General features: G+C 46.9%; 1 protein-coding gene and 1 long non-coding RNA gene across 4 annotated transcripts; one reads left to right on the top strand and one right to left on the bottom strand.

The window, feature by feature from the left end:
• Window positions 1-72,654: 72,654 nt before the first annotated feature.
• Window positions 72,655-83,787, bottom strand: SPRY4 (sprouty RTK signaling antagonist 4). 2 transcript variants are annotated; one of them, XM_057732366.1, is made up of 2 exons: window positions 83,713-83,787; window positions 72,655-74,542 (listed from the first exon to the last, which is right to left on the bottom strand). In XM_057732366.1, the coding sequence occupies exon 2, from the start codon at window positions 74,493-74,495 to the stop codon at window positions 73,596-73,598; it is 900 nt and encodes a 299-aa protein (XP_057588349.1). In that variant the 5' UTR covers window positions 74,496-74,542; window positions 83,713-83,787; the 3' UTR covers window positions 72,655-73,595. The 2 variants fall into 2 exon arrangements, with proteins under 2 accessions (XP_057588349.1, XP_057588357.1); XM_057732374.1 differs by lacking the exon at window positions 83,713-83,787 and adding an exon at window positions 83,217-83,344.
• Window positions 83,788-84,051: 264 nt separating this feature from the next.
• Window positions 84,052-131,208, top strand: LOC130851682 (uncharacterized). Of its 2 annotated transcripts, XR_009053250.1 has the most exons (5): window positions 84,052-84,231; window positions 101,944-102,027; window positions 103,384-103,525; window positions 113,999-114,645; window positions 131,134-131,208. It is a non-coding gene; the product is annotated as an uncharacterized LOC130851682 (long non-coding RNA). The 2 variants fall into 2 exon arrangements; XR_009053249.1 differs by lacking the exons at window positions 113,999-114,645; window positions 131,134-131,208 and having other exon boundaries at window positions 103,384-103,856.
• The last annotated feature ends 12,502 nt before the right edge of the window (window positions 131,209-143,710 follow it).

Genomic DNA, 143,710 nt, shown 5'->3' with positions numbered 1-143,710 from the left:
GCACCTGGACCAAGGGTGGGATTTGCCGGTGGGTGGGGTGGGAGTCATTGGGCGGCTTAAGCGCCTCCGAACAGCTTTTCCAAAAAAGACTCCACGTTCCCAGGTCCGGGGATGTCTTTCCCAAGAGGAACCCAGTTCATTACCTAAATCCTTCCAGATGTGGAGCCAAAGGAAGACGTTCTTAAGGTCTTTAACTTCTGGAACTTGCATTCTTGGAATGAGGACTTTGCCTAGCTAAGGAGTAACAGTAGCAACTATAGCCATGATGGAGGGAGGTTCAACAAGAAGAAGAGATTTTAATCTGGGGCTTTGGTTTGAATGCTCTCCCAGCTGGTTGGAAGAGTGCCTGTGTCTTGGGACTCGGGTGGGTATGGGGAGAAGGTGGGGGGTGGGGGTGGGCGCAAGGTGAATGGGGGGGGGGGAGGGAGGCTTCTCAAAAAAGTCAAAAGGGCAATGTAGTGTAGCTACATGGAAGGAAGCTACAACGGAACCCCAACTCTGCCATTTACCCGCTATTTGACAGTATATGAAGTGGCTTAATGTCTCTGGAACTCAATTTCTTTATCTCTGTAAAAGCAAGACTAGGGACTTCCCTGGTGGTCCAGTGGGTAAGACTCTGCACTCCCAACGCAGGGGGCCCGGGTTCGATCCCTGGGGGATCAGATCCCACATGCATGCTGCAGCTAAGAAGCCCGCATACCGCAACCTGCAACGGAGATCCTGAGTGCCCCAACTAAGACCCAGCGCAGCCAAAGGAAATAATTTTTTTTTTAAAGCAAGAATAACACCTCCTTTATCAGGCAGATAACTGTCTGCCTCCTGTGTGCTCAACCCTGTGCAGTGAACAAGACAGACAGGAGACAGAATCTCTGATCTCATGGTGCTTGGGGCTGGGGGTGGGGTGAGGGGAGCAAACAAGAAATACATCCATGATGAACACACAAGATAGTTTGGGGTGATGCTCAGTGTCAGCTCAAACGCCAAAAGGGAGTAGGGACAATGAGGCAGGCCTCTCTGAGAGGGTGATGTTTGCCCTGAGATCTAGAGGAGAGAAGTCAGTTCTACCCAGAAGTGGAGGGAGAACATCCCAGCCAGAGGGAACAGCAGGTGCAAAGGCCATGAGGTGGGAACGATCTTGATGTTTCAGGAAGAGGCAGTGACCACGAAATGTGTGATGTAATGAGCACGTGGGAGAGTGGTTTGAGTAGAGGTGGGAGAAGCAGGCAGGAGATCAATCAATCTTGTGAGGCTTTCAGGCCACTATCAACAGTTTGGAGGCCATGGGAGGGTTTTACGTTAAGCAGGGGGATGACATTTGTGGATCTGTATTTGAGAAGCTCACCCCCTTGAACTTTCTGAGCTTCATTCTCCTCGTCTGTTAAAATGGGCGCAGTAACACACGTCTCACCAGATTACTGAGGGATTACAAGACATGAAAGCAACAAGCAAATTGACTCACACGTATTAAATGCACAACAAATGTTAGGGCCGCTATGTAAAGACCTTGCAGGAGACATGCAGTTCCCTGCTTGGGAGTGAGGTGGCCCTTGAAGGGTTAATTCAACCTGTCTGGGGAAAAGCTATCCCACTCCACTAATGTAATGGTAAGGGATGCAATTCAGGCTGTTTATTTTTTAGAGATTCGGCACTCCCATTAAGCAATCACCCTGTTTATGTCACTGCTAATTGAAGTAAATTGCTTTCTGCAATCAAATCGGGAAGTTCCCCCTTCCGATCATGAAGGGACTTGGACTCCGGTTCCTGATTTCCAGTATTTAGTCTGCCTTGTCTTACCCTTTAATTAATTGCATACATTCCACTGATTTCCTTAAACCTGCAGTTGGCTTGCTGTTGGGTCCGCAATGCGTTGATTTTGAAGTTGCCCTCTGGGATGGGACGTGTCCCCTCTCCCTCCCCCTCCCCCCAGTCCGAGTGGCCTTGGGGCTGGCGGGGCTGGTGGGGAGGGGGCTTCTGGCAGATGTAAGAGGTGGAGGTGAGCAGCAGGTGTGCCTGCTGCAGGTCCCGCAGTGGAGAACTTCTGCAGCTCATTAGAACCGAAGCCTCAGAAAAATCAGGCTGGAGGCTGTCCAGGATGGGAGTAGGGGGGCACCGTTTTCTGTTCGCCAATCGGCTCTACCTCCAGCTCTTGTGAGGAGCACAGGGGGAAGGTGAGGGGCAGGTAGGCAGAGAGTGAGCACTCCAGTGAACCCTGTTTCTCCTGGCTCATCTGCCGCCGCCACCACCGCGGCTGCCGCCACCGCCACCCACACACACACCAGCTCTCTGTCATGGTGCAGGCCTGGCTAGAATGGGAACCTGGGGAACAGGGTGGGTGTGGGGGAGTTCACCAGAAGACAATGAGTGGAACAGAGGCTGGGACCTGGGGCAGGGAGGATGGGAGGGAAGGATCTGGTGGGGTATCCTAAGGAGGGGAGCAGCAAGTTCCAAGGGCACAGCCCCCTGGAAGTGCACCCCAGAGCCTGCTACTAGTCTCAGTGGTCAAGGGCAGAGGATGGGAAAAGAATTTGATGCTGGAGAGAGCTGTCAGGTTGCATGCCCTTGAAAGGCATCCTCCCAGCTTCTGCTGGGCAACAGAGAAAGTAGGCAGAAAGTATACCCATCATTCTTCCTCTGTGCCAAAAGGAAAATAGAAGGCCCCAAGATTTAGCCTAAGGTAAGGTATTTTGGATGCTTTACCTGAGATGTGAAGAGTATCTTTTTAGGGGTCAATCCTGTGTGCCTGCAGGAGGCAGCCTTCAAGGTCCAGCTCAGTGGCCCCTGCCTCCAGGAAGTCCTGCCTTCTGCGCTCAGCCGGACCCTGCCCCTCGATCCCCACGGCACTGCGTGTCTCTGGGACAGCTCGGCCCTCTTCTCCCTGTAACCAGCCCTGTATTCAAGTGCTGGAGACTCTGCTAGGTCTGGGGATAAAGACTCAAATCAGACATACTCCCTGCCTTCAAGGGAGAGTTAATCAAGTAATTACACTAGCTATAATAAGTAGCATTTCCTGAGCACTTACTGTGAGCCAGGCCCTGGGCTAAGTGTTTTACATACACTCATTCATTCATTGACTCACTACCTCCAGATAAGGTAAGGACCTAGTATACCTAGTTTGCAATAATAAAATCAAGGGTAAGCCACTTTGGAAAACTGTGTGGCAGGTTCTTAAAGAGTTCGGTAGCAGTTTACCATACGTCCCAGCAATTCCACCCGTTGATATATACCCAAGAGAATTGAGAACAGATATCTACACAAAAACATAGACACCAACTTTCATAGCAGCACCTTTTATAATAGCCTCAAGCTGAAAATATTTCTGGGGCTATTATAAATAGTCTCTGTGGTGTCCCAATCATATATTCCATACAATGGAATATTATTTGGCAATAAAAAGGAATGAAGTAGTGATACATGTTATAATGTAGATAAAGCTCACAAATATTATGCTCAGTGAAAGAAACCAGACACAAAAGGGCAACACCTACTATATGATTTCATTAATATGAAAAGTCCAGAAAAGGCAAATTTATGGAGATAGAAAGTAGATTAATGGTTACCTGGGGCTGAGGGTTGAAACGAGGATTAACTGTAATGCAGCACAAGGATCTTATGGGGTCATAGAAATAGCCTACAACTTGATTATGGTGATGGTTGCATAACTCAGTAAATTTACTAAAAATTATTAAATTGTACAATAATTAAATTGTGAGTTTTAGGATACGTAAATTATACTTCACTAAACTTGTTTTTTAAAAATCGAGGCTCAGTGAGATCACATAACCTGTCTGAAGTGACCGGCTATGAAATGGTGAAGCCGGAATTCAAACCCAGGCAGCTAGGTTACAAAGACCACATTCTTAACCGCTGGGCAATGCTGCTTCCCTGAGATAGCATTTATCTCAGCCTTGTAGGGGGAAGCTCGCAGCACAGGCTTCGGAGGAGGCAGGCATTCTTGGGTTGTTTCTGGAGAAGGTAGTACCAGTTGGGTTGGCTCTTGAGGTCTTGTGTACCGGTTTACCTTCTCTACCAGGAAGACTTCTGGGCTCCCATCTTTGACCCTCACTTCCTCTTAAGAGCTGAATCTCATTGAGTAAACAAAAGAGGGAATGTCTGCAGAAAGAGAAGGAGGGTAACACCAGCCATCTTCCTGGCATGAGGAAATCCGTATTGGGTACCAATGTGTGGCTTCTGGGGAGGGGCTTAGCCGGAGCTGGGGACTCTCTGAAGGCTCAGGCCTACTGACATCCAGGGCTGAGTTTCCCACGGGCAGAACCTTTCCTCTGCCCCTCTATAAGCTGGTAAGTGGGAAAACTTCAAGCCCCTTGGGAATTCTTTCCAGGGGCGGTGGGGGGGGGGGGGGGGGGCTCCTTGCAGAAGTACATTTGAATTAGGGCTGGGAAAGCAAAGGGAAACAAAGGCTCTAAGAAACATTTCCAAACACCTTCTGGTCTGGCCCTCACCGGCTTAGTCTCTGTGGCTTCCAAAGGGCAGGGTGGTTGGGAGCGGCCACTGGTGCAGGCACTAAGGGGGCACGTTGTCTGCACAGAATGAAAAGTCAAGAATGAAACTGAAGCAGAGGACTGCTCGCCATACACCAGCAATTCTGAACAATGTCAGTGATAAACTATTCCTTCCCACAGGGCAGCCTACTCCTCTGCCCTGCCCTGCCCTGGTGTGCTTCCGCTTGGTCACGTTGATTTAGCGGCAGGTTACACAGACTCATTACAAACTGGCTTAAGTGGAAAAGGTCATGTAGTACAAGGAACTTGGCTCCCGCATGGAGAAGGCTGTGGAGATGGCTCTCTCTTTTCTCCCTTCCAGCCTCTCTGTGTCGGCCTTACTGTTCCCTCTCTACTCTCTGGCTTTCTCAGCTTTACTGAAGTGACACGTCCTCAATTTCAGCAACCAGCAGAGACTGACCCACCTCTCTTAGTGCTAACATCAAATTCCTGGGAGGTAGAAATCCAGTGGGACCAGGTGGATCCTTCCTTATTAGGTCACCGATCCTAATCTAATGGCCAAAGGAGGAGGTCCTAAAAACCAGAGCTTTTAGGACCCATGTTAGGTTGTGTGCTGGCCAGACAGCCCAAAATATGTCTAAGTATTCCTCTGGGTGTGGTTTGAGAGGTGTAGGACAGCTCTTGGTCTGGGACTCCCATGAATCTCTCTGTTTTTAAATATACCCATTTCCTTATGACATATTCTTTTTTCCCTTAAGTTACCTGAAGTGGATTTTTATTTCTTGCGACAGGACAATCTTTAACCAAACCAAAACCAAAAACACCCTCCACATAATTTGATGGGCAAAAGGGACCACATAAGAAAGACAAACATCCAGTCTACAAATAATGAATGTGGGAGAGGGTGTGGAGAAAAGGGAACACTCCTACACTGTTGGTGGGAATGTAAATTGGTGCAGCCACTACGGAGAACAATATGGAGGTTCCTTAAAAAACTAAAAATAGAACTACCATAGGATCCTACAATCCCGCTCCTGGGCACATATCTGGAAAAGATGAAAACTCTAATTAGAAAAGATACATGTACCCCAATATTTATAGCAGCACTATTTACAATAGCCAAGACATGCAAGCAACCTAAGTGTCCATCAACAGATGAATGGATGAAGAAGAGGTGGTGTGTGTATATGTATATGTGTATGTGTGTGTGTGTAATGGAATATTACTCAGCCATAAAAAAGAATGAAATAGTGCCATTTGCAGCAGCATAGATGGACTTAGAGATTATCATACTAAATGAGGTAAGTCCCACAAAGAAAGACCAATAACATATGATATCACTTATCTGTGGACTCTAAAAAAATGATACAAATGAACTTATTTACAAAACTGAAACAGACTCACAGACACAGAAAATTTATGGTTACCAAGTGGGAAAGGGGAGGGAAGGAGGTATAAATCAGGAGTTTGGGATTAACAGTTACACACCACTGTATATATTGATAAAACAGATATTTTACAACATTGTAATCAATTTCAATTTTAAAAAAACAAGTAATTTAATACTTTTGAAAACAAAGAGTGGCAGCCCAGTGAGGATACCATATAATTTTACTAAATCACTCTTTGTATAATTTTCAGTCCATGGAGATATTAACTTTACTGGACCCCTAGAGAGTTACCTCATAGTTCAGATTTGATTGTGGATGTAGAAGAATAAAACAGTACATAAATACATGGAACAGAGAGAAAGGCAAACATCCCTTGCTGTGAATAGAGTCACACTGTGGGTGGGGGGCAGCTCACCTGTGAATGAGGCCCAGGTCTCTGTGTGCTTCACAGTGGGGAGTTGTCCTTTTTCCTTGGAGCACATTCGGGCTATTTCACAACTGCTTAGAGAAGACCAAAGGCTCACAGAAGGCAGGGTCATCTGTCCGTCTCCTGTCTTATCCTATTCTTTTCCATGGATTTTCTATTCTCCCAACTAGACAACTCTCAGTAAGGAATTCCTCAGTCTGGATTTTTCTAATGGTCAGCAAGCTTGACTCCATGCCCCCCTCCCCTCCCGCCTGGCTGGGGAACTGGCATTTGATTGGCAGGTCAGAGTGCAGGCTCTGAGGGTCATTTGGCATCACAGCCCTCCTGAGGAGATGCAGTAGGAGGGACCAGCATCACCTGTAAAGTATTCCTACCAAAAATGTTAACCTGAATCTAATCCAGCCTCTACTTCCATTGTATAGAAATAAAAGGAATACAGAAACAAGTTATATAACACCATGAGGAAAAAAATCAGACAAGTCAAGAATACAGAGTATTCCATAAGATAGCAGACTTGGACTCGTCACAAAGCTGATATAAAAAAAAAAAAAAAAATTTGGGAGGACAGTTCTAGATTAAGGGGGGCTAAAATCCATTAAACAAAAAAAGAAAACAAACAGAAATACATAATAACTGCATGCAGTGTATGACCTTTAATTGGCGCCTGGGTCAAACAAAGAAATAAGTTCAAAGATGTTTTAGGAAATACTAGAGAAATTTGACTCTAAACTGGTTTGCTTGATATCAGGAAATTGGTGTTTATATTCTTTGGTGTGATAGTAGTAGACTGATTAGGAGGAGAATGTTGATATTTTAGAAGATGCATGAGGGAATATTTGCAAATTATTTTATGTTTTTTTCTAAATAAAAATCTTCATATTTATATACCCATATAGATAAAGTGAATATGACAAAGTATTTATAGTTGTTGAACCTGGGTTGTTGATATAAGAATGTTCACCATTTTATTCTTGTAACTTTTCTCTATATTTAAAAATGTTCATAATGAAAAATGGGGAAATAAAAATAAAAGAATAAGACGAAACTAGAATCCATTTAATAAGTGTGGGTCTCAAGCCAATGACATAACCCTTTTGAGACTCAGTTTTCTCATCTGTAAAATGGGGCTCATAGCAGCACCCACCTCCTGGGGCTGTTGTGAAGATTGAGACCATTTATGTAATGCCTTTAATACTGTGCTTAGTGAATAAGTGCTCAGTGTGTTGACTTTACCCCCACACAGCAAGGACACAAAGGAGCACCAAGAGGCCTCTTTCCCTTTTAGCTCCATCCTGGGTCAGAGGTTGGCTTCTCAGTCAACCAGCAAATCCTTGTTGAGGGCTGGGCTGCATGTCTTCCACTTGCCCCTCCAGAGCCAGTGTCTCCCTTCTCTACCTTGCTGTGTGGCCTGGGGATGGACTGGGCTGGGCTGCACCTCGGGCTCACTTCCCTCTGGTTTCTGCTTGGGTTCAGCCAATTGAAAGCACCAGCAGGAGGCTGGAGGGAGGGGGCAGAGGGAGCTGGGTTGCCTTGGTGGGCACTCACCCCTCCTCCTGCCCCTTCAGGCTCCCCCACTATGGCTCACCCTGGGACACTGCACTATCCCTTATTTCTTTCCTTCAAGTTTGTAAACTGAACTTTTATGAAACTTCTCCTATTTCCTACCAGAACTCTGACGCAGAGTCTTCTACATGCCATCCACTTTGCCAGACAGGCCCTGAAGCATGTCACAGTTAGTAAACAGAGTCTCATCCCTTCTGCTGCTTATCATGTCTTCATTTCAGGCCTGTTTCCTGAGCTGACACCGAATTCCCTATTCCAATGGAGTAGTGGACACAAAAGGGCAAGCCGGCAGCTTTAACTTGCTTCCACCCCCAGCACACTTACAGAGAAATCTGATGTGAATCCTGGGATCCCTTGTTTCACCCCAGATCTTCAGATCAACAGGGACATGTTGGCTGTGCCCACTTCCTCTCGGCCCTGTGTGTCTAGAAGCCAAAGAACACAGTGGAATCTCCTTAAGTGTCTGAGGCACACTGACAACAGGCAAACAAGTGTGGTAACACTTAGCAGGAGGCTGTGTGCAGTGTGAGGCTCCATTAAGTCAAGTTCATGGTGAGAAGAACTCAGAAAGCACATTTGTCTAAGACAATAGGATTAGGTCACACTCTCCTCAGATGTTTCCTTGAGTCCTTCAATATCTGCATAAATGGCCCCTGAATGAGACTGGGATTTAACATCCTTGGGGAAGTTGGGTTTTATGAGCTCAGGGCCTTATTTTATATCTACCCTGAGAAGGGTTTTCCACCCTCACTGCAAAGTGAAGAGGTAGACATCATTTGTGGGGCAAGATTTATTTGTGACAATATGGTCACCAGTCCCCACCCTGGTCCTGCCCCTGCTGTGTTCAGTGAAGGATTTCAGACCTCCTTGTGCTCACCCTGTTGGGTAGGAAGGTCCTCAGGAGGATGGGACCAGCGTTTTTGTCCCAACACCAAAGGAGATAGCTGATGAGACTAAGTCATCTTCCAGTTTGGTAGCTCAGGAAGGGTCCTCTCAGAGGGTGCTCTTTTCTCTCAAACAGCCCAATGACATAATTAAAAACCATCCTGGGTTGTACTTCTCAAGGACCCCAGAAATCTGAGCCATGTGGAGGGATTGTTTGCACTTGGATCCTGTCCCCCTGATCCATGCTTCGGCTGCAAGGTTGCGATTATAGCTCCTCAGTGTGAGCCTCCCCCGAGGCTCCTCTCTGTGTGTGGCGAGCATACGGACCAATGGAAATAAACAGCCCCGGGGGATTTCTGGGGTGGGAGCTGGCTCACAATAAGATGCTGCAGAAAAGGGAGCACGCAGGGCAAGTGGAACTTTTGCAAGTACACGGTAAACCAGAGCAAAGATTCCTTCCTGAGGACGGCTTCCCCATGGAGGAATGGTCTCACGAGGACACCTGATCTTAACTGAGCATGTGTGTATTACATGCCCGGCACTGGGCCAAGCCCTTGACATGCCTCTTACTGGATCTTCACAACAACGCTTGTGATAACAAAATGTTATTTTTAACAAGAATGCTTATCTCCATACTAAAACCCACTTTACAGATGAAATTGAGACATAGAAGGCTAAGAAACATTCTCCTAAGTTTATACAGTTTGCACATGGGTAGAAACAGGCCTTGAATCCAGGTCTAGTTCGCTTCAAAAAACCCTACCCCTAACCAGCGCGCCACACTGCCACACCCCTGGCCAGGTTGCCCGGGAGGCGTTTGCTTGCCACATATACCCGGCACACAGGTGAGAGCAGAGAATGAGGACCTAAGCTTCGTGAGGACGGGAATCTTTGTTTGGTTCACTGCTGTATCCCTAGTACCTGGCACGTATTCATTAAAAACAGTGATGACTGCAATGGAAGAAACGGATGCTGATTAGCAATCTCTAGCCTACGTGGTGGTGGCCCTGGAATTAGGGTGTGCGGTCTACAGACTGGGGAGATGTTTGGATTTTAGCTTTGTGGGTCGAGGCTGCAGGTCTTCGAGAAAGAATGTCGCAGAGAGCTTAAAGGCAAGCAGGGGCTGGCAGCAGGTGACAGGCACCAGGGCTGGGCCCCCTGCCCTGAACTTCCTGCAGGTGGTAGACATAGTGGGGGTGGGGGCGGGGAGAGGAAGAAGGAGAGGTGGTGTGGGAACGTCTAGCGGAGGCAGGAGGGAGAAAACCCCAGCAGGGAGGTTGGAATGCCCTGGTTATTGCCGCTCTGGCAGGTCAGACAGACTCCCAAGGCACCTCCTTCCTCCAGCTCCTTCTTCCATTGTTGGGCAGTCTGAGTGAGAACAATGGGAATGGAATCCTTCTTCCCCTCCCGCCTGGCAGGGCTGGGCCCACTTCCTCCTCACCCCACCGAAAGGAATGCTTTCTTGTCCTGGCTGTGTGGTACCCGCAGGCAAGAATGGTGCTGGGGGCTCCCCAGGGACGAAGGCTCTGTGGCTTGAGCGGATGACAGTTGGGGTTGGAGCAGGGAGGGAGTGGGTGCGGAAGATCTTTTCAGAATTCCTCTTGGGTTTCTTGCAAGAATTTCTGCTCTTTTTCCTGACGCATTATGGGGTCTCTGGTCTGGAGCAGACCACTCAGGTGGGTCTGTGAAAGAGAGATGGAGCCAAACGGGGCCAGCCCTTTGACACAGGTTAGCTGTGCCTGGGTGCTTCCCATCCGGGGCAGGGCTGCGAATCATCTGAACTCTTGATCCTTGGCCTCCTGATAGACTAGAAGCTGCTGTGTTTTGTGTGGAAACGGCTTCGTTGCCACCCCTCTCAGAAGGCTCTCAGACAGGTGCACTTTGCACTTCATCTCTGCCGCGGTTGCAGCAGTGCGGTGGCAGGAGCAGGGAGACCGGGGTTTTCATTTCAGGTTTGGAAGCCACAGAAGATGCTGCTCCTCCTCTTTTCCTGCCTGTGATGGTCTTGAAGCACTTGTTTAACCCCTCCCTCGCTTGGGGGGGAGGGCACCCATTCACCCACAGCCTATGGGTCTGACCGGGAAGGATCAGATTCTGCCTCTGTTGTCATCTCTTCCTCCAGGGCCCAGCATGAATGGGGACTCTTCAGATCTCCTCCAGATTTTCAGAAAACTTCCTAAAAATCTGGAGGAATCCACTGTGGACCAGGGTACCGTGGGTGTGGGAGTGTGAGGGCTGAGCTTCCCAAGGGCAAGGAAGGGTGTCCAGGCCCTCGACACGTTCGACGGGATGCCAGCTAATTCTTTCTACAAATATATTGGAGTTGGGGACAGTGGGGTGGGGGTGGAAGTTCAGAGGGGAGTATCTGCCTGAGTTGGGGGAGCAAGCAGAAAAATGTGAAAGAACATGGGCTTGGAAGGCTTGGGTGGGTGTCTGGCTTCCAGTCCCGCCGCTGCACTGTGGAACTACGGGAGAAGGACATGCTGATGACACAGAAATGAGGGCTGGCAAGCACTGAGCTCTTCAGGGTACCAACCACCATCCTTAGCTCCCCTGGCTGCGGACCTTCTGGGGAACCGATGGGGGCAGAGGGCTGGGGTGTCTCTGCCCCCCCGAACGCAGACATTCACTTAATCCCACTGTTGTCTGTGGAGCTGCTGCCCCCAGGAAAGAGACCCTCTGTGTGTCCCTCTTCAGAGAATAAATCTCCCAGGTCCACCAGCCTCAGGGAGAGGCAGACCAGGGACTGCACGGAGAGGGGAAGGAAGGAGTCCGGTTTCCACTTAGCCTTTAAGTGCATCCTCCTGCTCACAGGCTCCACCTTCGCTCCCACTTCTAGGGCTATTTGGTGCCGCCAACCCTGAGTCTTTTGCAGCGATCTGTGTGCAAATCACATGGTAGCTGAGTCTGCCGGCTCTGGTTTAGGAGTCAGTTTTGTGGGGCCTACTAAATTGGAGACCACTCGTCCATCTGCTTTCCAGCTTTCTTTTTCTTGTTGTTGCTGGGTTTTTGTTTGTTTCATTTTGCTTTTTTTTTTTTTTTTTGCTGCTGTCTATTCTATTCATGTTGTCCTTCTGGGTTTGTCTTTCTTTAAAAAAAAAAAAAAAGAAATCCCATCATCTTATTTTAATGGGCTTTGGGATGTTAAGTGCATGTGTTCAATTTTCCATTTTTTAACTGGATGGAATTTAACCAGTCAGATTTATCCCTTTATCAAACATTGAAAGCTTTCAGCCTTTGGGGTAATAGAAAATGTTGTAAGTCATGACCCTTAAACACATTTCAGCATGCAAATTAATTCTGCAAATAAGTCAGTGTGTTCTCTCCCTTTTCTCAGCTCCTAAGACTTTTCCCTGCAAATCTGTGCCCTCATTTTGGAGCTCAGAGCCTAGCACAGTATCAGCCTGTCTCAGAGCTTGGTGCCTGTGTGTCGGGAGACTGACTGAATAACCTTCTAGCTCACGTTCTGTGGCATCTTTCGTATGAGGAGAGACACGCAGCATACTGACAAGGTTAATTTCCTTAAAGCCTATACTTTCTTTGTTAATTCATTTTTATTATAAATAATACCAAAAATGTCAAAAAATCTATAAAAGGTACATGTAGAGTATAAAGAGAAATAATATAAGAAATACTCAAGTATATTATTAAGTATATTATTTCTTATACTAATATTAAGAAACTATACTAGTAAGAAATAATATACAAAATACCATTGTACCCTGCATTCAGCTTAAACCCCACAACCTTGCAAGCCCTGAGTGCCTCTTCACTCCCAGAAATAATCATAATCACTATTTTGTGTTAGTCAGTCACTTGCTATTTTTTTATAGCTTTACTACCTGTGAATGAAAACCTAAACAATACATTGTTTCCTTTTGCCTATTTTTGAAATTTATATAAATGGAAGCATATATTTGTAGTTTTCTCTGACTTGCTTCTTTCACCCAACTGTTTTGGGGAGTTCTTTCCGACTGACTCATGTAGCTGCACTTCATTCATTTGGCTGTAATGCTGCCTTGTGAAATAACACCGGAATTTATTGTGTAGTCTACTGTTGATGGACATTAGGATGGTTTCCTTTTTTTACATTTCTGAACAACAGAGCTGGGGCTATAGTGAGGCAGGAGAGACCCTTGGCAGGAGTTTCCTTGGCTGCTGTAACAAATGACCACACATGGGGTGGCTGAACACAACCAAAATTTATTCTCTCACAGTTCTGGAGGCAGGAGTCTGTAATCATGGTGTCAGCAGGGCCACCCTCCCTTTAAAGGAGAGGGGTTTTGCCTCTTCTAGCTTCTGGTGGCTGCAGGTGTTGGTTGGTTTATGGCTTGTGGTAGCATAACTCTAGTCTCTGACTCCATCTTCATGTGACCGTCCCTCTTCTCCCTGTGTCTCTCCTCTGTGTCTCTTATAAGGACACTTATCATTGAGTTTAGGGCTCATCCAGATTATCCAGAATGATCTCATCTCTAGATCCTTATCTTCATTACATCTTCAAAGACTCTTTTTCCAAATATGGTCCCATTCATAGGTTTCAGGCTCCCTCTTGGGGGGCTACCATTCAACCTACTGCAGATACCGAGGGTGTGATATTAGAGGCAATGAGCTACAACAACCCTTGGGGTCAGTGCCACCCTGCCTTTCGTGCCCCAGGAGCCTATCCTCCTCCCTCAGGTCCTGGCTCTGCTAAACAACCCTGCAATGAATATCTGTGCATGTCACCTGGAAACCTTGGGCAGGAGTTTGTCTGGGGTACATAGCATGGGAACAGAATTGCTAGGTGGTAGAAAGTGTGCATATTAATCTTTATTGGTAAGGTCAAGCTTTTTTTTGAAGTGGCTGTACCGATTTTTGTTACCACCAGATCCCATTGGTGGATGGCAGATCCCGTTGCTTCACATCCTCTCTAAGCCCTGAGTAGACCAACTTTCTAGTTATAGTCAGTCTGGTAGGTGTGAAGGAGTAATGTGGTAAGACTAGGTGTGGAAGGGTATCTCATCAAGGTGCCAGTGTGCATTTCTCTAATGACTAATGAGATTGAGTATCTTTTCACATGTTGATGGGCCATTTGTGTTTCCTCTTCTGTGAAAGACCCTCTTAAGGCTTTTGCTCATGTTTATAATTTATTTTTGCTTTTTCTTTTTGATTTATGAAAGTACTTTCTATATTCTATATATTAATCATTTATTAGTGAAATATTATGTCCCAAATGTCTTTCCCTAGCAAGCTGTCTTTTTGCGCTCTTCTTAAACTGTAGTTGAATTTATCAGTTGTTTCCTTTATCATTTAGGTTTTTTTCTTCCTGATTAAGAAATCTTCCCTATCCTTGAGTATATTTTAGCTTATCCTTGAGCATTTCTTTAGTCACTTTATAAAGATTTTACACTTTTATATTCCATATTTAAATCCCAGAATAGATGGGATTTTTTTTTTTTTTGATATATGGTGTGAGACAGGGATACATTTTCACCTATTTCTATTTAATTCACCAGTTGTCTCAACACCATTTCTTAAACAGTCCAGGCTTTAATCACTATCTGAAATGTCATAAATCAAACTTCCACATATACATGAATATTGTTCGAAGTTCTCTATTGTGTTCCATTGGTCCATCTTCTGTCCTTGTTCCAGTGAACACTGTCTTCATTACTCCAGCTTTAACAGTAAGTCATAGTATCTGGTTGGGTAGCTCCCCCCACCCCACCCCATGCTCCTACTAACTCTTTTTCAGAAGTGTCTTAGCTTTCTTGGACAGTTGCTCTACCACATACATTTTTTTTTATATAAATTTATTTTTATTTACTTATTTAATTTATTTATTGGCTGTGTTGGGTCTTCGTTGCTGCACACAGGCTTTCTCTAGTTGTTGCGAATGGGGGCTACTCTTCGTTGTGGTGCGCAGGGTCCTCACTGTAGTGGCTTCTCTTGTTGTGGAGCACAGGCCCTAGGCACATGGGTTTCAATAGTTGCGGCACATGGGCTCAGTCGTTGTGGCTCACAGGCCCTAGAGCACAGGTTCAACAGCTGTGGTGCACAGGCTTAGTTGCTCCATGGCATGTGGAATCTTCCCAGGGCAGGGCTTGAACCCGTGTCCCCTGCATTGGCAGGCAGATTCTTTACCACTGTGCCACCTAGGAAGTCCATACCACATACATTTTTTGAAACAGCTTTCAAGCCCCTTGAAAATACCTGTTGGGATTTTTTATAGGCATTGCATTAAAGGTATAGATGAGTTTGGCTAGAATTAATAGAATCATGATTTTAAATTTTCTTATCTAAGAACATTGTATTTCTTTCCATATCTTTAGATCTTTTTAAATGATGTTTAAAATTTGATCATTTTCCACAAAGGGTTTACATATCTTTTCTAGATTTATCCCTAGGTACTTAAAAAATTTTGGGGGTGGCCTTTAGAAATGGGTATCTTTTTAAGAAAATTACATTTTCTAACTGATTATTGCTGGTGTATGGAAATGTAGGTGATTTTTGTATCCAGCCATCTTGCAGACCTTCCTTATGAGTTCAGATGCTGTATCTGCATATCATTTGAGAGTTTCTATGTAGCCAATCATTCATCTGCAAACAATGACAGTTTTATTCTACTTATCCTTTCTTAAACGTCTGGAACCTTTAATGAGACACTGTGAGTCCTACAGGTCCGGTAAGAAAACATAAGTAATAACACTTACAAAATTCAAAATGATCATTTGCCCATTTTACATAAATTCACCTTAGTGTTTCAGAGGCCAAAATCCAAATATGTAGCAGCAAATACAAAAATTAGTTGGAGCAGCATATCTGAATCCCAGTCTGTGAGGTACATAGGGTTCTGAGGAGAATTAGGAAACAACCCATTGACTTAGGTCCTGAGATTTTAGGGGCAGATTCCTCACTGTATGGCAGGTTTCTGCTGCAGTGAGATTGGGGTAATACTTGCTGACTAAATGACTGCCTTGTGACTTCTCCTTTCTTCTGAGATAGTGGAGGATGGTCATGGGCTTTGCAGTCAAACAGATCACTCATTGTGACCCTGAGCAAGTGGCTTAACCTATCTGAATCATAGTTTTCTCATTCGTAAAATGGTGATGATACGTACCTACACAGGGTGTTGGGGAGGGTTGAATGGGTTAATAAATGTAAACCAGGGAAGGCAGCCTGGGTACATGGTAAAGGCACCGTCGGTGTTGGCAACGAACATGGCCCCCAAGCCACGGACCCTTCAAGCTGGTCAGGTCCTTGAGTCCTGAGACTTCATAATGCTTCAGTGCAGGTAATAGATACTATTAGGATAGCAAGCATGGGCTTTCAGAAATCCCTCAGTCCTTGGGTTTCAAAAAACTGTTCATCAAGGAAACATTCTTTAAAAAAAAAAAAAAAAAGTGCTTAAACCTGAATTTAAAAAACAGCTAAAATAGGTGCTGATTCCAGTGAAGTGAGGTACAAAGTATCCAGAGCCCCATCTCTCCAGTCTCTCTTTGCCCAGCCTCCCTCTGCCCTGCCTCCCATGGTTCCCAGCCTCTGTGACACCTCCAGTGTACCCCCTTACTCCACAGAGCACTGATTCTATTCACCACTTCTATATCAGTCTGCTCAGGCTGCCACAACCAAATACCACAGACTAGGTGACCTGAACAACAGAACTTTATTTTCTCCCAGTTCTGGAGGCTGGAAATCCAAGACTGACGTGTCAGCAAGGTTGTTTTCTGGGGAGACCTCTCTTTCTGGCTTGTAGGCAGCCTCACGTGGTCTCTTCTCTGTACATGCAGAGAGAGAGCAAGCTCTGATGTCTCTTCCTCTTTATATAAGGACACTAATTCTATTGGAGTAGGGCCCCAGCCTTATGACCTCATTTAACCTTCATTACCTCCTTATAGGCCCTATCTCCAAATACCTTGGGGTTTAGGACTTTGATATATGAATTTGGTGAGAATACAGTTCCGTCCATATCACCCTCCCATTTTCCAGATGAAGAAACCGAGGCTCCTGTATGTCGATGATTCCTCCCAGCACACTTTGGAAATTAGGAACTGAGGTTAGACCAGAGACTCTGTGCAGTTCTGGACACAAGCACAGCTGCTCTGGTGACCTGGTGGTGGAGTGAGGTCCAGAGCTTGGCAGGGACCTCCTTGGCTCTGCTCAGAAACCAGCACTCCACCTGGACCCTGAGATGGGTGGGAAGCTTCAGAAGCATCTGTGGGAAGCACTGCAGGCATGGACATCCACATGGATTGGGGGCATTTTTCTCAAGGGGCTTTGTGAGCTAGAACAGAGGAGTTGAGCAGACCCCAAGCGGTGACTGCAGTCCGTGTACATGGGATTGGGGAACGCTCACAGGGCCGCGGGGGCACAGAATTTCTGCTGTTGTGAGGCAGGGGCGTCTCAAGGTAGCAGACCTTCAGGTTGGCTGCCACAGATCACATTTATCAGATTCTTGCCACGTGCTGAGTGCTTTATAAAGCTACATTGTGGGACCCCCATAACCACCTAGTGAGACATGAGCTCAAGTAAGCGCCCAATTGGACACACATAGGAAGTGGTGGAGCCCAGACAGACACAGGCTGGTTGGCTTTATGGCCTGGGCCCTCCCAGTCCCTCCCTTTAAACGCCCACCTTCCTGGAAGTGAGAGAACAGCCTCTTGGTGATGCCGCTGGGCTGGCCAGGCCTCTCGCCACAGCCTGGTCAGACTGGGATGCTTCTCATCTCCAGCAGGGAAAATAGGGAAGGGGAATGTACGTGGCTCTCCAAGCCCTGTCTAGGAGCCAAACAGATCACACAGGATGGGAGTGGGGGTGGGGGGCTGGAATGTCCCAGGCTGTCTTTTCCCAGGTTGAGGAGTGGAAGCCATGACAGCTAAGGGGGTTTGTGGAGATTCCTCTGTGCATTGTTGCCAAGCAAAGGAAGTGTTTCAGTGTTGAGCTCTCAATCTCAGCCCTAGGGAGCCAGGGCCAGTTTCTGCCTCTGAAGCTTGTTTGTGGGAAACTGAGGGGGCCGTTTGAGGTTCTCCGTACGGGGGGCTCCAAATAGTTCCCCGTCCTTCGCTCCCAGAGGTGAAGGGGGCAGAGGGTCCGGCGAGCCAGACAAAACAGCCCCGGAATCTGTTCCTCTTCTTTTTCCTTCCACGTTGGGGTGGATGGCTCAGAGCCGAGGTGAATGAGCAGAAACATTTTTTCCAGGCCTGCTGGTATTTGTTTCTGGCACAATCAGCACAAGCAGATTAGAGAAATAGTTGCATTTTTCAGTCTGTGTTCACCCTCTGGACAGGACCTGATCACGCTCCGTGCGGGGCGGGGCGGTGGGGGGTGGTCCTCCGCAGCCACCAGTCCACTCTGGAGTGACGGCCAGGCCTGACATCCCTGGCAGGGCTGTCCACACCCTGCCAGCTGGTGGGTCAACTCCCAGTCTCTCGGGAAGGTCGTAACTGACTCACCAGGAACGCTATACATGCATCTGTACGTGTGTCTACATATGGAGGCACCACTGATGGGCGCACACGTGTATACGCTTAAGTGTGTCCCATGGCTGTCAGCTTCCTCTCCATTGCTGTCCTGGGCCTCCACTGGCTCCACTCTCTGATGGAGGAGCACTCAGTGGGACCCCGGAGGAAGGGGAGGCTCACATGGGCCCCCCCTGGAAAGTCCTGTGGGAGCCAGATAATGGGGGCTGTACCAGGCTGCTCCACCCAGGCCCTGCCAGGAAAACCCTTTCCCAGAAAATCGCCTCTGAGGTGTGACAGAAACCTGGCAGGGGAAGGAGGGGTACGTAGACCCACAAGGCCCGTCTCAACCCCCGCATTCTCTCTGGCTGGAAAGTGAGGGTCTATCAGCTTGGCTGAACAAACCGGGAAGGAGTAACCGGCCCGTGAGAGAATTTTTACAAGAGGAACTAACTGAGCAGGAGATGCTCACTTGCCTGCTTTTCTTCTTCCCTCCCCTCCCCCTTCCCCCTCTTTCCCTCCCCTCCCCCTCCACTCCCTCCCTCCTTTCCTCCCCTCCCTCTCTCCCTCCTCCCTTTCCTTCCTCCCTCCTTCTCTGGCCTTCTTTCTTTCTCTTTATTTCACCCTGTAAACAGACCACCAAGCACCCCTGCTTTTTAATCTCTTACTATACCTGGCTCAGTGTAAGCACTGAGGTTGGAGGCTGTGACAAGCCACAGGAGCCCAGGCACCTAAGGATTACAAGGTATCTTTCCCTTTCAAAACTCCACACTGAGTGAGCCTTCAGGATGAACCTGTCACATCTCCACCTCTAGCTCTTTCCTTCTCCAGCACTGAGGGAAAGGGCATTTGTGGAGCCCCAGCTACAGATTGAGGATGCAAAAGTCTAAGAGAAATGGAATTTGGGGTCATATGTCCAGCAACATATTCTATTTGGGAGAATTACGATTGCCAAGTTAACAGAGAACTTTTTTTTTTTTTAATGGTTTATATCCATAAGACTTCTGGGAAAGAGACGGTTTCCCAACGTGTAAAAGATGAATTTTTCAGAGTCAACATTCCTAATGCCCAAATACACTTTAGGACTATGAAAACTTCATGTACAATGATATATTGTTAGGAACTAAACTGTACTGAGCAGTGAGTTGTAAGAGGGCATTTTATGTTTTATTTTTATTTCCACGTGTGGTTTATTTTTGCTCTGACATTTTATTATAATTTCTTCCTACAGTAGGTGAAGTGCTTGGGAAGTTAATTTAAACCAGCCTCACTTTCTGTGTGTTTTTTAATATTTGTTTAAGCTTTTATTGAGCTTGTCAGGCAAGTCAGTGTGCAAAAATGCAGCCGAAAACCCCGTTTTCCTTCTGCGATGCCTGCCCATTAATACTAGGTGGTGACAACAAGATTCGCACACACTTCAAATGGGGGATTATTCTGGGTTTTCAAGGAAATTCGAGCCACCTGTTTCAGAAACCTCTTAGTGACTTAGTGGGATGATGTGGCTGTCTCCCCACTCGGCTGTCAGTCAGAGTTCCAGCTTCTGGGGCCCCCTCTGACCTTGCCAGGCTCTGTGGGGGCAATTTGCATCACCGGTCAGAGGCCTGGCCTCGAGCTGTCCTCGCAGCTTGTGGCTTGGCCTCAGCCTGGGCCCGAGAGGCAGCTGCCATCTCTCTGCCTGCGGGGCGCTCTCCAGGCCTGCAGCAGGCTGGCTTCCCCTGGGTTTGGCTGCCCAGTCTGGAGCTGTTTATCATGGACGGCAGAACGACGTGGGATCACCTGGAGGAAGTGGGTTGTGAGAGCTGATTGTGTGGCCTACGTGTCGGGGAGCCACGCTACCCACAGAATTTGGCCAAGGGAGAAATAGAAAGTCAACATTTTCCAGCCGCCTGGGAAGCAGCTGGGTGTTTCTGGAGCCTCGGACTCTCCAGGAGAACGGTCTTGTGGCAAGAGGCAGAAAAGCGGTGGTGGCAGGGGCACAGCCTGATCTTGGCAAGGCTGGGGGCAGTTTGAGAACCGCCAGTCTGATGCAGCCCCATCATTTGATCAGTGGGAAACAGGTCTGGTCCAGGATCAGGCGGAAGTACCACGTGCATCTGCATTCAGTTTGTTTGTGGCAAAACCAGGACAAGTTCTGCCAGGCTAGATTTCTTTCTTCTTCTTCTCCACTGGTCCGGTTAGGACAAGACAGTGATTTCTGAAATTCCACCAGTTGCTCTGCTTGATCTGCTCATCTCTCCTCCAGTTGGGCTTGGTCCTCTGCTCACAAAATAGCCATCTGCAAATTCCAAGGGGGATCCATTCCCCTCTTCGTAGGGGGCGTGTCGATCATTCAGATGTTGACTTTTCGGTCAGTGTTGTGAATAAGAGAGTTAGCAGAATTCTCTTTGGCTTTAGGAAAAAACCAGATCCTCACTCTTTAACTCAATAAATGTTTCTCGAGAACCTGCTAAGTGTTAGACACCGTGTTAGGCTTAGTGGTATAACACTGGGGAACAGAGTTCCTTCACTTAGGAAGTTCGTGATCCCCTTTGGCAGAATGATGAGTACATATGTCAATTGTAATTCAGTGTAATAAGTGCCATGTCGGGTCAAGTACAGGGTGCTGGGATAGGAAAGAGGTCAAGGAAGGCCTTCTGGAAAATTCTTCGTAGTTGTCCTGAAGGGTAAGTAGTCATCATCTAGAAATGAGGGTAAAGAAGGTTACTGCAGTTCTAGAAGTAGTTCCGTTTATCTGTAGCATGAGATGAGTGGAGAGTGATGGGATAGAGGTATATAGGATACACTTTTCAAAAGAGCACTGGGATCTACTCAAGGCATAGCACAAAGTTCTCAAAGTGTATATGATGAAGAAAAAGGACCTCAATTTTTCTTTCAGCTTCATGGAGGTATAATTAACAAATAAAATTGTAACGTATTTAAAGTGTAAAAAACCAAAAAGAAAAAACCCAGCTCCCTCACAAGTTGAGTTCACCAAGTTGTGGCTCCTGCCCTGTGGCATTCTCTTCTAAAGGAGGGCTCTGTGCCTACCGCCCCTGCTGAGGGAACAACACTTTCTGCTTCATGTGACAAAGGCGCCTGGTCACGGATATGGATCTAAGGGTGGGCTCCTGATTGAGGGGAGGGGACAGTCACAGGCTGGCCAGGAATCTCGAAGAATCACAGACTTGAGAAGAGGATCCAAGCCATTCACATTCCTTCCCTGGGAGTCCAGAATTGGGACACTCAGATGTAAACTGAAGAGCTTTTAGGGATTGCGTGATGTGGAAGGGGTGTGGGTAGCCGTGAGGAGCCGTGTGCAAGCTGAGGGAAGGTGAGGGAAGTTGGGGAAAACAGCAGCGGAAAGAGACCAGGGAAGAAACCGAGAAGCAGTAAACCCATGAGAAAGATCTGCGGTTACAGTTTTGGTTTCCTCGAGGCCTGATTTCTCTGCAGCTTCTATCCCTGGCATCGCGCACATTCCCTGTGTTGTCTTGACCACAAACATCCTTTGCTTGAGCTCACCTGAGTGGGTCTCTCTTCCTTGCAACCCAAGTTGCTAGAACAGGAATTGGCAACTTTTTCTATAAAGGGCCGATAGCAAATATTTCAGGCTTGCCACATGGTCTCTGTGGAAACTACTCAGGGCTGCCTTCGTCGAGTGAAGGCATCCATAGATAACATGTAAATAGATAACAAAATGGGCATAGCTGGGTTCCCATTAAACTTTATTTTTAAACAGGTGGCCAGCTTGCTGGCTGAGGTTTGTCTGCACCAGGTGAAAACTTTCGTGTTGCATAAGCTGGGATGGAAGGCTCTAATTCTTTTTTTTTTTTTTATTTTGGCACACGGGCTTAGTTGCTCTGCGGCATGTGGGATCTTCCTGGAGCTGGGATGGAACCCGTGACCTCTGCATTGTCAGGCGGATTCTTAACCACTGCACCACCTAGGAAGCCCAAGGCTCGAATTCTTTAGGAAGTCTGAAGACTCCTACCCAACCTCCCCTCCCCATCCCCTTGAGGCCTGCTCTCATTTGACTGTAGATTAAGGGTGCGTGGAGTAGGAGCCCCATATTTCCTCTGTACCCTCTTTTCTCTGCCACTTCCCCAGGCTTGTCAGCTACCCCTTGAGTCACGGTAGGAGCCCCAAACCCCAAAATTTATAGAAGGCAGGATTACCCAATTGGCATCCCAAGCATACGCACAAGGTATCTGCAAAGCAAGGGCACTCCCTAAACTGAGCTTTTGTGAACTATGCCAAATTTTACACAAAAGAAATTTTGTTATTTCAACATATTATGAATGTTGTAATATACTGAAAAAGCAAATAAAATACTTCAATTATATTTTCATAATGATTAACATGGAACAAAGTTAAACAATAGGGAATGGTGGAGACTGGGGCAAACTGGTCAAAAGAGATACCACCCTGTCTAAAATCAGTGACAGACAGTACTCAGTTCTGGTTCACTCTTCCCTTGAGGAATGCAACCCGTCTTATGTTGTTAGAGTTTCCAGTTCCAGGGTATCTGAATTTATAAATATAAAGCCTCCTTTTCTCTCTCTCTCTTTTTTACTGTTAGCCACTAATCTAAATTTAGGAAAAAATTGTTCTTTTATGATAATGTCTTCAAATCATACTCAATCCATGGGATTCTCAGGGCCAAATTGCCCTTTCATCTGAACCCACGCTGGACTGAGCTCCCTTTGGCATATTCACCCCACCCCTCGGAAAAGGAAAGCCCTGCATGTATCTCTGAGCTCTTGAGAAGGAAACTGAATCCAGAAAGAGATGGTAGCTTGCTTATGGTTTACTGAGTCAGGACCAGAGCTGAGCTGAAACCTTGTAGGCTCCAGGTTTCCACTTGAAACCTGCCCTCTGCCTCAAACAAGAGCTGGCCTGACAAGCATTTCTCTCCGTTCGATCACGCTTCCATATGTGGGCTGTGTTTGCAGTGGTATCCGCCTGTGGTTGCTGCAGTTGGCAGGAGGGGCTCTGAGAAACCAGAAGAGTTGGATATAGTTAATAAGTCAGAATATGAGCCGGGGTCTCATCCTGAGACATTGAACAGCTCTTGGCTTGCCCTTCAAGCCTGTGTTGGGAAATGGACCTTCCCCTGGTCCTCACACGGAGTCCACTCAGGGTGCATTGTAGGTGGTTTTTTCAAATTAAGGAATATGTTTTCATCCTAAGGACACAAAAGAAAGAAATGTGCTGTTTGCAAAACAAGTGTTATACATGAGACTTCAGGAAGAAGAGACAAAAATATGGTGACGTATCTTCCAGAGGTGTGGGTGGACACTGTTTTTCTAGAGAATCTTAGGGATACCCTAGCTCAGGGCAGCTTGGAGGGCAAGAGCTGGATCCTTTGAGGATCGTTTCCAGAGAATGTCAGCCCTGGATACGGATTGGGGCCAAGTCCAGATGGTTTGAATGTAGTTGCTCCTCTGAGAGTATGTCTCTGGCTGTATTCCTGAGCCAAATGAAAATGGTTTTTGGATTATTCAGTGTTTTGTTTTAATTCAGGGCTCATCTTCCTTCCATTAGCCCAAGCCAACCCCTTGTTACCAGTACTGGTTCAGTAATTACAAGTTGTCATTCATTTTCTGTATGGCTGGTGGGGGTAGTGGTGGTGTTTGGAGTCAGATTGTCTGGGTTCTAATCCTAACTCTACCATTATTAGTCATGTCACTTTGACAAATTACTTAATCTCTCTGTGCCTCCATTTTCTCATCTGTAGAATGGGAACAATAACGTCGTCTACCTCATAAGGTTCTTGTGACATTAAAATGAGAAATGCATTCATTCAATTCTGAATATTTATTGAGCATCTGCTTCTAGGTGCTGGAAACATAGTAGAGAACTAGACAGGCAATGCCCCTGCTCTTGAGATGCTAACATTCTCACGTGTGCTCAGCAAATATTAGGTGCCATTATTATTGTTGATGTTTTATTGATGCTGTTGTTATTGATGTTCTTGCCACCCAACTCAGCGGGAAGGAGAGAGATAGTACCCGAATCTGTGGCTCATTAGTTTTCCAGAGTAAGTGAGGTCTGAAAGATCTGTCCTTCGCTGTACAATCACCATTTCTCAGAGGCTGCTCGGTGTCAGAGACGGGCTCCCAGAGTACCTGGACACTTAAAATATGCCCACAAATTATTTGACGTTCCTCCCGTCAAGAGGTAGAGCTGAACTCCCCACACTTTGAGCGGGGGTTGTACTTAGCAACTCACTTCTAACCAATAGAATGTGGCCAAAATGATGGGGGGTGTGACATCTAAGGGCAGATCATAAAAAGCACTGCAGCTTCCTCCTTGCTCTCTCTGGAATCAGATGCTCTGGGGGAAGGCAGCGGCCATGTTGTGAGGACACTCAGGCAGCCCTAGGGAGAGGCTTACATGGTGAGGAACTTAGGTCTCCTTCTAACAGCCAGCACGGGACTGGGGTCTCCTGATAACAGCCATGCAAGGGGGCCATCTTGGAAGAATAGCCTCTACCCCATCAAGCTGTCAGATGACTGTCACGGCCCCTGCCAACATCTTGACTGCCACCTCACAAGAGACCCTGAGTCAGAACCACACAGTTTCAGCTACTTCCAGATTCTTGACCCACAGAAACTGCAAGAGAATCAGTGTTTGTTATTTAAACCGCTATGTTTTGGGGTAATCTGTTATGCAGCAAGAGAGAACTAATATAATGCCTTTACCTAGAACAACCCTTGGAGGAATATTCTTAATATCAAGGTAGAAGTCTGTAGGGTTATTTGTATCTTCAATGTTTATGGGGTACATGCTGCTAGTGGATTCTGTCTTAAATATCTCAAAATCTCAGTGGATTTCTATCTTAATATATGGAGAAAACAATAAGGTAAGTGAAGCTGGAAGACCTTGAGTATAGCTATAGGTCTTATCATTTCACTGGTGTGGAAATTACCAACTCAGATTGAAATTGAAACACTACAGGGACTTCCCTGGTGGCACACTGGTTAAGAATCCGCCTGCCAATGCAGGAGACGCAGGTTCAGTCCCTTGTCTGGGACGATTCGACATGCCAAGGAGCAATTAAGCCCATACACCGCAACTACTGAGCCTGCGCTCTAGGGCATGTGAGCCACAACTACTGAGCCCACGCACCACAACTACTGAAGTCCACCCTCCTAGAGCCCGTGCTCTGCAACAAGAGAAGCCACCACACTGAGAAGCCCACACACTGCAACAAAGAGTAGTCCCCGCTTGCCGCAACTGGAGAAAGCTCATGCATAGCAACAAAGACACAGCCAAAAAAAAAAAAAAAAAGAACACCACGGAATTGGTGTAGCACGATAGCTTGGTATTAACTGTATAAACCTGAACAGTCCTGCATGTGCTGAAGATGTAGAGGGAAGTTTTCAAAGATCCCATTTCTGTGTCTGAAGATGGTACCCAGTGTAATCCAGCTTTTATTTATGTATGTATGTATTTATTTATTTATTTATTGGCTGCGTTGGGTTTCCACTGCTGTGTGCGGGCTTTCTCTAGTTGTGGCGAGCGGGGGCTACTCTTCGCTGCAGTGTGCAGGCTTCTCATTGTGATGGCTTCTCTTATTGCAGAGCACAGGCTCTAGGCATGCAGGCAATAGCTGCAGCACCTGGGCTCAATAGTTGTGGCTCATGGGCTCTAGAGCACAGACTCAGTAGTTGTGGCGCACAGGCCCAGTTGCTCCATGGCATGTGGGATGCTCCCAGACCAGGGATTGAACCTTTGTCCCCTGCATTGGCAGGCAGATTCTTAACCACTGTGCCACCAGGGAAGTCCCTGTAATCCAGCTTTGCACTGATCCATTTGCTTGGTGAAGATGTCTTCACCGCCAAAAGACTCCTTTATGATGGGAGTCATTTGCCTTAGTAGCTGGCAGGGAAATGCTTTTCCAGATATGCGGGAGGACAGAAGCTGTAAGCGTCTCAGTGCTGAGGCAGTGACTCGGCTTTCTTCTCCAACAGGGTAGCGTCCACCAGCCATTGGCTTCTCCAAGGTCTCCCCTCTTCACCTCTACCATTTGGCCCTGAGTTAGGCTGCTCGGTGTATCTCTCTTCCTGCAACATGAGACCCCCTCATTCCCTTCCTCCCTCTCTTACTCTCCACCTGTGCTGGTCAGTTTTATATGTCCACTTGACTGGGCCACAGGGTGTCCAGATACCTGCCAATCATTATCCAGGGTGTGTCTGGGAGGGTGTTTCTGGATGAGATTAACATCTGAATCAATAGACTGAGTAAAGCAGATTGCCTTCCCTAATGTAGGTGAGCCTCACTCAATCAAGGAGCTGAATAGAACAGAAAAAGCTGGATGGGAAGGAACTCCCACTACCAGTCTGCAGGAGCTAGGACACCACCTTCAGACAAAACACTGGCTCTTCTTGGGTCTCCAGCCTGCCAGCTTTGGAACCGGAATCTACATCATCAGTTCTCCTGGTTCTCAGGCCTTCAGACTCAGACTTGAACTACACCTTGGCCCTCCTGGTTCTTCTAGCACGGTGACAGCAAATATGGAGATTTTCATAATCATGTGAGCCAATTCCTTGTAATAAATCCTTCTCTATATGTACATACATGCTTTTGGTTCTATTTCTCTGGAGAACCCTAATACACCCCCCATCCAACCCATGGCTTCCTCTTCTAATCTGCCATCGTCTCTCACCTGCCTAACAACTGAATCTCCTCATGGATCTCCATAGTGGGTTGAATGGTGGCCCCCAAAAGATACAAACAGCCCCTAACCCCTGAAAACTGTGATTGTCACTAACTTGAAAAGCAGGTCTTTGTAGATGTGATTAAGTTAAGGATCTCAAGATGAGATCATCCTGGATTAACAGGATGGGCCTCAAATCCAACAAGTGCCCTTATAAGCAAAGGAGAAGTGTGGTCACACTGGGCAGAAGACACAGAGAGGAGACCATGTGAAGCAGAAGCAGAGATCGGTGGTGTGCTTTCACATCCAAGGAGCACCTGGGGCCCCAGAAGCTGAAAGAGACAAGACTCTGTCCTGGAGCCTCAGAGGGAGTTTGGCCCTGCTGCTGCCTTAATTGTGGATGTCTGCCCCCGAGAACTGTGAGAATACATTTCTGTTGTTTGAAGTCACAGGTCTGGGGTGATTTGTTGTGGCCACCTAAGGAAACATATATAGTGCCCCCGCTCCCGTCTGGATCCACTGCGATTCTTCACCACCAGCAGCCAGAGTGGTCTTTGAGAAATACAAATCCAATGATAATTTCTATTTAAAATACTACGATGTGTTTTTTTTAAACTACATTTAGAATAAAATACACCTCACTTCCCTCCAAAGCCCAGCTAGGTTCATCCCCCAGCATCTGTCATCTCTGAGCCGGTCTCGCACAGCCCTCCCCCACCTCAGCATACTCCTGTCACCAGGCATCGTCTGAAGCACACCAAGCTCTCTCCGGCCTCAGGGTCTTTGCAACCGCCCTTCCCTCTGCCTATGATGCTCCTCCCCCAGATCTTGTGGGGCTGGTCCTTTGCCATCCTTCAGGTCTCAGTTTAAATGTCACAATCGCAGAGAAGACCTCCGTGTCCCATCTAAAATGCTCTCCATCCACACCCCTGCCCTAACCACACTCTCACCGTATTTGTTGCCGGCATACCCTCTGTCACAGTCTGTAATTAACTCACTTGTCTGCTTGTTAAATCGGCTCCCTGCCCTCACCGTGGAAGTAGGGACTGTGCTCATTTTGCTTCCCACTGCCTCCTCGACATCCAGGACAATTTACAGAGTAGCTTTTGACAAATGATTATAAACACACGCTGGTGTGAATGGCTTCTTCTCGTTCACCCCTTCACTCAATAAATGTGTATTAAGCACCTATTTTGTGCCGAGCATCTATCACAGCCACACTCAGTGACAAATGTCAGGTTTTCTTTTAAATTTAAATTTTATGTTTTTTTAAAATTAGGTAATACTTTCAATGGATTGAAATTCCAGAGGTCACCCAGCTCTTCAGTTAAAGCCTCTGCACCAGTTACTACATCATTGTCTCTCAGCTCCAAAGCCATCCTCTTATACTCTGCTTTCGGATGCTGCAGCTGGGGCTCTGCACAGCACATTTCTGCTTTGTCAGCTGCCTCATGTGAGACTCTCCCAACTCCCCAAGAATGGTGTCAGGGAGATTGTAAGGCCAGAGGAGGCAGAAGAAACCTGCTCCTTCTGTGGGCTTCCTGTCTGCTTCCTGTGCTGTGAACATCCCCCCACCGGTGCTTCTTCATCTAGGCTTCCTGAAGCAGCGGCTGAACCCAATTTTGTAGTCTTTCTAATACCAGCCTCCTTGGACCACCCTGGAAGACACAGCACTAGACATCGGTGCCCCCCTTCTCAGAGGTCTGTGTCCTGGCATGTAATGGGAGGTCCCCTCCCCAACTTCTAAGCTTGAATCATTCTCTTAATTTCAGTTCTTCCCTTGGTCCGCCCGCACCCACCCTGAGGGGTGGCGGCGGCTTCCTGCAGTTGTTACTGCCATGAAACCTTGGAGTGTTTACCTTTCAGTTACCTGGTTAACAATTTTACATTGTGTTAACAATTCTTTATATTAAATTTTCTCTGATCAAATAATTTGTGCGGTTTCTGTTTCCTGGGTAGATGCTGGCTGATTCAGCCTCCTTCCCATACCTGTCCCCGCTTCTCCCTGGAGGCTACTAACAAACTAGATTCTTGTGTATTCTTCAGAGATCAAATGCATTTTTTGAGTCAGATAGTTTCATCAAATGTGGAATAAGATAGAAACCATCAAACTTTATCAATAATTAAGGTAATAACAACTTTGTTGTTAGTAGCAGATTCTGTGTGAAGTACTATTGTATGTGGAAGATATTATTATGCACCCCATCTCACAGAGGAATAAACCATGGCAAAGAGTAATTCAACATCTCACTCCAGGTCACACAGTTAGTGAACGTCAGAAGCGGTGTTTGAACCCAGGTACGTTGGCTCCAGCGTCCTCACACTTAACGTATTTTGCAATATTCCTCCCCTGTGGTGGTGGTGAGAGCTTGGGCTTTAAATTTAAGACAGGAGGATTGATTCCTACTTACTGGCTTGTATCCTTGAGCAAACTACCTAATCTCTTTGGACCTAAATCCCAACATGTGTAAAAATGGGTAAACATAAATATCTACCTTATCAGGCTTTTACAAGATTCAGTGAGGCAATATATGAAACCATCCAATACATCATATGGCATATGGTACTTACTCCGTAAATGTTAGCTCTTATAACTAACATCCTAAGCCCTAATTCATAGCTTGCACTGATTTCCGGGTGTTAAGACTCCTACCACGGCCAATTTCCAGCTATCAACACAGTAACAACTGATGTACAAATTTCTTAAAAATGTAACGTTCTGCTCTTGAGACCTGGTGCTGAGAGGGCCCAGCACATCACCGCGCCTGGGTCTCGGTAAGAAATCTGAGCTTCGAGCATTCTTTGTCTAATGAGAGCTCAAAGGCATACACTTTGCCAGCACTTAGGGCTCAGGAAGGTGAGCCTGAGCCACTGAGGAATCCCTGCCTTCTGCTCTTGCGTTCACGTGTTCCGCAGGCATCCCTGGGCTTCGGCTCCTTGCCCTTTCTGGGAAGGGTTTTTATTCAAAAATGTAGACCTGCAGCTGCCCTGCCGAACGGGCTTTGTCCTGGGCTATGTTCCCGTTCCCGTCCAGGGAGCATCCTTTCCCCTCCTCAACCACCCTTCCTTCCTATCCTCCCACCAGCATCTACACCAGTAGCCTGAATTGCTGTCTCCCGTGACTCCTCTTTGCCTGTGCTCCAAATCCCCTCACGTTCTTGAGCTGTTCCTCCCAGTTCCCCCAGTGCCCAGCTCAGTTCAGGGAACGTTTGTCTGATTAGCTATTTGTTAACCTGACCACCTCTCCCTCTGTCTCCACCTCTCACTAACTGTGCCCTGGGCTCCTCTCTCTCTGCCTGAGGTGCAGTGTCACCCACCAGACATTTGGGTCCACTCCAGACCAAATGAAGACCTTGAGCGGTTAATGACTTGCTGTATAGTGGTTTATAGAAAGTCACGTGGAGTCAAATGAACCTGGTGTCAAAACTCAGCTCTGTCATTTACCACGCTGTGAACTTGGGCCAGGCAAGTTAGCTATTTAAAGATTCATTTTCTTTCTCTCTTCCTTCCTTTTTTCTTTCCTTTCCTCCTTCCCCCTTCATCTTTCCCTTTCCCTCTTCCGTTCCTTAAGTGTTGGTGGCTGTCTTAATCTGTTCAGGTTGCTAGAACAAAATCCCACAGGCTGGATGGCTTGTAAACAGCAGAAATTTATTTCTGGCAGTTACGGAGGCTGAAAGTCTGAGATCAGGGTGCCAACATGGTCGGGTTCTGGTGAAACCCTTTTCAGGATTAAAAACCTCTCACTGTGTCCTCACACAGCAGAAGGGACTGGAGAACTCTCTGGGTCTCTTATTATGACACTAATCCCATTCATGAGGGCTCCACCCTCATGACCCAATCACCTCCCAAAGGCCCCACCTCCTAATGTCATCACATTGAGCATCAGGATTTCGATGTATGAATTTAGGGGGACACAAACCTTCAGACCATAGTAGTAGCTAAACTTGGATGTGTGTTTTTTTATTTATTTATTTTATTTATTTATTTTTGGCTATATTGGGCCTTCATTGCTGCATGCAGGCTGTCTATAGTTGTGGTGAGCGGGGCCTACTCTTCGTTGCTGTGCACAGGCTTCTCAGTGCGGTGGCTTCTCTTGTTGCGGTGCATGGGCTTCAGCAGTTGTGGCACACGGGCTCAGTATTTGTGGCTCGTGGGCTCTAGAGTGCAGGCTGAGTAGTTGTAGTGCATGGGCTTAGTTGCTCTGTGGCACGTGGGATCTTCCCAGACCAGGGATTGAACCCATGTTCCTTGCATTGGCAGGCGGATTCTTAACCACTGTGCCACCAGGGAAGTCCCTAAACTTTTATTTATTTATTTATTTTTTAAGTCAAAGTACCTCCTGTACATAGTTTAGAGTCAAGTACTTCTACAAAACTCATTTTATTTATTTTTTTGACCATGGTGTGTGGCTCGTGGGGCCATAGTTCCCCCAAGCTTGGAGTGAACCTGGGCCCTTGGCAGTGAAAGCACGGAGACTTAACCACTGGACTGCCGGGGAATTCCCTACAAAACTTATTTTAAAACGGCAGGTCTCCCCAACCCTATTTTCTCCTCCTGACAGATGACTGCTTTGAAGTTCTATAGCTATTTCATTTGGTAATTACCTCTGCATATCTAAATAACATACTTAGATTGATGCTTCTTGATTTTTCAGTTATAGGCATTATCTTTGACTTTACCACTATGAAACAGGACCATACGTATCGTAATATAAACTGTTCTTTTCTATTCGGCAATACTTTCACATGGAATAAAATCAGAAGTTCAAATAATTATCTGAGAATTCTAGTTTGGGACAGGAGGATCGCTCCTTCAGCATCTTCATCCCTTCCACCTTGCACATACTCCCTGCCCTCTTCCTGCTTCCCAATATAGTTACATCTAATATTTATTAGATCAATATTCACCATTTATACTAGTAGGACTGTGCAGTGCTGTTCACAGCTGAGCCATGTAGTAGTCTAGGAATATTTTTCCTTTCCTCTATAATTGTTATGGTATCCCCTGGAGGTCATACTTGCCCCAATTTTGTTTGTTTGCTGAGTAGTTGATAAAATTATCATAAATTCAACCCAAGGAATCCCTAATTGTAAATCTCCCATCAACACATGAAAATACATGAGATGTCCTCTCAACTTCCCCCAGTGAAATCCCTTAAGATGCCCTGACCGTTGGGCATGGCTTGGTTTTCTCTGGGCCTCAGGTCTTGAGGTCCTTCCTCCTACACTGTCATCCAGGACTCCTGTCACCGTCCTCTGCTGCTGGATTCACCTTTGCCAGCATCTTCTGTCTCCTGGTAGATCACCTCATTCATCAGCTTCCTTAGACCACGTACATCTGAAAATACCTTACTCTACCCTTACCTCTAAGTGATAATTTGGGTGAAGAATTCTAGCTTGGAAATCATTTCTGTTCAGAATTTTGAAGACATGGCTTCGTTTGGCTGTTGAGTGACCCGATGTCATTATGATTCTTTGTCCGAAACCTATTTTTCCTCTGTGGAATCTTGTTTTCTCTTTGTCGCAGTTTTTTAGAAATTTCACAGTGGCGTGACTTGATGTGAGTCTGTTTTTATATGCAGGGCACTCTGTGGACTCTGTTAATTACAAATGTCCATTCTGGTGAATGGTTGCTTTGTGCTCTGTCATCTTACTTCTCAGCTAACCCAGAACCACGTCTTCGAGAACCCCCTTCTTTATCTGGTGTCAGGGTAGTGTTGGTCATGAAGGACATTTTGTACCAGATCTGGAAGGTAAAATAAAGCAGCAGCCATATATATTGCTACGTTCTGAACGCTGGTGTCCAGTGCCAGGCACTGAGGCATCTCCTAGCTCATCTGGTTGGTTTGGGGCAGCACCTGTGCTCACAGCTCCATTGACCCCCACCATATCTGTTCCTTTAGCCTCTCCAGCTTCTTTGGCTGGTGTGTGTGTAGCTCTGTGGCGGTGAAAGGGTGCCAGATTCTCCTGTAGCTCACCCATGGCATTCAAATTGGAGGGAGTGAGAGAAAGTCATGGGTTCCAGTTTGCCCTCTTGGGTTCCACCTTGTCTTTGCTCATAGAGTATAGTCTCAACACTAGTCTACAAAGGCAGCAGTCTGCATTACTGCTCCACCAACTCCACAGTGGTGGAGGCCGAAGCCCTATAACAAATCCCTTACCCTGTATCACTTGCGGTAGTTCTGTTTCTCGGTTCAAACCTCAACTGATTCATTTCTTTAATGATTGACCCTCCTTCATTTTTTCTATTCTTTCATTCTAGAAATGCTATTAACTGGAGATTGACCTCCTAGATAGGTCCTCTGCTTTTCTTTCCCTTTCTCTCTTATCTTCCATCTCTCTGGTTTTTACTCTCTGTTCCCTGAGAGTTCCTCAGTTTTATCTTCCAACAATTCTATTGAGTTTTCACTTTATGCTATCTATTTGTAATTTCCAGGAGTTCTTTTTTTTATTCTCTTGATATTTCTTTTTTTTTTTTTGTAGCATACTGTTCTTTTCTCATGAATGCAAAAATCTCTTAACACCCTGAAAATAGAATGATAGTTTTTAAAAGAGATTTCCTCTTCATGTACTTTTTCTGCTTTCTCCAAAATGCTTTTTTATGTTTGCTTTAGTCTCCACCTTTCATCTGGCTTTCCTCAAATGTGTAGTGACCCTTGTTTGTTCATATTTAAGAATGAGGTATTTTTTGGAAGCTCTGAATGACTGTGATCTTTGCTGTGTGCTGATCTGGCTGGCTCCTTTATTGGGAAACTCCTGATTTTAGTATTTTGTGTCTATCCTCTTAGGCTCATCAAATTCCCCAGAGAAGGGGTTTCTCTTCTGCCAGGGCAATACAAGACTGACTGCCAGCTTTCTGGGAACCAAGGAAGAAAGGAGGGCTGGGGGCTCAGCATTCAGTATGTCTGTGACACCTGATCCCTGTGTTTTCCCATGGTACCTTCACCCTCAGTTGTAGGGTTTTCTCTAATCCAGCCTCCTCCTGTTCTACCCTCTCCTGAGAAGAAAGCTTAGGCTTTTACTCACGTGGGGAAGAGGGAGTCACACGGCTGACTAGAGTGGGTGATGGGATCTGGGATCCACTAGCGTCTTAAACTAACTTTTAAACCAACCAGTCCCCTGTTTTTAGCTCCACCCCACCCCTACTTTAGGAGGTAACTAGTGCTCCCCATCCTGAGCCCTTGGGGAAAGTCTGAGCTATAATCTGACTGTTCCTTGGCTTTTGCCACAGCTGACTCAGGATTCAGATTTCTCAGGTCTGCAAAATCCACTCATATTCATTTCATCTTCCAGAATTTTTTTGGTGTGAGCTCAGTGTCTATTTTATTTATCTTATAGGTTTATTAATTTTTTCACTCATTACTTTATCATTTATTCAACAAATATTTATGAGCCTGTACTATGTGCCAGGCATTGATGGACTTTAAATTTTTATTTTATTTTATTTTTTTTTGGCTGTGCTGTGTGGCATGCAGGATCTTATTTCCCCGGCCAGGGATTGAACCCGCACCCACTGCAGTGGAAGCGCAGAGTCTTAACCACTGGATCACCAGGGAAGTCCTGACATTGCTTGACTTTAAAAAAAAAAATCAATTACTCTTTTAATGGAGTTTTATATGGGAGCAAACACATTTATGTGTATTCAACCCTTCATTTTTACCTGGAAGTCAAAATCTTTTTTTTTTTTTTTAATCAGCTAAAGAGGAGTAATAATATTTACTCATGGGGTTGGGAAAGGATTAATCGAGATAACGTATATGAAGTACCTAACATAGTGCTCAGCATATAAGTCCCCAATAAACTGTAATTACTATGGTTATCATTTTAGTTTTTGCTGGTCTAAGGTAAACGCAGTCTGCATGGTGAAGAATTATATGGATATTTTGTTTTGTCAAGGGCAGTGTGCTCCAATAGATTATGTACATTGTGGATTATGTTGCAAATTTTAAATTTTTGGTGGACCTCTCCCATGAAGCCATTAGAAATGTGCCCAGAGGACACAGTCTCAGCTTAAGGAAAGCTTACATGCAATTTGTATGGAGAGGAAATCCTATATGATGGTCCAAAGTCAGATAGACGTCGCTTTGAAATTTTCACTATCTGGTCCCCTCCATTGATATGATATTTGAAATTTTGTTCAATGAGTGACACTTTACAAAACATGGCCACATTTATTCTCACATCAACTCTGACAGGTGGGCAGAGCTGGTGGTGCTATTGTGTTTCATAACTCAGGAAGATGAGTTTCCAAAAAGTGATGTGCCTTGTCTACTGATGTGTAGCCAACAAACAACTAAGCGAAGAATAGAACACAGGATTGTTCTATTTTTCTCTCCAACTCCATTAAACGAGAAGAACCTAGGAATCCTGAACTTCTATTGTGTAGTCATGATGAGGTCTAGGAAATAAATAGTTTCTGTAGGTCAGGAGTTTAGGAAGGTCTTGGTTGGGCAGTATACACTTGGGGTCTCTTATGCCACTGTAGTAACATGTCAGCTAGAGCTGCAGCCATCTGAGGGCTGGAGGATCCAACATGGCCAACTTACATGCCTGCCACATTGGTGCTGGCTGATGGCTTAGGGCTGACATGTAGCTCTTATATCAGCTACCTAATTCTGTATAACAAATTACCCTTAAATTTAGGGACTTAGAACCAATCATCATTTTTTAATTAAAAAATAGGGTGAGACCCTAGGGTAGGTTTATTGCAAGATTAAACCTTTCTAGGAAATAGCCTAGATATTCCCGAGGGCACCGATAACATCAAATGCTGACAAGGATGTGGAGGACAGAAACTCTCATTCATTGCTGGTGGGGGTGCAGAAAGTTTCAGTGACTTTGGAAGGCAATCTGTCAGTTTCTTACAAAACTAGACATACTCTTACCATAGGACCCAGCAGTGGTGCTCCTTGGTATTTATCCAAATGAGTTAAAAACTTATGTCCACACAAAAACCTGCACATGCATGTTGATAGCAGCTTTATTCATAATTGCCAAAAGTTGGAAGCAACCAAGGTGTCCTTCACTTGGTGAATAGACAAACTGTGGTAGAGCCAACCAATGGAATATTATTCACTAATAAAAAAGAGGGGCTATCACAGCATGAGAAGACATGGAGGAGACTTAAATGCGTATTACTAAGTGAAAGAAGCGAATCTGAAAAGGCTCCTTGCTGTATAATTCCAACTATATGACATTCTGGAAAAGGCAAGACTACAGAGGCAAGTACAAGATCAGTCAGTGGGTACCAGGGTTCTAGGGGGAGAGAAGGATGGATGAATAGGTGGAGCACAGGAGACTTTTAGGGCAGTGAAAGTATCCTGTATGATCCTGCAATGGTGGATACATGACATTAATGCATTTGTCAAAATCCATTGTATGTACAACATAAAGAGTGAACCTCAGTATAAGCTAGAGACATTAGTTAGTAATAATGTATCAATATTGGTTCATCAATTGTAACAAATGTGCCACACGAATGCAAGATGTTGATAATAGGGGTATTATGCAGGAGAGAGGGAATAGGGCATATGGACTTTCTCTGTACTCTCTGTTCAATTATTCTATAAACCTAAAACTGCTCTGAAAAATAATGTGTATAAAAAAAAAAGATGGAGACATGGAGTGAGTTAGTTAACGAGAGAAAACCTTTCTAGAAAACAGCCCAGATGTCCCTGAGTGCTTTGTGTTAAATGTTCTCTGAACAAATCAATTGTGAGGTAAAGATGCTTTAAGGATAATGATGTATTTGGGATAATACTGCACCATCCTGAAATGAGGGCCTTGGTTTGAGTGACTTTGAGATTGTTTGGAGATCTCTATTTTTAATACATATGAGCCAGAGGAAAGAAGAGAAGCTATGGATGTTCATAACGTCTCTCTCCCGTTCTCCCCCGCCCCACCCCTGCTCTATTATCAGTACCATATTTTCCTTCTAAACCTGTGCCATGAAGCCCCAGAGACCCAAAGGAGACCAGAAGCCTGTTCTCAAAAGACAGAGTGAGTCACGCTCAGTGAATAGGGATTTTTCACAGAGGGGCATTGTTCAAAGCCAGCACGGACACCCCTAGCCCCCACACCCATCTTGGTGACTCACACCATCACCTTTAGATTGGAAGTGCAGCCGAGGGTACCGAGCCCACTGAGATTTCTGGGAGGCAGGCAACACTTCAAACAACTCAACTGGCCACTGACATTTGGTACTGCTTCCATGTAAACCTCAGGGGGGAGCTACACCTGGCAGCAGCCATAGGACGTGTCCTTGGCTGGGGCAGATCTAAAGCCCCCTCCGTAGATACGGTGCTCAGTGGTTTATGAATCTCATATAGAATGCTCTCACTTCTAAGTTTTATTCTTACTAGCTGAACATTTTCTTGAGTTCCTTAGACAGACACACTATGTGCCTATGTATCAGGTGTTTTTTTTTCTAGTCCTTGGGGTACAAAGATGAATAAGGAATACTCATCCTTACCAAGGGTTTACACCTTTCTGATGTGCTTGCAGAGATAAATGGAGTTCCAGAGCTGGCATGGGATCCATGTAGAACTCATTGCCTGCATTTTTTTTCTTTTTTCTTTCTTTCTTTCTTTCTCTTTTTCTTTCTTTCTTTTCTTTTTTCTCTTTCTTTCTTCCTTCCTTGCTTCCTTCCTTCCTTCCTTCCTTCCTTCCTTCCTTTCTTTTAATATTTATTTGTTTGGCTGTATCTGGTCTTAGTTGTGGCATGCAGGATCTTCGTTGCAGCATGTGGAATCTTTTGTTGTGGCACGCAGGCTTCTCCCTAGTTGTGATGCACAGGATCTAGAGCACGTGGGCTCAGTAGTTGCAGTATGCGGGCTTAGTTGCCCCACAGCGTGTGGGATCTTAGTTCTCTGACCAGAGATCGAACCCATGTCCCCTGCATTGGAAGGTGGATTCTTAACCACCAAACCACCAGGGAAGTCCCTGCCTGCATTTTCTGATTGTGTCTGTACCACTGATTCCATTAACAGTCCTCTGATAGCCCTGTGGGCCGGTCATGCCTATCAATGCTCAGCTTTGGGTGGAATTGGCCAGCAAGCCTAGCTCCAGGGTAGATCCTGATTGGCCTGAATCAATCAGTGTATCCCATCCCATGACCATGGTCATTGTTTGGAGAGGGGTATGTATCCCCAGTTCAAGCCAAAAGCAGAGAGGGAACCAACCTGTGAAGGAGCTACTAGAAAAACCCTCTTCCTTCTCCTAGAATGGGAGGTGTAAAGGTATATGGTTTGAAACTGTGTTGACCATTTGGCTACCATGGGAGGGTGAAGCTGACACTGTGGAGGCAGAGCAGAGAGACAGAAAAATATGAAGTCCTTCATGATGGCATTTGAAATGCTGGATCAAACCTCATCTGAAGGCAAATACTCCATGACATTTTTAGCTACATTAGCCTATACATTCTCCTTATTGTTTGAGCTGTGTTTTCTCATCATTTGTAACCGAATGTGTCATAATTTATGGTGAAGAAAGAAACATAGAGAACAGGATAAGAAAAGTCACGGGTGATATTCCATATGTCTCCAAAGGGCACAAAGAATTTGTCTGTGCATAGGTAGCCAAGGCGTTAGGAAAAACCAGTGCATGAACGTGATGAGCTCCTTAGGCTCCCCAGCATCTGAACCCCTTCTTATGCTCGGGGTTCACCCACTGTAAGAATCCTGATGGTAGGCTCTACCTCCTACTCCAGAAGCCCACCCCACCCCCTGGGGGTTAGGGTGGGGGCAAGTGAGTGATGCTGAGCCAATTACATGCTCCCACTGGGGCTCGGGATCTAGGACAGGCAATGCGAAGAAGCAGGGAAGATAATTCATCCCAGGCAGTGGCAACTACATCCGGTTTCCAACAGCAGCAAAGTGTTCAATGGTGTAGTGACAACATTGGTGTCCTCATCTGGTGGGTGACTGGTCTACCTGGATTCCTGATTGTTTTCCAAGATTGATTCTTTACTTTTCTGGCAGTTTTGTGTATTACCTTGTAACCTCTAAATAAATCCCTTTTCTGCCAAAATAATCAAAATTGGTTTCTGGTGTTTGCAGTTGAGGACTGACTCACCAAGTTAGAGGTCAGTACAGCTAGGAAAAGAGGAACTGGTCAAGACTGGAGTCTGTGAAAGTCTCCTGGAGAGAAACAGCCTCCATGTCAAGTGCCAGGGATGTGGGGACACACACCTGAACTGAATCCCAGCTCTGTCTAATTGTGGACAAGTGACTTGATCTGTCTAAGCCTCGGTGTCTCACCAGTGAGAGGGGTATGGCAGTAGGACCTACCTTACAACACTGTTGGGATGATTAGATGAGATGATGCAGGTAGCAGTCTTAGTCTAGACTCTGGCACAGATCTGGTCTTTAGGGAATGGTAGCTATTATAATTACGTGTAGCTCAAGAGCTGACCTTGCTCACATGGGGCTCCATTGCGCCCTTTTTTGAGACTACTCATTCTCCCTCTTTACTCTCTTCCTTTACAGTGGGAAGGGAGAAAAATACTCCTGATGTGCATTTCAATTGGATCCAGGCACATGTGTGCTGGTAAATGTTTAACAACCAGCTCCCCAGGGAAATAAAAGCACTGATTTGTAGCATTTGCCAATTTCCACAGTGTAAATACTCCCAAGCAGCCAACATGATGTTGCTAAACATGGAAGTGGGAAGAGATGTTCTCCAGCAGCTCTTAAGAGCCAGCACTGGCATACCACTGGATCCAGGGAAAGAGATCTTAAAAATGCTGGGGGGGCGGGGAGGGTGGCAGAGGTGGTCCCTAAGCTCTGGCACAGACTGTCAAAAGAAACTCCTTAAGTACTATTGACAAGATGAGGGCTGGGCCCATATTACGCTTTGGCTTAAAACTCTTTAAGCCAGTCAGCTTCCAGGCCCTGACTATTCCTCCTTTAAAATCTCTCGTACATCCATCCACCACTTCCTCTTTACATCCACGGTGGCGCCCCTGCCCGTGGGCTCCGCTCGTCAACTCTGAAACATTACTCCACTCCTTTTATACTAGGATGGACCAAGTCCGCCAGCCCCAGGCCAGCTTTCAGTGCATCATCCCCATTCAAGGTTTACTGTCCCCCCCCCACTGTAAACACTGCTGCCTGGCTGTCCCAGTCCTGCCCAGGCCCCCTCGGTCTGGCAGTGGTCTGAGTGTGAGCCTCAGATTCTCTGCTTACTAGCTGTGAGCTCTCTGGAAGATTACTGAACACTCTCCTAGCCTTAACTTCCTTACCTCTAAAATGGTCAACATGGGCATGGGAAGAAATGTTCTCTAAAATGATGAGAATAAAAGAGCTTTCTTAGGGTTGTTTTGAAGATGAGAGAATTCTATAAAAGGCTTGGTATAATACCTTGTCCATCAGAAACGTTGCATGGAATATCAGCTCCGTCTATGAGGATAATGATTATTGCTGCTCTTGCTAATGGAAAATGGCGGCTAGTGGGAGGATGATTTTCCTCCCACCTGGAATTCTACCCCCCTCTCCCTTGCTATTCCAATGCCACTTTCCCTTCAGATTTGGTGCTTTTTTTTTTCCTGATATGCTTTTTCTCTGCCCTCATTAACTGCTCTTTTCTCTGAGCTTCTGAGGCAGTTACACCCCAACATGGAACATTTAATTCAATACTGTCCCTTACTGTTCCCTGTTGATGTCAATCATGTCTTCCTGGCTCCTCTGTAATCGTCTTGCAGGGAGTGGCCTGTCTCCTTCATTTTCTCCCCTGAAGGATCTTGAATCAGCCAGCACAGAGCAGCAGCCGAAGTGGTTGATGCTGTTAATGACCCGGAACTGTGCCTGATATTTTTTTACCGGCATCATCTCATTTTATTTCTTCCATCCAACCAAGATTTATTTGAGCACTAGCTATGCGCTAGGCACTGGAGCCATACAGTGAGTGAGAGCCTCTGTCTTCTGAGAGCCTGCAACGTACTGAGAAGAGCTGGGCTTAAACACGTGATTACCGAGACTGGGATCCGATGATGGATGCGGCCAAGTGCTGTGAAGGGAAAGAAGAAGGTGTTGCAGGAGGTTAAAACAGCGGCCTGATTTAGAGGCGGCTAGGGTCAAGTTAAAAGTTAAAACTGGGAAGAGGTAGTACCCCCAAGAGAAGATTTTCCAGGAAGCTGGTACAATGGGTGCTGAGTGGAACGGCTGAGTGCTGAGGACCTAGATAAGATCAGAGGGCCTAAGGTCCAAGCAAGAAGCACAGAGCAGGCTGCCATGATGGGCAGGCATGTGGCCCAGGGCCTGCTGGGTGTCCTAGGCTGGGTTGGGTATTTTAATCTCTCTTTGGAAGCATTTGTCCTCTCAGAAATCTTAGGAGGTGGTTGCTATGATCAGCTTCATTTTCCAACACAGGAAACAGAGGCCCAGAGTGATTAAGTCACTTGCCCAGGGTCACACAGGTAGTTCGCAGCACAGCCAGAAGGTCATTGTTGCCGAACGTGGCAGCAACTCCTAACTGCTGGGTGACTGATGGCAACGCTGACACCTGCCTCATCCTTCCCACAGGCTATTTGGGAAGGACCCTCTAGCTGGGGCTCTTCGCCGGGAGAACCAGCCTAACACCCATTGGACACGCAGAACCAGCTTGGTGGGAGTAAAATGTCAGCAATTGTGATGTCATAGCTGGGTGTGCACACTGCCCAACTTGGACACGCTGCATCCCATGGTCACATCCATTCCCAGACTCTGCATGGCTCAGGAGAAACTCTCTGCATTTGTTTGTTTTATTTTGTTTTGTTTTGTTTGTCAGAAGTCTGGGGCTGTGGAACCGAGACAAGGAGGTAGTGGTTTACGGTGAGCAGATTTTCAGGAGTTTCACTAGGACCGTCTTGGTTGAGAAGCCAAGGCACAAAGGGGCCTGAGGAAGTCTCGTGGAGACAGGATGTGCTCGGGAATCTGAAATAGGCAGCATTTGTCCTCACAGCTCCTCTGAGTCCCCTTCGGTCTAAGACCTCCTTCCTTTCTCACCACCCCCCAGGAAGATTTGGTCTGGAGCCCCTTCCCTGGGCCTCCCTTGCAGCCTGAGCTCCCAGCCTGGCCTCCACGGCCCCTCCCAGAACATTAAAACTTACTTAAGATGCTAATAGGTGATAATGACACCTCCCAGGGCCTGGGACCCTGGTGGTAGTTAAGGGTGGGAATTTCAGGCACCAAATGGAGCTGGCCTTTTGGCCCCCCTCAAGTCACCCCATCACCCCTTGAAGATAACTCCTTTTATTTCCAGAGTCTTCTGTAGTTGGGAGATTTCTCTTCATCCGGCAGGAGCCCCCACCCCCACCCCTTGTTTTGTGGAGAGGAAAGAGCCTGCAACTCAGCGAGCAGAGGGGCCATTGGACCAGTGAGAGGCGGGAAGAGAAGGAGGCAATTGAGCTCCCGGGCGGCTTCCTGCCAAGGAAGGTCCCTTTGTTCGCCCTGAGCCTGGCCCTTTGGCCACGACTTGACCAGAGGCCCTTGGGTCAGGAGGCTCGCCCCCTTTATGGCCTCCTAATGGACCTTCCTTCCGGCCACTTGACCAAATGTCCCTGCCTGCTGCGGAGGGGGCGGCCCCATAGCTCTCCTGTGGTTTCCCCAAGGACCCCTTCCCCCAGCCTCACCCTGTGAAAAACTAGCACCTCCGGGACTGGAAGAGGAGGATGCAGCCTGTTTTCCCACGGGCTCTTTTTTCTGAAGGAACTGAAAGATTCCCTGTCTCCCCAGCCCTAAGGAGATGCTCTCCTTACCTTTCTGTTTGTTGTTTGGTTACCTATCAGTTCACGGCTTCCCTGTGCTTTATGTTTTAAACTCCACCATCATTTAATCAGGACAGGCCGGCCTGCAGTTTGCATAATGCAGAAATGGTGTCAGCAGGTTCCAGGAGCCACTGGGTACCCTCAACACACCCCCCAGTAATACCTTCAGCTCACCCTGACCCATCCCCCTGCCTTCTTTGTGTCCATTTACCACCACGCCCCCAACATGCAACTTGTATCCTTCCCTCCTTTTTCTGTCCTCATAGCCACAGTCTCACTCAGCACCTACTTAGCTCATCTCCGAACTGTCTCTTGCATCTCTGAGCCATCTTGTAAATGGCTAGCACATTCGTTTACCTAATCACAATGGCTACCTCTGTTGAGCCCTGCTGATTGTAGCCAACATCCGGTGACAATGTCCTGTGAGTCAAGAAGTATACTAGAGGGCTTCCTAGGTGGCGCAGTGGTTGAGAATCCGCCTGTCAACGCAGGGGACACGGGTTCGATCCCTGCTCCAGGAAGATCCCACATGCCGCAGAGTAACTAAGCCTGTGTGCCACAACTACTGAGCCTGTGCTTAGGAGCCCGTGAACCACAACTGTTGAGCCCGTGTGCTGAAACTACTGAAGCCCATGCACCTAGAGCCCGTGCTCCACAACAAGAGAAGCCAAGGCAATGAGGAGCTGGCGCACCACAACAAAGAGTAGCCCCCACTCACCACAACTAAAAAAAAAAAAAAAAAAAAAAGAAAGCCTGCACACAGCAAAAAAGACCCAACACAGTCAATAAAATAAATAAATAAATAAATTAAAAAAAAAAGTGTACTAGAAACTTACTTTTAGCTGCCTGGTGTTACCTCCACTTTGCATTTGAGAAAACAGACCAAGTCACACAGCTCGTAAGTGGCAGAGCCAGAATGTGAACACAGTCAGCCTGGATGCAGAGCCTGCACTCCTAACCACCATTGACATTGCCTGTGAAAATATTTTCCTGAAGTGTTTATTGTGAAGAAAGCACTAGCGGAGGTCCTGAGGGCATTGAAACATGAGTAGATGAAACTTGCTTCCTCCTGCAGCTCCTGCCTCAGGGAGTTGCTGATAACAAAGGTCATCTGGGAAGATGAGTAAGACAAGTCCAGACAGGACCTCCTGCAGGAGAGGGCAGAGTACGTGCCATGGAGAAGATACACAGAGGGGCTTTGGTACAGAGGAGGGAGAAGCCACATCCTTTTGGGAGGCTCAGGAAGTCAGAAAGAGTTCCAGGGAGGCTGCTGGGTGGGGGATGGTTTGGAAAGACAGATGGAGTCTGAGGCATGGTCCTGGGGGTGAGAAAGAGCCAGGGTGGAGCACCGGCTGGGGGGGTGGGGTCTGATGCCTGAAAACTGCAGAACGAAGGGCAAGAGAGTCAGAGCCGAGGTAAAAGCATCCTGATTACAAGGCACAGATCCCTGAGACGTGAGTGTGGTAGTTGAAGACACTGCACTACTTGGATTCTAATTTCTGCTCTAGCACTTACTTCCCAGCTCTGTCATCAAGACAAATAACCCCTCCCCCATGTACCAGTTTCCTCATCTGGAAAGTGGGTATCATTCAGGGCCAGGACCAAGGTGAGGTGGGTGAGGCACTTGCCTTGAGAACAGAATTTAAGAGGTGCCCCACCTCCCCCACCCCATTCCTGCCAAAAGCTCAGAGATCAAGACAAATAATCATTTCATGCAATATTTTTCGAGTCAAAATCAATGCCAAAAATTCATGATGAACACATTGTCAAAAATGTAATAAAGAAAGGCCATACAGGGCCATATTGGCGCCTAAGGCAAAGAAAAAATCTGCAACACTAATGTTGTTTTTAGTTAACGTACCCTGGTCCTGGCCCTGATAACAGCACTAGGCATTGGGTGGCTGCAAGGATTCAGTGAGATAATGCATGGTGACTGGCACGGCACCTGGCCAGGGAGTACCTTGTAGAGTCTAGGAGTCTGAGGCCGGTGGTTGCAGTGAGATGGAGCTGTTTGAACACCTGCTCTGCAACTTCGCACCAGGGGGACCCAGGTGAGAGCCTGTGTCCTCATCTATAAATGGGGAGAGCATCTTGCTCATCAGGCTGTTGGGTAGCCTGGGATGGAAGATGATTGGTGCTTTACGTGGTACCTGCACATGGAGACCAGGAATCCCTTGTGTTACTCAGAAAGTAACACAGCTGCACACTATGTAGGCTTTCTGGATGTTCCTGGTGAATTACGGTTTGTTGGCTTTCTCTAAACTGGTTTTCCTGTTATTAGACACTGGGGTGAGGGATTTAGCTTTATTCCATGGTCCTAACGGCCAAGCCCACGCCTTGCTTGTGTTCCTCTGCGGCATTTGCTTCCGTCACCCCCTGTGCTGCTGCTCCTGACCACACTGTGAGAGGTTCCATGACCCCGACTCATGCAGTCCTGCTGTTCTGACGGTAGACCTGTCCACTCCTGCCCCTTCTCTGACCAGGTCAGGATGGGTTCCGGATTATCTGGTGGTATTATCACTTGAATGCTAGGGGGCCTTGGTCTGGCCCTTCCTGGCTGTCTCTCTCCTTCCTCCCTGTCCCCCACTCTGTTGCCCCTCCAGTGGAAACACAGCCTCTTGGGCGCTGACAGCCCATCTTTGACGACCTGTGGCACCTACCTGCGTGGTACAATCGATGCTGCTCTTCTCTGGTGCTTAGACTGAACCACTGTCATTCAATGACCCTTGTCATTAAAACCACCCCATTAAAATCCATCCCTGCCACCGCCTACAGTCAGACTGTTGCCTGTGAGACCAGCAGAGCCATTTCCCATTGTGTGACCCTCAAGTCCATCTCAGAAATGTGATCTGCCTCCTGTACAGGCAGGTGACAGGCTTCCTCCCCTCCATTATACCAGTCCCCAAAGGCAGGCCAGTCTGGGCTAGAACATGGACTCTGCTTTTTACTGGTTGTGGAACCCCAAGAAAATCATCATGTGTCTCTAACCTCAGTTTCCTCATTTGCAAAATGGTGCTGATCCTCATGGCAAGCCAGGAGGACGAAATGAAAAATCAATATACCTGGGCTTCCCTGGTGGCGCAGTGGTTAAGAATCCGCCTGCCAATGCAGGGGACACGGGTTTGAGCCCTGGTCCGGGAAGATCCCACATGCCGCGGAACAGCTAAGCCCACGAGCTGCAGCTACTGAAGCCCAAGCCCCTAGAGCCCATGCTCTTCAACAAAGAGAAGCCACCATAATGAGAAGTCCGCGCACCGCAAGGAAGAGTAGCCCCTGCTTGCCACAACTAGAGAAAGCCCGTGCACAGACCCAATGTGGCCACAGATTAAGTAAATAAATAAGTAAATAAATAATAAAATAAATCTTTAAAAAAAGAAAAGAAAAATCAATGGCTGTTCCCGTGTTTGTTATTTATATTAACTCATTTGGTTAGAACCTGAATTGAGCAAATTCACTCATTGGGCATGTACTCTGTGCACAGTAATGTTCTGGGTTGTACAAAGAGATACAAAGATAATATACAACCCCTGCACATAGTGGTCACGTGGAGCGGGAAAGAAACATGAGCGAAAGATTGTACTGTGAGAGAGAACTCTGTCAGGGTGAAGTGTCTGACAGAGTAGGCATGCAATAAGCATTTATTGACTAAATCAGAGAAAGAAAACTAGGAAGACATGAAAATTTAGGAGCAATTTCCATGGGGCAATCAGGCAAGCTTCATGGAAGAGGCTGAATTTAAGCTGTCGGTATGTCAACATAGGTATGAAAAAATCTTTTTAGCAGGCACCAGAGATATAGCAATATATATTACAGACAATACCCGTGCCTTCAAGGAGTTGACGTTTTAATGGGAAAGACAAATCATAGCAAATATTTAAGAACAACTCATCACCACAAGTGTAAAAAGTGTTAGGCAGAGATGCTGGGGAACCATCAACTCCTGGAAGACAGGAACTGTGCACTGGATTTTTCTTTCTTTTTCACTGTGCCTATATAAGCTAGACTTGAAGGACAAAAGTTCTTAAGTTTGCAGATAATTTATTTATTTATATATTTATTTACTTATTGGCTGTGTTGTGTCTTTGTTGCTGCGTGCGGGCTTTCTCTAGTTGCAGCAAGTGGGGGCTACTCTTCGTTGTGGTGTGCGAGCTTCTCACTGTGGTGGCTTCTCTTGTTGTGCAACATGGGCTCTAGGCACCAGGGCTTCAGTAGTTGTGGTATGTGGGCTCAATAGTTGTGGCTCTCGGGCTCTAGAGTGCCGGCTCAGTCACTATGGAAAACAATTTGGAGGTTCCTTAAAAAACTACAAATAGAACTACCATATGATCCACTAATCCCACTACTGGGCATGTACCCAAAGAAAACCATAATCCCAAAAGAAACTTGTACCATAATGTTTATTGCAGCACTATTTACAATAGCCAGGACATGGAAGCAACCTAAATGCCCATCAACAAATGAATGGATAAAGAAGATGTGGCATATATATACAATGGAATATTATTCAGCTGTAAAAAGGGATGAGATGGAGCTATATGTAATGAGGTGGATAGACCTAGAGTCTGTCATATAGAGTGAAGTAAGTCAGAAAGAGAAAGACAAATATTGTATGCTAACTCACATATACGGAATCTAAAAATGGTACTGATGAACTCAGTGACAAGAGCAAGGATGCAGATACAGAGAATGGACTGGAGAACTCGAGGTTTGGGAGGGAGCGGGGGGGTGAAGGGGAAGCTGAGACGAAGCGAGAGAGTAGCACAGACATGTATATACTACCAACTGTAAAATAGATAGTCAGTGGGAAGTTGTTGTATAACAAAGGGAGTTCAACTCGAGGACAGAAGATGCCTTAGAGGACTGGGACAGGGAGGGTTGGGGGGACTCAAGGGAGGATGGGGTGGGGAGTCGAGGGAGGGAGGGAATATGGGGATATGTGTATAAAAGCAGATGATTGAACTTGGTGTACCCCCAAAAAATAATAAATAAATAAGTAAATAGAGTGCCGGCTCAGTAGCTGTGGCGCACGGGCTTGGTTGCTCCGCGGCATGTGGAATCTTCCTGCACCAGGGCTCAAACCAGTGTCCCCTGCATTGGCAGGCAGATTCTTAATCACTGCAGCACCAGGGAAGCCCTGCAGATGAATTTTAAAGTTTATGTCTTTTTTGGATAGGCTTTACTTGCAAGTGGTCCAAAATTTTTTAAATGCCAAAGGGTGTATAGTGAAAAGTCACCACACATCCCCTCACAGAGGTGAGGATGCCACATTGCCTTGGGTATCATCCCAGACATCCAGCCCTGAGGAGTCACAAAAGTGGGGTCATGCCGTCCTCACTGGTTAGCACTTATCTTTCTCTTGGAGATCGTTCTAAACCAGTACATAATTATTATGGCTGATTTGTTCCATCACAATTGATGGACACTTCCTGTGGTTTCCTTTTTTTCACTTAAAAAACTTTATTTTTCAAAGCAGTTTTAGGTATGCAGAAAAATGAGCTGAAACTACAGAGTTCACACATTACCCCTTCCTCCCCCAATTTTACCTTTTATTAACACTTTAATAAATTAATGCGGTACATTTGTTACAGTCGATGAGCCAATATTGATACATTATTATTAACTGAAGTTCATAGCTTACATTAGAGTTCACTCTGTGTTTGTTATGCATTCTGTGGGTTTGGGCAAATGTATGACATGTAGCCACTACTACAGTATCATACGGGATAGTTTCACTTCCTAAAAGTCCCCTGTGTTCTCACTTTTCATCCCTCCCTCGCTCCCTGAAAACACCTGGTGAAATGTAGTTTTTTCCAGTGACAGTTATTTGTAGGTCAGCTTTCAGAGCTTTTATAACCCACTTACAACCCTGCCTTTCAGCCTCACCGCCTGCCCCTGGACGCTGGCAGCCCAGACTTGCTCCTGCCCTCTGAAACATACCCGAGTTCCCTGGCCTGCACTCCCGCGGCTGCTCTTCCCACGGGGTACGCTCGTATGCCACCTTCCCTCTGAAGCCTTTCACAGTCCAGTCTTACCTCCTGGCCCCCACAAAGAGTCAAGGTTCCCTCCTCTGCATGGTTCTTGTGTTCATTTATTCATTTATGCAACAGATATTTAGGGAGTGCTTTCCACATGCCAAGCAGGGCACTGATGCTAAGGATCTGGAAGGGACTTGGGCATGAAGCCCAGCTCACAGACAGCCAAAAGTTCCTTGAAGAAAATAAAACCAACTACTGCGATGAAAGATGCCAGCGTGGTCAGGGAAGGACTCTTGAAAGCAGTGACGTTTAGGGAATAGAGGAGAGAATATTCAAGGGGAAAGAAATAGCATTTGATGCAAACCTGGAGGAACACTTACCATTGCTCACATTGCCGCCTCTCGTACTCTTTGAAGGAAGCGAACAGTCCCTAGTCTCGAGTAACCTATCTGTGCTCAGTGACCAGCCCAGGGTCAGGGATGCAGGGGAGAACAGGGGGACGGGCTGGGCCTGTAGGGGCTCCACTGCTTCCTGGCACACACTCCCACCTCGCTGTCCCAGCTGGGTGCTGGCGGCTTTGTTTGCTGAAGCATTTGAGCCCTTGCTACCAAACCCCAATTACCTGAGAGAAGGCTATTGCCTCTTTAAAGAGTTCAAAAGCTCCAGACTTTTTTATAAATAGCTCGTATCCTTTCACCAGCCCTTAAGACTGGGATTTATGGCCCACTTCCCCAGAGGCAGACAGACCAACAGACAGGTTACTTCCCTTGGAGTCCGGGTTCCTACAATTGTGGGATGCTCCCACGTCCTCTTTGCATTTTATGACCTCCTGGCCGGCTAATCCTGAAATGGGTTACACGGGAAGGAGGTGAATGGTGTGGGCCTGCAGCTGCCTCGGAAGCTAGAGGGCCACGGCAGACTCAGGAAAGGGTCGGCAGGGGTGGGGAGGCCCAGGCAGCTCTGCCCCTTGGCCATGCTGGCTCCTCTGGTTCCCAGGGCCTTTCCCCAGCAAGACCCCCCAGAGCAGAAGCCTCATCGTAACCGGTCCAGTGTGGAGTCTGCCCCAGAGGAACCAGCAAGAGGCAAAAATAACCTCAGTTCAAATAGCATCATCTGGTGGGGCAATGTAGCAAACTTAATGAGGAATCTCTTGTCACAAAGAAACACCACTCTGTCACAGCATGGGCACATTCCTTGTTGCCTTTAATTTAGTTCTTACAGGACTCGGGTGAAGTAGATCTGTGACATCCTTATGACAGACGAGGAAACCGAGGCAGAGACGAGCCCTGGCTGCACAGCCAAGAGGTGACAGATCCAGATTCTGGTCCTGGCTTCCAGTGTGGGGTTGGAGGTCAGCAGCACCCCCAATGAGCCATGAGAGGTCAGGACAGGGAGTGGGCTCTGGGACGGATGGGTCAGCTTTCAAGAGACCGGCAGAAGGGGCCAGGCGTTCCAGGAAGAGACACAACATAAGAAAAGGTGGAGCCTGTCATGGGACAGTGACCCTGGGCTGGAGCCGGGCTTGGGGAGGCACAGACTTCTGGAGGGTTCTCTGCAGGGCTCTTCCATGGACTGCCGGCCTCTCCTTCCCCACAGCTTTTTCTAGAGTTGCTGACCTCTCACCCAGAAGGGCCAGGCGGTGCTCAGGAGCGTGGGCTGTGAGTTCAAATCCTTCTCACCAGCCACGGGACATTGGGCAGATGGTTGCACCTCTCTGGTCTTCAGGCTCTAGCACAGATTGATAACAGCAGCGTTGGGGTGAGCCCAGGGCTCAGCAATGAGAGGTGATAGTACAGTACGTCCCCTACATACAAACCAAGTTGTGAACTTTCAAAGATGCAACATGCGTTCACATAGCCAATCATGTAAGTTACTTCGCCTGTCTGGCGTACATTATCAAGCGCGTGCATCCTCTACAAGGGGTTGTGCTTTTGTGTACTTTACTGTATAGTACTGTATAGAGTACAGTAGTATAGTATCTCTATTTCAAACCCAGGATGTCTGGAAGCAAGCGTCAAAGCAGTGGTATATAGCCGATTGTGTTAGTTGGGTACCTAGGCTGCCTTTGTTGGGCTTCATTGAATAAATTGGGCTGATGAACGCGCTCTCAGAACTGAAATTGTTTATATGTAGGGGACTTACTGTATGTTCTTTCTGGGATTGCTGCCTCCTAGTCAATGAGTGCTTCTCTCTCAAATACAACTCCTAACTTGTCGTTTGCCCTGCTCAAAAAACCAAGACTGGATGTGCTATTTTGGCACTCAAAGCCTCCTGAGGTCTGATGCTAAATTCCCGCACAGCCAGACCATCTGCAGGGGGTCTGAAATCCTCCGGGGATGGGGACATACTGCATTAACTCCCTGTGACACAGCAGAAGGAACACTAGCTTTGGTGTCAAGAAAAGCCAGTGTTCAAACCCTGACTCTTCCAGCGGTCCCCACGTGAGGGGCATCTGGTCTTCCACTGTCCAGCAGTCCTGCCTGTACGGAGGGGGCCCTCTCTTCCGCCGGCAGATCTGAGAGCCCAGGACGACGAAGTGCTTCGTCTTCTGGAGTATCGTGGCAGCTCCTTCAGTGTATTTCCTTTCCTTCATATCAACACATAGTCCGTTCACGTCACACCATCTCTGCTTTCACCCGTATGCAAGGGGCTCACCAGCAGAGCCCAGAGCGCGCCCCCACGCCTGGCCTGTCTCCCCGCCCAGACGGCCAGGCTTCCCCAGGGTGGGCCCCAGGCCTGGCTCGCTCATCCCAGATCCTGGCCTGACAAGCAGTCAGCGCTCAGTAAATATTTATTGGATGAATTAATTATTGAAGAGAAGCTCTGAGCGCTGTGCCGAGTGTCCAGGAGGCACATTTGAGACATGTGCTATGAATCTCAAAGACCTCTGAAAGTAAACGTGTGTTCCTAAGAGTGTGCTGGTGAATTAGAATCATCACATGCCTTACAGCCACGGGCCCTGGATAGTGTGCTTGCGATGTGGAAGGGGATCCCTTATGTGGGGTGGCTGTCCTCAGCTCGGCCCTGGCCCTCTAGCTCGGGGTCCCCCTCCCTCTGGGGAAATGAACTAACATGTGACAGTGCACCTACCACGTCCTCTGTCCTTGGCATTTTACAGCCATCGTCCCTCTTAATCCCAACAACTGTGTAGGGTGAGAATTATGATCCCCGTTTTACAGATGAGAAAACCAAGGCAAAGAAAGGACAAATAACCCATCCAGATTTCCCAGTCAGTGGGCGATAGAGTTACGATCAGAACCCAAGACCAAACCCCCGACCCGTGTTCTCTGGACTAACTATTCCATCCTTCCGGCATCCGTCAGGTTAGCCTGCTGTGGCTTTCAAACTATATATCATTTTTTCTCTTGGCACCCGTTTCCCAAGCTAACAGGACCACTTTTGAAAGACCAGACCAACCCATCAGAGTCTGTTCCCAGCTCCGGACAAGCCCAAACGGCTCTGCTTGCTGGGTGCTGGCAGGGCTCGGCCGCGCACTTCCGACAGTCCCTGAAGGGGGTTGAAACCCAGGGCAAGTGGAAACTTCCCCCAGTGTGGGGTTCAGAGATGGGGTTTTTTTTCTCTCTATCCCAAATGTGAAACAATCAGGGATGGGGGCTCCATTCTGGGGGGGGTTCCTCCTGGCTGCATGATTCATGTATCAGGTGGCCTTGGTGCGGACATTCCTCCGCAGGAATTTGTTGCAGAGGGAAGTGGAGACACAAGGAAACCCAGGGGCCTTAGTGACCCCCTCTGCCCCTCAGCCCTCACCCAGAGGTGAACGATGACAATTCTCCGGCTCTGCACACCCACCCCAAGCCGGGTGCTCGATTGCCAAAGAGACAGGATCGGGGCCGCGGGAAACAATTTGTTGCCATTGTATTATTTTGGCTGGAGCCAGAGCCAGGTTAGGGACTGGGTGGGAGATCTGCACGTTTATTAGCTCTCTCCTTGCCTTTCACACACAAGTGTACACTAATCCCCTTGAGCCCTGGGTTGGCAAAGCCAATAGTAAGGTCAAGTTGATTTTCCTTCCTTCCGTCCGTCCTTCCGTCCTTCCTTCCTGCCTTCCTTCCTTCCACTTTGAATAGAAGTAGCTGGCTTTACCACTTATTTGGATGGCAATTTGCTTAAACATTGAAAGCTTCAGTTTCCTTATCTGTAAAATGCCAAAAGCTATAGTACCTCGTGAGTTTGTTGTGAGGCTCAGAAGACTGAATCCATTTTAAGTGGTTGGCACCTGGCCTGGCACATAAAAAGGACATACTAAATGTAAGCTTTCACTCTTACTGTTGACTTAGCAAACAGTGATGGTACCCTACCATGTGCCATGCATTATACTGGCGGTTAGATAGGGTCCATGCCTTCCAGTAACACCCAGCTAGTAGGAGGACATGGCCCATTAAACAACCAATTGCAACACAGATTGGTGAGTGAAATGACAGATGAAACATGATATTAGGACTTATATGCCAGGCAATTTTTTGAGGTCATTACTTATTTCATTTAATCTTCACAACAGTCTCATGAGGCCGGTACTATTCTTTCCTGCACTTTTCAGATGCAGGAACTGAAGTGCAGAGGAATGACGTCACCCGTCCAAGGCCACCCAACTGTTGGAAGTGGAGTGGGAAGCCAGGCAGACTCTACCGGGTGCCGGAGGGGCCTGCGGCCTGCCTGAGCAGGAGAGGCTGCGTGGAAGAAGAGGTGTCCATTAGTGAGTGAGCAGGCACAAGGGCCACAGCATCTGTGGCCCCTTCTGCTTGGGGCTCACCCTGCTGTGGAAGCTTCAGTGCTTGGCCTGGTTTCCTCTGTCTTTCAAATGGGAGCCCCACTTAGTAGTATAATGATCGGAGGAGTGAACATAAGGATGTGTGGTATGAAAAGTGCCTGCCACAGTGTCAGGGTGCACGAGTGCTCAGTCAATTCATTCATTCATTTATCCATCCGTCCAACATGTTTTTATTAAGTACCTACCATGAGCCAGGCACCATCCTGGGCACGGGGAATACAGCAGTGAAAAGGACAACCTCCTCGTCCTCACAGAGCTGACAATCTAGGGGGCAGGACAGACGATAAATGAGTAAACATAAAAATGTGTATGTAATATAGGAGCAGATGGTGGCAAAATATAAAACAGGCTGAGGGGAGGCAGGAGGTTGAAGGGTGAACTAATTTGGACAGGGAGGTCTAATAAGGCCTTTCTGAGGAGGTGACAACTAGGCAAAGACCTTAATGATGTCAGGGAATAAGCCATGCAAATATCTGGGCAAAGGGCTTTCTAGACAAGGGACCAGCAAATGCAAAGGCCCTGTGGCAGAACAGGCTTGGTGTGATGGCAGAACACCAGAAGGCCATGTGGCAGGAAGGAAGTGAGTAAGAGGAAGGGGAGTCGAAGGAGGTACAGTCAGGGACAGATCACATGAAGTCTCATAGGCCACAGTGAGGCCTTTAGATACTATTTTAAATGAATGAGAAGCCACCAGGGAGGATTTTTTTTTTTTAAGAATTTTTATTGAGATAAAATTGACATACAATAAAATGCATATATTTAAAGTGTACAATTTGATATTTTTGTTATTAGTAATGTATAAATGGCAATCCCAATCTCCCAATTCATCCCACCCCAACCCCCACGCCCCGCCCGCCACTTTGCCCACTTGGTGTCCAGTTCATATATTTGTTTTCTACATCTGTGTCTCTATTTCTGCCTTGCAAACCGGTTGCTTTGTACCATTTTTCTATATTCCGCATATATGTGTTAATATATGATATTTGTTTTTCTCTTTCTGACTTACTTCATTTAGTATGATAATCTCTGTGTCCATCTCTGTTGCTGCAAATGGCATTATTTCATTCTTTTTTGTGGCTGACTAGTATTCCATTGTTTGTATATACCACATCTTTATCTGTTCATCTGTCAATGGACATGTAGGTTGCTTCCATGTCTTTGCTATTGTGAATAGCACCAGGGAGGATTTGATCAGAGGACTGACTTCTGGTTTTGTGCTGGATGGTAGGTATGGTCCATGACTTCTGCTAACACCCACTCTAGTGGGAAGAAATGACTCTTAGAAAACTCGTTACTACACAGCACGATGAGGGAAGTGACAGACAGATCATACTACTATGACTTACTGTGTGCCAGACACTCTTACTTCATTTCATCTTTCCAACACTCTCATGAGGCAGGTATGATTATATTCTCTCTTGTTTAGATGCACAGACTGGAGAGCAGAGCCGTGAAATCACCTGCCCGAGGCCACCCAGCTCGTAAATGTGCTCCGTAAATTCGCTCTGGCCAACTGCACAGAGAATCAGTTAACTGCAGGGGCTGCAGGAGGCGGCAGTGGGACCCGTTAGGAAGCTGGTGCAATAACACAGAGGCGAGAGACAGTGGGTGGCTTGGATGGTGGCAGCGGCAGTGGAGGTGGCGACAATAGATCAGATTCTGGATGTATTTGAATGTAAACTGATACCATTTGCTGCTGGATCAGATGTAGGGTGGGAAATGAAGAGAGAAGCCAAGAACGAGCCCAAGATTTTTGGCCGGAGCTTTTGGGTAAATTAAATATTTACTGGGGATGGGGAAAGCTGCAGGAAGAGCAGGTTGGGAGAGAACGTCAAAACTCTGGCTTGCTTAAAATGTGTAAAAAACCATCTTTACTGAATGGTGGAAACTGGCTGCCGAATGTCCCATTGCCACCCTTCCCACACTCTTTTTACTATAGTTGAGGGGCATCTGTCGTCGTTAACATGGTTGAAAAGTGCTTTTTCAGTCAAGTCCTTTTCACACCCTCCACCACCCCAGGGTTTCAGAGAGGGAGGCCCACCCCTCTGTGACCTTCTCACTTTGTTTTTACACCTTTAACTTTGTTTTGGCAGCTTTGACCTGAAGAGAGCCGTTTCAGCTCAACGTGTGCTCTGGGTCAAGGGGAGGCATCCTGCCTTGAACTCTTTCCCCAGCTCCCCCTGGGCACCCCCACCCCCACCCCAAGCATTTTTTTGTCTGTAGATTATAGTCCTGGTGGCCTTGGGGGAAGGTGGAGGTGGGTTGGGGGCCTGTGAGGCTGGGAAATGTGATGTCCCCCCCACCCCCGCAGCTGCCAGAGGGAGCCCGGGTGAGCTGAGGTGCTAGCATTAGGAAGGCAAGCAGCACGCAGCAGGGACCTCGCTATCTGGGCCATCTGTCTGCTGCCCCCTCCTCACCATGGGAGGCATCCCTGGGGGCTGCCAGCCTCCTCCTGCTCATGCCCTGGTGGGGGCAACAGAGTTCTGAAGAACTGCCCATCCAGGTCCTCTCAGGCCTGTTTTATTTGGGCAGTTCCTGCAGGTTTTTCTTTGACTTCCCTTTATGGGTGCGGTGGGGGAGGGGGGGGTGAGGGGGGTGTAGGGACCAAGTCCTGGGAGGGCCTGCGAGGGAAGACCATGTCTTTATCCTGAGACTTGGCTCTCCATTTCTCACTGGGTTGCAACTCAAACATGCCTTCCTCAGAGATGCCTTCCCTGACCACTCCCTGGGTCACTCTCCCCCAGGTCCCCCGATTTCTCTTCCCTGAAGCACTTTTCACGCTCTGAAATGATCTTGACCATCTCTCTCTGACATGGTCCTCGTCTGTCCTTCACTCTGTGAGTGCCGTGATGGTGTCACAGGTGCCTAGCCCCGGTGCCCAGGCCTGTGTCTGCATGTGTGTGGCCCTTGGTCCCCGCCCGTGCCAGCAGAGTCCTGGGGCAGGGCCAGGTGGCAGGCAGCACCCCCCTCCTCTGTTGGAGGTCTGCTTGCCGTGAGAGGACCCCAAGTGGTGGTTTTTCCTTTTTGGACTGTGGAACCTTTGTTGCCCCTATCAGGCAGTGGGGGATCTGAGGTGAGCATTCAGTTCGGCTCCCAGCACAAGGCCCGGGCAGGGATGTACGAACCCTCCACCAGGAGAGGAAGCCCCTCTGCCCTTCCTTTCCCCACAGGACTCCCACACCCCAGCTCCCCGTGTTTCTCTCCAGACCTGGGCTCTGTCTGTCTCTCTCCCACCCCGATGTCTCTGTGATTCCCTTTCTCTGTCTGTCTCTCTCCCACTCTGTCTCCTCTCCCCTCTTCCCTCTTGCTCTCCCTCCCCTCCTCTCCCTCTTTGTTCTGCCTTCTTTCATTTACTGAGGTCTTACCTCATGCCGTACACAGACTCTTGCCGAGCCCTGACAAGAGTCCACATGAGACAGGTCATTACTGTGCCCATTTTTTATTTTTTATTTTTTTAAATTATTTACTTATTTTTGGCTGCATTGGGTCTTCTTTGCTGTGCGCGGGCTTTCTCTAATTGCAGAGAGCAGGGGCTACTCTTCATTGTGGTTCGTGGGCTTCTCAGTGCAATAGCTTCTCTTGTTGTGGAGCATGGGCTCTAGGCACGCTCAGGCTTCAGTAGTTGTGGCACGCAGGCTCAGTAGTTGTGGTGCACAGGCTTACTTGCTCTGCAGCATGTGGGATCTTCCCAAACCAGGGCTCAAACCTGTGTGCTCTGCATTGGCAGCTGGATTCTTAACCATTGTGCCACCAGGGAAGTCCCTGTGCCCATTTTTTAGATGGGAAAATGTAGGTTCAGGGAGACTTGGTGACTTGTCTATTCCCACAGTACGTGGTCCAGCTGGAATGGAACCCAGGTCCTCTGATATTTATACTCTGTGCTACGTCATGGTTCTGAAAGACAACAAATGCTATTCTGTGAGAACATGGGGATCTCAGGTCCACCACTCCCACAGGCTTCTAAGCAGGGAAAGAGGAGGAGGGAGGTAGACGAGGCTGTGCAGCTAGACGAGGGGTCTGGATGGGCTGTGAGGTCACACCCTGCGGTCACCCTCCAGGCACACTCTGCCTCTCTGAGTCCTGCCCGAGGAGAGAACTGGGAAGCCCCTTGGGTCTCAGGCCAGGTGCTGCCTGCAGGCCTGTTTGGTTTATTCATAACCCCAAGGCCAGAGAAAGTGGGGGAAGTTAGAGCTGGAAGGGGAGAGGCCGCTACAGACTGCCTCCACAAGGTCATCTGTGACGGGTGTAAGTGAAGGGCTAACTCCAGCAGATCCTTTCTTGGAAGGAAATGGTGAGGACAGGAATAAAACTCTCTTCTTACTCAACCTAACAGAAATACAAGCTCTCCAAACTTCAGCAGGAGGATAGAAAGGCCAGGATGGGTCAACCTAAACCATGATCTTCCAGACTGCATTTTCAAGAAGAGTTTGGGGCAGCCTTGGAAATAACTACTCCCCAGCTTGCCTGGCAAGTAGATATTATTGTTAGAGAGTAAGGGGGAAAAAATGCACCTAGTGCATTACGCTCCTGGCCTCACCCACTGAGTGGGCTGGTGATGGTTATTTACAAGGCTGGTTGATTCACCGGCCCCTGAAGCTAGGAGAGGCAGGATGGAGACAGAATCTAACAAACGAGTTATTTATATCTACATCCCAGACCTCAAAAGGAAAATTCCCATACTTAGCCATTCCTAGATGGCCTGTGACACAGGATATTTAAAGTAACAATGGGCCAAATTCTTGCTCGTGTTTTTGGCAGAGCGCCAGTCTGAAAGTCCGCAGGAGAAAGGCTTGTTGGGCTGTGTAGCTAGTGGGATGGGGGGAAAATACTGTTTCTAATTCGGGACTTATTTAAGATCTGACTTCCCCCCTCCTTCCTGGAATTACAAAGAAAACATGATTTTGATTTTACAAACAACAATTCATGTAATCTACTTTGGAAGATTTTAGGAGCTCTGTGGGAACCCCAATCTTGAATAAAGGGGGGATGTTAAAGAAACAAATAGGATAAACTTCGAAAAACCCTTGAATTCCTCCTACGTTTCTTTACCGGAGGGTGGAAATAGCCACTATCTGCAGACAATCTAATACCTAAACTCTGAATGCTGCCGATGACTGTATGGTGCTGGATGGACATGGCTCTACAAAATAGTCACTGGCCCACTAAGACATTTCTTTGTGGCATTAGTTGCAAGGAAAATCTCAGAAAGGGTTAAAAATGGTGACTTCTTGTACTTACACAGTTGAGATTATAGTCAAGATGACTTCTTATGGGCTCTCCCAAGCCTGCAATATTCCTAAACACCAGCCTTTGTAAAGAAGCAGAACATCTACCATCTCTATCAGTGAGGATGCCTTTGATTGCAAGCTCAAACTGGCTTAAATTATATGAAAGATTTATTCAGTTAGATAAAAGAAGTCTCCAGGTAGAATGACTTCAGGATTGACTAATTAGGCAGCTCAGTGATGTCAGAAAGGACCCAGGTTCTTTCCCTGTTTTCTCTCTGCCATCCAACTTCTGGCCTTTATCCTCAGACCACCTCAGTGTAAGTTACGAAGAAGGCTGCTGTTCCAGTGTCATAAGACACTACAGTGTGTTCCTTTCTTTTTGGTTTGTCATGTTAAGAATCAAGAAACTTTCCCCAGAAGCCTCCAGCAGATTTCCCCTCACATCCTATTGGTCATCGCTGTATCACATGTCCATGCATGAACCAATCACCAGCAAGGAGACTGATGCCAGCATAATCTGATTCCACTCCTTAGGGCTTATCCCTGCAGCTGTGAATAGTTACTTTTGCCTGAATCATATGGCAAAGGGGTGAACCCTGGAAGAGATTTTTGGGCAGCAAACAAAAACAGGGGATGGATATCAACCAAGGTGTCTGCCACATTAGCTATGAGAGAAAAAATCTGGAAGCAACTTAAATGTCCATCAGTGGGGGATGGGTTCCATTATAAAAAGGGAAAAAGTATTGATAACCAGTATGCCAAGTACGGTCTAGACCTGCAGATATAGCAGTGAATAAAACTGCCCTTGACCAGGGGAAGACAGATAGCAAATAACTGTATGAATACCTGTGTATGCCGTTGCAAATTAACATAAGTGCAGTGAAGGAAAAGACCAGGAGGACAAGAGACAGCCCAGGAAGTCCTCTCTGAGGAGGTGACATTTCAACTGAGAGATATGAGAAGTGAGCCATGCATAAAAGAGTGGAAGAATATTTTAGAAGGAGCAAGAGGCAGTGCAAGCAAGACACAAAAGACCCCGGATACCCAAAGCAACCCTGAGTTAAAAAAATGGAGCTGGAGGATTCACACTCCCTGACCTCAGACTATTCTACAAATCTACAGTAATCAAGACAATATGGGGCTTCCTAGGTGGCGCAGTGGTCGAGAATCCGCCTGCCAATGCAGGGGACACGGGTTCGATCCCTGCTCCAAGAAGATCTCACATGCCGTGGAGCAACTAAGCCTGTGCGCCACAACTATTGAGCCTGTGCTTTAGAGCCCGTGAGCCACAACTATTGAGCCCGTGTGCTGCAACTACTGAAGCCCATGCACCTAGGGCCTGTGCTCCACAACAAGAGAAGCCACAGCAATGAGGAGCCTGTGCACCACAACGAAAAGTAGCCCCCACTCACCGCAACTAAAAAGAAAGCCCACGCACAGCAAAAAAGACCCAACACAACCAATAAAAAAAAAAAAAAGTCAATAAGATACTGGCACAAACACAGAAATACAGATCAATGGAACAGGATAGAAAGCCCAGAGATAAACTATGGTCAACTAATCTATGACAAAGGAGGCAAGGATATACAATGGAGACAAGACAGCCTCTTCAATAAGTGGTGCTGGGAAAACCGGACAGCTACATGTAAAAAAATGAAATTAGAACACTCCCTAACACCATACACAAAAATAAACTCAAAATGGATTAAAGACCTAAATGTAGAGCCAGACACTATAAAACTCCTAGAGGAAAACATAGGAAGAACACTCTTTGACATAAATCACAGCAAGAAACTTTTTTGACTCACCTCCTAGAGCAATGGAAATAAAAACAAAAGTAAACAAGTGGGACCTAATGAAACTTAAATCTTTTGCACAGCAAAGGAAACTATGAACAAGATGAAAAGACAACCCTCAGAATGGGAGAAAATATTTGCAAACGAATCAACAGACAAAGGGTTAATCTCCAAAATATATAAACAGTTCATCCAGCTCAATATCAAAAAAACAAACAACTCAATCAAAAAATGGGCAGAAGATCTAAATAGGCATTTCTCCAAAGAAGACATACAGATGGCCAAGAGGCACATGAAAAGCTGCTCAACATCACTAATTATTAGAGAAATGCAAATCAAAACTACAATGAGGTATCACCTCACACCGGTCAGAACAGGCATAGTCAGAAAATCTACAAACAACAAATGCTGGAGAGGGTGTGGGGAAAAGGGAACCCTCTTGCACTGTTGGTGGGAATGTAAATTGATACAGCTACTAAAATGGAGAACAGTATGGAGATTCCTTAAAAAACTAAAACTAGAATTAGCATATGACCCAACAATCCCACTACTGGGCATACACCCAGAGAAAACCATAATTCAAAAAGACATATGCACCCCAATGTTCATTGCAGCACTATTTACAATAGCCAGGTCATGGAAGCAACCTAAATGTCCATTGACAGATGAATGGATAAAGAAGATGTGGTGCATATATACAATGGAATATTACTCATCTGTAAAAAGGAATGAAATTGGGACATTTGTAGAGACATGGATGGACCTAGAGACTGTCATACAGAGTGAAGTGAGTCAGAAAGAGAAGAACAAATATCTTATAGTAACACATACATGTGGAATCTAGAAAAATGATACAGATCAACCGGTTTGCAAGGCAGAAATAGAGACACAGATGTAGAGAACAAACATATGGACACCAAGAGGGGAGAGCTGGGGGGGAGGTTGGGTGGGATGAATTGGGAGATTGGGATTGCCATATATACATTACTAATAAGAAAAAAATATCAAATTGTACGCTTTAAGTATATGCAGTTTATTGTATGTCAATTATATCTCAGTAAAAGTTCTTTAAAAAAAAAAAAAGAGACAGTGCAAGGGCTCAGAAGCAGGAGAGGCTTCTTGGGATTGGGGGCAGGGGTCAACAAGATGAGGGTGGGAGGGCCAGATTGCGCAGGGTCTTGTGGGCTTTGGTAAGGAGTTTGATTTTCATTCTAAATTCAGTGGGAAGAAACTGAAGATTTGAAATATATATATATTTATTTTAAAAACCTTTTAAAAAAATTTTTAAAAATTCATTTTATTGAAGTATAGTTGTTTTACAGTGTGTTGATTTCCACTGTACAGAAGTGATTCTGATATATATATGTATACATACATATATATATATACACATTCTTTTTCATATTGTTTTCCATTACAGTTTATCACAGGATATTGAATACAGTTCCCTGTGCCATACAGTAGGACCTTGTTGTTTATCCATTCTATATATAATAGTTTGCATCTGCTAATCCCAAACTCTCAATCCATCCCCTCTCCCCTCCTTCCCCCTTGGCAACCACAAGTCTGTTCCCTATGTCTGTGAGTCTGTTTCTGTTTTGTAGATAAGTTCATTTGTGTCATATTTTAGATTCCACATATAAGTGATATTATATGGTATTTGTCTTTTGCTGACTCAATTCACTTAGTATGATAATCTCTAGGTCCATCCATGTTGTTGCACATGGCATTATTTCATTATTTTTTATGGCTAAGTAGTATTACATCTTTATCCATTCATCTGCTGATGCACAGTGAGGTTGTTTCCATGTCTTGGCTATTGTGAATAGTGCTGCTATGAACATAGGGGTGCATATATCTTTTTGAATTACATTTTTGTCGGGATAAATGCCCAGGAGTGGCATTGCTGGATATATGGTTTTGAGAAAAAACTTTTTATTTTAAAATAATTTTAGATTTACAAAAGAGTTACAAAGGTAGTACCGAGAATTCCCTATCTTCTTCACCCAGCTTCCCCCAATGTTAACATCTTACATAACCATACTAAGTTATCAAAACTAGGCAATTAACATTGGTATAATACTATACACACTTTATTCAGATTTCATCAGTTTTTCCACCATGTTGCATGTATCCTGTCTTTCCTAGCATGTGACAATTTCTCACCCTTTCCTTCTTTTTCATGGCCTTGACACTTTGAAGAGTACTGATCAGGTATTTTGTAGAATGTCCCTCAATTTGAGTTTGTCTACTGTCTTCTCATGATTTGACGGAGGCTATGAATTTGGGGAAGAATAGGAGAGGTGACCGTGCCTTCCTGTCAAATTATTTCAGGGAGTATGGGACATCAATGTGACTTTACTGTTGATGTTTAACCTTGATCACTTGGTTAAGGGGGTGTCTGCCAGATCTCTCCACTTCAGAGTTACTGATTTTCCTTTCCATGCTCTATTTTTTGGAAGCAAATCGCTAAATCCAGCTTACACTCAAGAGGAGGGAGGAGCTGGAGGGTTTTAAAGGCAGTGACAAGAAAGGATTGGATACTGAGACGAAGCGAGAGAGTAGCACAGACATATATATACTACCAACTGTAAAATAATCAGTGGGAAGTTGTTGTATAACAAAGGGAGTCCAACTCGAGGATGGAAGATGCCTTAGAGGACCGGGGCAGGGAGGGTGGGGGGGACTCGAGGGGGGGGAGTCAAGAAAGGGAGGGAATACGGGGATATGTGTATAAAAACAGATGATTGAACCTGGTGTACCCCCCCCCCAAAAAAAAATAAAAAAAATAAAAAAAAAAGGAAAGGATTGGATAAACAAACAATGGTCACTGTGGAATACACATCTCTAAACAGTGCAGACCTGGAGCTGCCTGCCCAGTGAAAGCTGTGTATCTTGAAGACAACTGCCTTTCACGTTCCCTCCTGTTCCCTCCTGTTTATTTTCATGGCCATCTTTAAGGTAAATGCTTCACTATCTAGGTTTTTTGCCCCATGTCAGAGATGTTCCACTTGGCAGTTTTTCTGCGGAGAGAGGACTTTCCTGTCCCCCATTGCTATCCCCAATGCTGCCACCTACTTCGCCCCATCACACACACACTCACGGGCCCAACAAGGCTCCTGTTTCTGACCAATGGCCTCCTTGGGCAGGGTGAGCAAAGGGTGTGTATAGTGTGGTTCAGCTGAGTTTGGTGGCTGGCTGTGGAGAGCAGAGCATATCAAAGGGGAGGTGGGAATAGGAGGTTATAAGGCATAAAACAAAATGACATGCAACATCAGCTATTAAAATGGAGGAAGTGGAGGGACGGAGGTATGGAAGAAAGTCCAGGTGTGTTGTTGAGTAAAGAAAGCATTTTGCAGGAACAGCTTTGTGCAGTGTGATCCCACGTAGGTCTTTAAAGATGGATGGACAGTCCCTAGCACATAGTAGACACTCACCATTTGTTAAATGAACAAATGGTATATAGCAGAATGTTAAACTGGGTGGGAATATGGTGGGGAGTTTTCTTCCCCCCTCCTAGTTTCTTTTTTGCAACATTCAGGTTATTTTTTAAAAAGGTAATTTGACTTTTAAAAATATTTTTTAAAAATTAAATACCACCTTGGGCTTCCTAGATGGCGCAGTGGTTAAGAATCCGCCTGCCAATGCAGAGGTCACGGGTTCGATCCTAGCTCCAGGAAGATCCCACATGCCGCGGAGCAACTAAGCCCGTGTGCCAAAAAAAAAAAAAAAAAAAAAAAATTAAATACCACCTTGATTTTTTTCCCTGAAGCTGATCAGTAATAGTTCTCATTCTGGCCTGGTCTGAGTGGTGAATATTCAGTACTGACCCTTAATAAATGCTTCTGGTAACCATACCTCTTCTAGGAGGGCCAGGAGAACCAAATAGCATAAGTTCCTGAACCTATATCCTTTTTTCCTCCTTGGGGATGTTCTGTCACAGGCAAATGGTGAAGGGAGCAGAGGGCTAGGAATTTGCCAGATTCAGTTTTGCAAACTACTGGCCTCCAAGACCTTTGCATTCCATGGGTGATTCTACAGCAATGCAACCAGGGCTTCCTCCTCAGCAGCCAGGGCTCAGACCTCTTCTCACACATCAGCTATCCCCATAATTGGCTGGCCAGACACCCTGCTTTGCCTCTTCCCAGAGTCCAGGGGTGGGAGCACAGGTAGGAAAGCAGGGCCTCTGGAGCAGGCCTGTGTGAACTTGGGCACGTGACTTCATTTTCTAGAGTGTAAAATGGGTGTGATAAAGGTACAGCCACACAGTGAGGATGATAGGAAATAATGGGTCAAAAGCACTTGGTTGGCATGAGGCTTTAAACACTCAAGTGTCAGCCACATGAGGTAGAAGCTGGTCCTATTGTTCACATCATTCTGATTACGTGGTGGAAATCCTACATCCTCTCACATGGCTAGCTTTAGGATAGAAATAAAGTCCAAGGCCACTTGTCCCTTCCCCTTTGACTCTTCTCTTGGTATATCATCAATTAATTAACACATTTAACAAATATTTATTGACTGCCACTCACATACCAGATGCTGTGCTGGAAGCTTCCCAAGGGGCGTGGTGCACATGGCAATATGGATCCTGCTCAGGGCAGTGGGTGTGGCTGGGGGAGGACAGAGGCCTGGACTCTGGAGTGCTGCCTGTCCCTGGCAAGCGACCTGCTGGTTTACCGCAGTGGACAGCTTCTATGTGCGCCATGACAAAGGCCAGACAGCCCTGGAGTCATGATCGAGAAGCCTCAGAACAAGAGCTCATCCTCTAGGGGAGAACAGACAGGTGTGAACAGGTCATCACAACATGTTGCAGGAGTGGCAGGAAGGAGCCCAGTGAAGATGAGAGAGAATCAGGCTGAGCCTGGGTGGGAGGGTGGTGCCGATAGCATCGTTACCGTTGGTGTTACTTCTGGGGAATTTTTGGTTGGAGACACTATAGATTGGCTCATATGTGCTTGAAAAACCACAGTTTCCTAGAGAAACAGAAAGCCTAGTTCCTCTTCTTGGCTTTGCAACCAACCTAGCACGTGACTTAGTTGGACAAGCTGCTTTCAGGGCCTCACCTCCCCATCCACGTGACGGAGATGGGTGGATTGGAACAGTGATTCACATACCCCTCTGAGAATCTGGAAAGTGTCTCTCAGACAAAAAGCACAAACATACAGAGATTTATCTACAACGTCAAAAGGCTCCCTTTAACCCCTCCACACACCCCCACCCCCAATTCCTAAGCTAAGAACCACCAGCTTCCATGACCTCAGATGTCCTTTATGGGAATCTGACTCTGGCCCCTGTGCCTGAGGGACATCCCTGTGGGCATCCTTAGGAAGCTCTCTAAATGGGGGCTGGGACATCTTGTTTTGGGTTCAACTGACCAAGGAGGCCAGTCAGTCTTGACACCAGCCGGCATCAGGAGCAGAGAGCCAGGCAGATGATGTAAAAAAGAGAAGCAGACTGAGCTAAGGGACATCAAGGTATAAACACCATGATCAGTGCCAGCTTGCGCTCAGCCCAGGGGACTCGGGCAGTGAACTGGGGTGGGGTAAGGGGGGTGGGGTGGGGTAAGGGGGGTGGGGGGATACTATGCAAGAGTGAAGGGACCCTGCCCAGTTTGCAAAGGGCAGTTAGCTGCCTTTCAGCTCCGACCATTTGTTGCCACAGGCAGTGGGGAGCCCAGAGCTGCCAGAGCTTTTTATTTTTCATGAGACGTTTCAGATCTGGCCTTGGAAACTCTTCATTTTCAAATAACAACCAACAGTTTTTGAAAACCCTGTGGGCTACAGTCTGAGATGTTCTGCCTACGTGGTCCACACGTCCAGGCAAAAGATGGAGAAACTGAGGCTAAGAGAAGAGACAGAGTTCTTCTATTCTCTGCTCTTCTATGAGCCACGTTTTCACCTCCAAGATATTAGCAACAACATGTATCAGTGCTGCGCACCGCCCCTGTCAAATCCTGCAACTCTTGTTAGAAGGGCAGTGACCTTCCCGAGGTCACACTAGAGGTGGCAGAGCAGGGCCCTGGGCAGTGGGATCACAAGCCTCAGCTGCTCTTCCCAGCACATGGCCCTAAGGGGAGGGGCCTGCAGAAGTGGCAGTCACTTCTCAGAGATCCCCAAGAACCTGGCTGTGCCCACTCTGGGAAATGGCTCCGCCTGGATGGACACTAGTTCTTTAATCCGATTAGATCCGGCACCTCAGAGAGCCTTGGTAATCCAGGGCTAGCTGGAGCGTTGCCTGGAAACCCGTCAAGCAATAGTGGGGGCGGGGGGGGGGGTTGGGAGGAGCTCTGCTTATAAACATGGGGGTCCCCAGACCCTAGCCCTGCTGCCTTCCGCATCCATGGCGGGGCCGGGGGGCGGGGGGCACTGCTGTGGCTCCCTGGTCTATGCCTTCTTTGTGCTTTCCCCTGGAAGCCCAGAGGGGGGCCTTCGCCCTTAAACCTTGTGTGTGTGTATCTCCGGGAAGCAGCTGCTGCCGCCCCACCCACCCACAAGCCACCAGACCACACTTCTGAATTAGCTGGGGCAAGTTACAGCTCCCCGTCTCCCCTGTGAAGATTCTTGCCTCTGGCTACCACAGCCCAAATAATTCCACAGGTCTGGGGAAGCAATTCCTCTTTTGATTGCAGAGGAAATGAGGAAGGCTGGCCAAGAGCAACGTAGGGAGGGTTGTTACGGTGTCATGTGGTAATGCAGCATCCTCCCTGAGATCAGTTTAAGGATGGGGCCTCGATATTTTATATGGGGTGTTGTGAAGCGGTGCTTAGACTTGGGTTCCAGTCCCATCCCAATCGGTCTATGTAATCTTATTGAAAGATCACCTACTCTGGTGACTTCTATAGGAGCACAAGGGGGCATCCCAGGGAAGGTGATATTTGGATCAGGTCTGAAAGTCAGAATAGGACCATCACATGCAGTACACAGGCTGCGGAGGCAGGTCTACCGCTGATCAACTGTGTGGCCTTGGGTGAGTGACTTACCCTCTCTGAGCCTCGGGGGTTTCTCGTCTATAAAAAATGAGACTGATTATATCAACCTAATTTGACTGTTTTCAAGATTGTAGACGATAATGCAGTGTCTTTGCTCAGAAGCAATAGCTTTGGTAATGATTTCCTGAGGCCACTTGACCTCTGTTACCCTGTGAAGGCTTTCTAGAATACTGCAGGTATTCCAACTACTGACTCCAATAGAGCATCACCTCAAGCTCTTCTCTTGCTTTGGCATTGCTGGATTTTCTGTTCAGAGTCCGAAGCCACTCCCTCCCTCACCACACCCAGTGGGAGGGGAGCTAGTCAGGAGACTGGTTATCTAGCCTCTTCAGGTACAGGAAAGAAAAAAAGAGGCCAGACCCAAGGGAGGAGGTGGGGGACGAAGCGGGCAGGGGGTGTTCCAACCCTTACAACAGTTAAATGTTAATATAGATGTGGGCATAGGAAGTGTCTTCTAATGACAGAAGGAAACGAGGGAGTTTTTCAATCATCTCCGGCTTAGCAGATACAGATGTATTCGTAATTATCCCTTGCCTCAGGCCTTGAGGCCCAGGTGGGCTCCAGAAGGCCTGTGTTCCTGCCAGACAACAGTCCTTAAGGAACATCATGTAGACAATTGGAATGCCGTTTATCGTGCAAAACACAATAAAACCCGGGGCTCTCTTCCTGTCTCAGAGACCCATAAATTATGAAAATTATACCTACCCCAGGCCATGGACATATTGTTTTATTAAAGTTCCGATGAATAAACTTAAGGCTCTTAAGAATGTCCTCTTCGTCTGGCACACACCTCCCGCACAGAGCTAGCTGCCTGCCGGGGTGCATTCAAGGAGCTCACAGACGAACTTTGGGAACTTGAGCTCATTTCAAGGAGCAGGTTCAGGCTGCAGGGGCCCAACGGGGAGCTGCACGAGGGGCTCAGGGCCTCCTGGCCTGATGACAAAGTTGCCCAAGGGATCCTTGTTGTCCGCCAGCAGAGTGCGCGCCCGCCCCGCCCCTGCTTTCCCTTTGTGGGATGAGGAGCAGGCTGTGGCACCCTTGCAGGAGGTGTGTGGTTATGGGTGTCTTAGTCTAGCCTGTGCTCCTCTCCCAAATTGAACTGCGAAACCTTCAACTCTCCATTTTCCCACCTACCCGTCAACCACGTAACGGGCGTGAAGCGCCACCTCTGACCCTCGATTTCTGCATCTCTGAGAGGTAACTAACAATGGTCATCAGCCAAGTATGTTCACCACCTGGCAAAGAGGAAGCATTCACTACACGCTAAGCGTTATTACTGCCCGAAGTCATTTCATAACTGGGAACCAGGAGGAACAGGGTTCGTGGAGGAAAGAAAGACAACACGGGCACATGCAGAACTTCTTCTCTGGACACTGAGTTTTAAAAAACAAGCTCACGTTTGTTTAGCTCCCGTTTCCTCAAGACCATTTGGGTGAGTGAGACAAACCCAACAACCCTGTATAGGTTTTTGTTATTTTTGATCTTTAAACAGTAGAAACAAAATAAAAGTGGGGGCAGGCACGCCCCATGTCCCCACCTATCGGGACACCCAAGACTTAAAGTCTGGTACAGTATCTGGGACTGAGCTGAGGGAAGAAAAACCACCTCCAAGTGTCAGTTACCTGCCTCGTCAGTGAAGGAAGACTCCGTCATGCTGGAGTGGGACAGGCCACAAGGTCTGGCTGAGGAGCAGACAGACCATGAGGAAGGACGTCCTTTGTGCCTTCTAGGCCAGTGACCATGGGATCCTTGGAATGGAATGGGTTTGGATGTCTCAAAGAGAAGCCCAAGGCTTTCACAAACGCTTGGAAGACACCATAACCAGTGACCCCAGATTAAACGAGAGCTGGACCCACGGCTCCTGATCTCACCTCTCCCACCGGCCCCTTCTCCCCACCCGTGTTGGCTGTCAGACCCCACTTATTGGTAACATAAATATATCTTTCTCAGTTTCTCTTCTTTCAGCTAAAAAGAGGCATGTATGCAAAGTAAGTCACGTGTTCCTTGTGACTGGCATATGAATCTTAAGTAATGAAAAAGTACCCTGATCCTGCCAGCTACATCATCTGAGAAGTGGCTGCGCGGTGGGGGAATAGGATAGATGGATAGACGGAAGGTGCATGAGAAAGGCAGAGGCAAGTCATCTAATAGATGGAAGTCTTTAGAGGTCAAAGGGGGCAGGCTTTGTGCAACATCCACCCATCTACTGAAAAGAAGAAAACGACCAAGGGCTTTTTTTGCCTTCTGCAAGCCTGTATGTGTGTATGTATACATGAGTATCTGCTTGGCGGGGGGGGGGGGGGGGGGGGGGGGGGCGGGTAAGGCTAAAAGGAAAGAGCTGCAGAATTTTTGTCAACTGGGCAGGTCAGATGAACCTTCCACTTCCCAGTTTTTTTTGTCCATCTGTTACCAATACACCCTCATGTAGGGGAGGGCTTACCAGAGGATTTAGCAGCACCTGGCAAGATTCAGCTTCATGAGAAAGTGAAGCTTTCCTCCACTGACTCTAAGGTCATCCTAGAGGCAGGGCAAGGGCCAGGAAGCCCTCTCCCCCTGCCTCTTTGTCTGCCAGAGCTTGGCTACTCACTTCCATTTGGCAAGTGTTCATCGACAAATCTGGCACCTTGCTGGGTGAGGAGGTTGGGGGTGTGAACACACAAACACACGAGAAATGGCAGTCCTGTGTATATTTAACAATATATATTTATATATATTTTCTAGATCAGTACATTCAGTTTTTAACTTGCTTTTTCTTCACAAACAGAAGAACTCTTACAATAGTAGACTTTCTAAAATAAATACTATTAAAATAGAGCTTCAAAATAAATATTCTATACAAAGGAAAACTTCTGTGGTAACTTTTGATGTGGGGTGAGAAGGGGTTACAGTGAAGAGGGAAAATGTGCCAGGGTGCGACCCTTGAACAGCTTTTCTGTTTGTAACACGAAACCAAACCGTGGGGCAGTGAGAAGAGAAAGCAAGATAAGACACCACACAGTTACCCACAGCAAAACACGGCAGCGTAAGGTTTGTCATCAACTGTCACAGTAAGCAGAGGGCATGAAAATGCTTCCCGAAGGCATGAACCACAAGGCTGGTGAAGTCTGCGGGATGCCCTAGTGACTTGCACCAGTGCAAAGCTGCGCAGCCTACACCCCACCAGCCATCTCCTGGGGCAGCACGGAGACCACGAAGGTGACGGGATCTGGGTGCTGGTCCCCACCCACACTTTCCACACTTGGACTCAGCACCACCTAACCGTGCCTTGCTCAATGTCCAGCAGGGATGCACGCAGACTCCAGAGTGCTGAAAGGACCAGACGTATCACGTGATCGTCTTCCATCTCTGTCATCTGTGAAGGACCTGTATCAACAGCAGGGACTGGTCTTCACTCCTCCCAGCAGGGACGGCGAGGAGCCGTGGTCGCGCCCTGTCATCTGCCTGTGAGGGCTCGGCTCTCCTAGCCCCAGTTCCCAGGAGTGCTGGGCCTTCACAAACCCACCCTTGAGCGGAAGCAGCCTTGGACCCTTAGGACAAGGGTCCTGGACCCAGACTTGTGGATCTCACCCCATTCCAGGCAGAACCACCTGCCACTCCAGGTTGAACAGAAGTGGGAAGCAGCTGGCACTTTTCAAAAAAAGGTCAAGATGAGGCATAATCCAGCCAAGCAAGCCACTGGTGACAGGACACACACTCAGCCAGGAGCAGCCACAGAAATGTGCCGCGTTTCTGAGCGCTTGGTCCCTCAGTGGCCCTTGACTGGCTCCTGGGAGCCACAGGCAAGCCAGTTTTGTTTGTTCTTTTTGCCAAGAAAACCACGCTGAGGGATTGCTATGCAACAGAGCTGCAAGAACTGAAGCTGAGCACACGGGACACAGAGACGTCTGCAGACATCCATCTAGCAGGCTAGATGCAAACCAAAACGAACAAGCCGAAACAGGGGAAGGGGAAAGAGAAAACCAAAACCCAGAAAAATCCGTTTACAACTATATACACAAAAAGTCAGGGTTCAGGAGGCTGTTTGCCAGGAAACAGGGTCTATGTAGATAGAGATGGTGGGATAGGGGGGTGTGTGTGTGCGCGCGCGTGTGTGTATACACAGCTTATGTAAATCAATTCTCCACAGAATGGGCATGTAGAACACCAAAGATCACCAACCTGCAACTTGCCACTGGGTCAAGTTTCCCATGGAGACATTTGAAGGAGGGGCTTTGGGAAAAGTTCTGAGGTTTCACCAAGAGTGGACATATGCCCTCTTTTTTGGAGTGACCTCTGCATACCTGTTCTGAGGAAAACATCTCCAGTCCCTTCAGTACACATCTGATACATTCAATTAGGCTAAGTGGTTGGCTGAATGTGTTTTTTCTACCATTCCCTCTGATTTGTGCAAGGATATCCATACATCCATCATGACTGTGGCAAGGGTAGCTACAGGAATCAGCCTTAGAAAATGCAGATGCAGTATTTCGTATTTGCCTTTTACAAGCTAGCAAATGTTATATAAATAAAGCCTAAAATAATAAGACCCCCCCCTCCTTTCCTCCAGTCAATAAATACCTACGGTTACAATTAACTTATTCTAAATCATAAGATGTGACTACTAGTCTTCAAGAAGGAAAAAAAAGTCCTTGAGAACCATCATAGCTACCTGCCTCCTTGCCTCCTTCCTGGAGGCTGCTCTGTTCCTACAGAACTGGAAATGCTACAAATGCTGTGCCTAGTGCACTTCCAAAATCACCTGGGGTAGCTTTTCGGACCCAGGCTACTTTCTCTCATGGGGTGGGGGTTAGAGGGGAAGAGGCACAAAATACCACACGAAACAAAAACCCCGCACAATAGCTGGGGAGGAAGGACCGGACACACTACAGCTTTTGCATGCAACAAGTACCTACCCACCGGACGAGCTGCACTTTCTGAGTCCTTTAGCACCTTGAGAGAGAGAGTTGCTACGTCTCTGGGGGCTGCTGGGAGGGGCTCATGTGGCCTCACACAGAAGCAGGGCTCAATCCCATGAAGCCCCCGGAGAATCTCTCCCCCACCCGCATTCTTCTGACTCCCCCGCCAGGGCTTCCTAACACTAAAATAGACTCTTTTTTCATCACCTGTCTATTTACATTAAAGATGCAGACACTGTACACAAAAGGCTATGCCAGCAAGCAGCAGAATCAGGAGAGAAGAAACCCACACCCAGCTCACCTCGACTGTCACTCTGCTAACGGGAGGTGCTGCCTCTCCTCTTTGCTGTTAAAATCCTCTTCTTGGTGGGGAGGGGGATTGTGTTCCTTGAGGTTGCTTGCCCCCCAGATTTTGAAATCAGCCCTTCCTGGGGGTGGCCCAAAAGGAAGCAAGTGTTTTATTATTATTTTCTAAAACACCGTTAGCATCTGGTTTAATGATTCTATAAAAACATAATGACTGGATCCAGAGACCACAGCCTCAGACTCATTGGCAAAATGCTATTTGGTCTCGAATTTGCCACTCCGGCCTTCTCTACTCTACCCATAGAGTTTCTGGAAAGGACCTGGGTAGAGAGAACTTGGGACACGTGGCAGGCAGGTGAGTCTGTGACTCGGTAAGAGCCGAAGGACGGTGTTATGAATGGAACACCCCCGAGAGTTAATGAGGAAGCTGGAAGGGAGAAAATGTACTGTGCAGTGGTTCCTAAATCCATCCGTGGTTCCGGGTAGAGCGAGGAACGAGGGGGGCTCCCAAATATATACAACAGGGACCGCCAGGGTCTACAGCTTCCCCAAGGTGTCAGGGCAGACCGGGATGGAGGCTGGGAGAAGACGGCATAGACGGCAAGACTCCAAGGGTCTTCTTCCAAGGTCCCCTGGCCACTCAGTTACCGATTCCTCCCAGGCAGCCAGAGAGAATGCAGAAGAGCGGGGAGGGAGGGAGGGAGGAGGGCTGGGAAGGCATTCAAGCAGCTGCAACTTCCGGATATGTGTCCGCATCTGTGTTCCATCTTCTGAAAAAGAAAAATCACCCCCAAACCACACCACGCCCCTGCCACTCTCTGTTTCACACAAAGTTCCAGGACCCTGAAACAAACAAACAAACAAACCCAGAGTGCTTCTTCATCCTTTTGGGGAAGAGAAGGGTGGGTGATGGTGGTCTCTATTTCTTCAGAAGCTGGGGCTGGGGAGTGGGCCGACTAGCAGGGTCAGCCTCAGGATGCTCAAACCTCTGGCCTCCCCGTGGTGGTCTTCTCAGGTGTCAGAAGGTGAACAAAGTGTCCAGGGGGAGCGCTGGGACTTGACCCCAAGTGTCAGAAAGGCTTGTCGGGTCTGCTGGCCTTGGCATCCCCAGCGGCTGCCTTGCAGATGACGCTGTTCGTGTGCTTGCAGCGGCACCCAGGGCGGCGCAGGTGGTCGTAGCCGCGCTGGGCCAGCTTCACGCAGCCGGTGGCGGGCAGGTAGCAGAGCAGGCAGGGCAGCACCAGGGAGAGGGCGCCCATGAAGGACCAGCGGGCGCAGCAGTTTGAGTGGGAGCAGGAGCAGGGGTGGTCGGCGCAGGAGCCCTCGTCGTCCTCGTTGGTGCAGTGGTAGAAGACTCCCTGCACCAAGCACATGCAGCTGCCGTAGTTGACCAGCGTCTGGGCCGAGCAGAGGCACGCCTGGTTGCAGACCCAGCAGGAGGGCAACGTCCGGGGGGACGCGCACTCCTTGCACTTACACTTCCCACAGGCCTCGCACAGCAAGAAGTGCTTGTCCAGCTCTGGGAGGACGGCCGGGCCCTTGAGGTCCAGCGGCTTGCAGTGGATGGCCTTGGGCTGGATGCGCACGGCCCTTGGGGAGGCCTGGTCAGCCACGGGTGGGGGCGCCATGTGGTCTAAGAGGCGCTGGTCAGAGGACGTGCTGCTGCTGCTGCTCACAGAGCTGGGGCGCCCGCTGAAGGAGATCCAGTGGTGGGTGACGTCCTGGTCACAGCGGGCCGGCGTCGGGGCCAGCTCTGGGGCTCCACCCCGGGTCCGCTTGGGGCCAGTGGGGGGTGCCAGGCCGGGATTGTCGATGTAGTCATTCTCCACGTGGCTGGTCTTCATCTGGTCGATGGGGAGGATGGTGAGGGGGTGTTGGAGCCGGCTGTGGGCCATACGGCTGTCCAGGAGGGGCTGGACCATGACTGAGCTGGGAGTCAAGGGGACGCTCTGTGGGATCGGAGGCTCCATGGGGCCGGAGGTCCTGGGCTGTGCAGACAAACAGGCTTCTAGGGGCCCTGGGGATGGGGGGAGGAAGAGAGAATGGATTCCAGGCATCAGCAGGTGGCCTGTTAACACCCCCACCCTCCATCAGGTCCTTGGGAGCCCAAATGAAATGGCAACAGGGATTCTTTCGCTGGACTCTCCAGCATTAAGGCTTAGATGATTAATAATGACAGCAGCAACACCAATAGTAAGTGGTTGAAATAACTTATTTAGCACTTACTATGTGCCAGGGACTCGTCTAAGCACCATATTTATTGTCACTGACTCTTCACGATAACCCTAAAATGTAACTACTATTATTATCCCTTTTCTAGTTACAGGAAATTAATGTTCAAAGTAAGTTGTCCAAAGTCACACAAAAACCATCAGTAGCAGAACTAGGGCTCAAACCTGGGCCGTCTGAGTTCGTTCTTAGACTGCCCGTGAAACATGCTCCGAATTTTAGATAGATACAGCTTAGCAGTTATAAACACAGGCTCTGGAATCAGATCCAAGTTCAAATTCTCACCTCTGCCTAGCAGTGTTGTGCAAATGAACCTCTATGCCTTAATACTGTCATCTGTAAAATGGGTTCTGGTGAGGACTAAGTGAGAAAATGCACATCCAGGACCTAGCATCTTGCCTGACATGCAGCACGTACTCTAATTTATCACCATCCCAGAAAGCAACAGTTTAGATTTCCTGAGCACTAATAAGCAGGACTAAGAAGGGCCAAGTGCTACTGACAATGTGGTGACCACGACAGACAGTCCCTGTATGCGCCCATGGAGTTTATCAGCTGGATAAACAAAAGCCTTTATTTCATTCAGAGAGTCACAGGAGAAGGAAGAGCTGTATCTGATGCCTACACATCCAGGATATTAACTTCTTGCCACCACTTCTAAAAGCAGCAACCTCTAGTGGCTAATAACCCCTGGATAGGTGCACCTCTGACAACTTGGATGGGAAATCCTCCCAAGGGGCACTCACATCACCCATTTCCAAGCGCTGAGCTGAACATTCAGCCTAAATGCTATTTACTAGAATAGCTAAGCCAACCCTGGATCAGTTTCTAATTTCACCGAGAGAGTGCAATTTTAAGTTGGAATCCTGCCAGAGATTCAACTGCAGTGCCTGACACGGAACCCCAGGAAGTCACTTAAATCAAAGAGCGGAAATGGCTTGGTTCAAATTTAGAAAGTGCACATTGTTTTCTATTAGAAGTGCCATTTCCTCGCCTGCTGACCTTTACATTCAGAATTCGGCTAGAGATCAATTTAAAGAAATAGCAACAGAGGCCAAGACCTCTGCCCAAGGGGACATGATTTGGAATCCCAGAAAGAGTAGACTCTGGGAAGATTCCACCGGGCTTGGGGGTGGGGGACAGAACAGAGCCAGGGTGTGGACAGAGGGGGAAAATAACCACCTTTGGGAGGAAAAAAAAAAAGATCATTGGATGAATGTACTATGGGGTGGGATTTCAGTACATGCTTTTTCAAGATGCTAATGATGTTCTAATTTGGAGAGCCAACGCTGTACCTCTGTTATTAGGTTCATCTTGCCTCAAAGGTGATGCCTAAGAAGGGGAGGTGGATAGGTTTCCACTTTCAGTTCTAACCCTGTATCCCTGCAAACTTGCCAAAGAGCTGGTCATCCCAGTATTCCAATCACAGGAGGATGACACATGGTCCCAAATGACTCATCCATACTTATCAATGTCTACAGTAAAGAATGAAGAGAGGGGAAAAAAAAGAAGGCATTCAGGGCAATTCTGTACTATACTTCCCCTGCTTGGAAACAACAGTTTGATCAGAATAGGTTAAATTGTTGGGGAAAGGCTGTCTTAGGTAAAGAGCTAAGTCTAGATGCAAAAAGTTCATGAAGTGGATGAAAGAGAGCTTATCCACAGGGTTCTCATCTATATACTACAAAAAAAAAAAAAAAAAGCATTGTCTTTTCTACAAGGTTCATTGCTCAGTCAACTGATATTTCCCCTTCGCAAAGGGTATGAAGTATTGGCTTTGCTCCCACAGCCCCATCTACCTAAGAGATGTTGGTATTTCTGTGCGTAATTTTTTCCCATCTCAGAGGGTAGCCTGCCTCCTGCCTCCATGTTCCCTCCACATGTCAAGGGAACATCATCTTCAAACAGACTTCCCCGTGGCAGAATCAGGCTTAGGTGTCTGGCAGGTCTGCCACCAAGAACTAGTCATCTGCCAAGGCAGACTCCTTTGGGGACCCTGGGGTCAGGGCTGGATGGGGGATGTGAGTTAAGCATTCAGGGAGAGGAGTTTTTCTGAGGATCAAGCTGGCCATGGGGCAGAACTTCGGGGAATGCTACCTCAGCCCACTTTATTCTTTGCAGGAGTTCCAAAGCCTGGCTTCTAGAATAAACGGGTTTGGGGGTCAAGAGAAGAAGATTAGGGGCCCCGGGTCCCAGCCCTTTGCCTGGAGGAAAAGGTGTGACTAGGCAGAAGAATGGAAAATGCTGACAGAGGCACAGGAGACGACTCTCTGGCGCCAGCCAAGAGGTGCCTCAGCCAGAACCCCCACCCCAGACAAAGACAGCGCGATTCCCTTATTCCAGAAGCTCAGGTCACAAATACTCAAGGTCCTGCCAACAAAATGTCAGTGGCAGTCTGAAGGCTGTACTGCCCCATGTAGTTGGGTTTCTGTCTCTTAGGACCAGGATTGGGACTTGCCACGCTGTGCGCACTCCCTCCCCTGAACGGATTATCCACTCTCCTTCCCCCGATTCTATTCCTGGGGTTCTTTTCTTTAAAAGTGGGCACAAGGCATGGGCAATGCTCGGGGATTTTTGCAGGCCCTGGCATCACAAGGCAGACTCATGGAATAAGTCCCATGGAAAAGTCCCACCAGGAAGCCAGGGTGGGAGCAGCGCCTGCAGGCGATGAGGATATTGGCATTGGCAGGTTCCCATCACCCTCCAGAGGCAGCTGTCAACATCTGGGGATGCACTCAGGGCCAGACACGGGGGTGGGCGCTCGGTCCACGATGACTCGGCTCTCTTGGGACATGCTGCATCCGAGATGGCTCCAGCAGGCATATTCTAAAATGCATCTTCCCTATCATACCGCTGATGGAGGAGTCCTTCCGGCCACCAGCTCAGCAAAAGCCAGCAGCTGGCTCAGAGCTGTACCACTCCAACCTTCTCAGGCTTCATGGCTTCACCTCCCAATTAGCCGGGACCCTCCACAGGAGGGTGGAATTCATTTGGCTGACAAGAAAAACAACTTCCCGATAGCCTGTTTGATAACCCCTCAGCACAGCTAAATGAAGTCTCAACCCACCCACCCCCCAGTCCTCAGTTTAGAAGATCAATCTCTACTCACTGGGACACACCCACCCTCCAGTCTGCACAGCACTTCCGAACTTAAGTACAGCTTAATGTGTACTCTGCTTCTCTTGCAAGGAAGGAAGAGATGTATAATATAAGTAGAAGAGAGGAGGCTTTGCCTCATTTAGGCTGTTTGGGAGACTGATAGCCAATCTGGAAGACTCTGGACAGGGAAGCAAAGCCAGCACTCCAGTTAGCAAGAGAAACACCTCTATCGAATTTTAGGTGGCAGCCTTACGGATTAGCACGAGGAAAGGAAACTTTTACCTCCACTCCAACCTCCTGATAATGGTAATTAATAATTAGGGGAGCAGCTAAGATTTATGACACATTTCTTGGTGTCAGGCTCTGTGCTAAATCCTCGATGATTTTCCTCCTTCAATCCTTACCATCACCTTGGAGGATAGCACCCATTTTGCAGAGGAAGAAATGGAAGAACAAAGGGTCATAGAGCAGGGTTCAAACCCAGATAGCAGAGGCTCCAGAGGCTGTAGCTTCAGCCCTGCAGCCATGACTTGCACTAAACTTCTAGGTATTCATGGAAGGGCACAAAAGTGCCCTTCTTTTTTATGGTCATGAACTCCACCAGTCTCTCGGGTCTGCCACCAGCCCCCAGGAAACCTTATCAGGCCGTCTTCGGGCTCTTAACCCAGCCCACCTGGAAATGAAGCCAGACAGGGCTGGCATCAGACTGGCCCCCAGTAAGGGGAATTTTCAGTGTGGAGAGCAGAGGCTGGGGGTTTGAAATCTGTCATTAAAGGAAGGGTCAGCGTTCAAGACATCTTCCCTTCCATTTTCGTTGCCGTCCCCTTTGTCACCTCACGCACCCCCGTTTTGCTAAGTGTTTTCATTTTTAGTTTTCTTAAGGTTGAATGGGTCTCACTTGTAGGATCTCACCACAAAGCAGTCCCTAAAAGGAAAGCCTAGAGTGGGTGGGAATCCCCTCTGCTCCCACCTATAAAGCTGAACTTAAGGGTCCCTAGGGCACATTCATGGATGTGGCTTCCCGGTCCAGGTGTGTGGGGAAGGGAAGGAGGAGCTAGGGTAAGAGGAAGGCAGAAGTTGAGTCCTAGAATGGTCAATCAGCAGGATATGGAAAAGCCCAGGGCACACTGTATTTGCAGCTTGGTCTGTGAGCCTAACACTGCATGTGTACCTGTGGGGAGGGGCTGAGCATCAGGCGGCAGACAGCTCAATGCAGCCAGGCTGGAAAGAATCAAAAGGCATGTTAAATGGCTGTTCCACCCATTCACCCCTTCCCCTGGACTCTGGGGAGAGGAGTTGGGAAATATTAGGAAAACCTGACAGTTGTACTTTGAAAACTACAGGTCAGCTAATGCCAAACTGGCAAGAGGCTCTGAATGAAAAGGCAGTTTCTGCACTGGCCCATTCAGCCCCAGCAAGTGCTTTCAGGAAAGGCTGTTCAACCCTTTAACAGCTCAGAGAAAAAGGTCTCTAGGCTGCATGAGAGCCACCACTGTTGCTGGAGCTCTTTGGGACAACACCCCAGTTTAGTTCATTAAGCTCCCACTCAATAATGACTTATTGCTTCAAAAAGACTTTCTAAAGCAGAGAAGGGGGATGAGGGAAGCCAGGGACTTGCCTTGTCCCTACACCCCAACGAGGGACACCATCTCTGCATCTCTGCTGAGGATAAAGCATTTAGGCAGCTGGATTAGTCTGAGAATCCCTGCTCCTCTCTGCCACCCCCGTACTCCAGCACCAGCCCTAGGAACTGACCTCTGGCCATAGCCTGTCAGAGATCACAAAAGAAAACAGCTGCTTTTCCTCACTTCATCCCATCCCCAGCTATCAGGTCCCAACCCTTTTTTCTTTTTCCACAACCAGCAGAGCTCCAAAGCCCCAGTGCATGGGTGAGTGGGAGAGGTCTTGCTGTACTTTGGCCCTGGGCTATTCTAACTGGCTACATATTTTTGGCTTCGATGTATTCCCCTCATAATTGTTGTCTGCTCAGAACCCCTTAAAGAGGGATTAGAAGTCAAGAGTGAGAAAAGAATGGGGCTAGAAGAAGCCTGTTAAATACTAGTATAGTTTGGGAACCACTGACCCACATCAAAGTTTGGGGGTGGGGGACCAGAAACCTAAACCCCGGGGGAGGAACCCCCCTCTCACTGACACCAAGATCATCTTCTTTGTCTCACCACCCTCCACTAAGAATGGGACTGACAATAATAGATTTTAGCTTACTCCTGGGATGGGGCAGGAAATGACTCCCCTTCCCCCAACCAGAAAAAGACAAGGGAAACCACTTTGCAAATGGCCACCTGCCCCAGCAGGGCCCCTTCCCTCCAGCACATCTGTGCTCCCTCCCCGGTGCCCTTGCTTCCTCCACTGACTGTCCTTGGGAAGAACAATCGTGATCACAGCTGAACGGTGGAGCCTCTTAAACCCAGCCACATGTCCCGGATACATCCCCAGCCTTGTCAGCTGTGCGGATCTGCAGGGTGGCCCCAGGCACCCTGGAGAGCTAAGCATCCTCCGCCTCTCACATCACCCAGCACCCGTCTGCTGTGGTGGAAGGGGCTCCCTTACAACCAGGCGCTCCTTCCTAGGAGCCCAGTAGTAACAAGGGGCCCAGCCTCAGCCCTCCACACTTGCTAGCTGCTCAGCTGGTCCTGGACCCTTCGGAGGAGTTTCTTCTCCCCACTCTGCAGATGGGAGACTAAGACCCAAGCTTAGCACGTTTCCTAGCCCCTCAACGGTTCTGACCCAGCCCCTACACCTTGGTCTGACAGAAGTAATACAGTCTTCAGTTATGTTGCCCTTCACCAACTTCTTCCTCTGGCTCTCTTGAGAGTCAAAATATATTCCAGGGAATCATTGCTTTCCCTTCTGTCAGGTAGATCCAGGTTGCCCATGAGAGGGAACCTTCTCCACTCTTGCCATGTCGACATCCCAAATCCAATATTTTCAATTCTATCCCTAGATCCAGAGGTTTTCCTCACAAGGGAATTTCCACCTCAGAAGGGGCCAGATGATAGACAACTCTGGATGCAGAACTAAATTGAATGCCAAAGCTTTCTAAGCACATTGAACTTCTCTGAAGAGAAGGGGGTCCTTTCTAAGCCTCCTGGTACCATCACGAGGGCCCTCCCCAAAAGGATGGCCTAGGGAAAGAAAAATGTTTGTGGGGGCCCAAAACTAGGGGCTGGGAGATGTCACACAAAGGGACTAACAGCATCAGAAACTGCAAGAGCATTCCACACATGTGATCCCAAAGTATTAAACCCCAGAGCAACACACCTCATGGGCCATTTCTGGAGGTGTTAATGGGTGTTTTTTCTTCCCTTAATTTTAAAATCACTGACTTTCAAATTTTGCACTGAAAGGTTGCCTTCATTTATTACTCAAGTCAGCCAAACCTCTGGGCAGAGGCAATGTCAGGTTTACTAGAGTGGGGGATGGAATTCCAAAGAGCCTCGTCTCTGCACTTTTTCTGGAAGGATGAAAACAAAAGTGACATCGCAAGCTCCAAATGCCCCAAGCCTTTGCACTGCTTTAACCAGGAATCATTCTATTTCATGTGGTCAGTCTCCTCCCACCAAACCCTACCAAAGCTTTAAGGAGGTGTTGCCATTTCAGAGGGTAACCTGGAAAACGTCATGAGAATGAGCATAACACTTAAAACTTGAGTTCAGGATCTAAAAAGGAAGATAGCCAAAAGACGTCTTTAACGTCTTCCTCATTGAGCTGACCAACATTTGTGCATCAAGGAGATTTTATCAATCTGCCACTAAAATGTCCCCTACTCAGTACTGTCTCCACAGCTCAGTTGGTCAGGATGTGCACTGCTCATATTAGAATTCATTTGGAGCCTTCTGGTAAGTGAGGACCCTCCCAAGGGCTAGGAAAGAGAGGAAATTTGATTTCGCACTGGATATGTCTACAACTTCTTTCCCACCCTTCTGCTGAAAGAGACAGAGGGAGACAGAAAAAGAAATGGGGTGGGGGAGAGATGGGGGGGTGTCCATGGCTGCCCTCCCTTTCCTAGTCTGCCCCACACCCACACACTAAGGGAAAAACTGAAATTTTCAGATGTTTATGCTCCATTTGTATGAAGATCCAGGGAACTCTAAACATTGTGAAATCACCAGTGCAATACTGGGTAGGGCCTCAAGCCAGACCAAGCTTCTTAAGAGATTAATAAATTCACATTTCCTAAATGCTCTGAGCCTTCACCTTCCAGCTTTGTATTCCCGAGAGACTCAGAGAGAGAGAGAGAGAGAGAGAGAGAGAGAGAGAGAGAGAGAGAGACTAGAGAGCCTCCGTCAAATAACCAGACAGATATGCACTTGTTCTCACCCCTCCCCAAACTGTAAAGAATCATGACACTGGTTTGGAAGCAGGAAAGAGGGGGTTCACACTGGGTCTGGGCACCCCACCGAACCCACACACCTCCTCTCATCCTGAATCATGCTGGGGGGGGGGGGCGGCTCTCCGAGCATTGATGGGCCAGAAGACAGCCTTTTGCCCTCGTCCAGGCCTGGCAATATGGATACCCATCCAGCAGCTGGTGCATGAGGTAGCCAGCAGCTCTCCCCTCTGCCCACCATCCAGCCCCTCCAGCCCAGTTCGCTATTCCCGTCCACGCTCAGCCCATCAAGCCATGCAACCATTTTTTGCTTCTCCTGCCTCCTCTGCCCACAACCCCCAGCCCCCAATCAAAGAGAATTGAGAAACCATCTTCTTGCACAAGAGCAGCTACTGTCTAAAATGCTTTTTGATCGTCTGCATGGAGGGGGAACTGGGCACAGCCCTGGCCTCAATGATGGAGCCAAGCTCCAGCTGTCCTGGCTGGCCAAAACTGCCCTCACCCCCCCTTCATTGCCCCCATAGGCTTGGCGATTCAGAATTTTCAGAACGTACCGTCTCTATCCTTCTCTCTTCTCGGTGATGTCAAGCCTGGTACCACCAAGGAGGAAGAAGAGAAAGCGGGAGCCTTATCTCTCCTACGCACGCAACCTCTTCCTCCAGCTCCCACAAGCCCGGCGTTATGTAAACGCACCTTCAGCCCCCACCACAGCCCTAGCGCGGCCCGGGGGCCCCAGGGCCTGGCACAGCTCGGTGCCCGGGGATGGGGAGACACGAGGAGGCCGAGGAGCCTCGGGCCCTGCAGAGGCTGGCGAAGGGAAAAGCAACTTCAAGGCAGTTGCACAGCATAAAATGCGGCAGCAGAGCAAAGGTCAGACGGCGAGAAACCGCCTCGCCAAAGAGAGAGAGAGCAGAAATGCCCAGTCCTGGGCCAGCCCCGCGCTGACCATCGAGGAGGAGGCAGAAGGGAAGAAAACCCAGTCCGTCACCGCTCCAAAGGGGAAAGAAAAACCTACGTCGAGCATAGGCCGCTGCGGCGGGCTGGGGAGATCTACGGCAGAGCTGGCACCGTGGGCAGCGAGCCCGGGGTGGGCGAGCCGCCCAGGGCGAAGGCGCCCGCCGGACCCAAGAGGTGGCTCCTGACGAAGCCTAGAGCAGCCTGTTCCAGCGCCGAGGCGGTTGATGGCAGGAGGAAAGAGGCCAGGCCAGGAGCAAACTCCCGGGACACGCACGGGGCTTCCGAGTCGTAGAGAGTGGGAAAGCGGTGCTTGGCAATGCCCGGGGGTCGGGAATGCCGGTGCCAGGCTGTGAACACCTCCGGCGCCTTGGCCGGCCCAGCCGAGGGCGTCAGGGAGCTGCGGCACACCGCAGCGGCTCCAGGAGGCGCAGGGAGAGGGAAGGAACACTGAGGCGCGCCTAGAAATAGCGCACCACTTGCCCCAGCCGGAGGGGGAGTCGCGTCGCGGCTCACAGAGGGGCAGCTTCACATCCCGAAACCGGTCGGGGACTTACTTTGAGGAGCCGCAGAGTCACAAGCATTGCTCCATGTCTGTGTAAATCCCGGAACCCGAGCGGGTCAGACGCCGCTGTCCTCGCAGACGCCGGCCGGAGCAACCGGCACGGCTCCCTGTGCTCCGCAGCGCCAGCTCCGCGCTGTCAGCCCCTCTCGCAGCCTCGGCGGCGATGTTGCAACCACTGCCTGGGAAAATGGCTTTTTTATGAATGGGAGGGAAGGGAGCTCCAGTGCGCAAGCGCGCCGTCCGCGATTCTATGAATGGGTGGGCACAAGAGACCCCGCGCGCGCATGCGCCGCGCTCCCTTTTTTTTTTTTTTATGAATGGGGGGCCGGAAAAGAACTTAACCCGTGATTGCTGGGGCTGGCTCTCGCTCCTCCAGGGGCCGTCGTTCTTTTACAAAGAGGGGTGGAGGTTGTTGTTGCTTTTTTTTTTTCTTTATGAATGGAGGGCGGCGGCGACTGCTGCAGCTGGCTCAGCTGCGCGGGTTGTACCCCCTCCCAGCCTGCGAGAGGAGGTAAAGGCCACCTTCACGCCACTGCGGGCCTGGGCTGGAACCGTCAGTGTTGCTGGGGGGCGGGAGGGCACTGCGGCCTCAGGATCCTGGGCTGAGAGCTGGGTTGGGGAGGACACACCTAGATCTAGGGATTTCTACCCGCCGCAGGCAGTCGTGAGGGCGGGGGAACGGGAAGACCCCTGCTGAGGGCCTTCTCTTTCTCTAGACTGGGGGCGTCGGGGGGAGGGGCCTTGAAGCTGTGTTTACCAAAAATTAAGAAAATGTCAAACGTCCATATCAAAGAAGGGCGGAGTGGGGGTTGCAGAGTGAATCTGGTTCCTTCCTGAGGCTGTCTCCCTTGAGTAAGCGCAGACCACCCCTCCCCCCATTTCTTGGGTGTGGACTGCGACTGGGCCGAAGCCTCTTCCGGCTCTAGTACCCCCCGCGGTGATACTGGCTACTCAGCTAGAGACCTGGCTCTCGCCTGGCTGCACCCCCCCTCCCCCCGACTCCAGGATAATGTCCGCAGTGCCTGGGTGTCCGCCCGCCCCCTGCTGCCCTGGCTAGTGCTCCCCCTCGCCATTCCCGTGCGTTTCCTAGCCCTCACGGGACGCGGCCCTGAGGACCCTGTGTCCACAGAAGGCCACAGCCCTTTGCTGCTGTAGGCGCCTCTCCCCAGCCACCCCGACTTGCGCCCGTCCGGGGAAGCGGGAGCGGCCGAGAATTGGCCAGGTGGATGGGTGGAGCCGGCCGCGCCGAGGATGCTGCCGGGGTGGCCACGGGATTAAATAACAACAGGGCTCTTGAGCCGCAGAGGAAATGGAAATGGTCGGGATCTTTTCTTCGCAGTTAATGACGGGGCGGCGGGGGCGGCGGGGGCGGGGGGAGCGCATCAGCCCTGCCCGGTGAAAAGCAAAGCCCCTGCCATTAGGCCTGACTCTGGGAAGGCGGGGAGTCCTCACAGCAGGCCCAGCTCCGCCCAGGAACGGAGGAGGCTGTAGCCTCCGGGGAGTCCGGGGTAAGGGGTGGCTTTGATGCGGGGATGAGAGCTGGGCCAGGGCCTGAATCCCTGTAAGTTTTGTCTTGATGGCGTTTTCGCTTCACCGGGAGGTTGTGAGGCTGGCTTTTCTTGCTACGCCACCATGGGACTGTGCTTGGCTGTTGTCAATGGAGCCGATGAAAGGCTTCCAGCCCAGGCCAGAGGTCTGGCCTTGGGCTGGAGCTGGGGCTGGGGCTCTGGGGACAGGCAGCAGGAGAGACATTTTGCAAACCCAGATCAGAACCCAAGGTCACTGAGTCCAGGCTAAAATGGCTTCTCACTACTCAAACGCACCTTTGCAGTGTGATTTCCTTACTCAGCTCCTGGGGACAGAGCAGGCCCTCCCCTATGAAAGTTCAGTCTTCCTTTCAGGGCCAAGACCTTACTTAATGCCAAGAGAAAAACCTTTACTAGGATAATAGAGTATTTTACAGTTGTTCAGGTCTTCGCTTTACAGGCATCCAAGCTCAATATCACTATTCCTACTTGTCAGGTGTAGAAACTGAGGCCAAGGGTCCTGCACCTGATGAAAGCGAAATTGTGGTGCTGAATTTTTAGATCTTTGCAACCCAGATCTTTCTGCTTTGCTACCACCCCATCTCTATATCAGAAACCTAAAAACCTGTTTATTTGCAAGTCATTTAAGCATGTTAAACAAGGAAAGTTGGAGCAGTAATTTTCCAGCCAGTGGTTGCTCATGAGGCTTACTCAAACAAGTAAAAGGATGGGAATAAAGAAATCCTTTCTGAACTATGGAAGAAAGTCAAGATGGGGTGAGGGGGTTGCTGTCCTGTGTCCTTTATTAGAGGAAATAGCCAAGAGACAGTGTTCCTTCCATTCCTGGTCTGTTCTCAGCTTTCCTGAAGGAGAAGTGAGGAGACCCCAGCTCTGGTGGGATGGTGGGACCATGAAGGAGACCCCAGTCCTGGGCTGGGAGGAGCCTCTGATGCTTGAGCAGACTGTGACTCGGTGTCTGGGAGGGCACTGGGGACCATATTCCACTCCTCGGAACCTAAAGAGAGGAGAGGTTTGGGGATAAATAACTGTTACGAGAAATCCATCCATCCATCCATCCATCCATCCATCCATTCAATCATTCATATCTTCTGCGCTGGGGTCTGCCCTGACTCTAGGGCCTTGGTGGTGAGAGACAGACAGCCCTCCCTGCCCTGGTGAAGCTCACAATTTGGGGGGAAGACATACTATGCAATTCGAGCCTGTAAAAGTGCTAGGTAGGTAGGCAGGATCTGAGGGTATTGGGAGGTGGGGAGCCGGGAAGGACCCGATTTTAATTTTGGCATCAGGGGGTCTCTTTCTGACAGGGGGCTCCGGTTATGAGTTGAGACTTGAAGACTGGGAAGGAAGGAGTGACCTGAGAGAGGGTGAGGAGACATGCAGTGCCTGGGGGTGGGGCCGAGGCCTCTGTGGCCCACAGCTCTGATTTCTGTTTTAACCCTTTCTGCAGCCCGGGAGCCGGTGGTTGAGGGAGAGGGGACAGAGTGAAGGATGGTGGGGGAATGCAAAGCATTTGTGCCTTCACAGCTTGCTGATACCAACTTCATTCTTTGGATTGAGTGGCGGTAGGCCTGTGCTGGATTTTTTTTCCCCCTGCTTCCTGGGACTTTGTTCATTCCAAAGCTGTGCTGCCTCTTGCCCAGGTATAGCTTTTCTGCTGGAGGAGGACCCTAACAGCCCTGCATTCCTGCCCGTGCTGATTACAGTCCTTTCACCCCAGCCTCAGTGTAAACGTCTTCACCCCACCAGATCGTGTCCAGGGGAGTCTGGTGGCTTCAGTTCTGGGCTTCGCCCTCTTATTAAGCTGGGAGCTGAGTGCACTGGGAATGAGGAGAGGCAGGAATTCTAATTCGCTGGCAGACGAAGCCCTTACTGTGTGCCATTTTGGCCTGTTTCCATATGTCATGTTGCTTTAAAAAGCTGTACTCCGGGTCTTATCTTCCCTCCTTTTCAGATACAAAATCAGAGGCTCTGTTTTAATTATTTATTAATTCCGCAAAACATTATTATACACTTCCTGTACATCAGGCATAGTGCCAGGTGTTGGGTTTGCAGTGATGAAAGAGATAGATGCTATTTTTGCCCATATAGAGCTTATAGTCAGTGGTGACACCATAGTGTCACCTATAATCTTCATCAGCAACCTCATTTATTTCTGTATTCAGTTGATCTTTCTCAACCTTATATCAAATAGGAAGCCCTGGAACCAAGCCCCCCAACACAAATACATGACCTGCCCCCACCTGTTAAGAAACTCTGGAACTGCTACTGTTTATATAGTCAGGAGGGGAGACAGACGTTAAACAAATAATGATTTATTTGTTACAAAGAATGATTTAATTACAGTTAACATTGGTGGTGCATTAGAGAATACAGAGAGCAAAGGAGGGGCCACAGCCTGGGGGCCTGGAGAGGTTTCCCAGCATTTCGCATCTGCAGAATGCAGACTCAGCCAGGCAAGGGGTGGCAGAGGTTCAGGAGCAGGAAGGAAACTTGGGGAGTGCTAGTGTAAGTGAAGATAACCAGGGTGACATGTCAGACCCAAGGTTAGAATTCTGTGCTGGTACTCGCCCCTAGGCTTTCTGGCTCAGTGTGTTGAGGTGTTTCAGCTTTGGAGCCTGGAGAGCTTAAAAGACAGATGTACAAACACTGACCACAGGCTGCTGGAGTTCAGTCCTAGCCTTTCAAGCTCCACAGCCTTGGACAAGTTATCCAAACTTAATGTGCCTCAGTTTCCTCCTCTATCCTATGAAAACTAATATAGTCCTTACCAAAAAGGGCTGAGTGGACTGTAAATGGAATCATACACATCAAGTACTTAGAACAGCACCTAAGTGCCAAATACACATTTCCATGATTATTCAGCATACCCAGCCATTTTGATGTAGGGAATGAGTTCGAATTTTAAGAGAAGCCTATTTATCTGGGTGCATTGAAACTTCAGAAAGAGAAAAACACTCTAAAATGCAAGAAAAGTTTTGTTTTTGTTTTTTTTATCAAAAAGTAGTTCAAACCATCATACTGTGCTGTCATTGCTACTTTAACTAGTACAGTTTTTGCAGGACAAAAGTTATATTTTTAACGGTGTGGCTGGGTATCTTAAATAGTTCACCAAAGAGTTGATTTAGATGCTTGGATTTCAGTGGTAGCAGATAGTGTGATATAAAGCTGGGAATGATGATTCTCTTGCATCGGTATTAGGAGGAGGGGTTGTTACATACTTGGTGACTTTATATAATTCTTAATCTCTTCAAATCTCTACTGTAAAAAGGCAGATAGTCATAGTATCTGCTTCAGGGGATTATCCTGAGCCCTAAAGGGCATGATATTTTTCAAGTAATCTAGCTCAGAGCCAAGTGTACAGCTAGTTTTGAGGTTCTCTAATTGCTCAGTGTAACAGGGAAATTTTGAAGATTTTAGTTTGGTTATGATAATAGGTCACTAGTTTCCATTCATGCCACTTCATCCATTTGTTGATTCATTCAGCCAGTATTGAAGCAGCTTCTAGGTACTAGGTACCATCCCAGGCCCTGAGGGTACAACAGTGAATGAGTTATAGGAATCTTCTGCTCTCATATACCTTAGTCTAATGAGGGAAGTCTAATAATAAAAAGTAAACACCCAAATGATAACATAAATTCAGATGTTGGTCAAATCCATGAAAGGGATGTTAAAGAGATGTGACAGTGATTGGGAGAAGGATCTTTAGGGAGGTCAGGGAAAGCCTCTCTGGCAAGTCTGAAGCCTGAGGAGCAGGAACCTTGCAAATGTCCAGGAAGGAGGCCACGGTGAGTGCAAAGAGCATGGCAGGCGTGACCTGGTGTGTTCCAGGAACACTGACATCTTGGGCCTGAGGCTGGAGTGGTTCATCTCTGCTCGAGGACATTCTGGCCTCCTCTAGCTGACTTACACCACACCAGGGCTGGCTGGACTCCGGACTCTGAAGTATGCGGCCAAGTGCACCAGCCTCAGGCCCTTGGGAAGAATTTACAACCGTCCTGAGCCTGTTTACCACCTGCCAAAGAGCCCTTGGAAGGCACAGGCTCTTTCTCATAACTAGTTTTTACAGAGCCATGTATAATACAAAGCAATTCAACTGGGCAGGATTTTTTTTATCTTAGGTAATCCTTTCATTGAAGTATAACATTTTAGTTGAACCATATGAAGTTTCTAATCAGCAACTTTTCATGGACAAAGTGGCATTTCCTGTGGTTCAACATAAATATACTATTTTACAGCGTAAAAGTGTACACATTAGAAGTATATAGCTGAATGAATTTTCACGAATTGAACACAACTGTAGTGCTAGTGTCCAGGTCAAGAAACAAAACATTACCCAATTTGGGAAGCCCCACTCATGCTCTTCCTATCCCAGACCCTACCATGCCCCACCTCCACCCAGGGTAGTCACTATTTTGACTTTTAGCAACATAGATTAATGCAGTCTTTTTTTGGAAATCTTTCTTTAAAGGGAATTACACAGTAGATGATTTTTTTTTGGTGAGATTCATCCATGTTGTTGCACGTAGTTGTACTTTTTTGTCACTGTATAGTATTCCATCTTATGACTATACTGCAATGTGTTTATTTTTTAATTTTTAGCTGTGCCTCTAGGCACATGGGATCTTAGTTCCCCAACCAGGGGTTGAACCCTCACCCCCTGTACTGGAAGCATGGAGTCTTAACCACTGGACTGCCAGGGAAGTCCCTACAATGTGTTTATTCATTTCTACTCAGTGGACATTTAGATTAATCTGAGCATTTGGTTTTAAGAATGCTGCTTCAGTGAACATTCTTGTCCATGGCTTTTGGTTGAACACATGTTTATATATCTGTAGATGTAAACTGAGGACTGGGTCAGTGTTAGTATTTCCAAATGGTTATCCAGAGTGGTTGTACCAGTTCTCTGCACTGCTTTATTCCATGCTTCCTTGCTGCCTAGGTCTTGGGCCAGGTTCAACGCAAAGAATGAATACGGGGGTAGTAGTGGGGAGAGTACAAGACATGATTCATTGGATGAATCTCAGTTTGTGTAGTGATTAAGAGCACAAGTCCTGGAGCAGCTAGGCCTGGGTACAATTGTTACTCATCACCTCTATTTACCCACTGCCTCTGTGACCTTGGGCAAGTCACCCAATGTCACTCAACCTCAGGTCCTTCATCTACAAAATGGCAGAAGTATAGTAGCTCTCGTTGCATGGGGTCTTTCACCCATTTTTTTATTTGAGAAATGTTTTTGGAAGCCCTGATGTGTGCTGGGCTTTGTTCTGGGCACTGAGAGTTCAAGAGTGGATAAGATAGATGAGACTTTGCTCTCATGGAATGTATGTTCTAGTTAGGGGAGACAGATAATAATGGATCAAACCAAAAATTAAGATAATTTCAGATACTGATACGTGCTATGGAGGCAATAAAACAGGATGCAGTGATGGAGCAATGGGGTGAGGGGGGTAGGGGAGTCAGGGAGGTAGTGACTAAGCTGAGACCCAAATGACCAGCAGGAGGCACCATGCGTAGATCTGAGGGAGCACTCCAGGCAGAAGGGCTAGCTGGTGCAAAGGCCTTGAGGTAGGAACAAGCTGGGTGTCAGTGAGTTGCAGAAAGAAGGTTGGTGCTGCTGGAGCTGACGGAGGGGAAAGGCGGTGAGATGAGACAGCAGAAGTCATGTTCATGCAGGGCTTTGACAGCTGAGGTAAGGAGTTTACCTTTTGTTTTAATATCAGTGGGGATCATTGAAGGGTTTTAAGCAGGAGACCAACATGAGTTAATTTATGTGACGATTAAAAGAGATACTATATATATATGTGTGAGTAAAGAACTCAGCACAGAGTCTGTCATAGAGTGATGTTCCATAAATGTTAGTTGCTGCTACTGCTGTTATTGTTATTTACTAATGCTCTTAAAGAACCTAAAAACTTTCATCCTTACTGAGCACGAGGAAGCCAAGGCATAGAGCCATCACCACCCACGTGTAAAGTCAATCAAATCAGAGAACAGGATGTAGATGTTAATAATCAAAGGAAATGCTTTTGGTCCCTTTCCCAAATGGGAATTTTGAGGCAGAGGATTTTCTCTGTGGTTAGCAATTGTCTGGAGCAACCAAACTCAGCTCCTTCAGCTCTATTTTGCCAAAATGACCAGAGTTCAGTCACTTGGATGCCATTGGCTGTGGCCCTGGGAAAGGCTCATGGTTGATTGTTCATTCCATCTGCCTTTGCTCTGAGTCTGATGGGCCAAGAATGGAGAGGCACCCCCTTTTCTCCACCTTGTGTGCCCACCAGGTTTACTGAGATGCATCCACTGCCCTGGCTTGGAGGCTCTCCCACCACATTCTTGCCATATGTTCCTAAAAAGCTTTTGAAGGAAACTGCCCTTAGTTCTCTCCGACATAGAGAAATGGCAAGTAAATAATCTGTGAATGAATGAATGCAAATTGTGTCATGAAACTGGGCAAAGCTTCTTAGGGTATATAGCACTTGTTTCTGGGCAAAGTGTCCTTCTCTTAGTAAAAATGTTTTCATTCCTTCATTCATCAATATATATTGAGCTTCTGCTAGATGCCAGGCACTGTACAGTAGTGAGCAAAAATGGTGCCATTCTTGCCCTCATGGAGCTTCCAGTCTAGTGGGACACACCTTCATCAGATAACTGCACAAATATGAATAGAAAATGACAATAGTGATAAGTGCTCTGCAGGAGAGGTATTAATGACCTGAAGGTATATAATGAAGGTGGGGCTTTGGGAAAGTTCCTCTAATAAGAGACACTTGAGCTCAGCCCACAAAGATGAATGGGGATAAGAGGGTTTTGAGGGTAGAGTAAGAAGTATTCTAGGCAGAGAACAGCATATGCAAAGGTCCTGAGGTGGGAAGGAACATGCATGATGAATCCAAGAATGTAAGAGAAGGCCGCAGTGACTAAAAGGCTGAAAGTAAGGTGGACTCTGGTCCCAGAAAAATCTGGCAATATGGCATAGAGGACAGATCACAAAAGCCTTCGGAGGCTACGTTAAGGCATTTTTAGCCATCTCAAGGACTGTGGGATGCTCGTAAAAGACTTGAAGCTGTAGGTGTATATGAGTCAGTGAGTGTGTGTGTTAGGGAGTGTGTCATTCTGGCCACAGTGTGGAAAATGGATTGGAAGGAGCCAGAATGGGTTCTTGTCACTGCCCAGCCTTCCTTGGCCTTTCAGAGCTAAAGGTCATAACAGAGTCCTGTTTTCTCCTGTTCCACGGTGTTGCACTGTCCCTGTGGTTTCCTTACACTCTGCCCACATGTTTGCAAATAGTTCCTTTATCAAACTCTTGTCACGTGACCAAAATTGTTCTGGTTGACTTTATGGAAAAGTCACATATGGATAAAGCAGGAGAAAACTTTAGCAGCTCCTTAAGCTAGCTCTTTTACTTTACTTACAAGCCCCTATCACTGGATTTTGTTTTCTAGCTGTTCTGACAAGCTTTGTCTTTTCAATGCAGAGCAAAACTTTTCAGTTAGGATGTATTTATATAAGAGTTGGAAATTGCTGAATTAGTTAGATTTCTCTCTGTCTTACTTTGTGCTATTTGTCCTGGGTGTGTGTTATTGTTGTTTGTTTATTTGTTTTTAAGACATAATTTTTTTTTACAGCAGTTTTAGATTGATAACAAAATGGAAAGAAAGATACAGAGAGTTCCACGGACCCTCTCTACCTACACATAGATAACATCCCCTAAGTCCTGGTTTTTATTTTTTCCTTCTACTTTCTTATCTTCTTATGGATTGAATTTTTTAATCACTCCATTTTTCTCCCATTGATTACCTTGGAAGTTACAGTCGCTCTATTTATTCTCTTAGTGGGTCCCCTAGATATTTAAAATTTAATCACAATTTTTACCCTCTTAAACAAAACAATACATGACTTTAAACTACTTAAACTCCCCCCACTATTTATTTCCTACTGTCCAGTGTTTTCACTGTCTTTTTTTTTTTTCCAGGACAGAGGAGACATCGTTGTTTCTTTATATAATCAAATGTTTTTCATTGGTGTCTTACAGAATCACCAATCCCTTTGTTCACAATTCCTTTTTATAAGAGTATCCATCTGAGATTGCCTTCCCTCTGCCTGAAATTCATCCTATAGTATTTCCTTCAGTGAGGATTTATTGGTAGTAAATTCTCTTACTTTTCGTGAGTTTGAAAATAACTTTCTTTTACTATCATATTTAAATTCTTGACTGAAATTCTTGATTGCCAGTTATTTTATCTCAGCACATTGAAGATACTGTTCTGGCTTCCACTGTGGCTGCTGAGAAGTCTGTGGTCAGTCTAATTGTAATTTCTTTGTTATTGATTTGTATTTGTCCCTGGCCTTCTGCAGTTTCACTTTGATGTAAATACACATGAACATGTTTTTCTTTATTCTTCTTGGAATTTCTGGATCCAGAGTTTGGTGTCTTACAACAATTTGGAAAAATTTTGAGCAGGACAGCACTAGTGATAGCCAATGAGGTGCCTAGGGCATCAAATTTAAGAAAGTGCTCATTCTTGAGTTTGTGCAAATGCAAGATTGCCTCTAAGAGTGATTGTCTAAAATAAACACTTTATAAGTGAGGAGTCCTTATGCCCTAGGCCCCTCACTCACCTCACTCTAGTCCTGGTATTGACTCTACAAGTACCTCTTTTTCCTTATTCTTTCCTTTATTTTCTTCTGTAAATACAATTAAATATATATTAGACCATTTTATTCTATCCTCCAATGTCACATATGTAGTTCTTTTATTCTTTATTTCTTTGTATCCCTGGTCACTTTCTAGATTTCCTCAGATCCATCTTCCAGTAAATGAATTCTGCCTTTAACAGTATCTAATCTGCTATGTAATCCATTCTAGCTCCTCTCCTCTCCTGCACCCTCCCCCCCAACCCCCCAAATTGGCTTGGTTACTTTTCATAGTCTTTTAGTCTTTTGCTCCTGGCTCATATATTTAAGGCTCACATATATTGTACTCAATAATTTCTGTATCTCAGATTTTAGTGAGTCTAATGATATCATTTGTTGTTTCTGCTGGTTCTCACTTATGGTACCTTGTTTTCTTGTGTGTTTTGTGATTTTACCTTTAGGCACAATTTATTAGAACATTGTAGGTATTCTTTGAGGAATGAGTTGAAATTGCAGTCCTTCAGAGAGGATTTGTATTTGCTCTTACCAGTTACTAGGATTTAATTCCCACCTGAAAGCTCCTTAAATTAAATTTTATTTATTTATTTATTCTTTTTGGGGGGGTACACCAAGTTCAATCATCTGTTTTTATACACATATCCCCGTATTCCCTCCCTCCCTTGACTCCCCCCCCACCCTCCCTCGTAAATTAAATTTTATGCTTGACGTTTTTCAAATTATGTAGAGCACAGGTGATATAAATTTAGTTTATAAACTCATGTGAAGGCTGGTTTGTAGTTATGAATTTTCAGGGAGATTTTGTTTTTCTTAGTCATCCAATGTCAAGGTTGGTCAAACCGTTTCCTTGCAGTCCCTTCTGTGCCATGGATTTATTTCTCATTGATCCTTACACAGAAGTTGTAATTCTTTGTGTACCCTTTTGAAGGGTTTCTATTAGACTTCTTACCCACAGGTTTAAGCTTTATCTCCTGTCATCCTCATCCCTTGTGTTCATCAAAATGGAAGCTTCAAGTCACCAGGTTTTGGCAGATACCTTTAGTGTAAAACTGTCTTGGGCACTCAGGTTCCAGAGTTTCCTTTTTGTTTCTTTTTTGGCCTTTGCATATTTCTTACTTTTTTGCCAATTCAATGCATTTTTGAAAAAATTATACATTTTACTCAATGTTTGGAAATGTTTTCACTGGGAAGATCACCCAGGGTACTTTGGTCATGATACTGTCAGAAAGTGAACCAATTTTTTTACATTCCCAGAGAAAGAGGTAGTATGGTATAGTATAAAGAGTTTTGATATCAGATTATACTGAGTTCAAATTCACATTTAATTCTTGTAAGAACCCTATGATGAAAGTACCATTGTAATCTCCATTTTATAGGTTACAAACCTGCCTAAGGCTGAACAATGAAACCAGGAACCAAAACTATGTGAAAAACTAGAGCTCTGTGCTCTTACCCTCAACCTTTCTAACAGAATAGGCTACTAAGACCTAAACAGTCAATACTTACCTAATATAAATTCACTGAAATATTTAATCTGTCAGGGGAAATCAAGATAAAATTAAAATTCGGGACAAGAGACATCATGATTTTGGAATCCACTGGAAGTTCCTTGATTGGCTATGAGATGAAAGAGAGGGAAGAATAAAAGATGACTGCATATTTTTGAGTGGTGAACACCAAATGGATGGTGCTTTTAGGAACAGGGAAGTGTTTTGCCAAAAGCCTTACTTTTGGTTTCAAGGTTCATAGGATTTGCTGGCAAAATAACCACTCTACACTCAGTTAAGCAAGAATTTAGAGAGAATTTATTAAATTAACAAAGATCACAGTATACTAATTAAGAGAATAATTAGCTAAGAAAGAATAATAAAGACAGAGGTTCATACATCACCAAATTGGGGAAGCACCTACACCCAGATCCAAACAGCACTGGGCAGTCCCGAGTGAGAGCAGTCTGGAGTCCCCGTTGGGAAGGGTCTTGGGCAGCGTGTCCACTCCACGGGTGAGACTTCAGATTGAAGTTCTGGGGGCTCCAGCTTATAATTCCAGGCTGCAGACTGTTATCATCAGTTTGTGTGTAAAAATGCAGCTCTGGATTTACTTTAACAATGTTGTTGGTTTCATCATGGGAGTCACAAGATTCTCCAGACCCCAGGGGACTGGCCAGGTCCCCAGGGCTCAAGAAATTCCAAGACCCACTCCATTTCTTATCATAAGCACCGTTTGACTTGCTAGCAGCAATTGTTAGGTGTGTAAGCAAGTGTGCAGTCCAGGCAAGGTCACAGGTCGGTCAGAGGCCTGTTTCTGCCTCTCAGGCCTGAACAAGACTATATTACTGACTTCCTCAACAGCAAGTCAGGAAGAAGACTGTTTTTCATTTGTTTGTTTTGTTTAGTGCCTCAGTTTCCTCATCTATAAAGCAAGGTGGTTGTGCTGACCTTTAAGGATTCTATAGTTCTAGACCTCTTGACGTTTAAGTATTGGCAACAAACAAACAAACAAAAAAACAAAACCAGGAGGGTTTGTCTGGCAGGCAGTTGGAATGCAGGGCTGGAGTGAGAGTCCAGGCCTTGGTGTGTGGACATGTTGACCTGAGTGGAAAACTGAGAGTAGGATGATAATTGAAGCCGTGGAGGTGGACTAATAGAGGAGGATGGGATCTTTGGGGGAAATGCCTGTCATACAATACAGGGAGTATATGAGTTTGCTAGGCTACAATAACAGAGGACCATAGACTGGGTGGCTTAAACAACAGAAATTAATTTTCTCACAATTCTGGAGGCTAGAAGTCTGAGATCAACATGTCAACAGGGTTGGTTTCTTCTGAGGCCTCTCTATTGTCACTTGTAGATGGCCATCTTCTCCCTGTCTTCACATGGTCTGCCGTCTGCCTGTGTCCTAATTTCCTCATAATTTCTTCCAGTCATATTGGATCAGGGTCCATCCTAATGACCTCATTAATTACCTTTTAAAGATCCTTTCTGTAAATATCATCATATTCTGAGGTACAAGGGGTTAGGACTTCAACATGTGGATTGGGGGGAGGTGGGAGGGACACAATTCAGCTCATGACAGAAGGCAAGAATCAGGCACTGAGAAGAAAGACAGGAGGATAATAGAAGAATATAGTCTCCCAAAGAACCCCAGGGAGGAGAAAGGTGCTGAGAGAGAGGTAGTGAGGAACAAGAATGGAGGAAGTGGCGCCTGAATTAACAGTGGGGTCTCCTGAGGACTACCTACAAGGAAAACATCGGTAGAGAGGGGTTGAAGTGGATTGATAGCATGGGAAGAGAGGGGAGGGGGGAGGGCCAAGAGGGACACTTTTGGTTTCACTTCCAGACAAAGTAGATGCTCCTTATATGTGTTTATTGAATGTATAAGTGAATTTCCTTTCCTCCTTCCTCTGATACTCCATGGTCCTGGGATACTGTTTCTCTTTAGAAATTGAAATGAGGCTGCATTCCAGGACCTTGGCCTGAAGCTCATTCTTTTTATTTGGCTGGGTCTTGAGGTCAAGCCAGGGAGAAGAGAGAATAGGACATCTTTTCTCCTAGGAATAGAGAGGGAGAGAGAGAAGTAAGAATGGAGTGATGTGACGTTGGAGAGACCTTGGGAGTCATTTTGCAATTTTCTTATCTGCCCACCAGAAATGAAGAGGTTATTCATTCAGTGATTGAAAAATAATTTTTTAAGCTTTTTATTGGAATATAATTGCTTTACACGGTTGTGCCAGTTTTTGCTGTACAACAAAGTGAATCAGCTATATTTATACATGTATCCCCATATCCCCTCCCTCCCACGACTCCTTCCCACCTTCCCTATCCCAGCCCTCTAAGTCATCACCCATCATCGAGTTGATCTCCCTGTATTATGCAGTAGCTTTCCACTAGCTATCTATTTTACATTTGGTAGTGTATATATGTCAATGCTATTCTCTCACTACATTCCAGCTTCCCCTTCGCCCCCACCCTGAAAATAAAAAATCTTAATCACCTGCTCTGAAATGGGCACTGTGCTAGGAAAGGGGGACATATATCAGTGAAACAAGTACCAGAGATTGGTTAACTGCTAATGTAATGCCAGGCCCTGTGTTAAGTGCTTGGTGTACTTCCTGCTCTCCAGGGAGGTATAAGACAGGGACTGTTGATGTTGCTTTGGCTTTTTTGTTTTTACAGATAGGGAAATGGCCTAACTGAAACTTAGGATGGTTTGATAACTCACTGTGAGGTCACAGACATAGGAGTAAGCAACTTGGACCCAGCCCAGGGGCACTTTTTCCAGCCCTGGCTTCTCCCAGGCCCCTGGGGCTTCTCTCAGGGTACAGTAAGTGGCTGGCTTAGGGTCTTGTGTGAGTCAGGCCAAGCTGGGGATAAGCAGTCCCAGTTCCTGCTGTTCCATCCTGTCCTGGGCCTGAGAAAGGACGCAGCGTAAAGGGACGGATGTGGGTTAGGATAGTAATGCCGAGTCACTGCCCATGGAAGCCCTGTGTATTCCCCTCCTCCCAGCCGCCACCTAAAGCCCGGCTTAGCCACTGTCCTGTTGTCACACTCACATCCCTCCGTGCCCCACTGACAACAGCTGGGATTGTGTCTCACAAACCAAAAACGTGTTTCCTTCCTTCTCTGGAACTTCCTCAGAGCTACCAGAGAACACAACCAGATTCTGAAATCCTATCCCCCAATGTCAGGGATTTCCCGTGTAGCTCCAGAGAAAGGGAGAAATGGGTTCTGTGACTCCTATTGTGTGAGAGCATGAGGAAACAGTCCAATGAACTCTTTCTTCTATTTTGAGATGAGGAGGAAGGTGGTCCTGCTGCTGACCAGTGAGTCAGTGGGTCTAGGGAACTCTATAGGGAGAACCAAAGTTGAAGAATCACCCTCAGTCTGGTCTAATCTGGCAATCAGAGGCCTTAAAGACTTGAGTTCACAGATTTTATTTATACACACACACACACACATATGTATATATATGATTTATACATTTATGTATTTGTATATTTACATACATACGTGTGTGTGTGTACACACATCACAATGTTTTAGTAGTAGTAACCTGCCTGCCCATCTGTAAGGGACTCATGAAATCAATGAGGTTTGCTCTCTACAAAAGAAATATAAGTTGTCATTACATAGTGTGTGGTAGACCTATCAAGTGTGGATGTAGAAGGGTGTTCAAGACTGTTAAGTGAGTAAAGCAAGCCACAGAACAGTGTATGTGTGTATATATGTTTCCATAGCCATGGATGATTTCTAGAAATACTCATGAGAAACTGCTAATTGGTTACTTCCAAAGAGTAGGAATGGAGCTTTGGGTGGGAGGCAAGACTTTTGCTCTTCACTTTACCCTCTTCTATACTTCAAAAATATATATATATATATTTTATAATGAGCATGTATTGCTTTTATAATATGATGAGAATGAGAAAGAAAAAGTAGAAGAAAGAAAGGCTTAAGAAAGTTTACAAGCCAAAGACACCAAAACAATTTCAGCACTGAATCCAGGAGTGCTGAAGGCAGGAGGAATAACAAAGTGGGGCCTGAGATGACCTTGCATGATGGAACTTGCCCCTAGCCACTGTTTGTAGAGATATGCTTTGACCAGCCAAGGGTGGACACAGAGGTAGGGACCGGCAGGAAATCCCTGTTTGCAAGGCTGACTCAGTGACAGAAAGTCTAAAATAAAATCAAGGCCAAAATTCAACTTCAAGAACACAGATTGGAGGGACTTTCCTGGTGGTACAGTGATTAAGACTCCACACTCCCAATGCAGGGGGCCTGGATTCAATCCCTGATCAGGGAACTAGATCCCACATGCATGCCACAACTAAGGAGCCCTTAAACTGCAACTAAGGAGCCCGCCTGCTGTGACTAAGGAGCCACCACTAAGGAACTGGCCTGCCACAACTAAAACCCAGTGCAACCAAATAAATAAATAAATATTAAAAAACAAAACAAAACAAAAAAACAGGGATTAGAGTCTCTTATAACCCTAGCTAACATATATTGAGTATTTACCATGTTTCAAAGCAATGTACAAATTGCTTTACTTAGCGTTATCTAATTTATCTTCACAACAATGCTATGAGGTAGCACTGTTATTATCCCAATTTTACAGATGAGGATACTGAGGCCAGAGAGTCCAAATTACTTGCACAAATACACACAGTCAGTAATTGGTTAGTCTGGGATTAACCCAGGTCTGTCTGTTGCAGAAGACAGCTCTCTTATCACCTCCTGAATACTACTACGTGTTGAACTCTAAGGGGCCCTCGGGTACAAGAACAGGACATCCTTAACATTCTTTTCCATCAAGGCCAAAATTCAACTTCAAGAACATAGATTGGAGAGAACGCAGCTGGCCTAGTTGGAGAAGGCCACACTAACCTGTGTAGACTATATAGTGATTTATATAAGGCATCCATCTGGATTTAATTGGGCTGCAAAGATGATAAACACTATTTGAATTTTAAAGTTGGGGAGATCAGCAAGTCCTGAAGTTGTCAATGAAGGCAACTTGGAGGGGGAAAGATGTAAACCAGGTCTGGAAGGATGGATGGAATTAAGAGAGGGGTGGGGAGAACATTCCAGAGAAGAGAATGTGCAAATTGTGCAGAAGTCTGCTCTGTTGTTTCTGAGACAGTCAAGCATCTTGCCTAATCAGAGTGAAAATTGTATATGTGTGGTAAGCGAGCTGCTGTGTGGAGAGAGGAAAAACAGAGCATTAGAAGTCCTTCTGAAGGTTGAAAACTGGGAGAGAAGTCGTGACTGTGGAAAGAAATTAAGAGCCTCTGAGGGTGTTTGGGGCAGTGAAGACACACTATGAAAACTGATGCTTCAGGGAGGCTAATCTGAGAGAGATGTCAAAGTGGCAGAGTGAAAGAGGGAGCCATGTGAAAGCCTAGGTGTGGGGTGATGGGGGCCTTGAGGGGGCTACCAGCAAGAGGAATGAAAAAGGAGGGCTGGTGTGAAAGCTGCTTGTAAAGGGAGAGGAGGCAACAGGACTTGATGATTGAAAAGAAACAGACTATGAAGGAGCAGGTCTGAGTCAAATAATTCCAGGGCTTCAAATCCAGGTGTCCAAAGAAGGGAACACGTATATCTGGAAAAAGGAGAGGGTTTTGGTTTGCTGTTGGAGGTGTGGTGGGAGGAGATGATGAATTGTGTTTTCATTCCAAACCCTTTTTTTCCCAAGACTGTAAGGCAGCTTAGGGACTTTTTCTCACTTCATTTTCTTGGTGGAATAATGCATAGGACTTCCTCTGTTGGGACTAGTTCATTCATTCAACAGTTGTTTATTAAGCTGTCTTATGATCTGGTTGTTAGGAACACAACAGTGAGCAGGGCAGACCTGGTGCCTGTCCTCATGGAAGAGAGATTTTGAACAAGAAATTATAAGGGTTCTTTCTGTGCTCTTAATGTCAAGGTAGCATTTATGCCCCCAGACCAATTCTGTTCTATACCTGCAAAATCTGGATCATGCACCAACTGGTAAGGGCATTTGTCAAACACTTTATTATAGACTGTATCTTGTAATAAAGAAAAAACATTGCAACCATTCATTTATTCCTTTGCTCTACAAATATTTGAGTGGCACTGTGGCTCTGTATTTTTAGCCCTTATGCTTACATTACAGACTAGTGGAGGACATAAACAAGTAAACAAGTAATGATAATATGGTGTAATAAGTGGGTAAACACCAGGTGTTGTGGGAGCAACTAGGAAGGGGGTTTATCTGGCCTTGGTGGGGGGCCAGGTGACTGGGCAGGGAAGTTTCTCTGACAAGAATAATGAGATGTTAGCTACACAAGGGCATGAGGTGATGGTGAGGGTATGTGTTCCATGCAAAAGCAACATCTGTTTCAAAGACCTGGACACCAGAGAGGGCTAGACTTGATAGGGAATGATTTATAACCTAGACTTTTATACCTAGCAAAACTACCAATCAAAATGTGAAGAAAGAATAAAAGGAAAGGCATGATCAGATATGTAAGGTGTCAAAAAATTTATCTTGTGTGTGTTTCTTCCCAGGAAGCTAGTGGAGGACCTGCACCAACAAAACCAAGGAGTAAATCAAGAGAGTAGATACCATGGAAATAACTGCGTAGAGCTCAGGTAGGCAGGGGCTGGATCGAAAAGGGTTCTATAGGCATAGTGAGGAGTTTGTATTTCATTATAATGACAAAATTACTTAAGGTAATAAAAGAATGAGGGACTTCCTGGCAGTCTTGTGGTTAAGACTCTGTCATTCCACTGCAGTGGGCACGGGTTCAATCTCTGGTCAGGGAACTAAGATCCTGCATGCTGCGTGGTCCAGCCAAAAAATTAAAAAAAAAAAAAAAAAAAAAGAATGATATTCTAAAATAGTGCTTTTTTCCTCCAAACTTTGAATTCTTGGGACCCTTTTGAGCAACATTGTGATTGGCTTCCACCAGGAACAATAGTTTTAATCTGTTTTTCATATTTTTCATTCTTTTGAAAAGAATGCTGATGAGTTTTAAAGAGTTTGGAAGTCATTGTACTAGGAAAACCTAAAAATGTGTGTAACTACTTCTTGAGCAGCCTTGTGCAATTTGGCAGGGCCCCCAGAAACTCCCAGGGTCAAGAGATTGTAGAAATTTTAAGGCCTCTGTCGGTGGCCATAGGGCTATGAAAGTTCTTGGAGCACTGCACTGTGGGAGAGGGGAGAGTGGTATAGGAAGGTGATAAGGGCCAGCTTCCAAATTCCAACAGGACTCTTCACTGGTCATTCTTCCTTCCACAGCAGAAGGGATCTTCTAGATCCCTAGAAGAACATTTCTACCAGAATAGATCTGCTTACTAATTAAGTACTAAAACTGCCTTCCCCAATGACTTTCAGACTGCCAAGAAATAAAATTTAAAAATGTGAACACAGGGTAGGGAAAACATTGCATGACCAAAGCTCCTTTCCTGCTGAACTTTGCCACAGATGGACTAAGGCAGGGTATGTTTGAGAGAGAGGTGGGTGTTGGGGATGGGGGGGGGGGGTGTTGCATGTGTGTCTGTGGGTTCAGAAGAAATTTATGGCTATGTTATATTTTAGCAAATCATGGTCAAAGCCAGAGCAGGGATCCAGGTGTTCCCTAAATCTGAAGCCAAGGAGAACCTTTTATTTATGGATTCAGCAGACAGACGTTTGTTTTCTTTCTCATATCTGTATTTCAAGTTTGGATGCCAAAAGACCAGCCCAGAAAACAAGCAGCATGCTATGGTGTTTACTGGTTTTACTGGCCATAAAAAAGGGCGTTCCCCAGTTCCCCATCAACTGGGAGAAATCCTTCCCCACCCTCTCCTGGCCAACCTCTCTCCCTCCCCCTCAGCAAGTGGATTTTAAATACCATTCTAAAGTTGTTGGCTGGTGACCTGGAAAATTCCTTTTGCTTTGTTCCGCTGTTAATGGCCCATCAGTTTAAACCTCCTACCCCCAGAAACTTTCTTTCTCATAACTAGACTGAGGAAGAAGGAAGCAGAATTAAAGAAAGAAAAAAGAGAAGAAAGAAAGAAAGAAAAAAAGAAAGAGGCCCAGATGAATGGAAGGAAGGAATTTCATCTGTCTTGACCTGTCTGTACAGCAGCCAACACAAGGGCATATGTAAGTAGGGCCTTATTGAATGACTTCAGATGAAGGTGATAATTTTTGAATGCAGCAGTAGCTCAGCCAGGTGGGATTTAAGTGGACAGAGGTCTTCTGGAAGACTTCTAATTCTGGAGGCCAAGATTCAGACTCACTAGCTGTGTAAGCTAGTAAATGTGTGAACATCATTGAGCCACTAAACTCTGTCACCTTCCTTCTCATTGTATTTAAAGATGCAGTTAATAACTGCCTTGGATCTTGTTATTGTTAGTTATAAAACCAACAATTATCATTGACTATATGTGCCAGGTATAGGGCTCAGGACACTTCCTGTATTATCTCATTTAATTCTCACCGAACAACTCCATGAGGTAAGTTCCATTTTAAAGGAGAGGAAACTGAGGTTTGGTGAGAATGGTAGAGCTGAGACCCCCGCCTGGGTTCTGTTTTTCTAGCTCATGCTCTTAACCTTGACATTATTCTGTTTATAAAGTACAAAGATCTAAGAAAACATAAATAAGAGGAAGCGCAGAGTGGCCATACAATTCCTCCCTAGTGCATGACAGTTGTTCACCTAGGCCTTGAATTTGCTGAGTTGTCATCGGAGGGGACAGTTCTGCGTATAATGTTATAAGCGGACCCCTGCCCCTGGCCGTTCGGATTTCTGGAATAAGGTTCTGTCCACAAACCTCTCTTCAGGTCTTGGTTTGTCAGATTCCATTTCTCAGCTTCCAAAATAACACATAGACATACAGAGAAATTAGGACCTTTGAACACCAGTGCCACTCCCTTTACCTACCTCCACTGCCAAGGAGCACCTGGGCAGTTTTTTACCCTCAGATGAGCTTTGTCATCTCTTATATCAGTTGGAGCTGGCAGCTCTCAAATCTATCTTCTGTAACCCAGAAATGCCACGGGACCCTCCCTGACTGGAGGGGAGGCAGCTGATCTGGGGAGAGACTGTTACTGAAATGACACACTGAGGACAAAGCAACTGTGGAAGAGCATTGGGATCATTAACACCTGCTAGAAAGCTCTGCAAGATGGAATCGCTGGGGGTGTACCCTGGATGGAATTCCCAAGGCCCAGGGTGGGCTTTTATGCTCCCCCTTTAATACTTATCTTTATTATATATAAGTATCTTTATCTTAAAAAAATAATACATGATTCTTGTCAACAACTTAAATAATATGGAGATTAACAGAGAAAGTACAAGTATACCATTAACAAGACACTCCCCCACTGTCCTCCTCTGACCTCCCCCCGACGCATCTGGCTGGCATCACTAGTGACGGTTTGATGTCTGTCCTTCCAGAAGGTTCTGCTTGTTTCCTCTGTGTGTGTGTGTGTGTCTCTGGTGTTTACATAAATATTAGTGAGAAGATCCTATTCTGTACCTTGTACATCATAGGCATATTTCTAGTCTATCCATACAGCTCTCTTCTTTTTGACGGCAGCACAGTATTCCACTGTAAGAACGGATCAACTTCCTTTTTTGCTGATCTCTGCTTTAACAGATCTTTTACTCTCCTGGGAACCTGTCTCAGCTCCTACCTACCATGCCCTCGTCTGGGTTCCGCCTCAAGAAACTGCACAGATGGGAAGGTGGTCAAGAGGTGAAGAGGGCAGTGGTGGGCCCCATATGGGAGAGTGTGGGATGAGTGTATTCTATCCTCGCCCTGCTGGGCACACAGGAAGTTCTCTCTCTTCTTTGCCTTGCCAAATGGTTCTTCTGTCTGGCTAAGGCAAAGCTGCACGTTTTATAGGAATCATCTTTGAAACAATCAAGAGGATCAGTTTAGAGAAACATAAAAGGCTGTCTTCTCAGGGTCACACTCTATCATCTGGGACCCCCACCTGGGGCATGCACACCTCCGGGCTGTCAGGAGAGCAGAGATCATCCAGGCAGTCTCCCGCCTCTATCCAAGATGGATGAGCAGCCCCGCTTAAAGCTCTTCTGTTGGTAGCTACTTTGTGTGATTAACAACTCCATTAGTTAGAAATGTGCTCCTTTTCCCTGGAAAGGTACTCTAGCTTAGAGGATTCAGGTAAGACCACTTATTAGCTACATGCTCTTGACCAAATTTTGTATCCTTCCTGTAGCTGTTTCCTCATCTGTGCAATGGGGATAATAGTACCTATCTAATTTGCTGGGCTTTCATTTTTTTTGTAAATTAAATATTGATCTATACTTAGCATATTTGGTGTATTATAAAGTAGATGTTAAGCACTCAATGATGGGAATGATTATACCCTGAATCCAAAGAGCTCTCACTGTGCTTTAAACACAGACTTTAGAGCTCATCTAGATCACTGGTTCCTAACCCTGACTGCACACCAAACTCACCTGGGGAGCCTTAAAAAAAAAAAAAAAAAGCTAGTGCCCAAGCTGCATTACCAATGATTCTGATTCTGCTGGTCTGAAATCAGGGAGTGGGGGCAGTGTTTCTGAAAATCTCCTTGGGAATTCTAATTTGTACCAGGGTTGAGAATTACTGAGTCTAGTCCAGTGATCTTACTTCCCAGATGAGGAAATAGTTAGGCCTAGAGTGGGGAAGGACTTGCCCTGGTTATACAGCCCCATCCAGAAGCACCTAGGTCTGTTATCCTGGATGCCAACCTCTAAGACTTGTCCTTATGAAGAAAATCTGTCCTCTGGGTGCCCTTCAAGTGCTGCTGCAACTTTCGGTCTCTTTCTGGATAATATTGTATGCAGCCCTCAGCTAATTCTTCCCAGGAATGGTGCCTTTTCACCCTTCTGGTCCCAGTCTGATGGTCACCTGCTCAAAGAGTTCTCTGGATTAAAAGCTGCTGTTCTAGAATATGACCCTTTAATCATAGCACTTAGAGCGTGTGAAATAATCCTGTTCCTTTGTTCGTTCGTTCATTCATTCATTCAAGAATCTAAGCCCCCAGGGGGCTAGGGCCGATTTTGTCTCGTTCCTGCTGTCCAGAGCCTAGAATGGTAACCAGCGCTTAGTTAAAAATACTCATTAAATAACTGAATGAAAGAAATCCCAGAAGGGCAGTTGAGTATATTTTATTTTTCTAGTCCTAGCCATGTGATTCTCATTACTCCTACAGCTTGGGAAGCCTCTCTCTGCTTCGGCGTTTTATAAACCTCGTGTGCGTACGTCGACATTTTAACCATAAACCCAGAGTTTAGGGGTGGAAAAATTCGAGGCCAGGGGATTGGAGGAGGGGGATTAAAAACTACCCGGAGGTCCCAAGCCGGGGCGTCGCTGCCCCAGGGTTGGGGCGGAGGAAGGAGAGGGACTGTCGGGTGGGCGCCCCTCCACCCCCCTGCGTGTCCCCTCGGCGGGAGATGGCCCCCGGGCTGCGACATCTATCAGAGGGGTGCGCTGCCGCCTTCTCCTCCCGGCCCGTGATGGGGGGTGGTGTGGGAGGGACGCCGCGGGGGAGGGGACGCGGTCCGGGTCTGGGCCCGGGGGCTACTCGGGCAGCGGCCCCTGCATCCCGGCCGCGCGCCCCGGGAGGTGGCGCCTTGGGGAGGCTGTATTTTTTTTTTTTTGGAGCCGCAGGGGAACGGGGGAGGGGGAGGGGGGAGTGTGTGTCCCTTTAAGAGCCGGAGCGCTGCCCCCGCCTCGCAGGCGCCCGGAGCCTCACAAAAGAACAGGATGTTGTTGATTTGTCACCAAACCACAGAGAGGAAATGATTGTAAATTTCCTTTAAACATCCCCACCGCGCTCCGGCCGCCCCCGCTTCCGCCTCCGCCACCCCCGCCCGGCCGGGCGCAGCGGGGCCTCGGCGCTCCCGCGGGGCGCCCGCTCCCTGGCCTCCCGGCCTCCGAGGCCAGGCCACAGGCCCGGGCCGGCTCCGGGGCGCCTGTGGGAGGAACCCCCGCCCCGCCCCGCCGCGCCCCCCGCTCGCGTTCCAGTTGCTTTCTTCTGATTGTTTTTTCAGCAGCTGCCGCAGAGAAAGGGCCTCAGCTCGTGTGCAGCCGCGCGCGCGCCGCCCTTCCCTCCTCGGCCTTTTCCTTCTTGGACAGAGGAGACCCGCGCGGGCGCCCCGGGCCCTGCCCAGGAAGGGCGTGAGCGCGCCCTTGCCTCCTTGAGCCTCACGACTCCCTGCAGAGGCAGTGATCGTTAGCTCCAGGGTGGTCGGAGGGAGATTGAGGCCCAGGGAGGTTACGCCGTAGCCGAAGGTCACCGGCTCCTGGAACCCCCTGGGGACGGTTGGGACACCCTACCTAGGTTTGGTACACCCCGAACTTATGTTTGTAACCCCGCAGCCACACTGCCACCAGAACATTCTAGAAGTCCTAAGTCATCAAAGATGGCAGTTTCCACGGGAAGCCCAGTGGAACATCAGACCAGGTTATTTCATGAGGCACATCCCCCACCATTTACAACCGGACACCCCTCTTTCAGGAGCTCCTTGGGCCTCATTTACACCCGTGACTTTCTGCACCCTTACCTCCCGACCCCTCCCCCCACTGCTCAGTAAGATTTCTGGAAGCCTCTGGTGGAGTTCAAGTTTGCTCCCAACCTGCGGCCCATGGCGGAGTGGTTGAGTCTGGTCTGTAGTCTAGCGAAGGGCTGCCTTTGCTGTACGGAGGGTTCTTTTGGAGCAATTCATGCTTGTGATTCCGGCACTGGCTGCACTGGGCTTTTTGGCTTGAATGCTTAAAACAGCAGCTAATCTCCCAGGCACTGTGTTTGGAACATTCTCTCATTTCATCCTTGCAAAAATCTCATGAGGTTGGCATTGCTATTCTCTTTATACAGATGAGGAAACTAAGGTTCAGAGAGGTTGAGGAACCTGACCAGCTCATGCAGTAAGGTGCAAGTGATAGGACTCATTTAGTCACCACTCTGGTTACTGGTGGTGTCTCTCTTTGGTACTTTAAATCTGATTGGGGGATTGGTAGTAAAAGGAATTTTTGTTGGGTGTTTTGTCACCCGAACCTCCAGGGAGCTCTGGGCCAGATCCCACTTTCTGGGGAGAAAAGAACCTGAGTGGCTGATACCCTCAGGGTAGAATCTTCCCTTTTGGGGCTGTATGAGGTCCCGAATGGCTTGGGGAAGAGGGGGAGCTGGTGTGGAGTCTAAGTTCTTTCCACTCTAGTTGAGTGGGAAAATAGGATCCTTGAAAAAGATTTCCCTGGTGCTGGATTCCTTAGGCCAGATATCCCCCTTCTTTTCAAGACCCTGGATTCTAAGCCCAGAGCCAATGAGGTGGATGGGGGTGGGGGAGGGGGTAGTGTTTGCCTCTGGCTATCATCAGCATCCTGTAGAAGTATCGGTGGCGTCCCATGGCTGGTCTGTGCCCTGCACTGTGGCATGTGCTGTATCTGGGCTTTCTCATTTCATCCTAAGAAGGATCCTAAGCGATGAAAAGTGGATTCCCAGAGAGGTTGTGCCCCTAGGAATGGTGGAGCTGGAGTCTCCATCCTTCCCCACAGGGTCCCCATGTCTGTGTGAGAGGGAGTCATCCAGACACCCCAGAAACAGAGCTGCAGTGCTTGCCTTCAGTTGGTGAGGAAAGCCAGGAGGGTCCTCGATGCTGGTGAATTTTTGAGAGAGAAGTGTAGTGTCCTTTGGCTCCTTTGTGCTGCAGCTGTCTGCAGTTCCTCAGCACTGAGCACATTTGTTGATGGATTTCCAGATAGGCTGCGGTATCTCCACCTGTCCTTTTTGCTTTTATAGATTGCCAGTCACTGGGGCATCCGGGTCCGGAGCACTTGGGAGGGAGAGCCATCTGCTTAATTGTTTCCAGTCCCAGATGAGGAGCACCGGGTACCAACATGCTGAGTTGTTCGTCTAAGCTGGCTGGCTTGAGGCAGAGCGAGACACCAGGAGTCAGGGCCCCCAGCCTCTACCACCACGCAGTTCTAGGGAAGCGGGAACCAGAAGGCAGGTCATCTGATGTCTCTCGGCTTCAGTTTCCTAGCCTGTGCAGAACACTGGCCTGTGTGGTCTCTGACGGCCCTTCTAGTCATCATCAGAAAAATGGCTTCTGTTTATTCCTTCAGCTAATATTTATTGAATGCCCACTATATGCCCGGCATCTCTGTTATAGGTGCTGGAGATAACAGCAGTCAACAAAAACTCTGCCTTCTTGGAGTTTATCTTTTAGATGAAGGAGACAAAAACCACATATATATTTATTGATATAAATTTAAAATATATGTACAGTCAAATGACTGTTTTCCCAGGGGGTAGGATCTCTAACCCTCACTCAGTTGAAAATCCACATACTACTATCTGCCTCAAAAACAAAGGATTTGATAAATGATTCATCCAAGGGCAGGAAACTGAAACAGTTTGGATAGAATCAAGACTCAAACCCTAGTTCTTTGAATGCCACATGTTGTGATCTCTAATCAAACAAACTTTTCCTCACACTTAATTTAAAGATCTGTGAAACGAAAATATAGGTGCTATATTTACTGAAAAAATTTGCCTATAAATGGACCTGCACAGTTTAAACCCATTTTGTTCACGCTCTTTCTGTGTGTGTGTGTGTATGTAAAATGACAGGTAGTGTTTTGTGCTATGGACTAAAATGAAGCAGGACGCAGGGTGTATGTATGAGAGAGGGCAGTAGTGTTTTATTTTATTTGAGGTGGTAAGGGAAGGCTCCCTGATAAGGTGAAGTGTGAAGTTTGAGATGGAATGGAAGGACTGAGCCAAGCAGCTTTCTGGAAGTTTCCTTTAGCGGTTGGAACGGAAGGGATGAGGGCCAGGAGATGGGAGGGGGTTGCATAGCACTTAGAGTGTGTCAGGTACTGTGCTAAGTGCTTTATGTTATACATTTAATCCTGTATTGCTGTATTTTATTTGAAGACGCCATGATTCAGAGAGGTTAAGTGATTTGCCCAAGGCCACGCAGCTAGGAGGTAGTGGAGGTGAAATTAAAATGCTCTTCTTAACCATCAAGTTGCTTCCCACTCAGGGACTCTCCTAATGGAGCTGGTGTTTGATTCATGACCTGTTTTTCTGTTTGTTTTGTTTTTTTATTTTTTGCCATGCGGCTTGTGGGCTCTTAGTTCTTGGACCAGGGACTGAACCTGGGCCATGACAGTGAAAACGCAGAGTCCTAACCACTGGACTGCCAGGGAACTCTGCGTGACCTGATTCTTATGATTTCTGGGGAGTAAGTGTCAGTAGGGTGGCTCCTGGCCCCTGAGTTGCATGATTTTGTGGGGATGGCCCAGGGCCTGAAGTTCCTTTTTATGAGTGGAAAAAGGTAATCTATTTGATGCTGGAAAACCCCATGTTGTGTTTATGGCAGAAGGGGGAAAAACACCTTCAAATTAGTGTAAACAAGAGCAATGGGAGAGTAGGGTAGCCTGAATCCCTCCACCCCTCCTCCTTGGTTTTAATTTCCCCATGATGGGCCCCACACAGCATGTTGTATTATACGGCAATAATGAAAACACTTGGATTAGTGAACAGATTTAAAGGGCAAACAGGAGCCAGAGGAGAAGACTGCAGTCATCTCTCTTATTTGCAGGCAGATATCCAGTTCCCACTTGCTTCCTTTTTCTTCCTGACACTATCACCTACTCTGCCTAATTAGATCCTTTTTTTTTAACCCCCATATCATTTCCAACGCCCGCTCAGCTGGCTGCTCGGCAGTTTGTGAAGCTGCACACAGAATGCTTTCCCAGAGCCCAGGGAAGATGAGTCAGAAACACAGCAAATGATGGCCAGGGACGGGACCTGTGCATCAGGCTGTGAGCCCGCCTGTCCATCAGCATCGTGGAGCAGGACAAGGAGGGCTGGACCCAGGGCTACACAGAGGAAGCTCCACGTGTTTCCCAGCTTTCCTCAGTTTCCCCCAGCACCCTTTTTGTTGTGGGGAGCAGAGGCAGTGAATTCCCCAGCCAGCGGAATTCCCTAGCACACGTTCCCAAACCACATCAAAAGAGTTCAATCCTGCCCCAAAGTATTTATGGAATATTTTACTTTGTCCAAAGTATCGTTCAAGACTCCAAGAGGGATGAGAGGTAGCCGGGGACTGAGATGAACAAAATGCTGGCAAAAACCTACAATAGAGTAGAAGGCACGAAAATAGCTGATGAGGATTTTTGGCCAAATTCATTTCTTCGATAAATATTTATTGAGTACCTACTATGTATCAGGCATTGTTCTAGGCACTGAGGGGACCCAGCAGTGGCAAGACATGCAAAAAAGTCCCTGTCCATGTGGATTTACAGTCTACCCGAGTGGGGGAGGGGCAGGGCAGTAAGTTCATTACTAAAGAGCCTAAGTACTACCGAGAAAGACCAAGTTGGAGAGGTGCTGAGAGAGTGCTGGGGCTTATAGTTTTAAAAGGCAGGGTAGTGTGGTGAAGACGGACAGATCTGATATGGAATGTGGGTTTTGACATCTACTAGCTATGTAACCTTTAAGTTTCTGTGATCAACTGGTCTGAACCTTATTTCTCAAGTATAAAGTGGGGCTAGTCATAGACACTCCTAAAGGGATTTAGTGAGGAAAAAATATATAAAATACATACGTAATTAGGGCTCCATGACTGTTAGCAGTTCTTAGTATTATGTGTGTTTCTAATAGGGTGAGGAGGAGCTGAAGGAATGACTAATTACATTTGGGGAAAAAAAGGATTATTACCCATGTCACTTTTCCTTTTTCTAGAAATCAGTTTGCCTGTACACAAGGAGAAGGCAGGAGTGCGGGTGAACTCTTAAGAAGCTAGAATTCAGATTGGAGGGGATTTAGATAAGGGTTTGGTGTGTGGGATTGTAGGTGGGAGTTGGACTGCTGTCGGTATTTTGCATTCTCTTTTTAAAATGATCTTCCACATGCTTTGTGTTCGCCCCGATATTCCACAACAAGCCTGGCAGGGAGGCTGGGGCTGCCCATCAGACAAACGGGAAAACAGGCTCAGGATGTGAGTGCCGGCCAAGGTCACCTCCAGTCTCCAGAGGAGATCTCCTGCCGGCCTCGAGATGAGTCATCCTGGAGTGTTGCTCCCGGGGTGAAATCACGAAGGAAGGGTTGGATTTATTCCCCGGGTGAAATCACGAAGGAAGGGTTGGATTTATTGCAGGCAGTCCAGGAAGTTTCCTGTTCTTGAGAAGTCTCAGAAACAGTAACCCTCTACCTAGGGGGGCCTTACTCTTCTGAGGTCAGCCTCCTGCCTAGCTCCAAACCCCCATCTGACTTGGGGTGAGGGAGAGGGTCTTAGAAGCCTTTGGCATAAACAGAGGAGAAAGTAGATGAAAAGAAGGAAAAGTGTGTAGTGGTTGAGAGCTTGGCATCTGGGTTTGGTGGTTCTTCCACTTTCCAGCTTGGACAAGTCCTAGAACCTTCTCCAAGCCTCATTTCCTCATTTGTGAGATGGAACACTAACGGTCCCTAACTCCCAGGTTGTTGGCAAAGTGACGTACAATGGTGAGTGCCAAGGGTTTAGCACAGCGCCTGGCAGGAGGAGGCCCTTGGCAATGTGAGCTGTTATTATTGGAGAGGGAAAGGGGGCCGCGCTGGGTGAAGGCGTGAGGGGAGAGGGCCCCCAGGTTACTGCACCCCTCCCCATGCTGAGCCATTTGCATGAGGTCTTGATGAAGCTCCTTCCACCTGGGGCACTTGGAGTCAGCCGCACAGTAGATGCATTCTTGGCCCTCAAGGTGTTTCTGCTGGGACCTGCAAACAGCATTGAGTTCTTAGAGTGACGAGCCAGATTTAAAAGAAAAAAAAAATGTTTATGGCAGCTCTGCAGCTTATCAGTATAAAATGAAGGTTAAGATTCATTTATATGAGTAGACCATGTTGGGGAGGGGTGTTAAAAATTCATGTATCTTTGCTAATAGAACCATTTCCACCTTCACGAAGGGGACAAAACAGAAAAATCAAGGTTCATAAAAACTTCCCTGGAACAACCAGAAAAAAGAGAGTCCCTGAAAATACAAATGTGTGGTATTATATATGCATATTAGCAAAATTCTTTAAGCTTTCGTATAGTGCGTTGTGGACCTAGTCTGCTGTTCCATGAATTTAGCATCTTCTTTTGATTTATACCTTCTGTGGACTGTGTTTCTCTGCACTCACTCTGAGCCAGCCTGTACTCACCATGGCCTTGCGTCCTTACAACTCACCTTCCAGACGGTTAGGGCTCCCGTGTGCCTCACTCCATGAACACACTTTAAGAACAGCGCCCCCTAGAGTTTTGTGACGTGGGACCCTGGGGGTGTAGTGATGAGTGATGACCAACCTCGGAAAGGTTTCTAACGGGATGTGAGTGGCAGAGGCAGGATTTGAATCCAGGTCTGGATAGCCCATAGCACATACTGTTTTGCGCACCCCAGTTCTGCCTTGAATGGGCAAATCTATGCTGAGCCTCTTCTCTGGAGTAAGATACCCTGTTAGGAAGGTACCTGGAAGGAAATGCCAAGGTGAGTCAGACTGTTCCCTCTCTTCAAGGTACCTTTAATCTAGTGTGGGTTGGAGGGTCATCCTTTATTGTATAAAAACATTTATTAATTTGTAATCTTCATTTTACAGATAAGGAAACTGTGAATCAAAGACGTCAAATGACTTGTTCAAGGTCACACAGCTATGATGGGACAAGACTTTTATTAGGTGGCTGTTACTGGAAGCCCTCAGCAGTCCAAGACACTTACATGGCCCACCTCATTCCTAGGTGCAAGGCAGGGGAAGTCCTTAGAGGTCAGACAGAGGTCAAGGTGCCAAGTGCTTGAAGGGTATATGCTCAGCACTCCTGAAGTGAGCGGAGGTTCTAAGACAGATTTATCCCCAAAGGATGCCTCTAGGCTCCTGGGTCCGTGGCCATCTGTACAGCAGAGCTCACAGGCCTAGCTACCTCTCTCTCTCTGTGGGGAGGTGTCCCTGCTTTGGCAGGCCGACTCAGGAGGTCTCTCAGTAGGACAGAGGCCACCGAGGCCTGCTGAATGGAGCTGTGCAGTTTAGAAATATTTGCTTTAGGCTGCACGAGCCAAGGAGAGCCTGAAGGGGCAGAGCAAGGAGGCAGGGCTGGGGGATGCCATTTGCTTTCAGAGAGTTGCGAGCCCCAGGGCCTAGGTTTTTCAGGTCCCACCACCAAGAAGCTTCAAGGACTCTCCCAGCCCGTCTGTTCATTTGGAAGCAAGCATCAGAATAACACGGGCTCCCTCACGAGGTCGGGCGGACAGGTAAGAAATGGCTGAGTCCATTGTCAGACACAAAGGTAGATGCTTCGTAAGTGTTTTTTCCTTACCCTTTCCTCCTTGCCTCCCTTCTCTCTTAATCTCTAGCTGGATAATAAGCCCCACAGGGCTTTCCTGCTGCCTTCACACCTGCAGTGAAGGCACTTCCCAGTCCTATACTCTAGGCCCCTCAGAGGCTGTCCTGCCATACATGAAGCTCATTGGAGCTGCACAGAAGAAGAATGAAAAACTGCTGGGCCCCTGTATAACGTACCAGGAGGGGGTCCAGTGAGGCCGTTCTGTGTTTGTCAGACTTCAGAGTCACCCAGCCTGGGTGTTCATCCTAGCCTCTGCCACATTGGCTGTGTGACCTGGGGTATGTTATTTAACTTCTCTGTGCCTCTGTTTCCAAATTTGCAAAATGGGAATGAGAATAGTACTTATTTCATAGAGATGTAGGGAGTATTAAATGCGATAGTGCATTAGAATCCCCAGCTCAGGTAAGTGCTAGGAACTGTTATGTAAAACAGACACCAAATCCAGCTGGAAGGGACCTTTTTTTTTTTTTTTTAATTTTTGGCTGCGTTGAAGCTTCATTTCTATGCATGGGCTTTCTTTAGTTGTGGCAAATGGGGGCTATCCTTCATTGTGGTGCACGGGCTTCTTAGTGCAGTGGCTTCTCTTGCTGTGGAGCATGGGCTCTAGGTGCCTGGGCTTCAGTAGTTGCAGCGCGTGGGCTCAGTAGTTGTGATGCATGGGCTTAGTTGCTCCTCGGCATGTGGGATCTTCCCAGACCAGGGATTGAACCTGTGTCCCCTGCACTGGCAGGTGGATTCTTAACCACTGGCACCAGGCAAGTCCCTGGAAGAGACTTTAGACAGCAGGGCCCACCTCTCTATTAAAAAAAATTAATTTATTTGAGTAATTGACAATAACAAGAACTAATAGCAATAGCTAGCAGTTATTGAGCACTTACCACGGGCCAGGCACTGTGCCAAGTACTTCTCATACATTCACTTGTTTAAAAATGTGAAGGTACAAATGGGGTGTGTCTCCTTCCAAGCCCCAGTTTCCCTCCAGAGGTAGCCACTATTACCAACACTCTGTGTGTCTTTACTAATGTCCTCTGTGGACGTACAAAGATTTAAATCTCTTTTTACCCCTTCAACTTTAAATAGAGGAAACTTGGGCTTGGGGAGAAAACAGCCACATGTCATAATTGTTCTTATTCTGTGTGTGGGGCACTGCTCCCTGTGCCATGTGATTTTGAATCCTTGTTACAACCCTGCAGAATAAGCTGAATTGTGTGGAATCAGTGCTTCAAGCCTTAGTTTACCTCTGTGTGTTGATTGAGGATTAAATTAGATAATCTGAGTACAGGGATTTATCAGTGCTCTTAGCGCATCACGACTGCTCAGGAGATGGGGGCTGGAGGGGAGGTCAAGGTTTTAGGGGGGCCTGTAGCTTGTACAATTTTAGAGTGGTCTTTAAGAGAAATAATAGAAAATTATGAATCCAATATTAAGAGTATTTATTTAGCATGAGAAAAGAGCTCCAACAATTTACATATTTTAAAAGCCATCAAATACCTCCAGCACTGTAAAATCCATAAGAATAAATAACAGAACATTTCTGTTAATTAACTGCCTGACACACCTCTATTACACTTTTCATTCCTACATTTTTTGGCTTTGTAGTCATTGTGAGCACTTCTTCGTTCGAAAACAATTTTCTAAAATAATTTTCTGGAGAGAGAATAAAAGACAATTCAGCCTTTTCTCTGACATGGTTGATCAAAATTTGCTTTTTGTTATTGACTATTTTATTTTTAAAAATTTTTATGGAAGTATAGTTCACTTGCACTGTTGTATTAGTTTCAGGTGAATAGCAAAGTGGTTCAATTATGCATATATCTATATATATCTATTCTTTTTTAGATTCTTTTCCATTATCAGTTATTACAAGATATTGAGTAGAGTTCCCTGTGCTATATAGTAGGTCCTTGTTTTTTATTTATTTTATGTATAGTAGTGTGTATATGTTAATCCTAAACTCTAATTTGTTCCTACTGCCCCCCTCCCCCCTTTGGTAACCATAAGTTTGTTTTCTATGTCTGTGAGCCTATTTCTGTTTTGTAAATAAATTCATTTGAATCATTTTTTTAGATTCCACATATAAGTGATATTATATGATATATCTTTCTTTGTCTGACTTCCTTCACTTATTATGATAATCTCTAGGTCTATCCATGTTGCTGCAAATGGCAAGATTTCATTCCTTTTTATGGCTGAGTAATATTCCATTGTATACATGTACCACATCTTCTTTATCCATTCATCTGTTCATGGACTCTTGGGTTGCTTACGTGTCTTGGCTGTTGCGAATAGTGTTGCTATGAATATAGGGGTTGTTGTTGACAGTTTAGATGTGGAAAATTAGTAAATTCTTACAGATACACTCACTGTTTGTAGTATTACTACCTGTTTGTGTCTCATAAAGAGGAATTTTGGTGAATTCGAATTTGTACACTTCCCATCAAAAATGAAAAAGAAGCTCTGGTGTGTTATAATTGTATGCATGGAGGATGTTTCTGACAGAAGAAAACTTCCCTTGACTAGAGGAACCAAACCCCCCACTTAGGGTTTTACAGGTCTAGGAATTGGAAGCATTTCTCATAGGCTGGCGTCTGATGCTATACATTTTAAACCTTCCCCGTTCTTCCCTACCACACATGTCCACGTTGGGCTCTGGAGGACACATTCATGTGGCGATTCCTCTGCTGATGTGGCATCAGGAAGTGGCCAGTGGGCCCTGGGTGCGGGAGGACTCCTGGGAGCCAGGCCTGCCCTGGACGTTAACAGTAACTCAGCATGTGTGGAGGTGACGGTGAACTACATAAACCTAGCCCACCAGACTCAAACTCAGTGTCCCCCCCCAATGTGACTCCTGCTTGGGTAGTCCCTGAACACCTGAGGCCACTGGAACATCACGAGGGCAGGAGTGACGGACGGAAACTGGAGTGAGGAGAGACAGTGCTCTTTCCCATCATGGTTAAGACTCGACTTTGGCTAAACTTAGAGAGACCCAAGATCACGTGAACACGTTTCTTTCCAGGCCCCCTCCCAGGAGCTTGGAAGGGGCTGTTGCAAGCAAGAGCTCTGAAGCTTCAGGTCTTTGAACTCCGCTGAGCACCTGGTTAGCTGTTGTTCGTGCTCTGGTTAAAAGCAGTGTCGTCTGAGAGAGAGCCGTGCAGCCCGCGTGGGAGCTGTGTGGTCTTGGCTTACTGATTTCCTCCATGAACCTGCCTCCTCAGGAGTAAGCAGGGCACGCTTCCTAGCATTTACCTCTCCGGGAATGTCAGCTTCATGAGGGGAGGCACTGGTCTGTTTGTTGCCATGTCCACAATGTCAGGACACAGAGTCCACACTTAGACATCTGTTTTGTGAATTTAATGAAATGCAGGATGTTTGGTTATTGAGCCCCGGGCTCGCCGAGAAAAGGAATCTGGGGCACAGTGAGCTTAAGTCCCTTTCCTGTACTACACACTGCCTCTAGTCAGACCCAAGAGAGACCCTGGATCTCTGGGTCCCCTTTCCTTCTCGCTGACCCTCCCACGTGAGCTGAATAAGACGGTGAAGCTTAACTCACTTCCGAGAGCCCGAGATAACCATCTGAGTTATTCCCTCTATTATCGTCGTGAGCCAGGGTCCCTGGGTCGCATCCCTGGAATTTGCTCTGATCCGTGGACTCCACTGTTCGAGAGACTCGTCTGCCCTCTCCCCTTCCCTAACCTGACCTGGGTCCTGGCGGATGGTGGGAGGCAAGGAGAGAGTGGGGAGAACCAAGGTGAATGGTTTTGAGCCATAAAATAGCCTGAAAATCAAGTCTGGAAGATGAATGGCTCTGGGACTTGCAGGGCTTAGCAGAGGCGACCCTGGGAATTATTGACATTCCTGACTGAGAACTCTGGGAGGCCCCTCCTTCACAGCTCCTCTGGATTTCTGAGAGGTCCTTGAGCACAGCTGGAAGTCACTCTGCTGCAGAACCGTGGAGATGAGGCCAGAAGGACCACCTCAGTGACTGGTCACCTTGTCATTGACAGGAGCTATGATCTAAAGAGCCAGGTGGCTGCAGGTGGGCACTCAGCCAGCCATGCAGAGCAGGCGACAGAACTCCAGTCTGGGCCCTGCAGATGGAGCACACCTCTGTGCCCTACTTCCCCTCTGTCTGGCGTAGATTTCCCCGCCAAGCCCTGCACCAGCTTCCACCTCTGTTTTATGACAAGCTGCTGTGATAGGGAGGGCCTGTGCTGGGATGCTTCCCTTTTGACAGGGAGCTCAGGGAAAGGATGGGGGTACTCTCCCCGCCCCATTAATAAGACAACTGGGATGTTGCAGCCTCTGCTTCCAGCCCAGTTCGATTCTCCCTCCAGCCCTTGGATAATATGTATATACAAATGCTGGCTCTGATCTCCACCCAGGAAAACACCAGCTCCTATGACACTCTTTGCGTGTGATAGAGAGCAGGGTGCGGGGCCTCACGTGGGCCCCCTTGAGCTTCCCTGGAGGATGTTGGGGAATGTTTCATTTGTGTTTTCCAAACTTATCCCAGGGCTGTGTCCAGGCAACTGAAGGTCTGTCAGAGCCGAGAAAACATCTGATTCCTTTTAGAAAAGACAAAGGGATTAGGTGTCCCGGGGACTCTGACAAATGTATTGCTGGTGATTTTGATTGAGCTTTCTTTTAGGGAAGGTTGAGTGCAGAAGTGAGAATGCCACACACCCAGGCTGCCTGTGCTGAGAAGATGCCTGGAGACGGGCACACATACACCATTCGTTGGCAGGGTTGTAAAGTAGTGCGGCCTTCTGGAGGGAAATTTGGCACCATCTTTCAAATAAAATGAGAATGACCTTTGATGCAGCCATTCCATATCTTGGAACCTACTCTAGAGTGTGCTTGCCCGTGTACTACACAAAGACCTATGTTCACAAATGGTCACTGCAGCAAAAGGAGGAAATCACCTGTGTTTCTCAGCAGGGGGCTGGCTCAATAAATTATGGTTCGTCCAAATGATGGAATACAATTATCCATTAAAGAAAAAGAACAGGGTGAATCATAACAATGGCCAAGGCACAGAGGACTTGCTCTATCCACTGTTCTGAGTGCTTTATATATTTTGTTACAGTATTTATAATAACTCATTTAATCTTGGTGACTTCCTTTGCTTACTATTATTAGAACATTTTCATAGATGAGAAAAGAGATATTAAGTAGCTTGTCCAAGGTCACATAGCTAGTAAACTGGGGAGCTGGGTTGCAAGCCCTCTGACCCCAGGGTCTATAACTACCTCACAAATCCTGCATGTTCAGATGTGGAAAGATGCCTTTGACTTATTAGTAAGTGAAAAATTCAAGTCGCAGAGATATAGAGTGTGATTTTATTTATGTAAAAAAAAAAACTATGTATGTGCACATGTGAACACACATCACATATATTTGTAAAGGTAAAGTAAAAGTGAAGGTCTGGAAGAATGCATATCCAATCATCAGTTCCCTCTAGGGATGTAGTAAGTAAAGAGGAATTTTTTTTTTTTTTTACTTTTAACTAGATATATTAAAAAAAAGTTTTTTTTTAAATTGAGGTATAGTTGATATACAATATTGTATGTTTCAGGTGTACTGCATAGTGATTCACAATTTTTAAAGGTTATACTGCACTTGTATTATTATAAAATATTGGCAATATTCCCTGTGCTGTACAATATGTCCTTGTAGCTTATTTATTTTATACACAGTGAACTAGATACAGTTTTATATTTTCTTGAACAAGTGCTTTTGGAATTTTAGAAAGAGTAAGCTTGAGCACACTATCAAGGTAATCATAACAAAATAATAACGATTTAGCTACTATTTCTCAATAGCCCCTTAGAAAGGAGAGGCTTCCTATAAACATGGGCTCAGAGTAACCCTTATGATTAATTCCAAAGTACGAGCTGTGAAGCGAAGCCTAATAGACAGACCTTGCCATAAATCAGATGAAGGTAGTCCAAGGAGTTGTTCTTCTGATTTGCTGAAAGGCATTTGACATAATTACTCTTTTTTAAATTTAATTAGTTAATTAATTTATTGGCTCCGTTGGGTCTTTGTTGCTGCATATGGGCTTTCTCTAGTTGCAGCACACGGGGACTACTCTTTATTGTGGTGTGCGGGCTCCTCATTGTGGTAGCTTTTCTTGTTGCGAAGCATGGGCTCTAGGCACGTGGGCTTCAGTAGTTGTGGCACACGGGCTCAATAGTTGTGGCTCATGGGCACTAAAGCACAGGGTCAATAGTTTTAGTGCACGTGCTTAGTTGCTCCACAGCATGTGGGATCTTCCTGGAGCAGGGATCGAATCCATGTCCTCTGCATTGGCAGGCGGATTCTTAACCACTGTGCCACCTAGGAAGTCCCATAATTACTCTTTTTTTTCATTACCCTCAAAAGTTTTGCCTCCTCCTGGAAACCTTTGGCCAGGCAGTGGAAGAGTGATGGTGATTTTCTTGGCATGCAGCCCCTCTCCACTCCATCTTCACTGCCCCACCCCCCTGCATTTAATGAATTCACTTAGTGCATTATTGCATCTCATGTAAACACTCCAGGTACTTGGGCTTTGTTTAGTCACTGTTCCTTCAGGGTCATCCTGTAAAAATGGACTCATGATGCATTACATTTTTAGGTGCTTTACAGTTTTCAAATCTTATCCTCATTCATGATTTCAGTGAACTGGGGCTAGTGCCTTGTCACTGTAAAGTCCTATGTACAACATCTCTTTCAGGGTTAACCAAGAAGGGGCCTTGGAGAGAGGCTGATAAGGAAAATGAGGGTTATCAAAAATTGAATCACCTTTTAAAAATCCCAAGTATTTAAATACTGATTTGTGAAATGTGACCCAATGGAGAGAATATAGAAAAATAGCTCTACTTACTGTGTCAGGTCAAAAAGCACCCTGTGTTTCCATTTGCTTTCTTATTTTAATTCTCAAAGCAAGTTTGGGGGATAATTTTTATCTCCCATTATTTCCATAATGAAGCTGAGGCCCAGGGAGTTTACATAAAGTCCTCGGAGTTACACACGTGGACAGTGGGAGATGGATTTCTCACCCAGGTCTGTCTGTTTGCAAAATCTAAGTTGCTGAGCTTCTCAACAGAGGAAATAATAACGAAAAAAACACCCCCTCCCTAACATACTGTTAGCAATTTAGGTTTATTTCCTTTGTTTATCTATCTAAACAAAACTAAATTAAAAAAACACCAACTTGGTAATCAGAAGTAATCATATCAAATGTTTATATCCTGTTTTCTTTTTTTCACTTTCTTGTTGCTTCATGATGTCATTTTTAAATGATTGCATGCTTCTTCCAACTGAACAGTTAAAAAAACCAATAACCTGGGACTTACCTGGTGGTCCGATGGTTAAGACTCTGCGCTTCCACTGCAGAAGGCACTGGTTCGACCCCTGGCCTGGAACTAAGATATCACATGCCACAGGGTGTGCACCCCTCTCCCCCCGCAAAAAAAACCCCCAAACTAAATAACCTTATTGAGAAATGGTTTAAGAACTTGAATAGGGACTTCCCTGGTGGTCCAGTGGGTGAGACTCTGTGCTCCCAACTCTTCAGGTTCAGTCCCTGGTCAGGGAACTAGATCCCACATGCAGGCTGCAATTAAGACCTGGTGCAGCCAAAATAAATTAGAAAAGAAAAAAAAAAAAAAAAAAAAAAGAACTTGAATAGGCATTTCTCCAAAGAGGGCATAGAAATGGCCAACTGGTATGTGAAAAAAAAAATCAGCATTACCAATCATCAGGGAAATGCAAATCAAACCACAATGAGCTATCACCTCACCTCTGTCAGGATGTCTGTTATCAAAAAACAAAGCATCAATTGAGCGCCTCAAAAAGTTGAGTGGAAATTATATTGGAAAACATCAAGGCCCTGTTTTGTGAGTGCTGTGAGTCTGAGCTACTCCAGTTGTTGACAACTGAGTCCTAAGGACAGTCCAAGTGAATCTTCTTTCCTTGTGGCCAATTTCTTCTCTCAACTCTGGAGCATAGAGGAAAGCCATGTACTGATTTGTGCTGTTTGTCAATAGCCTGCTTTTTCTTAAATGTAATTGCTACTCTCTGATGAAGTGTTCAGATTTCCTTGGAAAAGAATAAACAGCTCTAAACACTTTAAAACAAAACAAAGCAAACAAGAGCAAAGCATTAGTGAGGATGTGGAGAAATTGGAATGCATGGACACTGTTGATGGGAGGGAATGCAAAATGGTAGAGCTGCTATGGAAAACAGTATGGAGCTTCCTCAAAAAAATTCAAAATAGAATTACCATATGATCCAGCAATCTCACTTGTGGGAATTACCCAAAAGAATTGAAATCAGAGTCTTAGAGCCAATTAGTGCTCCTATGTTCATGGCAGTGTTATTCACAATAGCCAAGATGTGGAACCAACCCAAATATATTGACAGATATGGCATATGCACAAAATGGAATACTCTTCAGCCTTTACAAGGAATGAAATGCTGCAGTATGTGACAACTTGGATTAACCTTGAGGATATAACACTAAATGAAAGAAACCAACCACAGAAAGGCAAATACTACATGATTCCACTTAACATGAGGTTTCTAAAGTGGTCAAATTCATAGAATCAGAGAGTGGAACAGTGGTTGACAGGAGCTGGGGAGAGGAGGAGGAGGGGATTTACTAATTAATGAGCATAAAGTTTCAGTCACATATGATGAATAAGCTGTAGAGACCTGCTGTACAACACTGTGTCTAGAGTCAGCTATAATGTGCTATATGCTTATAAGTCTGTTAAGAGGACAGATCTCATTTTGTGTTATCACAATAAAAAAAAAAAAAAGATTACATACTATTCCAGGAGAGTGATGTTTTTTGGAGAGATTCCTAGACATGGAATTGGTAGGTCAAAGAGTATGAATGTTTTTATGGTTTTTTTAAAAAGTTTTAATTAAAAAAAAAAGATATAATTGACATATAACATTGTATAAGTTTAAGGTGTACAAAATATTTTTATGGTTTTGGATACACATTGCTAAATTGCTTTTCAAAAGGGCTGTATTAATTTGCACTTCAACTAACAACTTTGAGTGCCATTTTCATCACATTCTTACAGGCATTAGTTATTGTTAAAAAATGAAAACACACAAACAAAAGTCTGACTTGTTTGCTTAATATATACCAAACTGTTCACAGTGGTTAGTTTGGAGAGTGGGTTGTGGCTGCTGGTGGTGGTGGAAATGGTGAAGGGGATGTCCCTTTTACACTCTATGTAATGTGGTGCTATTACAAATATTTTACTATAGGCATATATTACTTGCGTAATATATATATTTTAAACTTTTGAAATAATTTGTCTTACAGACAAGTTGCAAAAATAATACAAAGAATTCCCTGTATTCCCTTTGTAATATGCTTTTTTTTTTTTAAATAGCTTTGGCGCACGGGCTTAGTGGCTCCGTGTCATGTGGGATCTTCCCAGAGCAGGGCTCCAACCCACGTCCCCTGTTTTGGCAGGTGGAGTCCCAACCACTGCGCCACCTAGGAACTCACTGTAATATGCTTTTAAAAGATGAATTAATTAAAAGAAATGTGCCCCAAGTGTCAGATGTCAGACCTCACATCACCAATACTCTATAAGTCAGAGTTTCTTATTAAGTAGAGTAGAGCCTAACAGCAACGTGGGGAAATGCTCATTAAAATGCAGACTCCTAGGCCTGAGCAGGATCTATGAAATCAGAATATTTAGAGGTGAGCCTGAAAATCTGCATTTTAAACAGGCCCTCCCCCTCCCCCACCCTCCTCTGAGGTTCTGAGGCCCCTCAAGGGCTGAGAACTACTGTTGAAAAGGCTCCTTCTTTTGATTTTATTTCCTCCAGCAATATTGTGGCTTCCTTACTTGGAAAGCCCTCCAACGTGCAGGGGTTGAGAAAAGTGAGTGAAATCTGAGCATCTTTGTTGCAATATTTCACACTCTGTGCTGCTACTGCTTAGCTGCAGCCAAGCTGTCTGTAATTTGTTTCCTCAGAAGCCTGCTGTCTCCCTCAAACCAGAAAAGTCCGTTCCAGGGGAGGCCCAGTCCAGAAAGCCATGGGTGTGGATGATGGTGGTCCTCCCGCTAGGCGCTCTCATCCTGGATGTTCCAGGGAGTGGCGGCTCGAGGCCTCCCATCTCTTGGCTCCCTTGCAGGTGCAGCCAGGAGGCCCTGAAATGGGGAGGGAGCCCAGACTCCAGCCCCAGGTCCTTCTGCTGTTTCTTTTGTCTGAGGTTGATGCTTTTCCATGCACACTTTGTTTCCCTTTGCCGCTGTGGCCACAGCCTTTCCCCCTGTGTGTTACATGCATGTTACGTTGTCAGGTGGGCTTCATGAGGGCCACACCTCCCCAGTCCCTCGCCTGCCCCTACCTTCTGCACCCCCTGCCTCCACAATCTACCTTCCTTTCCACCCCCAGAACTGTTCTTTCCAGCTCATGGATCTGACCACGTCACTATATATCTTAGCTTGGGGACTGCACGACTATGAAAAAGGAGGAGTGAGAAATGCGGCCAGAAGGATAGCAGCAAGCCGAACTGTGCAGAATTGAATTTAAGGTGAAAGAATTGTTGTTTTAAACGTTGTTTGGTCCTAAGTTTATTATTTTCTACATTAAAAAAGTAATACGACGCTGCATAGTACAGGGAGATCAACTTGATGCTTGGTGATGACCTAGAGGGGTGGGGTACCGAGGGTGGGAGGGAGGCTCAAGAGGGAGGGGATATGGGGTTATATGTATAAACACAGCTGATTCACTTTGTTACACAGTGGCAGAAACTGGCACAACACTGTAAAGCAATTATACTCCAATAAAGATGTGAAGGAAAAAAAAAGTAGTAGGACCCTCCAGGTGTTACATGCCTGTATGACCTTTGAAATGGTGAGAAAAAGTTAAGATGTACTAATGGTTAATATAGACAATTTGGAAAATAAAGAAGTAGAAAAGTAGAGGGGCATAAAGTTGCCAGCTGTTCACTAGGCAAATCAAGCTACAGTCTGCTTTTGGGTGTGGTATAGCGCTGAGGATAAGGCAAATCTGAGTTCAGGTCCCTCCTCTCCTCCATCAGCTGTGGGTGACCACTGGGCAGCTTCATTATTCTCTTGTAGCTTCGGTTTCCTCATTGGTTAAGTGAGGATAAAAATAGTTCCTAACTGGTAGTTGCTGTGAAGATTAAATGGGACGGTAAAGCAGTTAGCAGGATGCTTGGTAAGTGTTACTTGTTTTTCATCTTGTTCATTTCCTTTCAGTCCTTTCACTGTAAATAGTGTTTTTGTTTTCACATAGTTGTGATCACACTGTCTATATAATTTTATTTCTTGCATCTCGCTCAACAAGGTAGCCCAAGTATCTTCCATGCTGTTTTCAACTCATAAATGTACATTTTAGTGGTTGTGTAATAGCCAATTGAATGGATGTATCAGATACATCATAGTTTAGTTAACCATTTCTTTATTGTTGGTCATGGACATTATTTCAGGTTTGTTGTTCAAGATAACCCTACGTATGAACCCCTTTAAAATGTCATCCTCCTTCTCCCAATCACTGTCAGTTACAACCATTTCCTTGGGGAAAATTCTTAGAAGGGAGATTAAAGGCAGAGGGTGTGAACACTTGTCATGTTTTGTGACCTATCCTGCCAAATTGGTTCCTGTAATGTTGCCCTCCACTTATATTTTCAAGGCAATGGATGAGACTCAGGCTGAGGGACCTAGATTGTATTCTGCAGGGCAGTTGTTGAGGGTGTCAGTCAGGATTGAAGAAACATAATTAGATGGAGTTTTAATGGATGCGTCTGGCAGCCATTGGGAGGGTGGATGAGGGTAGAGCCAATGTTAGGGGTTACGTGGTGAGACTCTGCACCAGGGCAGTGGTGCCATGACTGTCCGTGAACCTGGTCCTCTCCTCATGGCGACTATTGATCCCATCTGTAGCAGAACCTGTGGTCACAGTCTCATAATCCATTTTCCTTCTTTCTTTTTCTTTCTCTCTCTCTCCCTTTCTTTCTTTCATTCCATACAATTTATTTTTTTCCCCGTTAAAAAAAATGGAAGTGTATTTGATGTACAATATTATGTGTTGCAAGTGTACAATATAGTGATTCATAATTTTTAAAGGTTATACCCCATTTATAGTTATTTTAAAATATTGGCTGTATTTTCCCTGTTGTACACTATATCCTTGTAGCTTATTTTGTACATAACAGTTTGTACCTCTCAGTCCCTCCATGTTGGCCCTCCCCCTTCCCTCTCCCACTAGTAACCACTAGTTTTCTATAAGGCTGCTTTTGTTCAATCATATTTACTAGTTTGTTGTATATTTTAGATTACATGTAGAGTGAGAACATACAATATTTATCCTTCTCTGTCTGACTTATTTCACTTAGGATAGTATCCTCCAAGTCCATCCATGTTGCTGCAAATGGCAAAATTTCATTCCTTTTAATGGCTGAGTAATATTCCAGTGTGTGTGTGTGTGTGTGTGTGTGTGTATGCATTGTGTGCATATATACACACACACTATATATATATATATATATATATATATATAAAATCTTTATTCATCTATTGGTGAACACAGGTTGTTTCCATATGTTAGCAATTATAAATAATGCTGCTGTGAACATTGGGGTGCATGTATCCTTTCTAATTTGTGTTTTTGTCTGCTTGAGATATATATCCAAGAGAGGAGCTGCTTGGGTCATTTGGTAGTTCTATTTTTAGTTTTTTGAGAAACCTCTATACTGTTTTCCATAGTGGCTGCACCAATTTACATCCCCACCAACAGCATCCGAAGGTTCCCTTTTCACTCACAATCCTGCTTTCTTTGTGTGTTGCTCCATATATGTGAATTTATGCCTTTTTAGGCTCACATAGGTAGCTTCACATTGTTTCCATCCCCTGTGATCAAAATGACAAGGACTCTTCATCTTTAGGGATCACAGATTAATATAGTGAATTAGCCTGTGAGCACTGGAGTCGCTGCATGCAGTGAAATGTCAACCCTACCACTTATTATGTGTGATCCTGGGCCTCAGTTTCCCAATCTGGGAAACGGTACCAACCTCAAAGGATTAATCAAAGAAGGTATTGTATGTCCAGTAAAGTGCTTCCTGTTTGGTATTATTCTTATCTATTTTCCTCTTCCTACATTAAAGACTCTGGTAGAAGGAAACTAATTCAACCTCTAGATTTACCACTTTCCTCCCCTCTAAAACTCAGCAAGGGCATCAGGATTAGGGAGCAATACCAGGAAGCCCACCTTACCAAAATATGCGCCCACATGAAACTGTGGGGATGGGAGGGGAGGAGGTTGGGGAGGCCACAATGATAGGTGACCAACCGTCCTGGCATGCAGGACTTTCAATGCTAAAACCCTGGCAACCTGGGTGGTTGGTCACCCCAGAATGATGGTAGTAGGTGACAGCGTCTGGTAAAGGTGTCCAGGGAGAGAGAACTAGAAGCTGGAGTATTTGAGAAGGGTTGGTTCCCGCTTCTGCCCAGGTACCTTCCAGTTCTCTGGGTGTCTGTATGAAGAGCGCCCCCAAGACAGAGGCCAAGGGAGGGGAAAGTGGCCACACTTAGGCTGCAGGCCAGTGCAGGGGTGGTCAGTAGTTGGTATTTCCTCTTCCAGCCCTTTCAGAGCATTTTTAAATCAGATTAGCTTTTTGACGAACGAAGGTTTGCTCTCCTCAGAGAGGCTCCAAGGGCTGAGGAAGAGCCTTCATCTGTTTACTTTTCCTTTATGTGGAAATGTACTTGGGCTGTTTCTACAGCCAACTGCACGCCCCGGGAGTTTGCCGGGAGTGGAGAAGTGGGCTGAGAGGGGCTGACTGTGGACTCCATCGCCCTCTTGCAGGGCAGCCAACAGAAGTGGCGTCTTATCCTCCCCACGTGGAGAAAGCCGGGAAGATGGGGGTAGAGCTGGGCCTGATTTTAGAGAGCAGAGAGCTGGCCCCACCCAGGCTCCTCCTCCTCCCCCTTTTTAATTAGCCCCCTGCTAGGGTTCATGTAGTGTGTGTGTTAGGGAGAGAAGACAGGTGATCAGGTGTGTGCATGGATGCACCTACAGAGAATCCATCCTGGAGGCGGGTGCTGTGGAGGTGTGCAAGGGGAGGAGGGCAGATGGTCAGAATAGACTTCTGTGCTTTATTCTGTATGTTAGTATGTTATACAACAAGTTAAAAGTGCATATGAAACAAGCCAGAGAAGTATCCCCTGTGATGAGTCTGATCACGGCTAGGGGAAATACAGAGTCAGGAAGATTCAGGAATGACTTTCCGGAGGGTGTGGCAGGTAAACTGAGACCAAGAGACAAGTGGGGGTTGCTAGATTTGTACATTCAGTGAAGATTTGGGGAGTGTCTGCTGTGTGTCAGATAACTGCTCTAGAAGCTAGAGAGCTGGAGGAGAGAAAAACACATAGAGACCCTGCCCAGGGGAGGGAGACAGATGAACAGAAAGATCCTATGATGTCGGGTGGTGTTAAAGAAACGTTCCTCTGACATCTGTTGAAATGGTAGGGAAGCCTTGATTGAAGACAAATGCAGCCGGGAAATGAGATTGAGTTCAGCTCTGAGGACAGCAAAGACAGCTGGGTTTATAAGCAGCCCCCACTGACCAGAGGGGGTCAGTGGATGAGGGAGACATCAAGGGGAGGGGATTCTTGCAGAAGGCAGGCCAAGAACTTAGACATCAAAGCTGGGTAATGAGGAACCTGATCAGATCTCAAGGGTGGGGAACGACTTAGCAGAATTTTTTACTGAAGGCAGGCCAAGGCCGGGGCCTTGTTGAGGAGAGGGCTCAGAGGGGCCTGGTTAAAGTTTGGTCAAGGAGAGAGCCTTTGTGGGGACAGGTGCTGTGAATGAAACTAAATCAGGTGTGGGGTAGAGTAAGGAGAGTGATGGGAGTGCTTTTTAGAAGCAAGGCCCCTTTAGGGAGGCAATTTTCAGGCAGAAATTTATATCAGGTGAGGGAGCCAGAATGTCAGACACCCCAGGAGAAGGTGCTCTGGGTAGAGGAGACAGCAAGTGCAGAGGCCTGGAGGTGTGTTGGAGGAATAGCAAGCAGGAGGTGGTCTGTAAGGTCAGAGGAGGGGTGGGCGCTGGTGCAGCGCACAGGGCCTTGGAGGTTGTGATAAGAAGGGGAGAGAGAGCAGGAAGGAAGGAGAATTTGGAGACAGGATGCCCACGAGGGGTTCTGTGTTGCGCGGGCATAAAAAAGGCGTATGTGGCCAGGAGCATGCCTGGCGGGGGCGGGGGGGGGGGGGGAGGGGCGGAAAGGATTATCTCTGAAATCCTAGGTGTGCAGTGTGGGAAAAACAAAGGGGGTGGCTTTGAGGCCAGAGGAGAGGAAGCTGAGGAGCCACATGGAGAGGGGCACAGGAGGCGGGTCCTTCGCCATCTTCTCAGTCAGGGTTTCTCAGTCATTTAAATGAGAGCCTCTGTCCTTGCGTGAAAAATCAGGCAATTCAGGGAGGAAGGCCTCTTCATTTAATTTGAAGGAGAACTACAGAAGACAGAAAGAAGGGTGGTTGAAATAAAGTTGGAGCGGGCCTAGTCCTTCCGGCTGCCTTTCCTATAAACTAGCACCCTCCCAGCCTTGAAAAGGCATCAGTAGAGTTGCTGCAGCTACTGGGGAATGTCCTTCCTGTTGAGATGCGCTGGACTTGGCCACACCTATAATCCGCGAGTGCAGTGACTGGAACCAGGGCGTGAGAGCACGGGACAAGAAGTTCAGGCCGCCAAGCCCACTCCTTTTACCCTCGGGGGCGGCCCCACTTCCTCTGGGGTCCCTGGCTTCCCTCTGGCAGGTCTTCAGCTAAGAAATCTGCAGAAGTCATTGGCCAGGCTTAGAACAAATCCTTTGTGCCAGAGGAGTTGGTGATGTGGTGTGGAGGGGTGGGAGCTCCTTGGCTGAACCTGGATACCCTTCACTAATGGTGAGCCCTGCTGAGCACCGGGGCTTTGAGGGGAGAGGAGGGAATAGGATTGGGCTGCCAGGGTAATTCGGCCACATGTGAGTTAAAAAAGCAGATGAAAACCCACAGAGTAACCAGACATTCTTCTCTTTGCATGCAAGATCCTGCCGAATGTTGGAAGAGGAAGGAGTATTTTTCTTGCTTTTTAGACATTACATCCTGTGAGGGGAAGATTTGGAACAGATGGGGGCCAGGGGGCCCCATTGTGTTTGCTTGCTTCCCCTCCCCTCCTCCCACAACCAGAAATGTTTCTTTTTTTACCTAGTGAAGTTAACTCAGGGGAAAAAAAAAAAGTCCTGTGGAATAGGAAAGTAAGATAGGGGTCAGGGAGAAAAATCCACAAGTTTCCAGAAAGAATTTACTTTACCTCGCAAAGCCTTCTTCTTCGTCCAAAGACAGATAATTAACTCAAAATTTCATTTTAGGTTTCATTGCTGCTCCAGCGACATCTGCCTTTTTGAGGGGGGGAAGAAAAAGGATCCCTAACAGATGGAGACAGAGACCCTCTGGGTAGTGAAAGGTAAGGAGTGTTTCTGAAATCCTAGGCACACAATGTGGGAAAAACGAAGTGGGTAATGTCTTGTGGGAGCCGTTGAAGTGTTTGCACGATTTCCGCCGCCACTTGTGTTCTGTCAAATGCATTGTCTGAGAGAAGACCGTGGGAGAGGTGCTGTGAAGTGGTCTGTGATGTATTTGATTGGTTGCAGTGGGATCCCTGGTAGAGTGATGTCCCTGGCATGGCTGTGGGCAGCTGGTAGGATGTCCGTCCCCAAACCACAGCGGCTCCTTTATGCTGAGGAACGTCCAGAGCAGGACTCTCCTTCTGAACCCGGTGGGGTGGGATGTAAGTAGCTGGTGTGGGCCAGGTGAACTGCCTGCTGCTGTTTTATCTGACCCCCCCGCCCGCCGCCCCGCCCCGGGAATGTGGGCTGCTTGCATGTGAAAAGCAGAGGGCAGGATGGGGAGAAAGCAGCTTTTGTGTTTTCCTTCTAACTGTCCTTCCTTTCTGGCTCATTGGAGCCTGTGTTGGGCTGGTTTCTTCCTTCTTGAGAGGGGATTGTGTGCACCGGGGGGTCTGGTCAGAGAGACAGATTACCAGCTCAGGTTCCCAGCTGATATGGAGAGCCATGTCTAGGGGTGGAAGAGGCTCGGAAATTGGGTTCCTCCTCATCGAGTGAGATACATGTGAGCTTCTGCCAGAAAGACACAGGTTAAAAAATCACGTGACAAAGAGAAATAAGGCCTAGGTAGGGTGGCATCTCCCATCTTTATCCTCAGTCTTAACTTCTAGAACTAGAAATTATAATTAGATGCAGTGCAATGGGAGCACTAGGCTCTCCCTCCCTCTGGTGTTAAAATCCCCACAGGTATGGAATATAATTGCTTTACACTCAAAAAAAAAAAAATCCCCACAGGCGTTACCTGGTTGTTGGAAAGGACGCTGGAAGCGCAGCAGATATTGCTTGAGTACTGTTACCCACTGGGCGCTGCATTTAGGACTTCAGGAGACATGTCAGTGAATGAAATAAAGGTCCCACTCCCACAGAACCCAAATGCAAATGTAAGAGCATTTCACTCTGTAGTGGCATCACCAGGGTCAGGCCAGCATACACACGAGAGACCAAGTGAGTTCATTTAGCAGAAGGAATTGAGCGTCCGCTCTTTGGGAGACCCTGTGGATGCCCACAGTGGAGGACAGGGACATACCCAGTGATGGGGGAAAATTTTAAGTTTATAACTTTATGCTAGCTCTGTTTCTGTAAAATCTGCTTGCTGTGCCGCGATAAGAACAAGATGACCTAGTTATCAACTGTAACCTTAAGATGTTCTGATAAGTATGGAATGTCCTGCTCCTGCTCATGAAAGTTTCTGTTTGGAAACCCTCCCACCTTGAGTGTAACCCATAGCAACTCCCCTGCTCTGTAACTGCCTGTAACCTGTAGTAATTATGTAACCAATCAGTTTGTGCCAAACTCAGCTAGAGCCTTGTTTAAACCAACCAATCAATCTGTGCCCATTATAGCTATGTGTCTTAACCTATATAAGGAAAAGATTCCCCTGAAACGGGGCCCCAGAATTGCGGAGCGTTAGCTCATCTGGGTCCGCTGGCTCAATAAACCTGAATTCTCCAAACCTCTGAGTGTGATGCTTGGTCTCTCGTGGGATCGGTTTTCTGCAATACCAGGTCCCACCTCTTTGGAGCTGCTGTCTGGTCAGGTTGGTGGACTTGTAAGGCTGTGAGCAGTGCTGCAGCAGAGGACCTAAGGGGTGCTGTGGGCCCTTCATGCAGATTTGGGGAATTGGGAACACCTTCCTAGAGAAGTGACGTTCAAGTTAATACACGAGTAAGAAGAGCTAATGATAGAGTGTTGACTCTTAGTTGGCCCGGTAAGGGCCTCTGGTTCTGACATTTTTTATGTACTGTCTTTTACTCTGAAAAGTGCTCAGTTAAGATGGTGAATTGCGTGGCACCCTACTATGTGCCAAGCAGGGCTGCAAGAGCTCCATCATTAGAATCGTGCTGGTGCATAGTAAGTACTCAAACCTGAGCTATTTGCTGGTCACTTACCTCAAGTCAAAGCCTAACAGTGGCTTTAATCAGAATGGCATTTATTTTTGACCAAACAGGAAATCATGGTTGGCAGTGGCTGACCAGTGACAAAAAGGACGAAGATTCTTTCTGCTCTGCCATCAGGGCCAGCTACGTAATTTGTGGGACCCAATGCAAAAAGAAAAATGTGAGACCCCCTTTTCAAAAAGCAAGAAAAAATTGCCATTTAAGGTACTGAAACATAAAGCTTTTAATTTTCTTTTGTAGTCTCTTGACTTGTCACGATATTTTTAAAATTTGCTGTTGAACATTCTAGGTAAAGAAAAATTAACTTATTAACATGAATTTTACCATTTACCTTTATGTTATGCAGTGCTAGTTTTAGGTTGCAAACAGAGCATCTACCTTGCCTGCAAAATTACCCAAATTACACGGTTATAGTCACAATTATATTCAAGTGAGGTGATCGTCAAGTGGTCTTTAAGAAGCTAGTTTTCTTCTAAAATGCTCAAATTTATCTATTAAAAGTAATAAAAGGCAGAATACAATTTATAATCAATATTAACATTTTAACCAAAATTATTTAAAAGCCGAAAGTCATTTAATGTCTTGAAAATTAAATCTTAGTTTCACTTTTTAAAAATTTAATGTCCGCAGTTACGGTGCTCAATGTCCATTTTATTCCCAAAATAAAGAATTAGTTTTGTGCTTCATGCATGTTGTGTTTTGTGTGTGTGACTTGTATATCTGCATATATGATGCATATATATGCAATATGATATATAATTTTGCAAAAAGTTGTCCACCCACCATGTACAGCTGGTCCTAATATAGCACCAATTTGTGGAACCATAAGGGTTATTCAGCACTTCTGAGTTTCTGTACTTCATTTTGCAAGAATGTACTGCATCTGTACTGAGAGGAAGGGTCTGACAAGGGCATCCGTCTGCTCTCTTTCCTAAGTGCTCCCCACACTCCACAGCGGTGTTGGTCTCTGGGGCTGGCCGAAGTACAGTCCACAAACCTTCTCTGCCGGACGCAGTTGCCTTTTGTTTTGAGGACCTAAGGCAAGAAGCGTGGTTTCTCCAGGGCCCTAACCATGTGAGTCCTCAGAGCAGAGGTTGAGGGTGATGGGTCGTGCTGTGTGACTGATTGTCAGGGGTGCCCACGTGTGCCTCAGCTTGTGCGTGTGGTCTGTGATAGATGGGCCCCTCCAGAGCGTGGGGACCCTGGGCTGGGCCTTCTCTTGCCTGGACCCAAGAATAATACTGTATTTTCCAGGAGTCCTCTTCCATTTCATTGGCCAGAATTAATCACGTGCAAAGAGAAGGCAGGTTTCTCTAAGTTAAACCAGTCACAGTGGATTCCCTGGAATGAACACATGGCCCCTGAACAAATTTGGGGTTCTGTTAGTGAGGAGGGAGGGAGAATGGTTTGGTGCTCCGCCAGTGACATCCTCTCAATATTGCTTCCATTTTCCTGAAGGGGAAATTGAGGCTTACAAAGGTTAAAGTCACACACCTCGGAAGTGGTGGCACTGTGGTCGGCACCCAGGAAACCTGACTGTACAAGCACCCTCAGCAGCCTGCTTACTGCTTCCCGTGGCTGAGGAATTGGGGTTCGCCACAGCACGGAGCGCGGACGTAGAGAGCGGGTGAAAAGAGCATTCCAGGCAGAGGAAAAGGCATGTGTAGGAGTCTGGAGAGAGGCAAGAGACGGCACGTGGATGTGGAGACTGGGTTTGCCATGGCTGTCACTTGGGAGACTGTGGAGAAGTCTCCAGCAGGACCCAGCCTCCTGAATGTCAGTGTGGGGAAGGCAGATGGTGTGGGACGTCCGGATTAGACAGTTTACCGTCTCACTTGGGCGAGACCCAAAGGCATCATCATCTTGGTTTGTTTGAGGCCCTGCCCTTCTCCCACCTCATCCGCCACCCTCTCCCACCCTTGCTGTGCTCCCTGCAGCCTCTGGGCAGCTTGCTGTTCCTCAGACACTCCAGGCTTGTTTAGATCTCGGGCCTCTGTGCGGGTGGTTCCTTCTATCCGGATTGCTGCTCTTGGAGGTACCTACCTGCAAGGTGTATGGCCCTTGCTCACTGAGAGTCCCGCAGAGGCTTTCCCTGATCCCTTTATTACAACGGCACCACCAGCCTGCTCTGTTTTGATTCATGTCATTTCTCACCTCCTGACATATTGTGTATATTTATCCAATTTTTGTCTCTTCCCATTAAAATGAAAGCACCACCAGAATAAAGATGCTCTTGGATGTAACCCCTGTTCTTAGGGATATAGAGGAAACTTCAGTACTTGGTGAACGGATACATAAAATAATGATAAATTTGGGTACCTTACGAATACCTTAGATCTTTTATAGGTGAATGCTTAAAATTCCTGTGTGCGTGTGTGTGTATCAATGATCAGCAGTAAAAGGAGTGAACTACTCGGTATGTGCACCAACAGAGATGAATTGCAAGTGCATTCTAAGTGAAAGAAGCCAGACTCAAAAGGCTACACACTGAAGAACTTCGTGATATTCTGGAAATATAACTTCATGATACTCAGGTATAAGGCCGTAAAGCAGATCCGTAGTTGCCAGGGGCTGGGATTGGGGGGGCAGGGTTGGCAGAGACAAATTTTGGAGAGTATGAAAGTGTTCTGTGTCTTGATTGTGGTGGCGGCCACACACAACTGCGTGCATTCACTAACGCTGCTAGAACGCTTTACTAAAAAGGGTGAATCTTACTGTATGTAAGTCATTCCTCAATAAACATGAGTAAAAAAAATCGCATTCTCACCTAGATTTTTATTGTCGTATTTGGGCATTTTTCATGAACTTTGGCTAATAATTCATTTTGCCTGGGTGGCAAAGGAACCCCAGCTCGATGGTGTCATCCGTGCTTACCGTCGCCAGTGAATGCCTGTGCCAAGAAGCCAATTTGTTCTTAAAGTGGGAGAGATTTGTTAAGGTGGAACTGTTGGTTTCCTTTCCAACATCTCCCACTTCCTCCTAGGAAGAGAACACTTTTTCCTGTGTGGCTGGAAGAGACTGACCTTTGCCCTTTGTCCCTAGGAGTGGGCTGTTGAATGTAACCAGTTGAGTCCTTCCTAGCACTTCTCTGCCAGAGCTCTTGAGGGGGAGGATGTCCTTTTGCTGGAATTAGTAGGATGTAAGTGTGAGCTGGTTGGTGAATATCTTTTTTTACTTAAAGATTTCTTCCACTGAAGGCAATTTATTGATTCTGTTGGTGAATATCTTGCTTACTACATGGAGAAAGAAAGACAGAGCCCTGATGCTTGAGCACCTAGGTCCAGCCGTACACTCTGGACAATTTTTGTCCCAGTAACATGAGCTGATGAATTCCCTTTTTCTCCACGTAAGCCATGTCAGCTTTGGTGGCATATGTCAGTCATAGCGGAGTGAGCTCTGCTCGTACATTGAAAATGAGAAGTTCTTAATCTACGAGGTGATAGGATAGTAAAAGATTAGATAGTTAACTAAATTAATGAGTTCTGAGAGGAAGTTCTTACTTCTCTGAGCCTTTTATTATGGAAGCAGGAGCAGGGACAGAGGGTTGAGATGAGGATGAATGGGGGAGATGGGAGGGTGAGCAGACAGGCATACCCATGGCCAAATGGGGCTGGGAATGCCAGGGCCCCATGCCCTCCCGGCTGGGGGTCCCTGGCTGGCTGAGGAAGGCCTGGAGTCAGCGGGATTGGAGAGCGCTAGACTGTAAGCAGCTCTGGGCTCCTGCCCTCAATTCCTGAGCCTTGCTTTCCTTCTCATAAACCTGGAGTGCTGCCCGCCTGCCTGCTCTCTGCAGGGTTTGTGAGAGAGGCTCCAAGGAGTTGACAGTCTCTGAAGCAATCATGAAAACCATCAGCACTCTGGCTTCGCTTGCTTAAACGTAGAAGGCTAGACGAGACGAGGACTAGACAGACCCTCGGTGTCTGAGGGCCTTGGTCTGTGATCCACCTTCTTTGCATGGATTGTGGGTGACAGATCTTGGGTGAGAGGAGGACGAGAGGAAGCTTGAAAGTCGGGCCTAGGAACTGAGAGTTCCTTAGGGATCAGGGATGTGCTTGAGGAAGGAGTTTTTCTGAAGGGTATGCTGGGCAAGAGGCCTGTGGCAGTTTTCTGGCCGGAATTGTTAGTTCAATGCCTTTTACGTATTAGAAAGAAGGAAAGACATCTTTTGTCCTGTGTTTTAAAAAATGATGTAGAGTCTGTCCAAATACAAAAGAATCACTTGTATGTTTAAGGATTCTGAAAATACAGAAAAGTGAACATGAGGAAATAAAACCACTCATGATTTTGCTACTTGCAGAGATAACACTGGTAATACTTGTGTATTTCCTTCCAATACTTATTTGTGTGCCTACGTGTATTAGTGATGGCTTATATGTAAACATTTGATTCTACTGTCTATGTAGCTTTAGAATTCGTTTTTCACTTAATAGGTAACATAGACATTTTCCTATAGCTTTGTATTTTTTTTAGCCTGATGTTTTAGTTTTGTTGTATTTCACCATCTAGATGTATCCCTTTTATTGGATAGAAGATCATTTCTAATTTTTTAGGATTATAAAATATTGTGGTTAAATCTTTACAGATGTATTTTTTGTACACATCCTTGAATAATTTTGTCAGATAGAGCTTTAGAAGTAGAATTATTAGGTCACGTGGGATGTCCACTTAAGAATTCTTGTCCTTATCTGGCCAGGTTGCCCCTGGTTAAGTCAGGTCACCTTGCCATCTACTGGTGATGCACCAGGATTCAGGTTTCTCTGAATCCTGGCCCATGCTGGGTATTATTGGGTTTTTAGGAACTTGCTAATTGATACGTGAGAAAAGCTCTTTTGTTTTTACTTTAGTTATGCCCTTTTTTTCTCCTGTCGCTCTTTTTTTCTGGTTACCAGTAAGGCTGCCCATTTTTTTCCCCTATGGAATTAAGTTATTTGTATGTTTTTGTGAATTGCTTTTCATGCCCTTCATTCATTTGGCAGTTGGGGTGCTTGCGTTTTTCTTACCGATTTGTAAGGACTCTGTTTACAGTGAGAATATTAGCCCTTTCTGGGGATTGATACGTTTTTAAGAGTTGATGAAGTATCTTAATAATGGATCTCTTATTAAGGTCAAGGCAGAAGTCTTAATTCTAGCGAGGCTGGGGTGGAATCTGATGATGTCCAGCTGCTTCCCTGCACACAAATCCAGAAAAAGAGAGTTTTTCTCTTTTTCTTACTATGTTATAATGTCTCAGAGTGCAGCCGGGCTGTTACCTTTATTTCACAGACGGTTACCCTTTAGCCTGGAGAGGGGTAACTGGCCCAATCCCGCAGAGCTGGCTGCCGGCAGAGTGGTGGCACATGTGCTCTGCATTGCCTGGGGTGTCTCCGTCTTTTCTCCCAGGCTTCCAGACCCTCCCTGGATGCGTTGGAATCTAGGTGATCTGTGTTTTTATACTAGCCACTCTACTAGAAAACAAAATCTGTTTGAAAGTCGTGTTACAGGTTTTTCCAGAACTTCCAGCTTTTCAGAATCCACCTGCTCCCCTCGCCCCTAGCAGTTATCATTTGAATTTCCCAATCTGCAGCTTCCTTTGTACCACGTGTTCACTGGGTCCAAAGGGACCCCTCCCATTTGGTTCTTTAGGTTGGGGCTGGGTGGCTGGAGCCCTTCCGCTGACTTGGGGCAGCCTCCCGAAGAGCGCTCCCCCTCCTCCTGCATTTCTGCAGGTCACCGAGGATGTGGACTCTGTCCCTCTCTCAAAGGTTCTTTCACTTAAGTACGTGCATACATTTTTCTCCTGTCGCTCTTTTTTTCCTGAAAGAATGAAGTTAGAGGCTTCGCTTGCTAAATTTAGCTCTTGCTGACGCACTGGCCCTCTAGCTGGCAGTCTCCTCCTGTCTCGGTGTTTCTCTTAGCCTCGCTTCGGGTAGGCGAACACCATCACATCCTACATGATGTTTACCTCTGAGGCAGTTCCAGATGGGAAATACGTTTCTGTATTTTCGTGTTCTCTGCGTGAGTAGATGGTTGGGAAGTGGGGGGCTGGCAGGCAGCCTGTGAGAGGCAAAGATCCACAGGATGGCAGCGGGGAAACCAGTGCAGTGGTTGTTAGGGGTTTGCTTGTGCTGAGCAGGAGAGAGAGGTGTCTCTCAGGAGATCCAGGAGGGGATTTGACTGGGACATGACTGGAGAATTTTCAGGAAGCGGGAGGCCCCCCTACTTGAAGCAAGCCTTAGAGCAGTTAAAGAAAAAGTTGTTCTGATGCTGGTTAAAATGGTGAGGAAGATTCTGTTCAGGGTTATTGCAATAGGGGTACTGCAGTAGCTAGGAGAGATGGGGCGCAACTAGGAATACAAAGACAGATGGAGAATCTATCCCCAAGGAACAGGGTGAGGGCCTCAGTGGATGGAAGATTACTAAGCGGTGACATCGAGGGTAGGGGATTCTTGCTAAACTGAGCTAACAGGATTCCTGCTAAAGGCAGGCCAAGGACTGACACATCAAAGGTAGGGGAGTCTCTCTAAACTGACAGCAGGATTCTTGCTAGGACTGGGCTGTGCAGGCCTGACAAGGAAGGCCAAGGTCAAGGCCTCATGGAAAAGAGGGCTTGGGGCTCAGAGAAGCCTAATGAAAGTTTGGTCAAGGGGAGAGTCTTTGTCAGTCTGTCTTCTTGTTCAAGGACAGAGGAGACATTCTTCTTTTGAACAGTGTAAGGTCAGTTCTCATTCGGTCGCCTTTTGTTCGTTAAGGACCAGCTGAACCATCTGTTGAACTTGGCAGTGGAGGGTGTTTACTGGATGGTGTGAACTGTCAGGCATTTAAATGAGGGAGTTCATGATCCGTTGTGGTGATGAGTCTGTTGAAGTTTTTATCGCATTGTAGTGTGGCTTCAGCTTGTGAGGCTTCTTCAGATCTTGGTGGGGAAGTTCAGTCACCACCAGCCTGGACTTCTGGTAAGGAACTGGGCAGTCAGGTTGTAGTGTTCAGTGAATCCACGACAAGAGGGTGAGAGAAACTAGGAAACTTGAAGAATGGAGAATTTGGTAAGGACAGAAAATGGGCAAGATGGCAGGATCCAATACAATTTACAGGGAGGTAACAAAGTAAAAGGTAAAATGTAATTTACGAAGAGGTGAAAAATAGCTCAGCGACAATGAACAGGACCATAATTGAATACCCATAAGGGCATGTTATAGTTTTCTGTTGAACATAACATAACATTTCTCTCTACAGTGTCCAGCGCTGGTCACGGAGCGGGTGTGTTAATGTCCGCATGGAAGTGGCCTGGGGTCAAGCAGGCTGGGGGCAAATCCCTGAACCAGCTGTAAGATGTCGAACAAACTGGTTGCCTTACTAGTGTCTGTTTCCTGGATTACGAAACAGGAAACAATCATGAGCTAACATTTATTGAGTGTGGGTCAGGTACTGCTGTAAGCATCTGACATGCTTCACCTCTTTGGATAATAATTAAATGCAAGTAAATGATCATCTCTTCTACAGAAAAGTAAACTGAGGTTTTAGTAAATCACATAACTTGTATACAGATGATGCTGACGTGCAAGGAAAGATTGGCACTCGTGTACTTAGAGTGGGTTGGGCACTTACTAGGTGCTGGCAGAGCCCCTGTCTTCTGCCTTCTGGGGGCAGCTCTCCTGTGAAGGAGAGGGAGCCTCTGACCCAGCCCTCTGTGGCCACTGGGCAGGACCCAGCTGGGGGAAGCGGCAGGGCAGCTGCAGCTGGTAGAGGCTTGTCCAGAGCTGCTGCCCACTGGCTCTGCGGGCTTGGCTGTGTACCACAGGCCTGTATCTCCACTGCTCCTCACACCTCTGGGGTGGGCATCCCTCACCCCCTACCTTGCAGATGAGATGGCGGTTCTCAGAGGGTGAGTACCTGCCTAAACACATGAGAAGTGGCGAGGCAGGGACTTGAGCCCAGAGCCCTCGCTCTCTGCTCTGCTGTGCACCCTCAGTGACTGAGGAGGCCCACCCAGCTAGGGGAGAGCCCACGTGAGTGGTGTGGAGGTGCTGGGGAAATGGCGGGTAATGGCATGGCCTTCGAAACGAGACAGAGCGGGGCTCAGATTCCTAGCTCTGCCGCTTCTTAGCTGTGTGAGCATAAAAAGTGAGTTACCATCTCTGACCCTTGGTTCCCCCTCTGAAATGAGGCGGTGGTAGCTACGAAGAAGAGTGTGGGGAGGACGTGAAATCCTGTACTTAAGCATCCAATGAACGGTGGCTGCTGTGGTTATACCGGGCTTGCTGTGCCCTTTTTGATCCTTGGGGAGGGCAGACTGGAGGGCCAGCCTCTCAGATATAGGGGAGACCTTGGGCTGTACATACTTGTCTTGAGATCTGTCCCTGGGAGCCATTTATCAGAAATAAAGCCGCTGAAGTTTGGAAGGATGATGGGGGGAGACTAAGGTTGGGTACGGTACTCCCAGAGCGGTCCAACTGCACTCTTCCTGGTGACAGTCCAATAGGAGAGGCCAGTGGGATGTGGTGAGGATGAAAAGCTCACGTACGTAACACTCTTAGCCTCGTGCTTCACATGCGAGGAGTTCCCCAGCTTCTAACTGTGGCTCATTAGTTTGTTGGTTCTGGCACTGTTTTAGATTCAGAGGTCACAGCCGTGAACAAAACGAAGTCCCCACTCTCACAGAGATCACATTCTAGTGGAGAAGATGGACAATAAACACATAGGCAAATAGATTTGAATGCAGGTTTGGGGAGTGTAGAACAATACAGCAGCGTAAGGGGATGGGAGTCTTTTGGGGTGACAGGAAGGGGATGTGAGCAGAGACCCTAGTGAAGCGAGGGCGCCAATCATGAGAATGTGGTGGGGCACATCCCTGGCACAGCCCCCTGAGGTGGGGCTGAACCTGGAACAGAGGGAAGGCCCACAGGAGTGAGGGGAGGGGTAGGTGGGAAATGAGGCCAGAGTGGAAACTACCAGATGACATCAGGCCTTCAATGATTTTCATGTTTTAAACAATCCTTATTTCCCGATCTCCCCAGGCAGGTTTAGCGCTCCTTCCCCATCTGCATAGTGTGTGCGCACAGCCATCGCAGCATTGGTCACACGGGGTTAGCGCTGTTGGGCTCTTTGACCCCTACCCTGTGAGCCCTTTAGGCCAGGGACCATGTCTGTGTTGCTTATACCCAGCACGAAGTACGCACTTCACACATGTAAAAATGAATTTAAGTGATAATGGGTGCTATCTCTCAGGGGGTTTCTGTGTGCCAGTCACTCTGGTAAGAACTTTCTATATGTCATCATCCTGTTCAGTCTTCCTAGTAGCTTCTCCCCGAGGTGTTGTCCCCATTTTATAGCTCTAAGGCTGGCCCACGTCCCAAGGATACACACGTAGGAATCTGCAGAGCTGGGATTTGAAGCCGGGAGTGTCGGGGCCGTGCTTTCAACTAAGACAAAGCCGGGAGCAGCTGCGGTTTCTGCGCTTCCCAGGGCTGTGGTGGGCAGTACTGAGGGTCCTGGAGTTGCTTGATTTTCTTGGTCCCTAATGGGTCACTTCGCATCCCTGCCTGCCTGTGGCGTCCCGTGGGGCTGTCGCTTAGCCCTCCTCGCCGCTTCATAATCCACAAATGGAAAAGTGGCACTTAGCGCGAATTTATTCAGGTGGGAGCTGCGTAAGACGTGAAAATAAGGCTTTTGAGCTGCTGCACATAAACTGGAGTGTAAATGAAAAGCTTTTTATTTGGTTTTGGAGCCAGACTTTGAGCAGCCAGTGGGCCGTGCGGTCTGGAAGCACGCGTTACGGGCAGTGGGTCGGAACGGGGGCACTTTGAATGGCGAGGAGGGCGAATGGCTCTGGCGCAGCCGGACCAGCCAAGAGGCCAGGATGTCAATAAACGGGACACAGAGAGCCTTTTCCGAAAAGATGGAAGGCGGGGAGGAGAGGAAAGGCCGTGCCTCGCTCCCGGCGTATTTGAGAAGGAACATGCTTGAGGTAACGCATGTTGGCAGCTTTTATAGCTTCCTCCCAGGAATGTGCTGGGCAGGCCCAGAACAGGCCAGTGTTTTATTTTCACGTAACGAAGCCGAGTGGATCAAGGGCAGCTCTCCAGCAGCGGGCTCGCCTGGGGCCCTGCCTGTGGGGGGAGGCAGGGGCGCCTGGGTCCAGGGCAGTGAGACTGCCGCCCCCACGTCCCCCGGCCTGCTGCCTGGGGAAGGTGGGGGCGGGGGGGGGGGGCAGGCGGGCAGGATGCCCGGCGGCCTCTGGCTGCTGGCTTGGCTCGTCCTGGCTCTTCAGCGTAGTCCTCTGTGGCCGATGCCCGTGAGGGAGGTGGTGGTGGCGTGAGCAGGTAGCCGCTCTGGAAGGCGGGCAAGCGCTGGTCCACGCTAAGCGTTGAGGGTTGGGGCCTGCACGGGAGCCATAGTGCGGGAAGCCTACAGAATGTTCTTTGTGCCTTTGGTTGCCGCTTGCCAAG

This window comes from Hippopotamus amphibius, chromosome 1 (genome assembly GCF_030028045.1).
Source record: "Hippopotamus amphibius kiboko isolate mHipAmp2 chromosome 1, mHipAmp2.hap2, whole genome shotgun sequence".
In the NCBI taxonomy this organism is placed as follows: Eukaryota; Metazoa; Chordata; class Mammalia; order Artiodactyla; family Hippopotamidae; genus Hippopotamus; species Hippopotamus amphibius.
The sequence above is the reverse complement of the archived record's forward strand: the minus strand, read 5'-3'. Positions and strand labels throughout refer to the sequence as shown.

What these genes read in the sequence shown, in the direction of transcription:
- SPRY4 (XM_057732366.1), bottom strand. Translation starts at nt 74,495, where the DNA reads ATGGAGCCTCCGATCCCACAGAGCGTCCCCTTGACTCCCAGCTCAGTC.